The sequence below is a fragment of the Melospiza georgiana genome, chromosome 5 (genome assembly GCF_028018845.1).
Source record: "Melospiza georgiana isolate bMelGeo1 chromosome 5, bMelGeo1.pri, whole genome shotgun sequence".
NCBI lineage: Eukaryota > Metazoa > Chordata > Aves > Passeriformes > Passerellidae > Melospiza > Melospiza georgiana.
In genome coordinates, this window is record NC_080434.1 from 73,947,004 (window position 1) to 74,070,717 (window position 123,714).

Genomic DNA, 123,714 nt, shown 5'->3' on the forward strand with positions numbered 1-123,714 from the left:
GGCAGCCTGTGAACCAGACACTCAAACAGCTAATGGCTGTCTGGACACATCTGGAAATCTGAAATCCTGAGTCCAGCCTGGGTGGGAGGCACATCTGCCCAAGTAACAACTGGCAAATTTAAGCTGTCTCTTAGGCTAATTTTCAGGGTTTGGCACACAGATTCCCCCTTTATTTGGAGAAATGCCAGAGCGATCAGAGGATTTTCAACTGCCCACACCTCCCTAGGGTGGTGGGTGTGCTAAACCACACCTCATAAAGGGAGAAGTTGTGATCTCAGGACAGACAGCTACTGCAGAGTGACACAATCACAGGGAGGCATACCTCAGTTGTGGGGCAATTTCTGCTTGTATTACTGGGACCTTCTGCTGCTGCTTCATTAATGACAGCCAGCTTCAGAATAACCTTGTTTGCAACAGGTGCAGCTCCAGATTTCATATCTCCAAGTTCATCTTTTGTTTGCTTTTCTCTTGTTGGCCAAACTTCTGGTAGAGCTCTGCTCAGGGTGACAGCACCCAGTTACAAAAGCTGGGTAGATAAGGAGCAGGAAATGAGTTTCTCTAATGGATGCAAAATTCAACATTCAGATATCAAGGTCAAGCAGAAAATGAGATTTTTTTCCCCTCCATTTTATTTAAACAGGGTGAAACAAGAGTGATATTCTTGTCACAACTGCAATGTAGCTGGTGATGAGAGGCTGTACTTGACTCTCCAGTGTCCCACGGAGGATGGCCACAGGAAAAGAACTACCTTAGAGAAGACTCTCACAAAATATGCAGCCCAGGATGATCACTATGGGAGCAGCAAAAAGAATGATTTCCCAAGGAAAGCTGTGGTCTGACATAACTCACCCATCCACCTCTGTCATTGTCTTGTTCCCCTTGGACCTGGGGCAAGCAGCCCTCACATTTCCTCTGTCCCCACACTGCACAAAGTTATTTTATCACTCAAAATAACCAGGCAAGGCACCCTGCAGCCTTTGCATCTTCTCAGCATTCATTGTGGAAGTTCCATTTTCATCCCACCATAGTGGTGGATCAGGCATTTGGACTCATATCTACCAACCCAATAGCTTGGTTTGTATCTACTGCATCTACCAACCCCATAGATGGTGCTTGGGGCTAAACCATCATCTTTTGGGCAAGTTAACTTCAGCTTTAAACTGATTCCTCTCCCATAAGGACAACATGATGTTTCTGTTAAACTGTTTCCTCTCCCATAAGGACAACAAGATGCTCTGATGACAATGACCTAGGAATGACCACAGCTCAGCACGAGTAAGAAAGATGAAGAGTTGGTACCACTTAGGAAAGGTGCCCTCCCTGCCCAGCAGCAGTTAGTTACACAACACCTTCTAGATTTCCCAAAGGACCCTTTTACTCTTAGACATGCCCTTGAACTTTTTCTTTTATGCTGCACAGAAGGAAAAACACTAGCCTTGCTGATTGAAAACTGTGTTTCAAGCAGTAAAAGCTGGCAATTCTGAGAAGAAACATAAGCTCAAGGAGGAACTGTGCTCCAACGAGTGCCCTGTTGTGAGATAAGTTTTTCTTTTTCATGATGAATCAACATAATAATCCATCTGTAACACTAGATGTGTCTGCCTCTACCACAGCAAAGGGCCATCTGCCCATCTGCATATATGTTCAAAATGCTGCTGGGACAGCCACGATGGTCTCTTAATGAAAGGCACTTGGCAATTAGTACTTCAGTGAAATCGTGCCTGGGTGGCTCTGAACCCTCATTTGTCCTGCCCACTCCAACGCAACAAGTGTCTGTAACTTTTCTCTTTGTTTCTATTCCAGCAATTTCTCTTTAAAGCCCGGCGGGGAGGGGTGGACACGTTCTGCCGCCTGCAGCAGCAGGAGCTGAGGCGAGCTGTAATCAACATATGTCCTGTGTGAGCCGCGTGGCCGCGAATTAGCGGGACGAGCCGCTCCTGGTTTCCAAAATACCCACCTGCTCGGGGCCAGGCTCAGCACAGCCCTCCACGGCGGGGCTCCATCTGTCTGAAAACAGCCTGCGCATTTGCTGAAAACCCAATCATTTTGCCTCTATTTGCTTCCTTTCTTTTCCCTCCCTCTTCTCTCCCCCGCTCTTCTAATTGGGGCCGGTTTGAAAGGTGCAGACACCCACAAAAACAATGCGGCACAATGAGGCCAGGGCTGGCGTTCGTTAAACTGCTCCTGCTGAAATCCGCTGGGGCTGAGCGGGCAGAAAGGAGACAGACCCTGCCAGCCTCCAGCCAGAGCGGGAAAATCAAAAAATAAAATAGTCAGGCTACAAAACGGGGCAGAAAATCCACCAGGGAAGCTTTGAGTTACAGTTGGAGAGAGTGGCTGCAGCCAGGATGGCGAGGGCGCTGCAGGTCCTGCTGGGAGAACCAGGGCAGAAAACACGTCGGGTGTTCAAAGCCCTGAGCACCAGCTCTCAGGGGAGACTGAAGCAGCCTTGGGTCTGCCCCCAGCTCTGCTGCAGGCTCTGTCAGCAGTGCACGGCCCCAGAGTGTACAAGAAAATACCGAAAATTGTGCGCACCGGCATTGCAGTGTCCGAGCAGGCACAACCAGGAAAGCACAGCCTCTGGGAGGAGATCTTCCCTTGTGTGACAGCCAAAAATCATCCTGACAGTCCTGTGGTCGGTGAAATAAGCATATTTCTATCCCAGCTGCAAAAGCACAAATGATGGCCAGGAGGCTGAATTGGTCCCAGCCTGGAAAGCACAGACTGCTGCATGGAGCTTGTAGGCCAGGACATACTGTGGTCATGAGTTTCCTTCATCTAATCACTTAACCTCATTAGGGAAATTACTGATTTCTCCACTAATCAGACCTTCCATTTCACTTACAAAGGAAAGACTAAAAAAGGGAACTAATTGTGATTCTGAAAGACCTTTTACTAAAAACTTTTACTAAAAACTAAAAAGACTTTTTACTAAAAACTTACTTTCAGCAATCTACCAGGCAGTAAAGACACATAATTTTCCCAGTAGTCTGGATGATCTCCATAGTAATCTGTTGTGTTTTCAGATGGACTACTCACAAAATGCATTAAAATTAGACTGTAAAAGGTATTTGCAAGGATTATCACTGGTAGAAGCACCAACTTTCTGTTGAGAAAGTGACACATGGAGAATGAGTCAGGCTTCAAACAAGGTTTTGACAAGTCAAAAAGAGTGTTTCTGGGGAAAGCACCTACCCTTTACAGATGATGGTGAGATTTTTCTTCATTCTTTTCCATCACCTCCTTGGATTTCTCCTTAGCATGGCAGAGCAAGGATCTGAAAGATGCATGCAGTTAATATTTAGGATAGGAAGACTGTGGGAGAACAAGGTTCACTACACACCTGAAAGTGTTGATAGATGCAGCTGATATTGCTGCCAAATCCAGTAAATTCTCTGTGGCTTGCACTGCTCAAACCTGGCTCAATGTCCTTAGAGGTGGAACTCTTCCATTTTTCTGTCTATGATTCACCCTTTTCCTGTGGCTTTGGAAACCCACATACTGACCCCTGCAATACAACCTTCCTTCCCCACAGACATCTCACCACGATGAGCAGGTTTGCCCCAGCCCCCATGAGCCCCCACTGTCTGTCTGTCTGTCTGTCTGTCCCTCCTGATTCCCCCTCTCCAAGCAATGCCATTTATCATTCAAGAACCCAACAATTTACACGCCAAATTGCAGTTCAAAGTTTGCAGGGCTGGATTTCAGCACCTGAAGCGGTGCTTGGCCTTCAGCCAGGTGAATTGTTGATCGTGTTTTCTCTGCCCAGAAGGAGGGTGCTGAATTCCCTGCGCCCCTGTGCCCGCTGCCCTGGCTGCACTGAGCGCAGAGCATCGCCGCCCCTGCCATGCACTGGACCCTGAGGGGGGTTTTGATGCCACTGTTGCACTCAGGGAGGGCTTTCCAGGAACAATTCGGCAGGGGCGAGTGCTGTGCAGCCACTCATGTGCAATGGCAAAGGGAGAGGGGCAGCTGCAGCTCTGGGGAGATTCTGTGTTATGGCTCCAGTGGGGAGAGATCCCAGGCACTGAGGTGTGTTTGCCAAGGGATGAGAAACACAGCGACTGACAGGGAGCCACGAGGCAGGGACAAGGGAAGGGCCCAGCCCTGTGTAAAGGGTCTGTGAGGGATCCTGGCCCCGCTTCAGCCCAGCCCAAGGGCACCAGCCCCATCCCAGTGCTGCTGTAGGGTGCCAGAACACAGCTGCTCAGCAGGGACATGGAGCGGGACAGCCGTGCAGGCTGGTGCCCGGTGTCTGGGCTGCGGCTCCCTGGCCGGGCTCACCCAGCCCTTGTCCCAGCACTGATGTCCAGCCTGGCCCCGCTCCCAGCCCAGCAGGGGGATGCAGCTGCCCCCATCTGGAACCCCACACACCCCATGGCAGCTGGGCTCAGATGGCACAACACACCCACCCTGCTGTCTTCCCAAACCTGGAGCTTCCCACCTCACTGCAGAGCAAACCTGACACCAGGGCAAGGAGCAGACCCCAGGAACCTCAGCTCATGATCAGAGGGATTAAAACAGGGGCAATGTTATGGATGGGTAAGGAGATGATTGGCTCTCGCAATTAAAAGATAACTATTGTGTGAATAGTAATAAAAGCTTTAGTGATGTATGGTTATGTTATTGTAGTTTAGATGTCCTCTGTTCCCTTTTCCCCTGTATTGTTGCCATCAGACAGCCTGGGCTGTCCAGGACAGGTACAAAGAGGCTGCACAGGTGTCCCTTACCTGGGGCAGGTGGGAATGGAAAAGTTTGGGGGTGCTCAGGGGGTGAGGCATGGTGACCCCTGATCTCCAATCCAGGTACAAGAAGGCAGTTTGCACTGATAAATGGCACAGAAGAGCTGACTGACAGACTCTGGGAAGGGCCAGGGCTGGCTGATGCAGCCCCCAGGGGTATAAAACACTGAGCATCCAGCTTGAAGATGAACCAGCCATGTGGTATGCACAAGGGGCAGTTCCCAGCACTGCAGCTTTTTCTTTATGTAGTCCTTTGTTGTATTTTTGTTAAGGTTTAATAAACCTCTTTAAATTTTCAAAGTGAGCGGTTGTTTCTCACAGGTAATAACAACACAGGACAAGCCAACTCGCTGTGGATGTTTGCTGAAACATCACAATTTTTCACAGCCCTGTGCCCAGTTTCAAACAAAACTTTTCTCATGTAAGAAAAAAAAAACCTTTTTCATGGAAGAGATGAGGCTGGGAGGGAGGAGCAGGGGGAGTCACCCACTGCTCTACCAAAGCAGGGAATCCAGCCTGGGAATCCAGCATTCCTCCCCTAAACAGCTGGAGTTTGGGGCATGCTGGAGGGAAACTGTGAGCAGGCAAACGGCAAGGCTCATCCTAAAGCACAGGAACGGCCTGGCTGAGGGGAGGCTCAGGATACAAACCCCAGCTCCAGCCCCAGCCTGGTCCAGCTGCCTCCTGTCCCTCTCCCTCTGCATGATTGTCCACGGAGGAGCGGGCAGCCCGCAGCCCAGCAGCTGGCCATTGGCAAAACGGATTATTTCACCCTTTTGTCCCCGTGTCTGGCTCTCCCCGTTTGCATATTCAGGCTTTTTCCCCACGCCGGCATCTCCTGTGCCCGGAGCTCTGCAGCAATTCATTTGTTCGGGAATACAAACACCCCAGCGAGGAGGGGGGAAACAGCCACTGGGACAGAGCCCTCGCTGGGAGCTGGGAGCATGGAATGAGCTTGGATGCATCCCTTTGCAAGTGGATTTAGGAACAGGTGTAACCCTGAACACTGGAATCTGTGAAAACACAGCACCACACAAATTAGACAAAAAGGTACATTTTGAAGTTTTTGAGCATTTGCTTTTTTCCTGAGAGTCACTGCCAGCATTCTGAACAGCTCGAGCTGTGCAAGATACAGGTGTCTTCAGGAGTTCAAGGTCTCAACAGCTTTGTGTATGCACAAATAAAATTAACAGTCCCAGTGCTTTCCTGCCTATGGGCTGAATTCACATTCTTTTTCTCAAGGGCAATAGTTTTAGGAAACTTCTCTTGGCAAGAACTCAAAGAAATTGGTGCCTAAAAACTATCCCAGCCATTCCCACTAGCCCTGAGTAAGGCTGACTTAAACAAATTCCTTCCTTTAGAATGAATGTGTGTTTCAGACCAAAAATATACTGGGTAGAAGAACTTGCATTTGTTGCAGTTCAAACATTGTGCCACAACCCTTTTGGTTTAAATTATGACTGTCTACATTAGACTTTTTTCCTATTGAAATTTTACTACTTCTGTTGAATTTTGTGTGTTTTCCCTCTTTGTTTCTGTCACCATTTTCTCATCTGCCTAGACAGATTCCAGTATAATGACATTTGAAAGCAGAACATCCACATCAGACAGGCAAGTCAGACACACTCACCGTGCCCTGGATGGTGGAGAGGAGCTCCCAGACCAACAACATTTTTATTACAAGATCCTGATTTTAGAGTTGGTTCCAATGACTTAAGAATGTTCAGGCTGAAGTTCTTCCTTGACAGGTATTTGCTTTGGATTAATTCCTTCCATTTTTTGGAAAAAAGCTAAACTGGTTCAGTTTGGTTCACCAAAACCAAAACAAACCACCAACCATTGAGATGAGAAGCCTTGGAACCTATAGGGACCCACATTCCTGTGATCATCACAACACTCATGTCACAAATCAGCATTTGTGATTCCTATAAAGTTTCATCCAATTCTGACCTTACCTTTCAGGTATAGAAACACAGAAGTGTGCAAACTCTTATTTGAGATTGGAAATTTCAGCATCTCAGCTCTATGAATATTTCCCATGGGATGGGCACACACCTGCTGTCCCAGCTCTCTCACTGCCCAGGGAGCCCACACACCACCCAAATCCACCCAACAAACCAGCTCTGGACACAATTTTCCAAACTGAGAGAGGATAATGGATGTAACTGAGCAGTCCAGAGGACAGAACAGAGTGATGGGGATGGGGAGGCACTAGGGATGCTTGTGAGTCAGAGGGGAAAACCAGAACTAGATCATCTTGTAATAGCCAGACTAAATTCCAGAGTAAATCCTGAGCTCCCTAGGCATGGACATTGCTCTCTTGGCAAGCAAAAAGCTATGAAGACATCTGCAAAACATGTCTCTTATTTCCTCTCTGGTGGATCCATTCTGTCTGACAATAAACTCAGTAATCTTGGGCTGTATGCTTGCACAGGGACTGACTCTGATGTGACACAGAATGACACAGGGTCATTTGGGCTGGAGAAAACCTCCAAGGCCACTGAGTGCAACCCTCTGGCCAAGCACCCCCTTGTCAGCTGGACACTGCCATGGGCAGTCATTTCTTGGGCACCTCCAGGACAGTGACTCCACCACCTCCCTGGGCAGTCTGTTCCAAGCCTTAGCAACTCCTTTTATGAATAAATTTTTCCTGATGTCTAAGCTGAACCTCCCCTGGAGCAGCTTGAGGCTCTGTCCTCTCATCCTCTCACGGCTGGCTGGGAGAAGAGCGTGGTCCCCACCTGGCTCTGAGCTCCTCTCAGGGAGTTGGAGAGTGCAAAGTCTCTCTTCAGCCCCTTTGTCTCCAGGCTTTGTCTCTCCAGCTCCCTCAGCTGCTCCTCAGGGCACTTACGAAGGTCATGACAATGCTGATGACCAAATCTGCACAATTAGCATATCTTCCTGTCTTGTTTCAGTGGAGGATTTATGTCACATAATGTTTTCAAAACTGTGCTAGTGGTGGATGAACATTGAAAAGCCCCCAGAATTAGCAAACCGCAGAGTCAAGGCTGCCTACAGACCCACAGTTTGCTCTCATGCACCTTTCTGCGTTATGCAAGATTGTCCATTCCTGTCACAACATGCTCCATTTTCCATGGGAACACATCTCAGGGCATGGAAAGAGCTTTGGGAGAGCAGAGCAGAGTCATGCAGCAAAATCACAGGCAAGGGCTGCAGCAGTGACCATTCCCTTGGTGTTCCCACCTCACCATGAGCTCTGACACTACCAGAAGCCTGTTCAGACAGTGTCCCAAAGCCTCACCTGATGGACAGTAGCTGTGAGATGAAGCAAGGAAGAGAAAAAAAGAGGAAAAAAATTTAAAAAACCAAACCTAACCAAAAAATGTGGAGCTGTGGCAGCTGAACAGCATTCCAGGCCATACCTGAGTGCTCTGGGATACATCCTCACTCCATGCTGCTGCAGGGAGTTCGGCCAAGTCAGTTTGGGAAAGTGGGACACAAGTTTTGAGTCCTCTACAGGATAGCCCTCACTTCCAATTCACATCACTGCTCACATCACACAGCTTACCTGAATGAGGAGACCACAGCTCTTCATCCAAACTGAGCATCGTGAAACATTTAAACTTATGGTTTGGGTTTTAAAGAGTTTAAGAAATGAAATGCTGCTCTAAGGAAGTTTTAGACTGGTTTCCATGGAGTTCATGCCATACTTCCCTGGCTCAAAGCACTCACAGAATAGATCTCAAAGGCATTTTATAGCCACAAAAATCCATAAAAGCAGTGCTGCTGATGGGTCCAAGAAGCTGCAGAGAGTGAAAGCAGCCTCGTTTTCTCCTGGTAAATACCCAGCCTTTCAGCATGCCAGTGACTGTTGTGATGGCCAGATGGTGGTGGGAGCAGCAAGCTGGATGATGTTAGCTACACACAAACTCCAAAACAACTGATGTCCAAACTCATTTTGAAAACACACCTGATTGGGCTGCTCAGCATATGGCAGCAACGCTCCACTGGAACTGCATTTTGTGGCCTTCAAACAACTAACAAGGGTTCCAAGGATGAGCAAGCAGGGCCCCAGATCCCAACTATTTGATGCTCATCCCTTTATAATGGTGATGAAAAGGTGCAGAGATGTGGTGGAAGTGCCAGCCTGCAGCTCCTGGACCAGGACCAGGTAAGAGGAGCACGTGTCACACATGCCACCAGCACAGCTGTGCCACCTCTTCTAATGAGGAAACATCCCAGGTGATCTGCTGAGCAGCACTGGATGATTCCTAATGAAAGGATGAGCCCTGCTGTGACAGCCCAATTGCAAGCACACAGATCTTGGGTACTTTTGAAAACAAATAATGCAAAATAAACACAGTGAACAGATTGAGAAAAATTATTCTGGCATCTGCCAACCTCCACTAAGGGCTTTCCAACAAACCTGTGGGTTTCCAGAGGAATGGCAGAGGCCATTTCTACACCAACAGGTAAGCAGCAACCTCACCTGTGATTTGAAAGCAAAGGTAAATTCACTAGGCACCACCCCTCAGAATGGACCTGCACACACAAAATTACATGTTTATGTTTTTCTGAGATGATTTAACCCAACTTTACACCACAAAGGCCTATATTCTAAGTGTCAGCACTGAGCAAGATCCACAGATCCCACTGCATGCATGGCAGCTCCTTCCTTTCTGCTCCAGTGCTCTCCTTGCCCACCTTATTTTCAGGTGCTCTTCCTCCAGCAGTTATTTACCTTGAAACATCAAGGTTTGCTTGGAGATGCAAACTGCACAGGTCCAGAGAAAATAGGACAGGATCCAGAGGAAAAGGACCGTGGAAAGTCAGCCAGCCATGTCCCCTGCCCCAAAGCAAGCTGTAGCACAGCCATTGCTGCTGGCAGATGCTTGCTCTCAACAGATCTCCATTTGTGGAACAGCTACTGCGGGCTCTCCACACATCTGTTCAATCTGTTCAGTGACTCCCTACCCTTTTTTTTTATACTTAGCCTTAGAAGAAACTGCCACTCATCCTAGCTACAATTCAAGCCCCATCTACCATATGATTCCAAGCCCAGTCCTTCCACTGCGTCCTCACAAGTGCCTTTTCCCACATTTTCAAGGTCTCAGTCACACCACTCTCCACTGCCACTTCCTGCCCTGTGTGCAGTGCCTCAAGTTGCTCCTGTAAAGTACAGGATTATCTTGGATCTCCCCAAATGCACTTCTGTGAACCATTTGTGAACCCCAGCCTGAAGCTTTTCCAGCACCAGTAGGACCAGCTTTATCTGAAACAGTGCTTGCAAGCTGTCACAACTCTGAATTTGTGCAGCTGTTTTACCCTGCCTAAATTTAGTGCCTTACTAAAAAGGATCTTGTCTTTCCCCACCATCTCCTCCCTGCTGCAACCATTTCTACAAGATTATTTTGAATTCTAAAGCTATCTTATCTTTCACATCTGTCCAGTTTCCTGTTGACTGTAGGTTTAACGTGCATGCTACTTTGTTATCCAGGTTGTAATAAAAATGAAAGATAAGTGACCTAGAGCTACTCCCTGAGCCCCACGCAACACAGCCTTCCGTTCTGACACTGGTGCAAGATGGAAGGAAACCACTCCCAGAGCAGAGCAGCTTACAGCCCCCTCAGCTGCTCCAAGCACAACTCAGCCTCTGAAATCACTTTTCCTTCTTGCAAACCATCCTCTGTTTGCCCAACAGCCTCCACACCATCCTATAAGCAAGAGCAAAGGGGCCATGTTCATCATCTGTGGTTTTGTTTTAGAGAGGGGCTTCTGACCTCATGGACCTTCTGCCCCATCTGAAGGAAGTTTCAACCAACAATTCCTTTTGCTGCTGGTTCTCATGGGGGATTACACTGGAATCTGCAAAGTGCACAGATTCCTCCCAGCAGATTTCTTCATTTGCCAGTGTCACTGCACAGCTGTTCAACTGCTTATTTTCCTGTCACCGACTAACACAAGCCTAAACTAGATAATTACTACTTCCTACTGTCATGAAATTTATTCTTCAGTATCCAAATCCACTCCTTTCTGTTTGCTCCCATGAAAGGGCTATTTAGAGTTTTAACAGCTGGCTTAGCAGGAGACTGAGTCCTGTGTTACCATGAGCAAATGGATCCGTAACTTCCCTTGGGAAACCCCTTCCTGCTCCAAGGACGGGGCAGGAATGTGGTTTGTGTGGACTGAAAACAGCACACCTACAAAAGCAATTCTTCAACACCACAGGCAGGCTGTATTTCAAAGCTAGAACAAATATTATCTGGTTGTCTACCCTTGCCTTTGCTTTATCACCATCTTATTGATAGCTTCAGCTTTTGTTATTTTTGCATTGACAGTGCACATCTTAACCTCCTTCTATCTGTGTCCTCTGAGGGATTTTCTTCTTTTACTTCTTCCAGAAGCTTGTCTTCCTTGGGGGAGGAAGAACTAAAAGGATTGCCACATTAGCTTTCTCATTCCATGCCATTACACTTTTAACTAGAGCTTTCAAATAGGTAAATTAGCTTTTAAGTGATCCCAGTTGTACCATTGGCCTTTGCTACAATGCTGCATTAGAGCTGATTCACTTTTACTTACCTCTATTGCTCAATTAAGAGCACTGAGAGAGGAAAAGCAGTTCTGCAGCCCAGCAGTGAGCTGGGCTGTTCCCTTACCCACAGCCTCACCACACTGCAGCATTTTCCCATCTACAGTGAGGTTCTGGCTGCACCTCACTCGCTGTTTCTGGAGGAAAAGCACCAAGAACAGTGATCCTCCACCACACAGGATTATTCCAAACGGCTGCTCTGTGCTGCCCCACAGCAAGCATCTGCAGGGTGAGACATTCCCAACAGGAGCTCCTGAAGGAACTCAAGTCTTGGCTCCAACAGCAACTCCTTTATTTACTCATCTAGAAAAAGGAGAATGATTCTCATCACCAGAGAGGCTTCACTGCTCCCACACAATTTGCAGGAACACACCAAGAACCTGGCAAGGCTCTGCAGTGTTCCTGCACCTCACTATGCACACATGCCAGTATCAACAGCACAGACCATTGCCACTTCAATGGGAGCTGTAAAAGAAAAAAGTTTAGAGCACCTCCCTGAATTTAAAAATTTTGTTTAGATTCTGAGTTATGTGCACTTGTTCAGTAATTAAGGGCCAATCCCTTTACGATCAAAGGCTGACCCTAACCTCACAGCTGGATCCTGTATCATACCTTGCCACACACTTCAACACATCCCTCAAGAAATTTCTTCATATTTTAATCATATTCCATTAGCTGGCTGGTTGCTGTATTTTGGTTTTATGGCATAAGTTCCAGTAGGAGTTGGCTCATTTGGGCACAATAACATGATAAACTCAAAAGCCATTATCTGAGTTTCCTACCCCATTAAACCATTTGGAGATTAATCTCCCCCTTACTGAGGAAGTTCCTTATTGTAGCTGAACTAAAAAGTATGTGTTGCAATAGTCTGCAATGAGTGCATTATGACATTTGAGATTATTCCAGTGTACGTAATCATGAAGACACTTGTGGGATCCAGCATGAGTTATTTCACAGAGCTCCAGACAAACCTGACATCACTTTTGTTTCAGATGACCAGAAATCTGCCCTTCCCCTCCACCAAATTCCAGGCATAAATACCCCATTACAGAATTTACCACATTTTTCACCAGTAAAATCCATTAACAGACACACAAGTGCAAAGCAAAATGTCATTTTATTTAATTCAAGGACTATTTTCCTTCTAGTATTGCTGAAGGGATCACCTCCTGGGGAATTGATCATTACAAAGTCCCTGTCTAAAAGTTCAAGTGCTCTTGTTGTACATTCTTTTGAAACACAGAAAACATAATGACCAAGTAGGTGGGCAGCTACTTGCAGTTTTGGCCCACCTAAATTAGCATTGCTTCAGGCTAGAAAACAATTCAAGTAGTAAAATAATGAAAAATGTTAACCTTTAAGGTCACTACCATATTTTGATCAAAAAAGTCCTGAATGTATGAAAAGAACATTTGTACATGTTATGAAGTTGTTTTTTAACCAGACACTGTCAAAGATGGCAGTTAAATATTTTGGACCAGTTGTCAACCAGATATTTAAGAGTTCTATCTGACGGTTTATTACCAATTTCATTACGCAATTCACTTTTCACATTAAGCTCTTTAACAAAAGCAACATAGACCCGCACCAGAATCACTGTAGACAGATTTAGTTTTATAGAATGCCCTTCTGAAAATTCGTTTCAAAATAGAGATGCTTTTTCTCCAGAACTGTAAAAGCCATAAAAATGCAAAATATTTGTTAGGAAATTTTTAATCAAAATTATTCCTTAATGTTCAAAATAACATTTAACCTCCTACATTTTTTTGTTGTTGTTGTCATCATCCACATATTGACCAATAGAGACTAAACAGGTAACAATGGTTCACGTTTTTCCCCCACCTGAAACATTTCTTCTAACACAGCCCCAAAGATAGGCAATACAGAGATTCAGGGACATGGATTATGCATGGCAAAGGTAATCCTCTATCGCTTTAATTTAGAACAATGCTGATTCCAGCACCCGGCTTGCAGGAGTCTCAGTTGTTCTCGATCTGCTCCAGGTCCAAGTCCCCGCAGTCCAGGGGGAAGATCCCCTCCTCGTGGCTCTCGCAGTCGCTCGTGTCGTCGTCGCTCTGGCCCGGGCACTGCCCGCCCTGGCAGCCGCCCTGGCACGGCCCGCCCTGGCACGGCCCGCGGCGCCGCTCCTGCGCCGGGCTGCAGCCGGGCGTCACCGCGCTCACCAGGTCGCTGGAGTCACAGGGCGAGGACACGATCGTCTTCATTTGCGTGTCATCGTCGTCATCTTCATAGTCAAGGGAGCAAAGACTTTTGGAATTTTTTAAAGTCTGCAATTAAAAAAAAAAAAGAGAGAAACCATGACTATACTGAACATGACTGGACAGGAGGAACAGAATAAATTCTTGACATTCTTGAATGGTTTGAGTGTATGTACTCAAGAGTGCCACGTGTTTAAAGTAATCCTCGAAATGAGAGGCATGAAGGAAGAGGAAGAATGGTATTTACTTACTCCACAGTCAGGCTTTGCATGGATATTTTGCCTAGATTCCCATCTGTGAGAAAAACAGTCCCATTTTTTATGCAAGAAGAGCCAAAAGCCTACCCTTGGTTCAACTACATGAGGAAAGAGAGACACCCACCCAGTTTGCTGTATTGGGTTTCTGGCAAGTCCAGAGCAGAGCATTTGGTGACACCAGCATTTAGGTCAGACAGCTGCCTTGCAGCCTGGTCAACAACTAATTTCCTCTGCAGACAATGAGCCCTCAGGCATCCCCTCAGAGACTGCCAGGACAACTGGCACATTTGGGTAATCTCAAACAGAAGAAACCCAAGCCTCTACTGGGAGCATCTTGCTTGGTTAGTCTTTCAGCTGGGTACGGTCTGAACAGGAGCTCAGGAGCAATTCTGTTTCAATTCAAAGGACATTAAAACTAGAGGGGCACTCATCCTTATTTGTACAATGGCAAAAGAAAAGAAACACTCAGTAAATGTGCTACCTCTGTACCAGAGATAAAGGAAAATACCCAAGCTCCTCATGGAGCTGTAAGGGATCCTTGGCTAGAATCCAGGGAGAGCATTAAAGAAAAAAACAAATATACAGAGAGCAGAACTTAAACTTTAACAAGTGAAAACCTTCCAAATTGTGCCTCATGCAAGCACCCAGTGAGAGGAGGGTGAAACAGCCAGGGCTCCTCTGAGAAGTGGTGCAAGACAGAATAATGTCACACTCATTTTCAGTCTCTCACTGGTTAAGTGACTCCAGCCTCACAGACAGCAATCATTGTATTACAAGGAGATCCACAGGGAACAGGACCAACTTTCACACCCATTTCCAGCTTCCTCCCCCAATTTGTCATTTCTTAAGTATTTCATATTTGTTTATTTGAAATGGGAACATTGCAACATTCCTAGTATGCTGTATTCCAGATGCTCTTCCAGACATGAGTGTAATGGCTCCTGCTCCACCAATGCACACCAGCACCCACATAAGGGGGCTTACCAGCATCTTTGGGTATTTTTTTAAACAAAATTTCACAATTTCAGAAGAAATTTGAATTAGCCTTGTCTGTAAACATCTGGTTAAACAAGGAAAGTTCACCAGGGGGAGAGGACTAGCCTGATCCCTTAGGCTGATGTAACATGTGGAACGCCTTGCAGACAATCCCACTGCCATGCTGCAAGGTCAGGGTTCCTTGGACATCCCTACATCCAATCTGCATGGAAAGCTCATGGAGGGAAAGCTCAGGTCAAGGTGCAAAGCAGAGCACTCGAGGGCTGGAGCTCAGTCACAGCACAGGCGGGATGGGATGGGCAGCACTGGGATGGGATAATGGGATGCACTGGGATGGGATGGGAGAATGGGATGGTGGCCCCATCACTGGTGCCCCTCCACAGCAAAGGCACTGCAGCAGCATTCCCTGAGCCTGCACCACATTTAACACACCAGTGCAACACATTTCTCCACTGATCAGAGGTTTGATCTGTTCTTCCCCCACTCAGCTTCCATATCTCACAACACACATTAGATGGCTGGTTAACAAGTGACACATTTCCAGGCAGAAAGAGCAATAAGGGATAACCTAATTTGTTTGAACAGACAAACAAGACCTCGTCTAGGAGCTGATTTATGTAACTCCAAGGCCTGCATCTGAAGATGAGCCCTCAGGAAAAAAATACTGCTAGTCATAGTTCTGCCAGGAGGAATTCAAAGTCTTTGTTAGCCATGGTTAAAGCCCTTCTCCAGTTTTGCATGTGACTAACACCAGTAAGATAAACAACCTTGCATCATCAAAAATATTTGTATTTTCAAATTTCACTCTCCTGTGAAAACAGCTTCAGTATAATATTCATTCCTGCTTTCAAAATGCTTCCATATAGCTCACTTACATTTTATTCAAGTAGAAACATTTGAGTTTCTCTCTATGACTAACAGGTACAAATTTCTCTCCTATTTATTAAAAAGCAAACCAGTGTATTTTTAAAGTAAAAAACATTAAAGTATATTTTAATCTTAAGTCTATCTCACTGCTTTGAAAAACAAAAGATGTGTTCTATCTCCATACAGAGACAATATTTTCAGTTCTTTAAACTTATAGTAGGAACTGGGAAGAAAAGGAACCAAATAAAGAGAAGCTTTGAAAGTTCTGCTTTCACTGTCTTAGAAAGGAATTCCTCAGTCCCCCTTCAAAATATCTTTTATTCAATTTACTGCAAGAAATTAATCCAACCACACAGCTGTCCTTCTAGAAGGTTTGTGTACATAAATGGAAAATTGCCTGTTAGCTGTACTGTGCTGAAACCACTTGAATGGGAACTTTTAGCTGGTTTCAACACAACAGCAAGTGCATTCAACTGGTTCTTTGTTCACCCACTTGTCACAACCTCACCAAACTAAAAATAGGTGGATTTATTATCTCGCAGCACAATCCAGCTCCTTTCACAAAGCAAAAGGTAGGAATTGCAATGCATTCAGGCCCTCTGAACTGCAGCTTTCCACGCTGCACTGGTACAGTACCACACCTTTCAAGAACAATTGTGCTCAGTGGGGAGCCTGCGAGTACTTGCTCAATGGTCCTCGTTTCATAAAGGATGCTGGACTAGCAAGACAAAAGAGTCCACAGTTGGCAATGGATAGAACTCAATCAGCTAGAAGCATTCTTTTGTGTGATGGAAAAAAAAGGAAAAAAAAAAACCCTCAGAGTTTTAAAAGAAGTGAGGCGATAAAATGTCTGAATATTAAGGAAAAAACCCCAACTTTGTACCAAAAACAATGGTGGAGAAGGAAATAAAAGAAATCTCTCTAGACCCTTGCCATACAAAGCAAACAAGAAAGGCCCAGAGCAGCCTGAAAGGAAGCTAATGTCTGTACTCTTTATTAAACCTTCACTTCAGAAACCCATAATACATCACTTTTTTCCAAATATAAAAAGCAATAAAAAGGTTGTTTTTGTTTTACTAACAAAACTAGAGCATTTGCTACAGTAGTCAAGGGAAAAAATAAGACATTTATGAGCATGAAAACCTAGTGTATAATGGGAGCAGCAGCTCTCATGCTTCTCCCCCAGTCCAGCCTTGGCTTTGAGTGGGTGAGGATCCAGCTGCTCCGCAGAGGGGCAGCTGCAGCAGCTGGCACTCCCTGAGGAGCAGAGGAGCCCTCAGCCCATCCTGCTGCCTTCTCAGCACCAGCTACCCCGATGGCACAGGCCTGGGCAGAGAGGGAATTCATCAGACTGGTTATCTGGTTTGCTGCCTGTCCCATCCCGAGCCCTCTGCCTGCAGTGGCACAGGAGATGCTGCTCTCACTCTGGCACACAGCACTTCTCCACTGCTGAGGTCTCTCTACCAGCAATATGAAATACATGGATGGTGCAGTGGTCCTCATGAGGAGGAGATTCTGGAACTTCCCAGAGCATCAGCATCTAATCCAAGAGCTGAAGTAGCAGAAGCCAAGCATGGAGCGACATGTGGCTTTTTTGTTCCTTCCCTGTATCTAGCCACTTGATGGAGATGGGGCAAGTCAGATGGGCTGCACTTCTCCCTTTGAGAGCTTCATGGGTCCTTACTTCACTTCCTTGAATTAGGTTTCCTGTAGATTAGTGACACTGGCTCCAAAAATGCCTTTACTGATAGTAACCCATAGCTAAAGCTCAGATCAGAAGCACCACAAACAGCACAATGCATTTGTGTCTCAGACCTGTCCCCAAGGAGGTCACAGCTGAGTCTCAGCAACAACAAAACACAACCAGGGAACAATTTTTCTTTTAAGAGATTCCATGAAGTGAAGCTAAGGGGGAGGCTTAAGGAAGGACTTTGTCAGAACTGACACAAAAGCCTGGTGCTGAGCAGGGCTCCATCACAAAGAACAAACCATCACCTGGCTGACATCACACCCACCACACACTGATGTGAAAACTGAAAACTGAATTTTCACTTCAGGCACATTAGTACCTTCACCTGTGACAATTCAAGTTGGAGATATGTACAGAGTCTACTGTAAACAATTAGAAATGTCAACTTGTTGTACAGATTAAAAAATATCCCATCACACTCCTAATCCCTGCATCCTCTACTATGCATGAAGTGAAAAACAGTAATAAAAATGCTGTGTTTATGTAACAAACTAATAATCTTTCTGTAGAATAAATCTCTTGACATTTGACTCTGACTTTTCTGTCTTGAATTGCACTGAGCATTTTGTGAACACCCCAGTGTTTGCAGATAACCTTTGCTTTCAAGAAACTTGCAGCTGAGTAGAAATGCTGCTTCACTGGTACAAAGTGGTGCTGACAGGAGGAAAACAATATAGTATTCTCCATGATGTTATGTGCCTGAGGCTTGCTAATGCACTAGAAGTTAAACCCTTAAGTGGGAAAGAATCTCCCCCTGTTCAAACAAGAAATTAAAAGGTGTAGAAATAAATTAGATTTTATAATTCAAGTGTCTAGGAAAAGACTTCAGAACCAAAACCACCGCAGATTTTTAAGTTATGCATTTTAAGTAAATCAAAAGACCCATAATTAATTTTCTTGCACCAGGTTAAAAAAACAAATAGTGAACAAAACCATTTCTTCTGTACTTATTTATGTATTATGTGGAAACCATCAAATCCCAAGAAAATTCCTGACACCTTCATGGGCAAAATCAAGTCTCTGTTCAAATTGATTTGGGAACCAAAGATGCTGTTCCTTTTTTTTTTTTTAGCTCTGCAGTTATCCCTCATTTTCCTGGAAATCTGACATGTACTTTATATATGAAAAAGGCAATGTTTATGTCATCATCTACAGCTAGTGATCAGAAAAGAACTGGAATAGTGAATATGAATGAGAAAGAGCAAACAGCCTCTAACATTCTGCCATGTAAATAGACACTGAACTATAATAACCATTCTCCCAGCACAGAAAGAATTACTGCTGCAATTCTTGTAGTCAAATAAGGTAAAACTCTATTTGCAATGCCAAAGACCCAGTTAAAACTCAGTACAAGCTGACAGCAGCACACAGCAATATGGCTATGACTTGAAATGACAACTGTTCAGTGCTTTGTCTCTGCTCTATCTTCAAAGATGACTTCAATTTTTTTAGATGTAGGTGCCCAGGGAGGGAAGGAAACTGCCATCAACTCCTTTCACATCAGATGCTGAACAGCATCACGATGTAACAGGCTTTCATCTCCCACTAGCCAGACTGTTCTAGATTTAAGTGTGCAGCTTTCTGGTGTAGTCTACCATGAAAGTTGATCTATTTATTGGCCTAGATATTTATGCTCATATTCTAAATTGCACCACAGTGTCCTTCTAAGTTTTGTTTATAAGCTGTAAGGACCTGTGATTTAATTTGGCTTTCTATTCAGTGCTATTAGTCAAAAAAGAGTAGTATGTCTTAAAGAAATATTTAAGTGAATAAATATTTAAGTGAAATGGTGAATTACCTAATTACGCTCAGATATGCCAGAATACAAGGCTGCTCATTGTGCAAACTGAGAGAAACCACTGGAACAGTTAAAGTCTCCAAGTGCAAAATGATAAAATGCACCAAGCCTGGGGGCAGGAGGGGAAATCAGGGTGCAGTTCCCTCCCTGCACCCACACAGGGCCCCCGCTGGAGAGGGGCTCCCACACTGAGGCACTGCAGCCCCCGGAGCTGCAAAGCAGCCACTCCCCAGCCAGGAAAGCTGCAGGACCCAGCTGGCATCACTGCTATCACACCCAGGGCAGACAGCCACGCTGGAGGCACGGCAGGTGCCAAACACATCCGGGATTGCAAACGGCACCCAGTACCCACTGCCCAAACTCAGACCTGAACACCATCCATCACAGGCACTGCACATACAACAGTAAATTTCACACTCTAAATATGCCCTCCAACAAAGCATCTTTTCCTTTCAGTGGTTTGCAAAGATGATCTGAAAACTGAGAGCATCCCCAGCCCCCTCAGAGCTACCAGCTCACCCCTCCCATGGATTACATGCACTCGGGGAAGTCTCATCATCAAGTAACATAAACTAAGGAATTTAAGCAGATTAAAGAAAAGTTTGTCAGCCTAAAATTGTTTAAAAACTGAATTTAAGCAGCCAAACTACTACTGCAACTTTAAAAATTAAATTTTGGTCAGATGGGGCAATTTAGTGCAGGAAACTTTGTGCTGGGGTTCAGCAGCTTCTACAAGTTCAGGACCATTCATCTCAGGGGTTAACTTCTGTTTGTTTTTAAAGACAAACTGAAAGCTAAGCAAGTTAATGCAGTACTTAATGTAATCCAGTCAAGAATATGATTCAACACTAGTGTTAATATGGAGAGGGTGAACATATATAGCAATTTTCCTTTTTATAAAGCCCAAACCAACATTAAACCACATTTTTAAAATTTTCCAGTACGGAGTTTTAATCAAGATGTTAGATTTTCTAATTCAGTGGATTTGTTAACTGCAACCTTTTACCTTCCCTGTCTGAGTATAAATCATGCAAGCTTTTATTGAAGTGAGAATGTGGAATTGCACTCTACAAACATCAGGCCTACCTATTTCACCTGCATGTAATTAAGCAGAGAAAGTTTCAGCTATTCTTAGGAGCAGTCCAGCAGGCACCTACAGATGCTATGAATTATGCCATTAGCTACAACAGAGGGGCTCACACAGAGGATTTAACTCCTCTGAAGTGACCAATAACAAATACAGTGCCAAAGTGGAACACAGGGCCATTGCTTTGTTCAGTGCACACTACAGCACAAGGCTTGGCCAGGGAGGAGCAGGTTTAACCCAAACAGGACAATTCCTGGATACAGCAGCAGTGTTCATCTGAAATGCACCCATGCATTAAAACAGAGCTTTCTTCAAAGGCAAAGAAGCACCACAGGAAAAGTTATTCCAAAAGTTATTCCAAAGGGCACTGAAAGAGCAGGGAAAGGTTCTTGCTCTGGTCTTGCTGCAGCAACAGCTGCAGTCAGGGGTCTCTGCAGCACCACAGAAACTCTTCTGCCCTAAGGTAAACCACTGTCTCTGCACACCTTTACCCAGGTTTTTACTGCTCACTGCTTGACCCTAAGCACATCTCTATTATGGATAGTGAATTTATTTACCTGATGGACAGACTGAAGAGCTGGACAATATGGAATTGGGCCTTACTGTGCCTGAGCTGCATAAGCTCAAGAGGCTTTGGTCTGGCAAATCCAATCAGCCAACAGCACTAATGAGCAATGGTGTGATGAACAAACAGCTGCACCACTTGTGTGCTCACAGGGATGATAAACACATCTGGTTTCGTAGAAGGACACAGAGGGAAACAATGCAAGCACATGCTCTCCCAGCAGAAGTGATTCATGCTTTGCCAGAGTTGTTCCCTTGTTTCCTATTCAAGAACTATTACCTTTCCTTTCAGAAGGAAACAGGCTGCAGAAGCAAGAAACAACTTAAACTGTGTATTACCATCTTCTGTAGCAATATGATAAAATAATTTTATGAATACTTAGTTAAACCAAATCTAATTAATACAGATGAAAGATGCATCTATTTTTCCACATTTCAGACTGGGAAATAAGAAGGCACACACACACATCATTAACATGAGCTACACACACATCCCCAAACAGAAACACAGGCACAAAAGGAGCAGCACAAGAAAACTGCTTAACAAGACTGATTGCTTGCAGCACCATCTTTCAGTGTTCAGCATTCAGGATCCAAAAACAAAGGCCACTCTGGGTAGTCAAAGCCTTCTGATGTATTATTCCTCTGACAGAAGAATTAACAGACTACAATCAGCTCTGAAACAACAAAAACAAAAAAGTTACCTCTAACCCCAGGAGTTTTAATAAGTTTCTCAGTTTCTAACTAGGCACATTTAGACAAGAAGAGAAAGAGCTCTACCTGTGCTTCCACAAAACTCCAAATAAAAAGTGACATTTCAAAGTTTTCTTTGCCATGCCAAACTCTGCTCTCAAGCAACAAGGTTTAAGTTGACTGATTATGCACTGGAGTAACACAGGACAGGATTTGACCCTTGTGGCTTCAAAACATGACCATATTGGCTTCATTTCCTGCCATTTATGTGTCATCTATTTTTATAGAGAAGTTCTATTCCTGAGAAGTTTAGCCAAGGTCTTATTCCTTCATGACTTTGCTATGAGCTGCAAACAATTACTTTAACAACTGAATCACATATGCACCAATTGCTGCAGCGTACGCACCAACTTCTCTTCAAATTCCTGCATGCTCTCTTTTAACTTCATTTTTCTCCTCAGGTCCAATATGAAGTTGATGTGATGGGTCAAACTTAGGAGAAATTAGAGACATAAACCCCAAATCCTGATTGCAATGCTCCCTCATTAGTTACTGACAGATGTCACACTCACCTATGTTATTGCGTTATGCTGGAGCCCCATCATAACCAGCATTTTAAGGGATTCCATAATTGGGCCATAAAGTTCACTTCTGCCAGGGGAGGGGCATGGAGAAAAAAGGGGAAAACTACCCCATCAGCTTGGGAACAGTTCCCCTTCCTCAAACCAATTTTCCCAAACAAAGCCCTAAGATCTTGCTGTGCGAGTGCACAGAGGGACACATAGACAAAGCACAAGTGCTGCTATCAATCTCTTGCTCAGCTCAATGCAAAACCCACAATTTAACAATAAATTCTTCCAGGAGTATTAATTCAAACTGTAGGTGGACCTTGACCACTAATTATTTCCAGGGACAAGTTAAATTGAACACAATGAGTTTGCTTAAGAATTAGTACCAGAGACTGAATGCGAATGGTGCATGGACTGCATTTTTCTAGCTCAGTATCTGATTTTGGACTATTTGAACTTTTTTGAAATAATATGGTTCAGGAAGTGATCCTGATATTAAGTGACAAGACTGTTATATATTTTTAATACTTAGGCAACTTGTACCAAAACTTCTATTTGCTAAATAAAATTCAGACAAGTTGTTTATTGGCTCAAATACCAAAGCTGACAGCATGTCAGCAGTTGATGCTCAGTATGTTTTTTTTAAATCAGGAAACCATATATGTGGTCCTTTATCCTTCAGTGCAATACTTGTTTTAAAACACATCATGCCAAGTCAGAGGAGAAGCAAAGTATACACAACTTGTGTAAGGCAGAGTCAACACTCACGTTCCCAAAACACTGAGGTAACACTAAAACTGAGCTCAACCTCTCACTGCATGGCCTCAGTTTTCCTCTGTTGTTTAGTAAACCCAGAGTTTGCATGAAAGCTGCAACATTCAAAAAAACTGTACATTCAATTACTACATGTGCCTTGTTTTAGAGATGAGGATCTGTTTATGCTATCCCAGCTTGCAAACTTCCTAGCATTCCTTTTGAGTGTTAGTCACATGGTTACTAATACAATGAAAACTGAAATCAGGAAACTCATCACAAGTCTCATCTATTTAAAACTCCTTTTCTGCTAATACTTAAGCTTTATTGCAAAGCACATCAGAATAAAAACAAATGAGTACTTTCAAATATAGAAACAGATGAGCTATTAGATTATCTGCAGCTCACCTCAACACTAAACCATCACCTTCCAGATCACTTATGCAGAAAACATGCCTTATAAACTATATCCCATTAGAAGCTGCATCTAACAGCAACTTCAGGACAGAACAAACTTCCCTTCAATTTTTATGTACTTGAAAAAACATGTAAACAAGTCAATATTTCCCATCCTCGTGGAAAAGCTGACATCACTAAGTGATGCAGAGAAATGCCCATCAGTTCATTTTCACAGGATTGAGATATCTGTTCTGCTTTTATCACACCTATGCACCAGCACACACATGCAGCAGGAATTGATCAGTGCAATGCAAGTCTAGCAAAAGACCAAGGGACAGCTGGGTTTGAGACTTTTCCAAGGGATTTTAAGAAACTCCTCTGCAGAGAAAAGCCTCAGATGGATCAACTTGGTTTAAGGTCTCTTTTAAATGATGATGCATCGAGTCAGACAGTGTGACTGTCAAAAAGCAAGGGAAGCTTCACAACAGATAACAGAGCATGGAAGAACAGTCTAGTTTCAGAGTTAAGTCCTTGCATTCAAGTACCACAACGATGTACTAATCTATTAATTTGATTAACATGTTATTACAACAATATAGAATATTTAAAGAGCCCTCTCCCTGAATTAACCTGACTTAAATTCTAAGATGTACAACTTTTTTTCTAGTACATTTTAGAAATTGCACAGAGATTTCATTTGTTGCCAAAAAATCTGGAAAAAGTTCCCATATCGATGATGAAACACTACTCAACACTTCTGCTAGCCATCATCTCTTGCAATTTAGAGCACGGGGGAAAAAAAATAACTTAATCCTCTGCCACCTGCCAAAACCCAGATGGTAAAACCTGAGAAAAGTGCTCTCACCTCTCTTTAAACCCTCTGGTGCAGCTTAGGCACATTAACTATAAGTACCCTATATTTAACACTGAACCATAGCTCTTAACTCAGTATTGCATTGTTTTCCAAACAACATCACCAATAATTTTAGCATAATCCAATTTTCTGATGGGATAAGTAATAATTAAAAATTAAATATCCACAGCTGGCTGAAACCTGGCATGGGAGTGAATAGATGGCCCCTTTCTTTTCTCATAATGTCAAATGCAGATGGTCTGGTACTCATTAGCTCTTTCAGCAACAAATACTTATTGTACACACAGGAACTTGCAAAGAAGGAAAAGCAACTCTGCAGCAGATACTGAGCTGCCTCCTCTTCTTCTCAGCACGCTGCTTACCGGGAAGTACCATGAACATCCATGCAGAGCTGACTGCAGGTATGGCAAAGCAGCTCCGTGATGAGCAGCTCTGGGGATCTGCAAGACATTTGTTACAGAATCCATTCACTAAAGAGGGGGAAAACCTCCATCCTTAATGAGATTTCCTTTCTTCACTCTCCTCAGGGCTTACACTCCCTCACTGTCCGAGCACAGGGAACCTCCAGCACAAGGGCTCACTTCATTAAATGCCATTTTGGGCCTAATTTCACATTGAGAGCCACTGTGCCGAGGCAAAGAAAGCAAAACGCCAGCTGCTCTCTGTGCCTGCCACCTCAGCAGCGTTTCATTCACTGCTCCAAAACACTTCCAGGCATCCATTCAGAACCAAGCACCCCCAGCCTGCTCCGTCCTGTCACAGCACAAAGTGCTGGCTTGTCTTCAGCTCACTTTTGATGCTTGCCTATCATCTCCCAGCCCAGCCTACTCCTATCTCCTTTCCTTCTTCCCAAGCCTGCTGGAATTTGAACTTTAAATGGACACCCTCCATGGCAACAATAGATAAAAAAGGAGCCTTTGATTGTTCATGCGTTGCAGAAAAGAAAGGAGGAGATGCATCCTGGCTGTGACCTAGCAGAAACTCATCAAGCACAGCTCTCCTTCCATTGCAATGGGATGCCTGAGCCTGGAGCCACTCATTCAGGCTCCCTGTGTCTATGTTGCCATTCAAAGAGGATCAATTCTTCAGGTTTCCCCTGTTAAGGAATTAAATGTTGATCCTCAGAATGAAGGGCAACACCAAGCTTGGAAAGCTGCCAAAAGGTTCTGTAACACTCAGCAGTTTGGAGTTAATTCAATACTTATTGATACCTAGCAGGACTTACAGCTGCATTATTTATAAGGGGGGAATCACAGAGCCATATTTAGACCTTGGTAATAAACTATTTTTAGCAGCATCTGTTTTTCTAGCTTGTTCCCTTGCTTAGGCAAGAGCATTCTTTTATCCAGCTCCCTCTTCCTTGCCCATTTAAAAGAATCCACAGAGTCTAAACTGAAACATGAGTTAGGATCACTCAGAATATTTACTGTGCAGCAATCCTCCTAATCACGTTCTGGAAATCAAACCTGCTGACTAAGGACAGTCTTGGGCTGATGTAACACTATATATGTTGTCTTCACAGAAGAGAGCAGATTGTTTTAATGTAAGGCAATGTGTTTCACACAAAGGAGGTTACTATCTGGAAAGAAACAACTGATCATTAACTGCATTAAGCTATCTGAAAAGTGGCTCACAACTCCTGGCAGTGCTTTTCTGGGACGTGGTTGCCAAGTTTCACCCTCATTAAACACACAGATTTTTCTTTTTGGTCACAAGTACATTCTGCCAGGCCAGGCTGCTGTTAGAGGGAGAGAGAAATCATAAGCAGCTGCTGCAAGCACCTTGTTTCAGAGATGAGTTTCAAGCTGCAGCTGTTACCCACTCAAAAACTCCCCCAAACCTCAAATTACCTCTTTGAGTTTACATTGATATTCTGCTTTTAGCATGTGACACAACACTGGTGGCCTCTGCAGCAGGACAAGGGACAGAATGAAGGCATTGCTGGTTCCTTGAACTCTGAGGGAAGCAAGGCTTTGGGTACTTCATGCAGATTAAATTCTCAGAAATGCACTTGATAGCAGCAATATATTCATCTTAATCTCTTGGCTCATAAAAGTTTTTACCCAAACAGCAGCACAAATATTCAAAAGTTTTGCTGTTGTGTCAGATTAAGAAATTTTCCTGTAGAGCAAAGCAGAAAACTCATGTAAAATATGAGCTCATAGGGTTCTTATTTGTTCCAAAGGGCAGCAGCCATAAGGGTTGCAAAGCTGGTTTCCTAGGCCTTGCAGCACAGGTCAGGCATTCCTAGGAAGCAGACTGTGTGCAGCAGAAAAACTAAAAACATTCCCAGCATGTAGCACACAGGTCAAAATTAAATTCTACAAATGCACAACAGAAACATGCAGCCACTATAAGGGATTCCAACAAAGTCTTGAGGGCTTTGAAACTTCAAGCAATCAGTATTATTAATAGAACATTCACTGGCACTGGCATTATGCAACAATAATTTCAGTGTGGAGCAAACACAGCAGCGCTGCCCACCCAGCAGCCCCTGGGATGTCTCCCTGCGCCTCAGTGCCTGTGTTTCTGCCCCAGTGGGGGAAAGAGGACACAGCACTCCCAACACGAGGACAGCGCGCTGCCCGGCGCACGGACAGGCTCCCTGGCAGCACAACACAGCAGGGCCAGCGTGGTGAAGGCTGCTCCTGCTGGGAAGCATCTCCACAGGCCCCAGCAGCAGCCGCTGCGGCCCCACTCGGGACAGGGCTCTGCCCCTCTCCGGGGCTGCTCGGAGAGCGCACCCGCACAGCACAGCCTGCCTCCGCCGGGAGAGCTCAACAAAGCCACGCCAAGCACAGAACCAGGCTGCAGCACTTGGAGTGGCCACACAAAGCACATGGACAAAAGCCAGCACATACAGTAACTGCCGCAATAAATTTAAGATTTATTGCCAAGTATGTTTAAGAGTAAAAACTAAGATTACAACTTGTAGTTCAATTCTCTAAGGCTGTTGCATAACCTGCAAATATATTACAACGTGAGAGCAAGCTAATACTGGTGATTAACCAGGAATATAATCAGAGGATCTGGAAATCTTCAAAAATGCAGCTTGTTGCAAGCCTTACAGCAAAGCACCCGACTCTCATGGGGGCAAGGATGCTTGCTTGCACATAAACAGACACTTTTGTGAAGATTTGGAATGTGTAACCTCCCTGATTCCTTTCACAAAGCTGAGGGCTTATTAGCCAGTGCATATGCACATTTAGTATGATTCTGCATTCAGACAGTACTACAGGGACAGATGAATCACAGTCTCAGAAAGCAGCTGGAGAAGATGATGGCAAAAAGATCCAGGATCAGGCTCGCCAGGATCTGCCCATCCACCCTTCCCTTCCACACCAGATGGCTCTGGAAAGGCAACAGTTATCTGTCCTTAAAAATCAGTGATCACAAAGAAAAGGCTTGGTGACTAACTCTCAAGTCCATATGCATCTGAGGGGTGGCTGTGTGCCAGTGAAAGAACTGTGGCAGGCCAGAAGAATCTGTACAAACTCCATTTCCATCCTGGTCCATTCAGGGATCTCTCCCCTCCACCCCAGTGACTAAGGGATCCACAGCTCCAACACTGAAACCCTCCCTCAGCCAATATTCTTGCATATCCAGCCTATGTGAAATGGATCTGCAGCTGGTTCGAACTGCGTCAAGTTATATACTGGCAAAAACCAGGAACCAACAGGAGATTCATATTTTACCCTACTATAAGCAAAGTCTGATCTTACAAGTCTTGAACTTCTAATTTTAAAATAATGCTCAAAAAGCACTGAGGTAGTTTGAACAAAATGTGACTTTTTAAAAAAGTCATACAGTACATGTATTTTTTAAACCTCAATAAGTTTTTTACCACTACTTAGCATTTTGAACAGTATTACTTCAGTCCTCATGATGATCATTATTCAGCAACATGTTTCCATGTCAAGGTCTCCAATGGCAGAGCACAGTGAAAAAAGTACAGAAAGGGCTTTTAATATATAAATGAATTGTGTATGTGCCCTGTAAGCAGCCACAAACAGATCTTTGTCTCCTGACACTAGTCAGAATAAACACATCAATACCAGCCTGCAAGGTCACCAACATTAACTTATTCAGTGTTAACTCCTCCGGATTTGGAGTGGTAACACCCTTGTTCCTCGCAGTAGAAACATTTTATCCTGACAGGTACAGAGAATTCCCAGACAATACACAAGAGTTCACCATTTTCTACAGTGGCTGGTGTCCCCTACCAATGTCTGCAGGGCACCTGAACCAGGGTGTGCTACACCTCCCTCAGACCAAAGGTGGGAACCCAACTCTTTAGCTGTTAAGATTTAAGAACTGGATACACACTCCAGGTATTGCAGGTATGCATTACGAGGGACTCCTCCTTCCCCCATCAAACAGGGAATAACATTTGCCAGATTAACCACAGCCTAAAGTTTAATCTAACTGTTTTTGAATCAGACTGTATCACTACAAGATGCAACAAAAACACTATGCTTGACACGCAGGCACCCCACAGACTAGAGGACCCATTTCTCTAAAAACTGAATTCTTTCTGCTGCCCACTCTTGCAGGGAGAGGACACCTCCTACAGAGCTCAACCACCACAGAACAGAGGTGAAATAACCTGAATTTAAACCAGGGTTCTGTCCAAAGGATATGAAAACAACCAGACAGTTTGGATGTCCAAGAGTTTATTGGTGCCTCGAAAGATGGGAATCAATTAAGTTCTTTCAGTACACTGAGGCCATTCAAGATTATCAATTACCACCTAACTACTCAGATTATTAATTACCACCTAACATACTCACATACTCATGCCTTCTGCTGTTAAAGGACCTTAGGCTCAGTAACAGAAAATACAGAAAATTCTCATTTCTTCTTATGGTTATCCAAACTCTCCATGTGGTGTCCTCTCCCCAGGAGAGCAGAAAGAATTCAGTTCTTTTAGAATACGAATACCAGAGAATAGTATTTTTCAACATGGATCACATATATACTTTAGTTATAAGTCTGAGGTGAGTCTGGAAGTGAAACACACTCCACTGCAAAGTATTTCTGTTCATAATAAATTCCATTATTACACTCCTACTCACCTGACAAAGTATTTCTATTTAACAAGCTTAAGGGCCATTTACCAACCCAACTGCACACTTGCATGCCCTGAAAACACACCTTACTGTGCCAACTATGTGAGCTTTTCAAAATTGAAAAAAGCAAGCTTATTGCTCTGGGACATGCAATTTTAACAAGCCTTGGAAATTCAACTAAAAAAGTTTTTGGTTCTATAGTAACACAGGCTCAAGTTACAAGAGTTACACAAGCAAAATAATATTAAGTGTTTAGCACAACGGCCTGTGCATTGTACTTCAGGACTGTACACTGAAATCCCTGGAACCTTCAGGTCCATATTTTAAATCAGGAAAGTATTCTTAAAACAGGATCCTTAAATGAAGAATAAGATTCTCAAAAACAAAAACCTGCTAGGCAAGCTATTATGCAAAAGTAAACTTTGAAGTAAATGCTGAAAGGAAAGTGGAAAAAACCCCCCACACTAAGTTTATATTTGAGGGGTTTGGAGCACATCAAGAGTCTGAGCCTCTGGATCAAGTCTGGTTTTGTGCACTAATGAAGAATTTCAGTGAGGCTCTGTGTTGATTATGCTTCAAGCACATCTGATTTCTGCCACTCTCACACACACTACAGCAGTTACAAGTAACCTTGGAGCTCTACAAAATAGGACATGACAGTTAAGCCACAAGCACCTGTCATATTTGTTTTAAGATCTTTCATACTATTTGTACTTCATAACACTACTTCAATCACTTATTTTAACCTACCAGTTCAAACTTAAATACCCTTTTTTAAAAGGGACAGTTTTCAACACACTGGCTGGGATGGAGTTACCCAGCATTAGCTGAAGTTCAGAAAACTTTCAGTCCTGCTAAGCAATTTATATCACATTACTCTTGTTCCAACACTGCCAAGACCACAAAGTCCTCCTGCTCTTTACTGGTCATGTGAATTAGTCTAGAAGACAAGCAAAGCACACACTGATCAACGTAAAACAGAACTGAAAACTGAGATAGTTAAAATATAACTAGACAAATGAAAAAAGTCTCATAGAGTATCAAAAGCCACACCTGAAGAACACTGGGAATATGCAAAACCCTTTCCCAGAAGGACAGTATCTTTGCAGAGCTTAAATTGCTCAACCTCTGGTCTTAAAGGCCCTTTTAAACTCTGCATTTGTAAAACCTCTGGAGGCCCAAGCAATCATATACAGAGTTTTTGAGCTGTGACAAACTAGTCTACCTCTTGCCTGAGAAAAAGGACCCATAGGTACATTCCTTCTGGTTTTGCTACTGAGGCTTGGCTGAGGGCAGGCAGGAGGCAGAGACGCTACTGAGGGCGGTGCTGCAGCCCCTGCTAATGCATCCCCCGGGCAAGGTGGAAGGAGCAGAGCCTCGACCCGCAGCGGGCACCGTGACCCGGCGGGACACGCCGAGCCAGGCCCTGCTCCCAGGCAGCCCTACAGACCCACCACGAGCGACACCTGCCACTTCTCCTGCCCCGGGCAGGCACAGCATGCTGTTCTCCTCTCGCATGAGAACACTGCGTCCTTTTGAAAATGAAATAGTTACATTTAAAAAAAAACCTGCAAGTACAATTTCAACACTTTGATATTTCTGATCAAGGCACACTGTGCAGTGATGCCTAGAACACTAGAGTACTGCAAATAGTGAATGTTAATTTTCAACAGGCCTCCAAAATATAGCTCAATATTTTATCCCTCTGAAACACACTATGGAAACACTTTTTTGTGCTGGAGATACTTGTTCAAAAAATTCTACTAAGAGGGCCCGCTTTTGCAACCCCCAAAATACCAAGATATGCCTCTTCTTTTTTTATGGGAAAACTGAAATTAGGAAGGGTTGGCATTTACAAAGAATGAACAGGCACTGCACTAAGAGAAGAGTGTCTGCATTCAGCTATTCTACAATTGTCACTGTCCTTCTCACTCGGTAACTGCTACATAGCAAGCCTCAGCTCATACATGGGACCTTCCTACAACTTGTCCCCTCAGAGCAACAAGTTGTCAAATTGGTGCTATGATTAGGAAAAAAAATTAAGTCCAGGCTTCCTTTGGTAATACTGCAAAATAATTAATGTGAAAAAATGTTAGTGATGTTTTCAAATTAAAACCAGAGAGTGGTTCCCTACTACAGGAGAAGCATGTTTGACAGAATGAAAATAACCCTTGTCAAATCACCCTGTACACCTTGCATTCATAAGGCACAGTTGAATTAAACAGAAGTACAGTTCAGATGAGTACAGTGCATTTCATGCAGCTGGAAGCAACGGTATTTGGTCAGAGAAAGACAAATTTGTACAAACATCTGCAAAAAAAAGTTCAGTGAGTTGATCCTCTCTCCTTTCCCAGTTTCAAAAGTATTCTGCATTTTTGTTTCCCCAAACATTCTTCTTCTTTATAATGCCTATAAGAAAGAATATTCTTTTGGATAAAAAAAAACCAAACCGCCAAGACTAGCTGTAAAAATGTTTCAGTTACACTTGACAAAGTAGTTGTTGAAATTGTTTTAGTTGACATCAGTTGCTCAGTTTCTATATCTAATTTGAGTACTTGAGTACTTAGTCACTTGGCTGAAGTTTAAGAGGTTGCCACATGAATAACTGAGTTATCAGCACCCTGCTGGCTGCCCAGGCTCAGCAGAACTGGAAGCAAGCAGGAACAGTTGCATTTAAGAAGTGAGGATGCATTCGCTGTTTTCTCAAAAGCAAAGGAAGACAGTTAAAATGGAAATGCTGTTAAGCAAACATCCGGATCGATGGAACAGTCATTTCACAGAGCACTCAATGAACCAAGTTATTTTTTAACTACTGCAAGTTCAAGATTCTTAAAAAAGGCAGTTGGGCGGATGAAGTGTGTCACAGCAGTATTGCAACAAGAACAACTAATGGAAAACTACCCAGGCTCCTGTTCCACACAGGCTGCTGCAGCTCAGACTCCAGAGGTTTGGAGCAAGACAAGCTCTTCACATTTCTACCATTTTATCGTTCAAGCCAGAGCATTTTAGCCACTCCACGTTTTTAAAAACACCCTGTCAGCAAGATACATCTGTTGACGTAGCAAAATTAAGTTTAACACAAAGGGACCTATACTTATCCAATTGATGACTTACACTAGAAATTTTATTTAATCCCTTTTTACCTTCTATTGCATGTCAGAGTTAAAAACTCCTGTTCAGGAGCTTCATTTTGTTCTCTATAGTTTCATTATTACAACAGACCTAATCTCCAAGGTACCACCTCAGTTCCCAGCTAATGCAAATATTTACTTGAACTATTTAATTGCATTTTTAAAGCAGACAGGTGATGTCTGATCAAAGTATTTTCCTGAAAGTCAGATACACAACACAGCAGATGTGTTCACGTGGCAAAGCAACCTCAAAATCTGTGGGGGGATCTCTGACACTGGGAACAGTGCAGAGAAACTATAACCATGACAACAGCAAATCACCTACAGGAAAAGGCTGCAACACCTCGATATCAAAACAACACGAGTCCTAACTTCATCCTGCATTGCCCACATACAGGCAGCGTTCTTCACTCCAAACTGACACTTTCAGTCTTGATCTCAGGAGCAACTGTGAAACAGCTCCTTCTGCTACACATAAACGAGTAATTTATATAAACAAAAGTGAATCAATTTAGAGAATTATTCAAAATCAAAGAAAACCATGTTAAAATAACTCATTTTTTCATCTTTGCTTGCATGGAAAGTTGGACAACTCCAAACATCTGGATACAATGAAACTAGCAAGATTTGAAAGAAAATTAGTCTCATTTAGTCTTGATTTTCTTTAGACTCACCTGAAAGTAACTGTACTAACTTCTGCCATAAATAATTTTTGTCATTCAACAAAAAAATCTTTAATCTTTTGCTTCAAAATGCACAGTAAAAACCTTCTACACCTGACCACTTGAATGCTGGTAAATCCCCACAGAGATTGCAAAACCACTCCAAATCCACACCAGAGGAGTGCCCACCAGCACTGAGTGACCTCCCTGTGGCTCCCTCCCTTCAGCCACACCAAAAAGGTCCCCAGATTTTAGAGGCGTCTGTCTGGGCACTGCCTATTCCTGGGTGATTCTTCTAAAACAGACAAGGTCCCTCTTGCTTTTTGCAAACTTAAAACCATTCTCATTTCAAAATGGAAGTTCTCTCCTACATACATGCACACAAGTTCTCAGCCTTTGTATTTTTGCAACAAAAGCTCATTTCACATCAGGATTGCAGCTGCATTTGTTGGAAGCCAATTTTCTTCCTTCACTGAAAATCCCCAGCAGTCATTACACTCAAGTAATCTTACAGATACAAGTTTGAAGCAAGTTATTTTCCTTAATATGTTTATATACCACACTGAATTTAAGAAGTCTTTTTGAATATCAAAAACCCCACAGAAGATGAGTCTTCTGCAGTAATTCAGTTTAAACCTAGTACTTTCTTATCTTCTTGTGCGCACTGATCTCACAGGAAGTTTCTTGGGTGGAGACTTGAGAAAGTTTCCAAAAGCCTCTGAACTGTATCTGAATTACTGGTTTGGTTTTATTCCACATGCCCGCTTTCTACCATCCAAACAGACCTTAAACCAGAATATAGTTCCAGAGAAAAACCTCTGCCCTGGCATATCTTCATGCCCTTAGAGCTCAGATCACACACCCCACTCAGCAGAGCAATCAATGTCATATTCTACTTGCCCTTACTGGCATAATCAAAGCAGGTTAAAAGACTTTTCCACAAATGAGACAAGTAAGGGAGCTGAGTGACCAGAATCCAGTCCAAGGGAGCCCAGAACAGCAGCATGACACAGCTTCTCCTGCAAGTTACACCTTGTCCCAAAAGGAGAAGGTTGAGTTATTCAAAACCATGCTATGACACAGCCCTTGGAATAAAAAGTCAAGTTATAGTCTGTACTAAAGGTCCGAAGAGCAGCAAACCTGCACTGCCTACAAAAAAAATAAACTAACACTGAACCTCAGTTGCTTACTCCAGCAAAGTACACAGAAAGACAAGCCCAGAAGAGAATAATTGTTACTACTTCATCATGACCAGACAGTTTGCTAAGAACTTTATCTCTTCCAGCTTTATGTACTGAAGAGCACTGGTATATTTATCTCAAGTGTGGCACACAAACCTGCTCCCAACTCTAATGCTGTCCTCCATGACCAGCTAAATCATCATTTGTGAGTTCTGCAAGACAGAGCAGCAATACCGAGACCCTCATACAGAGCAGAAATTTAATCAACAAACAGAACAACTGCTCAAAGATGGAGGTGCCAATACAGTTTTGTGACAATGCATCTGAAGACTGCTTAGAAAAAGGGAAATAATATGCCTCAAAGAGCACATTATATTAACATACTTCAGGAGCTCAAGCTGAGTGACATCAGCCACATAAGGGAAGGCTGGAATATTCATGAACTTGACTGAAATGATATCATGGGCACATTTATAGAAAAGCACAAGGTCACACCATCAAACTGCATCACGAGGAATTAATCAGTCGGAAGGGTCAGAGCAGGACAAGAAAAACAAGTGACTGCAGCCACCAACACAAAAGAGCTCTAAAAGGAGAGAGAATAAAAGCAAATAGAAAAAAATACTAGTCAGAGGTAGGCAAGGTTCACAGTCTGCTTCAGCAGAGCCTGGTTTAACACTTAGCATGGCAAAAGAGACAATCAGCAATAACTTTCTCTAAGCAGGCACCGTGCAGAGGGATCAGCTGGAAGGAAGAGCTTGAGAACCAGCTCCAGGGCACCAACACACTTGATAAGGACACGTGATACCATCAGCCATGAGTAAAAGAAATCACTCACAACCTTCTTCATGGCAGTTTTCTAACACAAATCAACAATAAAATCCAGCTCCAATTAAAATCCATGTTAGATGGTGCTCATGTGCTAATCCTAAAGTAAAATGAAACAAACCACAGCAACTTATGCAATATCCACTTGATTTTTACAGGATATTGAAGCCCAGGAACCTGTGCAATCTCTTTCAACAAGAGACTTCAGCTTGGCCATACATCTGACAGTTGGTACTTCTTGGAAATTGATGCTCCCACAGTATATAAGCCTAACAAAGAAGGTTAAGGAAGAGAAACTAGCAGGGTGGGGAGTGTTACACAAGAACAAATTTATCATAAATCTCAGGACATATTTAAATAGATCACAGAAAAAATATTTTGACCACAAGCTGGCCAGTGAAGTGTGAAACTAGCATTATTCTGTGTACACAAAACCTTTTCAGATGGAGAGAAGAAAAAACGTGAAGTAGGTAGGAGTCACATAAAAAAATTTAAATATGACTGCTTTGGAATTGACATGTAGAAGGGGAAGGAGGTTGAAAGCAGAGGGAGTTAACAGCAGCACTCATAGTTCACTAACAGTTCCACTGAGGTTTGCTATTACAGATTAGAGGTTATTACAAGTACGACAGTTCACTAAAAATGCATTTCAACATCCTGCCCCTCCTTCATTTCCTCTCTGTAATCCTTTGGTTTACAGTTTCCAAACATGAACTTCAAGGATGAAATTATTTCTGCAGTAACCCAAAGGTAAAACCACTAAGAGGCATTACAAACCATATTACCATTACAAAACTGGACTTGACCCTCAGTGTGAATGAATATAGATCAAATGATCCCCCATGGAAGACACAAAGTCTGTTTCACTGCAAGGGAAAGGCTTCACCACAACAGAAGAAAACCCACCCCAGTATGACAGCAGCTAAATCAGCCAAGCAGTACTGCTTGCAACATCTCCTGTAAGATATCAAAGCAAAAAAAGGTTGTTTTGTTTTGTTTTTAGATAAACAGAGGAGAAACTCAAAGTGTCCCAAACCTGTCACTTGTTACACTCTGCAGACAATATGTTGTAGCACTAGCGTGAATCTCTTTTCTATTTAGGTCACAGCTCCTGCTACTCCCACAAGTTACACTGCAGGACAGAGAAACACCTCATATTGCTGCTATTACTTGCAGTGAACGTGGCAGTATATTGATTTTTGCTTTGTGTAACTGGCACTTGGTTTCATCACTACGCAGGAGAACAGGAATCGTAACTGAAGTTATTTCACAGGTGCATGAGAAACTCCTTAAGTAGAAGATCCAGTGTGTATCAGTAGACTCATACCTGAAGAAAAAAACAGCATTTATGCCTAAACAGACATTTGAAGCCAAAGGCCATCTCAAGAACACCAGCTTTACAAACAGTGCTGCTCAGGGAATTAATAATTGGAAGAGACAGGCATTGAGAGCTATTCATAGACCTAAAAAGGTTGCAGAGGACACTCCTTCCTTCCCCCTCAAACTCTGGCATCCCCTCCTCAAGTACATTAGCATGCTTTTTTTAACCCATAGCTTTAAGGCACCAACTTCCAGACTATCAAACTGCTGACAGTGGCAATGAAAAAAAGAAAGATATTCCCCAAATTCTGCTTGGGAACAGACCTTTTGGGCAGTTTCACCCTTTTGCCACCATCCTCTCACTGCTGATTGCTATACATTCAACTTGTCTCATGGTTCCCCAGAGGTCTTCATATTTTTCAGGGTATGTATTAAGACAGAAAAAGCCAGAACTATGCTAAGAGGATTTCAATTTAATATGGTAATGTTACTCAAAACCACAGTCATTGATTGCAGAAGCAGATTCACTAAAAAAAAAAAAAAAATACAAGCGCAAGCCATAAAAAGAGTTGATCACATTAGCAGAAGGATGTCCTGTGTGTCTGAGAGCAAAGAGGGGACAGGGACAGGTTTGAGTGAGCTCACAGGGCTTCACAGATGCTGGGTACTCTCAGATTTGCCATGGCTACAACATCCAGCACACATCAGGGTCACCAGATCCCAAGCCTACCTAGTCAGGGAATGTTTTGTATAAGGCAGCAGCCTAAGAATAGCTCAGTGTATTTATATAGGACTGTGGGTCATGCCACCACACAAGAGGATCAGCACAACTCCGTTCCACTGGATCCTTCTGCTACAAGTCACAGAATACTCCTCACTGCCATAAGGAAAGTGGAGCAGGACTTACTGATGCGCAGCACCAAGAAGGACAGCTGGTTTTCTGGACAGTTATTCTCCACAAGGATCTAAACAGGATTTTGACATCAGACCAAAGAACTTTGGAAAAAAAAAATCCCTAAACAGAAAGCAGCAGAGCAGAGCTGCAAAAATAACTCAGAACAAAGCCAAAGCGGCGCACAGAACAGCAATGTACATGAAGCAGAACCTGAGGAATGGCAAGCTGTGTAAACTATTTAATTCTGCACATGTCCTGTTCTCACACAGCAATAGACAAAGAATCGCTGTCACTTCCAGCATTCAGTTCTGCTGTCCTTCCTCCAAAAGAAAGAGCTTACAGCAGCAAGCAATAGTCCCTAACATCCTTATAAAACACGCACACGCAGGAACACACAGACACAGTAACAGGGAAGGAAGCTGGCAACATTTAGGAGAAAAAAGTTTTTAGACCATGTGAAATCAGGCAGCAGACATCATGCTGGGTTGCCAATTCCCAGTAAACACAAACATGCATTTTGTAAAGATGCTTAAATGCCATCTGAAAAAAAATATTGACTCCTGGTAGAACAGTTCCACACTTTAGGTTTGTACCATGTAAGAGTCATCCCAGAGGAAAAAGCCTGATGTGCAGACAAACGTTTCCTTTTTCAAGGCCTGTTACTGAAGGAGCTTTTCAAGTTCAAGAATCTTACTTTTTTTCAAGAACACAGCTGGGCAGAAAAGCATCCAAATTCAACAGTATCAGAGGCAGGGACTAGAGGTTCTCCAAACTGTGTCAAACCAGACTAACCCCTTCAGGCAACAATGTTTAAGGTAAGAAAAACAGTCATCTGTCTTTGAAAAATAACTAGGTCAAGAAAACACTCTGCTGTGGCTAGAAAAAACCCACAAGGCCATTTCTTGACAAACTTTATGACCCATGTAACTCCAGTTTGGAATGTAGTTATCAGTTATGTTTCAGCACAGGAAACTTAAATCTGTTTGTGACAGCAAGATCATTTTAAGGAACAAGACTGGAAAAAAGATGGTCCCCCTCTAACACTGCTCAAACTAAAACAGTTTTTTCTAACAAATTAAGGACTCCATTAATTAGAAGTTACAGCTGTAAGTAAAGGACCTTTCTCATCATAATGAAGGGGGGAATTACCCAAGATCTGGATTAACCAAGCTCAGATGCATCTGAAATGGAGACCTAGATGGACAGCAATTCCTGACCCCCTTCCCTCCCCTTATTTAAGCTACCTAGATATTAATCTTGTTCATGGCAGGAAGAGGGAAAAGCATCAAATTTAACTCTGACATTATCTCCAACAACTTAGCAAACTGCAGATTAATCCTCAGGTACTTACACTGATACCAGAGTACATCAAGTCTCAGTTAACTGGGCCTACTTACTAAAATAGGACTGGAAAAATTAAAAACATGTTTAAACTCAAGCCTTGTAGAAGCTGAAGGTATTGGGACAGGACCTGCTGGTCCTGCCTGAAGGATCTGTCATCAATATGAACAGTTCCTCCCAATAAATGTGAGACTATACAAGAAGCCTCAGACGTGCCCTGGAGCTCTTAGGACAAGTTTCCTGTTCTACAAAACCTGTTTTGAAAGGCTTTCCTCCTCAAAAATGGCTGTTCCTTGGACAAGGTACAAAGACTAACAGCTCTGTGTCAAAAACCATCAATAACCAAAGGAACTTTGCTAGTTTTGCACCAGACACAGAGCTATAGATGAACACCATCAGATGCACTGCAATAGCAGGGATTTGGAGACCACTGATGCTCAGCAGATACCAAATGCTATGGGCAGGACTCTCCCACAAGTGTGAGCTCTGATGATTAAGTGCCCCAGGCTACTCTCAGAAGCAGCCAAATACAACTGCAAACTTCTAGCTCACTGAAGTAATTATTTGTAGCACTTTGAACTAAGCTAAAAATACATAGTCTTTGATATATCAAGGATTCTTCTCATCTAAATCAGTATGAAGCTAGCACTACATGCACACCAATACAGGCAAAATATATCACTTGTCCCTCTCACTATAACAATAATTACTTTTTAATAGACTACAGTTTCATTTTTCATAGATTATAGCTTAATCTGTGAGGCCCTAAAATATACCCACAAAAACTAGGCAAATAAAACCCCCAGAAGGTAACCCTGTGATATCAATTCATATTGGTTTGGTACCATGATATAAAAAGCTAGCATTTAAAGGTTTCACTAAACCACCCCAGTGAAAGTAAAAATACCTGTCAGGTGCTAAAGCTTAGCAGGACCAGGACACTAATTATCCATGATTCATTAGCCATCCCACAAATCTGTTACTGCTTCCTCATATGAAAAGTTCTCAAGGACTGTCATATTCTGAAGCCTGGCAGTCCAGAAGATGACTCACTCACTTTGAGACAAAACATTATTACCAAAATATAATGCCTGTTTCATACAGACACTGTAATCACCATTGTATTTGAAAGAGGAAAACAAGGAAAAGGAATTCAGCTTCCCTTCCTCTGAGTCCTCCTCATACAAAACTCAAACCACAGGGGTGGCAAGGGGAGGGGAGTGAGGAAGGGAAAAACAAATGCTAAAGTGGTTTCCATAACCAAGCCCTCCATAATTTCAAGGCATGTATGACATGAACATGCTGCAGAGAGACCACAGGAAAGCACAGCTTCAGGGAAGATAATGCCTTACACCAGTGCCTTGCATGCTGCCATTTGCTTAAGGACATCCTCAAACAACAAAAGCTCAAGTGGTTGGAGAGCCCAGACTTAAAATTACACAATAGAGGTTGTGAAAAGAAGTGTTTCACAGTTAGCATATCTTCATCTACATAAAATAAAACACAAGAAAACTAAAGCAGCAAGTGATGAAGGTCTCTAATACAGAACAAAAAAGGATACAGTTTAAGTTACTTTTTATTCCATATACAGAACTTACCTGAAAAAATTCATTCAAGTTCCCAATAAACACTTTATTGGATGGGGCAGGGGCAGTCTCAATTACATCCCAGATTCAAAAAGAAATGGGAAGTTGAGAAGCAGTAGCTTCAACATCTCATTTCATATTTAATTGCTCATGCCCTTTTCTCTAGTTTCATTCAATTGTAAAATTATCTGAACCGTTAAGTTCAAGAAATTACTAGAGCAAACATTAATTCCTATCAGAGATGCTTCTACTTGAGTTAAAAAGTTGTATTTCTTTAAGGAAAATCAAAAATACTGAAAACCTTGAAATTCAAGCATCCCTCTCAGCTTAACTGATGCTTAGGGCACCCAAACATCTCCTTTCTGCAATAACTACACTCTAAGGGCAGCCCTGCTCAGGCTCACACCCTCTGCACAGGTGCTGCACCCACAAAGGTGCACACAGACTGCGCAAAAGCAAAGGCAATTCCCAGGGCAGTGTCTCTGACAAGGAACCCACTCTGAGCTGAGCTGCATGTCCTTGGATGGAGCCCACGAGTTCCACATGAAAAGCTCACACGAGTCAGTCCAGCAGCTACACACCATTGACACCATCGGGGATCTTGAGTCCTACAAGATTCATGGTTAAATTAAGTTATGACCTGTCCTGCCTTTCTTATAGGCAGATAGTGGAAGGTTTATAGAATGTTTGTCTCCTTCTGAAAAAAATCCATTAGATTAGGTTCCATTCTTCATTTTAAGAAACTGTTATTCTTGCTTCCACAAAAATTTGTCACAACACATTAAAGAACTAAAAATCACACTTAAAACTCTGCACCTACCCAGTAGCAGAGAAAGCTCCTCATTATTGCTCCCCCAAAAGGCCCTTTAAAGTCAGTCATGGCACAAGTGTTGTCCTTAGGCACTGCTGCTGCACACATTTTGGTGGAAATTCTCAGCTCTTTGTACAAGAGTTCTTCTGTTTTCACCTGGTACACTGCCTGAACTTATTTTAAAAATTAAACCTTAGTTTTGCTGTGTTGCTTTGCTGGCTATTAAGAATAATACCCAGCTTTAAAAATAAAGATTTTAACACGCTTCACATTAAAAACCATCTGAGAAAGGATGGAAAATGAACATCAGTTTTGCAACACCACAGTGTTAATAGGAACTGTGTAATTATAGATAAGCCTTTTAACTGATGTTAACAAAGTCACTCTTGAAATAGAAAAATTCAGAGACCTCCTACGTTACTTTCACACAACAGATGTGCAGTTCATCTATTTAGGATTAGAAGGATGAAAGAGCCATACAACTATGCCTGAAATGACAAAATCCAACTCAATACTGATTGTCAGATAGTAACATAACGCCCAGTGGAAAATAGAGATTTTGACAAGGTTAAAAAGCTGTCTTTAAGCTTAAGTCAACTATTTATGTCACAAATGCATACTCTAAAAATAGTTCTCATACCCTCCTGAAAATACTACTGTTATTTAAGCAAGTTCCTGCTCAAACAATGGACACAGCAAAGAGACAAGTACTAGCTGCTACATAAGATTGAGAAGTTTAGAAGAATGCTATACTGATTTACAATGGCATAAAATAAAATTGTGGTGGGGAATGTTGTTTTGGTTGTTTGGGGTTTCTTTTAAATATTTGGAGCTTGAGCCCACTTACAGGCTTTTTACTCTGATGCAATACATGTTAAAGAACTTCTTTTTAGTTCTTGAAACCAGCAGTTGAGTATTTCTAACGTAAGTACTCCAACATAGGGAGCAGCACCTGTATAACACCTTATATAAGTAGGGTAAATAAAGCTGAAAAAGGTTCATCAGTTTCTACACAATATTCATTTCATTGACCTATTTTACTGGAGTACTTTGAAGGGGTTTAAATCAAGAGACCTAACTATTAGGGAAAGGAATAGTGTAAATGTTTGACTGGAAATGGAGATCTAGCTGAACCTCACCTGGCCCTACTCAAGTCCTTGAAGCTCTGCAAGAAGCTCTCATCCCTGGCTATTATTTCTCATAGCAAAAACTCTTGCTCATGTGTAATTCTCTAACTCTTGAAAAAAAAAATATTCCAGGCCAAAAAAATCAGAGTCATTCATAAATTTTTCACAAAGCAGAGAAGTGTAGCTGGATACAGGCTCCCAGGCTCTAGGTAGCACAGTTAATATCTGCTATTCCTCCTCTTGCTCCTGCAGAAGTTGTTTTCAAATGGAGACTGAGATATCTCACATGTTTTAATTAACTAGAGGATCAGGAAGATTAAAGCTCTATTTCCATGAAATATTATCATGACAGTAGGAAAGAGATCCAAAAATACATGACACTATCTTAAGTGAGTCTGAATTTTACAGCTTAGGCAAAACTGCCCCTGCTTCCCACAAAAGACTCTTATCTGCTAAGGAAACCACATCCCTGGAAGCATTTAAAAGGCTACAGTGGACCAAATATTAGAAAAATATATATTGTGGGAAGTAAGCATGGGACAAGAGAGAATGGGACAAGATGATCTAGGACATCTTTCCTCAGCCATGATTTCCACAATTGTTTTTTACAGATTGATAGCCACATGTAAATAGCTACTCACATAGAATTTGATTTAAACTGCTGTACACAATTTTTTATTTAATTTGACATTATGGGAGGTTTCATCACAGTACATAGCAGATGCATACTGCTTAACTTCAGAGAGGCAAGTTTAACACACAGTCTAAGCCAAAAATACTTGGAAATTTACTAGACATGTGTTGTGCAGAGAGGTGCAGAGCTCAGGAATGAATACCTGTGCTCTTCCAGCAGTCACTGGTGCTGGGACTGCCCCCGGCCATCAGTGAAGTTTGCTCAAGCAGTAAATGCCACAGGTGGAGGCACCTCAAGAAACTGCTCCCACCTCGCTCTCCAAGGAGAATTGCTTCCTGATCTTAGCAATTCTCTGGCCTCTTCACTGATTTAAGTCAAACAAATATAGCTTGACCGACCTCTAGCAGATTGAGGCCAACGTGCACTTCATTGTCCAAACTCCTGCAGGCATAGCAGGAGTTGATCTTAGCTCTGCTGAAGCTCAGAGGAACTGCAAGTACCTTACTGTACTCATTTTCATTCAGACATTTGTTCTCCAAGACTAAATTACTCTAAAAGAAAAACCACACTGAAATATTGAAGTTTTTAGCCTCTTGCACATAGGGGGATGCTGCATGGGCAAAGAGTAGAAAATTCTCCTTGAGGTTCACTGCTCACAATTTATTTCCAGCTATAAATTATGCTTATGCCTAGAATTACAGAAAATGGATTTGAAACACTGTTTTACTTAGCTGGGCAATTTTGATACAATGTTGATATTTGAAATACAAATCATGTTATCTTTTGCTTTCTTGGTTTATGATCACTTACAGAAATTACCACCACAGGAAGAAAAAAAAAACCCAACAAGTCCCCAAAGTGTTCTTCAAAGCAAAGGTAGGCCAGGATTAGTTCTATTTTTCAAATGTGAAGTTAAAGGCTCCCCTGGTAATAGGCATTTAATTTTAAAAAGAACTAGAATTCTGTTCCTGGCTCAATTACTTCATTCATAGCTGTTCTTTTTGGTCTCAATCTTATACAAGGGGAAACTACTACTGTTGTACATCTATATTTGCCACCATTTTATTGATCCCAATCAAGCCCAGCCCAACCCTTCTGTACATATTACTCATCTGTACTGCATTTTCCACAAAGCATATTCCAACACCCAAGGGCAGGCACTGAGGGTGCCCTGCAGCATAGATACCCATGTGTAGTGCAAGGACACGTAGCACCTATTCCATCTGAGCAGGGCTGCACCATCCCTGCACCACGTCAGACACAGAAAAGCCAGCCCTCCATGCTGACCATGAGGTGCTGTGGCACATCCTGCAGTGAATCTCAAGGGCTGAAGTGATTGGAGTGATGACGGGCTGCAGTTGTAATGAAAGACCCTCCCCAATGGCACTGCACTCGTGTGCAGGGGCAGAGCAGCCTTTGCTGACTCCACAAGCACAATGACACCTACCCCAAATAACCTGTTTGCTCCCATTCAGACAGGAGGCTACGAGAGACAAGCTTTACACAAGCATCTCAAGCTATTTAAAGCAACATGTTTACTATTTCCAGAACACAATCTGAATGAACTTCATGAGCCAGCACTTAACCTACTTTAGCCAGTGCAGCCCTGACTCACAGGGCAGGCACCCGGTGAGCTTAGTGAGGGACTTGATATCACTTCTTTATCTTGTACATGCTAAAACAGCAACCTGGGAGAGAGCTTAACTAAGGGAGCAGCTCCTTCCCTACACTAATCACAACAAGAATTCAAAGAATTAAGAAGAATGCTTCTACAGTTACTTAAACTTAGTGAGGTCACAGTATGGCTAATACATAAACCTGTCCCCATACTAACCATTACAGTAACCTCAAAGGTCAAAACCCAGCCATTGCCTGGTAATTCTCAGACTGCAACTACACATTTTGTTACCCTGGCTTATATAACTAAATAAAATAATTAGTATTACAGCTCACCCTTGTAGCTATTCACAACAGCTTCTACAAACTGGCCCACACAAAGTGAAACAAGTAAGTGGATGTAAAGATTGCACAACAGAGATCAGGAGTTACCAGGAAAGTCTCTGTAATAAAAGCAGCAGCAATCTGACCCAGGTTCAGTTGCAACACTGCTGATGTGCTCTGCCCTTTATAAAGTACTGCCTTCTCCTCCCATCCTTCACATACCCACCCCCAAAATTCACCTCTGCTTTTGTGTAAGTTTTTAAACTGCTGTTTCTACCAACTGCTGTTGGTTGAAATCACTCCCAACTAGTCCTGCTGCTCATTCTCACATGTAAGTGATACTAATCTGGCTGTTTTGGTCAAAGTTGATGTATTTGACTCATTTGTTCACACTCACCCTGTGAGAAACCCTCATTCCTACACAGAGCCATTACACTACTATCTGCAGCATAAAGGCAGTAGTCATAAAGCAATTTTAACTCAATTTACTTTAAGGATCAAAGTTATCCAAATGTTTTGCCTGCTGTCGAGCTGAAGCTTCAAGAAAGACTAAATCAAGCATTCAGGTGTTGCAGGTGATGAAGAACTGCTTACAAAAATTAAATTGTTGCCTAACACCACGGAGGTCCAAGACATAGGATTAAAAAAACTGATTATCAATAGAAAATAGCTCTATCAGCAGTTGTCAGAGTTTGAACCACTGATGCACACTCAGAAAGCCCCAAGATGCACATTGGCAGGAGCCAGGCCATGCTGGAGGAAGTATCACATTGCACATTCATTGTTCCTGCATCCCTCAAAGCAGCTGCTCTGGCTGGGCAGGGTGCCAGCTGCAGCTTTGACCTGACCTGGTGTGGCATTTAGGAGCTCTCAGTACCAAGAAAACCCAGTAGTAGAAAATCCAGATGACTTTCAAGCATTTCTAAGAAAAGAAGCACCCTGTACTAGGAAAGTACAGCTTCAGTCCATGAGTTGACTGTTTAAAGACCCTTAGAACTCTTCATTGTGTTGTCTTATCAGTCTAATGTTAATTAATGCATGAGATGCCCCAGGATTCAATAGTTGAAACTATTACTGATGTGGATAAAGCCAGGTATTTGTGTTAACTATTTAAACAGACCAAGCACCACTTCACAGAACACACAAACAGTTTGGGATTTTAAAGCATGCTACCAGGATTATTACTTTCTGGAACCTCATGCCACCACACTAGGGGAGGAGTAACACAGGAATGTTGAACACCAGAAAGACTTCAAACTACAGTGTGGTGTTTGATCCAAAACAGAATTAAATCTCACTGTCACAGTAAAACTTGCTTACACACCAAAAAACACGTGCAACCTCTTGGCTGCTCTTGCCTTGTCGCACCTCAGGATCAACTGACATAACTCACAAAGCAGAACACTGGGAAAAGCTCAGCAGTTTCCACGTCAGCCAAGAAACATTTCTCTGCTCCAGCAGCAGTCAGCAGCCTGAGCACCACCCTGAGCGACTGTGCGGCAGCCTCAGAGCGGGTTTGCTGCTGCAGGGGAGCCCAGAGGCTGCGGGCCACACTCGCATCTGCACACGGCAGGTGACACTGTGTGCTGCCAGCGCGGGCTGGCACTGCACTGCACTGCAGCCAGCCCTCACCTCGCTCCTCTCTGCTCTGCTCGGAGCACACGCTCTCGGGGCACCAACACCGCCTTCTGCTCGCTGCAGCTCCCACGGCTCTCCGTGCACACGGCGGGTGACACTGTGTGCCGCCAGCGCGGGCTGGCACTGCACTGCAGCCAGCCCTCACCTCGCTCCTCTCTGCTCTGCTTGGAGCACACGCTCACGGGGCACCGACACCGCGTTCCACTGTGCTGCAGCTCCCACGGCTCTCCCTGCACACGGCAGGTGACCCTGCCTGCTGCCAGCGCGGGCTGGCACTGCACTGCAGCCAGCCCTCACCTCGCTCCTCTCTGCTCTGCTCGGAGCACACGCTCACGGGGCACCAACACCGCCTTCTGCTCGCTGCAGCTCCCACGGCTCTCCCTGCACACGACACCGAATGGACAAAGTCATCCTGTGCCTTCGGGGGCTGCAAACAGCTAATGCTTCTGTTATCTTTTCCTACAGTCTTTTCCACTTGTTTTTACAGCTGTCTGCGTGTCCTAGAAGGTCTGATGTTTCACAAGTTTGAATTTTCAGCTTCTAGTGCAGAAAAAGATCATTCCCAAATTTAGCACTATGTGAGAGCAAAGCAGGCCTGTACAGCAATCTGCCTGAACACTTCAATCTCTTTCTGCATACATGAATCACTCACTTTACTGGATATTAATGGAGCGTTTTCCATGAGAACTGAAGGTATGGCATATTCCTTCCCAAGAGGGCATGAAAACCTGAACCAGAGGGGGAGTGCAGTGAAGTGTGAAGGTCTGTGGAAGAATACAACAAAGTCAAAGTACATAGAAATAAATAGTTTATGGTATTCAGAGCTGCCTGCCCAACTTCTTTTACCTCTTCTAAATAAAGGTGGAAATCAGAATATTAAAGATGCAACAGTGGAAGGAGCAAGCCAGGAACAAGGACAGAAATTAAGAACAGGCATGGATAAATTAATAATCTGAATTTTCTCATCAATGAATTCTGAACTTTAAAAGCAATGACAATGGAAACTTTACTTTCAGAATTAGACTTTTGATTTTCTAGCACTAATATTTATCAAATTAATAGGGACTGAAGCAACAACCAACAAGTACATTTTCAGAACTCAACTACCAAAAAAAAACGTTCAGTAATGGAAAAAAGCCCAAAACAAAAAACCAACACCAAAACAAAAACAAGAAAATGAAACACATCAAACCAAAACACACCTTTCATCCCCTTCTGCCTCTAAAGCTTCACCCAACCACAGCTATTCAAGATCTTCATTCAGATGTAAGAACCCTTGCTTCAAGCTGAAGTAAATAAATCCTTTAGTGCTGAAAAATACTGATTTGAGAGAATTCCTTGCTGAGAAGCCTTCTGTAACTTCAGCAGGTGTTTGTGTAAACCTCTCGGGACACCAGAGCAGTGGCAGAAATGTCTGGAACCCCAGAACTTTCATCTTCAAGCAGCTGTGGCTCCAATATACCACCTTCAGATCTATCATAAATCATATCTGCCCCATGTTAACTTCTCCACAAGCACTATTATCTAACTGCTGACCTGGTTTTGAGCAACCACTTGGTAAGTTGAGCTTTTTAGGAAGATTTGAGCACATCAAAATATTTGCAGTAAAGCTTAAAACAAAAATCCTTAAAAGCATTTGTTTTCAACAGAGGTCTTCCATAAACTGACTTGGAAGTGAATTTGAAATCACAGAAAAAGTATTTTTGGAAGCAATAAGGAGCCACCAAGACACATGAAAGGAAGGTCTGACTGAACTTCCCCTAATGGTAGCCCTGATCTTCACTGAGCTCTACGCAGATGTAGCCCATCTTGTATGACACTTCCAAACAAGCTTTCTGTAGTGTTAGCTCAGGACATTGCGCACAGCAGTCATTTTGCTTAAGACCACAATGTAAATTTCAAAGCATATACATCTGCTAGGATTTGGGGCATGCAGAGAATGTAAGATAAGAAGACTTCTAAAATAAAATGGGTAAGCAAGCTGACATTCTAAAAAATCCTGATATTCCTTGGAAACTTAATTCAATTTTTGCTTCAAATGTTTCCAGTACTTGCCTCATTTTTCAACAGATGCTTTCATTAAGGTTTAGAATGTTTGGAAATTGATGTATTTCCAAGCTATAGTTTGTGCCTTAGATTAAAACACACAGTAGTATCTTAATAGGAAGATTTTACTGAAATAGCTAGAAAGAAAGCATCAGGTTTTGACACTGCAGAATAAACTATTCATCATGAAATCATCACTTCAAAATAGTCTTACAGGAAAAAACAGTCAAGACTGGCTAAATATTAGTGCATATACAATTCTGCAGCAATTCTAAACAGCCAAAAAGCTTCCTATAGACATGGGCTGTAACAGGTTTCCTCCATACACCCTGCTGTATGGATTATTTAAAAGGTGTAAGATCTGAGCAACTGAAGCTATTCAGTGGCCCGAAATACTGCATCTCCCCTCCAGAGCCTGAAGAATGCAAGCACTGAGCCTAGCCAAAAAAGGGGCAGGTTTTCAATTTTACATAAAGAAACCTGCACCAGACCACACAGGCAGTTGAAAGGCAAATCCAGTAATACTTCTGGTCTAGATTAGCAAACTAATCCCAGCAGTGATTAACACAGAGAAACAGGTAAGATCTGATTAGCTAACTAGCAAACTTGCATCTTAGCCAAAACTCAGAACACTGTCTAGTCATACCTAGAACAGAACTGATTATCAACCTTATCAGTAACTACACAGACTGCTTTACCCCCACAGCTCCACCGAAAACGTTATATCTTTAAAGAGGAAAATCCTTTAAGATATAAGGAAGTTGTTTCACAAAAGTACAAGGGAAGGACAGTTGCCATCATAGAGACTTTTACCCAAGTGGATATAAATCAGTTAGCATCAGACAGTTCCAGTATCTATCTGACTGGTATTTTCATATAAAGCCTACTAATACTGGGGTACCACAAACTGCATGTTTTAGCCAACACTGTGTCCTATTCAGCTTTTCTTTTGCACAGTGCATCACATAAGGGACACTGGTGCACAACTATGTCCCTTCCTTACAATTTTACTGCTGCTTTGGCAAACTGCCTCCTCACCACTGGTCATAACAGAACTATCACACAAACCTTCCAAGCCTGCTATCTACTGAAGGCAGTAGGGTTATATTCACAAGCACAAAGTGTTCTCTGACCATAATGTTACATTCAGTTTTACATTTTTAACTGTAGCACTCAACTCTGCTGACCAAGAAATTCCAAAGTACTGAGTTCTGCTACATGCATTTGTATTACATACAAAGTATAGGCATGAACTGAAGTTTTCTAGCCCTTGAATCAGCACCTCTAATGAGGAGGGAAGCAGAACTCTAAATAAAATTCTGGAGTAAAACACCCCTCCATTGAGCTAGAGCACCTGTAGTTGCCATATTAGAATACTACCTCTTTCCAACTGCTTATTTGAAGCTTCTTTAGTCAATCCATTTATACGGGGGTTTGCTTGCTCTTACGTAGCTTCATGGAATTACTCAAACCAAGGGAAGTAAGATTACTCAGAAATCATTGCATGGGGGAAGACAGTGGTATCAACTTTTTGCTACCATGTGCACTCCATTCCTCATGGCATCCTTGCTTTTCAAAAAGCAGGCCATTTTTCTGTGGTCTCTGCTTTTAAACATCTTTCCAGAGCTCTCAGCATTCTATACGCTTCAGAACATATTCTGTATGCTTCAGAACGTCAGAATATATTCTATATGCTTCAGAACTTGAAGAACTGGGTTTCACAGGCAGAACCTAAGTGGCATTAGGGTATAGCGCAAGCATCCTGCTCTCCTGCCAAAGGTGACAGACCCCGGGCACAAGCACACCTACAACAACTACAAATTAGCACCGCTGATCTAGAAACACCCTTTCTGCAAGAGCTCCCTTCCCACAGTGAGCAAAGCAAAATCTCACCCGTGTCATTTTAAAAAAGTCTAAGGATGGCCTGTTCCATCGTACATCCTCCTCCCGTCTGCGCTTCAGCCGGCTTTTCTTCTCGTTCAGCACGCAGGGCTGCGAGCGGCACCTGAGCAGGCCCTGCCGCCGGCTGAGCTCGGGCGTGGAGGTGGGAGTGCTGCTGGCTGAAGGCAAGAGGTTCCCCGTCTCGGTGATGTGCTCCTGCGAGAGGGACAGGCGGCGCCTCGGGTTAAAGTCACAAGGGCCTCCGGAATTCCAGCGGGTGCTGGAGCTCGTGCTGCCCTCGCTGCTGTCCACAAACCCGCTGCTGGCAGAGGAAGGTCTGGGTACTGGAGAGGTGTTGAAGCTGGTGACGGTGAAGACGCTGTTTAGGGACAGCATGTTCTGCGGCAGGCTGATGCTTGTGCTTCTCTGCAAGGTGGCGCTTCCGTGGCTGTTGCAGCGCTGCAGGGTAGCGCTGCCGCCGCTGTTACAGCGTCTCTTGGACACGGGAGTCCACACCTTGGAGGCGCCGGGCTTCCAGGGGGAGCGGCAGCGCGCCAGCTCGTCGGGCTCCGACAGCGAGCGGCAGTGGCGCTTGGTGGGCGGCGCCAGCGGCTGGCCCGCGTTCTCGTTGAGGTTCAGCTCGCTGATCCAGCCCGACACCATGGACGCGCTCGACGCCTCCTGCTGCCACGGCAGGCTGCCATGGCCCGCGGCGCTGAACGGGCACACCGCAAAGGGGCACGCTGAGCTCCTGCTGCTCTCGGGCTGCGCTGGGTAACCCCCATTCAAAGCTTTCCAAGGACTGTCTTCTGAAAGCAAGACAAGATACGGGTCAGAGGTGACAGGAGAAAGAACCATTTGTGTTAAGCCTAGTTTAATGTAAAGCCATCGAAACCATCTTTAGAAGGATGAACTATAAACACTCAGCTCCTAATCAAAATTTCACACTATAAAAATAAGTAGAAAATTCAAAAACACAAAGACCAAAGTATTTAATCAGGAACCAATGAGGCATTCCAATATATACGTACCTTGCTAATACATTTTCCTTTACACTGAATAACTACAATGGTTTTTTTTTTCAGTGAGCAACACGACAGTTTCCTACTGCACAGCACACACTACAATTAAATCAGACTAGTGAACAAGCTCAGGTACAAACAAAACAGATTAACAACACAAGACGCTGTTGAGAACACAGATTCTTGCAAGAAGCCATCAGGGAACTTTTCATTTTTTTATGCAAGAGCTGGATAATCACTTCAAACTGCTGTTCTTCATTTAGTTCTTATGCTTTTCTATCAAAAACACCTTATTAAAGTTCCAAAGGATTTTCACATTCACTGCTCTGAAAAGCTTTACTTTAAATTAAAACAGTATAACGTTAAATCAGAGTGAAGACTGTTGCTTCCCCCCTTACATTCTGACTATAAGAAAAAAACCCAAATCTTAATTTAATGCAATGCATAAAATAAAGTATCCCTTAAGAACCTCCTGCAAGTCTTGCTGTGAATGCAGACACAGTGCACAACTTCTCATCTGGAGTGGCAAGGCTGGGTTAAAAGCAGTCTGCCAGTGCAGCCTCTCGCTCTTTTGTGAAGCGTTTCTTTGAGAACATTCTGCACATTTTACAGCTGTTCCTCCACATTATACAATGAAGTGTAAGAAGAACTACAGCAGACTTCGGATTTGCAAATTGAAAAGCAGCAAAACTGTTGGCCAGCTAACAGTGCTTCATGCTTGGTTAGAAAATTTGCTAATTTAAACCAATTAGCCAAATAAGTTTCACTTATCCTGGCTTTAAAGAAAGAACATTTAAAATACCCATTTTTTCCCATACATCTACTTTAAGAAACTAGATAGAGCCTAAACTCTGAATACTAGTATATTCTTATGCTTGATTTTCTAAACTAAGTTTTAGAGTAATAAACAGCTAAAAGACTTGCTGAGTAGCTTTAAAAGTTGCAAACCCAAATAGTTGTACATGTTCCATGCCCAAAGTATGTCATGGATTATCCTGTTTATTTGGATCTTATTTAAAGAACACCCTATTGTCTCAAAATCATTTAACTGTGCAGACAGCTGGCCTATTCAAACATGTTTTATTAGAATTCCTCTGTCCTTCCTCCTCCATTCTTTCAGATGGGTACAACCACATACTGTGCTTTGCCTTAAGCATGCAAGCTCTTCAAGGCAGGGACCATCCATAATTCAATGCAAGTAAAAGAGCCAACACAATGGGGTCCAGCTAATGTATGAAACTCCTAGCATCTACTGCAGGAGAATTTCCTAGCTGGAACTCACCTGATTTTTTTTTTTTTTTAATCATTAGGAAGCTTTCTTCCAGGCTAGGAGACTTATTTAAAAGTTTAATGTAAAAATAAAGTCAAGAATCTGTGTTTTAATTGTTTACATGGCAGAAGCACCTAATAATTTAGGAAAACAGCTCTAAGATCAGAGTACAATCATTAACTTAAATCTACCAAGTCCACCATTAAACCATGTTCCAAGTGCAACATCTACATGTATTTTAAATACCTGCAGGGATGGTGACTCCACCACTGCCCTGGGCACCCAGTTTCCATACTTGACAACCCTTCCAGTGAAGAAATTTCTCCTGACATGCAATCTAGGCCTCCCCTGGTGCAATTTGAGGCTGTTACCTCTTGTCCTGTCACCCGCTATTCAGGAGAAGCCTTTTCCTCATGCACAAGACAGGTCACCTTGTTAGAGAAGACTGGGTTGGTCCAGCAGGACCTGCCTTTCATAAAGCCCAGACTGACGGCTTGTAGCTCCCAGATCCTCCTCCAGGCCCTGCTGGCAGATGAGTGTCACATCTGGTGACCTCCAGGCCCTGGGACCTCCCCAGAGAACCAGGAGTGCTGGTAAATGCCAGAGCGGCTCAGTGAGCCCATCCATGGCTCCCTCAGTCCTCCTGGGTGGGTGCCATCCAGCCCCACAGCCCTGTGCGGGTCTGAGTGATGCAGCAGATCTCTGACCATTTCCCCTTGGATTATGGGGGCCTCATTCTGCTCCCCATCCCTGTCTTCCACCTCAAGGGGCTGAGCACCCAGAGAACAACTGGTCTTACTGTTAAAGACTCTGGCAAAGAAGGCACTAAATACCTCAGCTTACATCATCCCTTGTCCCTATATCCTCCTTGCATCCAGTAAAGGATGGACATTTTCCTTAGCCCTCCTTCTGTTGCTGAAGCATTTACAGAAACATTTTTAATTGTGTTTTATGGCAGTAGCCAGATCAGCTTCTTGTTGAACTCTGGCCCTTCTCATTGTCTCCCTGCATAAGCTGACAACATCCTCATAGTCCTCCTGAGTTGCCTTCCTCTCCCTCCAAAGGTCACCTCTCCTGGCTTTTTTTCCTTAGCCTTGAGCTCCAGCTAAAGCTCTCTGTTCAAACAGACCAACCATGTTCCCCACTGGCTCATCTTTCAACAGCCTGCTCCTGCACCTTTAACATTTCCTTCTTAAATCACATCCAGCCTTCCTGGACTCCTCTGCCATTCAGGACTGCCTCCCAAGGGACTCTGCCCACAGCCCCCTACTTCTGCCCTCCACAAGTCCCAGGTGACAGTTCTCCTAATCCCTGCCTCCTCCTTTCTCCAAGGATCAAACCCCAGGCAGCCCCTGATCACCGCCTCACCACCAGTCCTTCCCTGTTTAAAACCAGCAGGGTCTCTCCCCTGGCTGAGCTCACTCATCAGCTGCATCAGGGAGTTTTCCTCCACAAAGTCCAGGAGCCTCCTGGACTGCTTCCTCCCTACTGTATTGTATTTCCAGCACACATCTGGTAAGTTGAACCCCCCCATGACAGGACCAGCAATTGTGAGGCTTCTCCCAGCTGCTTACAGAGTATTCTGTCTGCTTCTCTTCATCCTGGTTGGGTGGTCTGTGACAGACCCCCACCAGGATACCTGCCTAGTTGGTAATGCTGTTTGGACAAAGCACCATTTGAAACTTCTCACAAACCAAGATTCACATTTTATGAGGAATCCCACTGCGCAAACAGAAGTTCTCCTTGCTCAGAGAAAACATAACATGCAAAATTTCAACTCCATGCCTTAATAAGGCAGTACAAAGTTCACATATCAATAACTGGAACTCTTCTTTTTGCTAGATCAAGCTTATTCTAACAGGACCAAGGGGGAATGAAGGCAAATAACACTCCTATGAGGGCACTGGACTTCAGCTTCAGGTTTGCATCATGCTGGATGGTCTGTGTGGCAAAGAATATAATAAGGTGTGCAAAGATTTCTACTAGCTGAGGAATCTGAAGATGTTTAACATGAAAAACAGCATTAGTGTGCTTCTGCACACCAAGGCAGATATTGAACAAAAAAAAAAAAGTGTTACACAGGCTTTTTACTATGCAAAGCAGATCACAAGTACAAAACTAACAACCAGCTATTCCCAGTATTATTCAAAGACCAGCTTAAACCAGCAGGCTCTACAGCAGCATGCTCCATCCCCCTCACCTTATTTACAAAAGAAAGGCTGCTTGCTATACCAATTACCGCAGTAAAACACAGCTAAGGTTCCTGAAGAACTTACCATTGATTTCGAAAGGGAACAAGCTGCCACTTTTGTTCAGCTTCTCAGATGAGTACTGAAATCAATCAGAGAAAAATAAGTTTTAACTGTGGAAAGAGTCAGCATTCACTTCAAGGAAACTGCATGCAGATTTTAGTTTTCCTATATGTGCAGTTAACAATGCCTTTAAAAGATGGGGTTCTCCAATGTAACTTGAAGAAATTCCTGAACAGCTGATCTTTATAAATAAGCCTCTGGCACCTAATTATTTGTAAAGTTTTCTGATATATTGCTAAGTATCAAACTGTTTCAAGAGTTACAACATTAGCCCATGCAAATAAACTGGAAAATTAAGAGTGATAATTCATCCTTAATGAAAGAGCTTTGATCCAATTCTCATTTCAGCAGAGAGGAAATTACAATCTGGCAGTTGCGTTTCCATTTTCAATCTTAAGGCTAGAAGGCAAAACACTTCATCTTCAACTAAGAGACAGGAATAGCTTTATCTAAATTAAATATACAAGGTCTTGAAGTTCACCACCATGAACACTGTTCCAATCAGGCTTTATTAGTATTTTACATTTTCTTATAATCAATGCAGCGAATTGATTTTTTTTTACTTCTTCAAAGTAGAAAAGCCATTGAAAAATATCTTTCTTATCATCAAAACATCTTTAGCAGGCTGACTGCTTTTTAAATCTCAGCTTATTGGTGGAAAATAACATAACAGGCATGCTTAAAACAAGCTCTGTGTGTAAAGGCCTTCAATTAAGCCTCATCAGTAGCATCTACACAGTAAGACAAGTTTGTAGCTAATTTACCTAAAAAAATATTACTGCAAAGGCATTCTTAATGGTCTAGATTTCTCAGACAAAGGACAGACCTTGCAAATCCAGCATCCTATAAAGGAGCTATAAATAAGTGGCTCATAGCTCCATCAAGCCAAGGCTCATTATTCACTCCCCCACCACCACCTCAGGATGGAGAGGAAGATTGCTTTAAAAAACAGCAACACACTTTATGTGAACATTGTTCTTTGTGTATAGCCAGAGAAGATAGCATTGTACATACACTTCCTTTCCAGATACAAAGTCAATTTTTACACAAACATCCTTGGGCTACAAAGCCTTTTCTTTTTGTTTTTCTGTAGAGCAGCACATAGCACTAGTGACAACTTTATATCCTTGAGCCCCACAGAGACAAACACTGAGCTGTGGTAATATTCCCTTGGTGTTACTATGTCACAGGTAGGAAATAACAGCACAGATTAAAGCATACGAGAGCAATGAGATTTTTAATCAGCATCTGCACATGTGTCAAAGCATTTCATTTTTACTTTGTAAATACATCTACAGATGCATTTATAACCTCTTTTTAAAGAAGCTACTCTGAGTAAACAGCAGAACCCCAAGTTTAAATCTCCATTGGATCTGCTGTTAATTACTCCAATTCAAACCATTTGAAGTCTGCAACTTGCCAGTTCCATAGAATTCACATTTAAAAAGCCAGTACCCATCGTTTACTTTAATCAGGTACCAGCTTCATGTGAAACACTGGAGCACATTAAGGTAACAGTGGTTACATTTCAGCTGTCCCTAAAGGAAAAATGGACAAATTAGACTTAAAGATAAGGTCTTCCACCAAATTCTTCCTTTCCATCATTCCCCTAATAAAAGACAATACCAACCTACTCAACTATCAGACGGTAGCTACAGAAAACGTTTTCATAACAAAATTCTGTGTCAAAAAGTCTTAGAGCTGATTTATCCTGAGCCAGATGAAAAGAGTAAGATGAGTTAATACGGGCATAATAGTTGGGGCTGTTTAAAAGACTATTTATTCACACAGGCCAAGATATTCAATACCCATAAGGAAAAGCACCTCAAGGACAATCCTACATGGCAGTTGATACTTAGTTTTTACAGTTTTCAGCCAAATGCATCTTTTAAAAGGTTTTCTTCATGACGTCCAAGTTATTTGATTACCTGTACTTTTCCCACCTTAAAAAGCCTTGTCCATCAGTTAGAGACTGAACTCCTTTATCTTTGACAACTGCAGAGCACTGAAACCATTTGTCAGGGGAGCCGTGGAAAAGGCAGGATCACATGCACACAGACTGTCTGTCCTCCAGAGAACTGCAGTGTTCTCTAACTCGGAGAGAGCAACCTTGTCCTGCCAGCTATTTCTGACCAGGCTCTGGAGAAGCCAGTGCTCCATGACAAAGCAGACACTTCTCCTCTGCCACTTGGGATCTCTTACACAGACTCCTCCTAAGTCACAAAAAAATTCTTTGCTAATTCTTTGGAGATTCAGACCAAAAACTCTAAGAACATGACATGTGACATCACATGCTGAAAGGGAGAGTATTTGCTGCACTATTTCCAGCAAAAGCTCAAGGCACTGAAATAAGGGCTGAGTGGCTAAGAGGACAGTAAGTAACAAATCTCCTTTACAATATATGCTTGGCTCTCTATAACTGAAACAAAAATACTTGGAAACAGTGTCTGCTGGTGTATTTTAACTACCTCTGGAAGCCTAAACTTGAGAAGACCCTGTCAGGCTGTAAATTTTTATAGGAGGGAGGATTTTCTTTATCTATACAGCACATGGCACAAGTCCCACTAGATATTACTGTAACAGGGCACTGAACCAGTTTATCAGCTCTCCTGGGCTGGCCACACTCTACCCTCCCCCAGACATTCCCTTTGTGCTAGGAGCTACCTGAAGCTTCCTCAATTAATACTTTATTTTGTGATTATGCCTGAAAAGTGCTTGCAATTGCTGAGAACCTTGACAGGGAAGTCTGCTACCCTCTGTGTGAAGGAAATTTTCCTTAGAATAAGGCCAAATTATTCAACAAGGTCACTTTCCTGAAGAGGAAACACATCCATCTTGCAACTACTGCTTTTTGAATAGATGTTAAAACATCCAGAGAGATCTCATGCCTCTGGAGAATTTATTAGGGAAATAATGGCATATTCTAAGATAAACACATAAAACAATGAAGCTACAAGTTTCACCTGAGGTTAGAATTGTTTGCTTCATGCCAAGAAGTGGATCTACTTTGAAATGCCTGTTCATAAATAGAATCTCTTTTGTGCAGCTGGACAGACTGTGTCCAAAAGGAAAGGAAAGGTGTGGTACAACATTTAGGACAGTGCTGCAAGTTTCAGTTGGTTTTCTGAATCTTAACAGCTGTTCTTTCATTAAAATACTCACTCAAAAAGACACCTAGTCTGAACTGAGTAAGTGCAAGAGCTGTGCAAGTGAAGATGACAATGAATTATAATTTACATCACTAATTTTAAATGTTCTTTCCTAGCAGAAGCCAACTGTAACAAAAATAATTCTTGCTATTCTTCTACACTCCAGTGTACTGCATTAAGGACTTCACAGCCTGTGCTATCCCTCCTCATTATACTCAGAATGACAACTTCATCTTCATACTTTTAAAATTAATGGCTTTAATTTCAAGGCTTTTTTTTTTTCCAGTTTCCAAGTACATTTGAGTTCCTCCAATTTATCAGCATCCTTTCCAAACCACAGGGAAGCCACTGTTTATCATTCAAATACTAATTTAACCACCACCATACAGATGTGACTCAGTCTGAATAAGCCATGCCAGACCTCTGTTTCTCTACCAAATATCCTCCAAATATGACTGGATATGAAATAGTGAGGAGGAACACTTTGACCTTTTCTCAGGATGCAAAGAAGTGATTAAGTCAAGTAGTCTGACCAGTGGCTTTTCCTCTGAGGAAGAGAGTTTAATTCTACATCTTTTAACATAAATAAGACTCAAAAATTAAAAATAACAAAACCCTACATGCTTGCAAGGGGTTTTACTGTAAAACTTGTTCCTTTTACAAATCCTTGACTGGCAGTGCTCATGCTTCCTCACTACCACACCTTGAAGTCTTACAGCTGTCACTTCACAAACCAACATGAGATTCTATACAGCAATATGAAAAATATACAAGTTTAGTCAGAATACAGACAAATCCAAGACTTCTGAATTCTATAAAAGTTCTGAGAGTTCAAGCGACCAGAGACCAACTATCTGATTTAGGGCTGCTGTCAACTCATGAAAATCACAATGTGCTCACAGAACTTCTCTTTTGTGAGGTAGAGTTGAGCAACCAGGGACACTACCTTGTGAGCTACAATATCCAAATTGAGGAAAAAAGCTTGGGACAGGCTCCCCGCTTCTACAGCCAGTCACTCAGTCATTTTCCTGAAGGCAGGTGCAGGACAAGGCTGTACAACATCACTGAGCATGCACGGGCTGAATTACACCAGCTTGGAAAATTAGCATGCCATTTGAGAGAGCAGTAAAAAGCTGCAGCCAGTATTTTACAACATAAAAGAGAGGTACTTGGTCACCACACAGCTTACACAAATGAAAAAGTGTACTCTGTCCTATGCATGTTGTCTTTGTGCCCAGTTCGGCTGCACAGTACATGGCTTTGAAAGAGCCATTCTTTCTTCTTTTATAACCCTCATTCATGAGCTGTATAACAGAATAGCTTTTCCCCAGCTATTTTATCTACTTGTGCCCAGACACTTGTGCAGATGCACAGTAAAAGGTATCACAAAACTGATAAGGTTTAACTACATTAACCCAGGCAAAAAAAAGTTGGTCTTAATCCTCAATCAGCTCACAATGAGGTTCACCACATGGTGTCACAGAACTTTGTGCCAGCACAACTAGCAAAAGGTGCAGCCAAGATCACTTCAGAATTGCTCCAAACTGCTGCTATTAGAAGAAATTACAGCATTAACCTGAACTTCTTGCCAAAAAGCCTAAATGTGCTAGCAGTGATACCAGACTATCACCAGCAGTCTTTTTCTCTTAGTGACATTTAGCAATTGCCTTCACCAGTGGAAAAAGCACACTTTTTTTATGATCTCAGGTTCTCATTTTAGTCAGGAAGCCATTATTTGCTTCCATGAATCCTTTTTAGTAGGGAGCAACCTACTTGCACACTTTTATTCACGCTTGCTTCTCTACTTCCACACCTCACTCTGCAATTTCCACACTTTTTCAGGGTGCCATTGCGTACAAACCGAACCTGTTCCTGTCCTCAGAACCTATTTTCTGTAAGAACTAAACAATTACTTGACAGAAAAAAGGAGGAGAGGAACAGGAGAAGGCTGAGGACAAAGCAACTGATGAGACATCATGTGCCATTTTCCGCTCTACTTGTTCTTTTTCATGCTTTATTATAAGTCCAGATAAGGAGAGGAATAAAAAACAACCAACCTACAACACATTACAGCCAACACACTCCTGCACAGACTCCACACAGCGTAAAAGCAGTAATATGGCCTTCTCTGCTATTAGAGGTCTGTGGTCCAAAACTTTCAGTGACTTTTGGTAAAAAGACTGGAAATTGCAAGGTGCTGCACCATGTTTGTCACTGAACACTGCTCCTGGCTGTAAGTCATTATTGGCTCACAATTAGGCCCCAGAGTTTAGTTACAAATGATGACTTTGCCAGTTTACAGACACAGCAGATTCTCCCACAAACTGCATGGCCCAAATGCTTCATCAAACCAGACAAAATAAATGCGAGCTAAGCATGCACTTCTCCTGAGAGTGAACAAAACTTCAACACCTTCGATCTGCCTTTCAAGAATAGCACATATTTAAGGGGAAGGTGAAATTTAAGTAAAATAAATTACTGGAAGAACTCTAAATGGACCTGCTACAGTTTTGAAAATAAAGCTGCTTGATTAATGTCTACTGTTACATATCCTTACTGGACAAGGAACTGCATATATGAGAACTGCAGGCGCTTGCGCACAACTTCCACCACATGCAAGGTATACTCCACCTGCTTTGGGCTCTTGAAATCAATAAGGAAGCAGTTCGGTTGTTTAAGTAAGTTACAACACAGAATCTAAAAGTAACTGACATACTTCAGGTCCAATATTTGATTATTTTAAAAAGTATCAAGACTTGAGTTGAGCAACACCTTGACATTTAGTTAAGTTCTCTTGTGTCCCACTGGAACATTGAAGTTTGACTGACAGAAGGGTGCCACTGTAACCAAAGTCAGTAAAACAAAATTAGTGCATTCCATACAGAACATGGTTTCAGGGTTCTCAGGTAGGCACCTGGAACTGACAAGAGACTTTTCTGCATTACTCACTCTGGAGTAGCTATTTCATTCACAAGAGAGATGTGAAGAGAATAGATTCCCTCATGCCTAAATTGCATGTTTGAGTCACACAATGCAACCAGAGGTTAAACCAGCAAGAATAACACTATAAAGTACAAAGTTTTTCAGAGCACCAGGCATCTGAGACACTGAAAAAGCCAGGATCCACTCTACCACGAACAACAAGAGTCTGGTAGCAACCTGACTTTTGGTTTAACTGTATTTACTTGATGATCTGTTTTCCTTCTGCCCAGTGGTGATAGCTACCTACATGGCAGTCAAGGATTGTTATAAGTAAATACTCTTGTCAGATATAAAGCTATCAATCACCTGGTCAGTATGGAGTGAAGCACACATTTTTATGGGTTTACACACATTTCTATGGGTTTTGCTAGCAAAAAGGAATCCTGAGAAGCTTGGATAATCCTTGTCAGTCATTAGATGAGAACACTATATGAAGAGAAACGGTTTTTGCTATTTAAAATGAAGTAGCAAGGTTAAAAAGATCATTAAACTAAAAAAGCAGCACTTCAAAAATGGACTAAACACTAAAGATCCACTTTTCCTTCCTATTACAACTCTCACCCGACCTTGCAAACCAATTCTAACTCAAATAGCTGAATTCTGGCTGATCTGCATTGTTGAATAGGTTATGCAGTTGTGAGTTACTCAGCATTTCACATTTATTTCATGTTGTTTTGGTAGATCCTTACCAGATTAATATTGTATGTTTTACAGGTCAGATCATCCAAGCTCTGGTTCTGCAGCTTTTCTGTTATTAGTGTTACCATGGTAGTTGCTCCTTTTCCACTGCTCACTCAAGTGTTGGAGGCTCTTCTGTCTCTTCTTTCAATACTCATGAGCCATTTCTGTTTTGGTCTAGAATCTTGAGATTTATGCTTCCATCTTACTGTCAAAGTTTATTCCAAATGCTGTCAGTGTATCATGTCTGCTTTCCTGTAAAATTCAATTAGAAAAAAGGGAAAAGTCAGAAAAATTTTCACATATATAATAATTAGTATTGTAATAACACAACTCTGATTTGGACTGTTCCCTCACGCAAATATATCACTTTGTGACCAGTGCTGATGGCCTGGCATTGCAGACGACACATCTCTACTCATGAAAGAATACTCCTATTTGAGATTTCACGGATTAAAATTTCAGAAAGGAGATGAGAGTCATTAATGATGCAGATCAGAGTATATGTTTGGCTGTTTCCTGCTTCTACCTAAGAGTTCAACCCAAGGCAGAGGGAAAGCTTTCCCTCATGCAAGCTACTGAAGCCTAGGCCAGGTGTACTGGAACAGCACATGACACAGGCACTTACCCACCCAACCGTTCTGTGTGTTTAACACTATTTGGCATGTTAAAGCATTCTACTGTATTCTTTCACCACTAAGCCCCTCTTAAAAAGAAAAGTGAAGCAGTGGGTAACAAACACCATACACACGTCCCATACCCTCAGCTACTTTTAATATCTTGCCCTGTGTTTTTCTCAGCTTTTTCTTTAAAGGTTACATAATTGTTACCTGTCAGCAAACACCAGATCTGGTAACCAGGACAGATTCCCATACACACAAAAGTATTGCAGACAACAGCTTTGATATCTTTATTCTTTGAGCAGCCATCTAAATCAAAAGCACTGTGTTCATCAGCTCTCTCTTTTTATTTTAAATACCCTCTACATATTTCCTCTCTCTAGTGGCCTGTATTAACCATTCTTGATGATTTAAGCTGGCCAAGCATGTTCAGGGACCACTTATGGGATATGAAATGGGACGAGATCTTCATAGAGGTATTTCCAAATTTAACATGAGGCTTTGGGAAGGAACATTGATGCTACCAGGACTGTAAGTTTACTTACATTTCCTAGTTTTAATATCTACTGTTTAAAAAAAGGCAATAAATTATTTTCAAATAACATTTCCATAAAATATTGCCTCTTCTACACTACTAATTAGCTGTTTAAATAACCAGTAGCAGCAAGCAAAAAAAGTAACTTGAGGCTGTGAGTCAAGTTAAACCAACTTAAATCTAGGATATTAACATTAGTAATGGTGATGTTAGACTACCTTTTAAACCTGTTGCCTTTAAGTACATCCTCAAATATGCTTTTCATATGCTAACCATGCACTATTTCACCTTCACAGCAGTCTGCTACACAGCAGCCTCCCTCAGCCTAAAAGTTATCCCATAAATGTAACTTCCCCCCAACTTTTGGCCTTGTTACTATATCTATCTACATCTTTTTTTTTGCTGTAAGATAGAATGCTTAGAAATGCTCTTCCACCACAAATGCTACCCAGATAGCTGGAAATTCAGCTGGTCTGTTTTTACTTCATGTACCCTATCTTTCAGAAAGGCACACAACATGAAATATTTACATCTTGTTCTGAAATTACAGGTAAAATATCTTAAAACCCTCAAGTTCACACACTCACTGGTAAAGGTGGCCCTTACACTGTTCAATGTGAGCAGTCAAAGCAAAGCGTGGCTCATAAAATACTGAAGCCAAGTTTGAGGGCAAGCACGTGAACAAAGCAGTATCTAGAGCAGCACAATCAAACATTGCTGTGCCCCTTTTAAACCTGGTGGAGTTTAAAGTAAATCTGGAAATCCAGAACACAAGTCACAAGAAAGGCTGCCTGGAGGTCAGATGTTGTTCCTTTACAGGCTGAAAACATACTGAAGAGCTTCATAACTGGTGCAAAGACTTCCAGATCCATGCTCAGGATGAATGTCTCCATTAGTGAGAGGCTACTATTAAGAACCAGCTGAAAAGTTCAGCACATGTTTAGTTACTTCTATTAAGAAGGGCCATAGAAGAATTTGTGGGGTTTTATTTCCCTCAAGCAAAAAAATCAAAATCCAGTAAAGCTACTAAAGATGGGAGAAAAACTAATCTGTAATCAGTTAATCATATTTTGCTTAGTACTTCAAATCTTTAAATGTTTCAGTGCAATTTTCAGTCAGTTTAATACAAGCTAAAATAAGGAGAGACTAGACAGAATGACATTAGACTTTAGTTAGTGAACCAATTGAATCCAAGGATAAAGGGAAAGCAAATGAAATCACAGAAGCACAGCACTTTCAGAATCATGCTGAACGGTATTAGCCACATTCCTAAATCCTACCAGCTACTGAAATTAGTATTTGGGCACTGCAACCATTCAGGCCCCTTCTGACATCATGGGACCCAATCAGCTCTGAAACACAGGCAATGTGGAAACCCCCCCAAAACGTTTCAGTTTAGCAGCTCACACAATTTTTCAAATGGAGACATACTCCACTGACAAAGTTTGATTTTTAAGCGGTGGGGCAGGGACAAAAAGGTGCTAATAGCCTGAAAAGCTTTCATCTATCTGCTCCCCATCACAAGTAAATTCCATTTCTCAATATGAGGCACATCCCTGACAGCAGGGTTTGTAGTTCACATCAGAAGCACACTTCACAAGTGAATTCCCTTCTCACCCTTCTTAAACGTGCTTGATCAGCACATTGGTATTAACTGTTTTACACCAGAAATCTGTTCTTACTGGGCACTCCTTGTTAAGGGTGACACAACAAATGTTTCAAGTGGTCAAAATGTCACCAACACACTCCTACCAGTGCAATGTCACCATCACACTCGTACCACTAAAAGCCATTCTAGGTTGCAGTTGGATGTGCCTCAGCTGCCATCACAACTGCCAACACATTCTCTTCCCTGGCTATTTGTGGCCCACAGCAGAGTGCCAGCACAAGTGTTTCTGCTCATCACAGAGAACTAGATCAAGGAATTTTTATAGCTGGATGAAACCAAGACACTTCCTTTTGTTACTGGGAAATGTTTTCCAGCTGGATCAGCTCCCCAGCGTGGTTTGCCATGAACTGGACACAAACATTTGTGTGGAAGCATTGTGGGATGCTGACACTGCCTGTCCAAGTACCTGCCCAACCACAGTGTCAGAAAGAAAAGAAATCCCCCACAAAACAAAGCCAGTTGACATCAGCATTTCCTACACTGAGGCACACAGATTCTTCTTTAATTAGAAATTAGATACCTCCTCCTGAAGCATGGTTTGAACGTGTTTCGCTCCCATCTTCCTTTCCCAATCTGTACTCCTTTGACTGGTCAAACTTTCCAGCTCCAAGGGGTCTGAAATCCTCCCGGCAGCCTCAGCACCTTCACTCAGTGACAAACTCCTGGCTCACTCTGGTTGAGCTATGCATTCTCTACAAGGAATGGTTTCCCTCATCTTTGCTAATTAATATTGGCTGCCAGGAGACAAGAGATTCATCAGAATGACTTATCTGTGGTCATTTTAAATCTTTGTTTTTATGTATTTATAAGCTTTTTGTCCTTCAGTACCTCCTAGAGGGAAGTTCCTCACTTAATTTTCCTATTTTTGAGGGTTTCGTTTATTTATTTCAAGACTCTCTGCTACGGTATGTGTTTAATGGATCCACAGAGAGAGTAGAGCAAGATGTTTACTTTATGCACTTTTTCCACCATGCTATTTTTCTAGAGCTGCTTAGAGGCAGCCAACTTTATTTTTCAGTCTCTCCTTATCATACTCTTTATACTTATCAGGCTGAATCCCTCTCAAACTGCTCAGCACCTCACACTAATTGGATTCTCAGTAATAGGAGCCATTTGACCATCCCTGTTAGGGCAATGAGGACGCTGCTGGGTTTACGTGTTTTCAGCTGCCTCATGGCAGAGAGCCTGGAAGCACAGCCCACAGGTGACACACAGCTGCCAGCTCAAACAGGAACACCCTCCAAGCCTTGAGCTGGCAGCAATAGGCCTCAGAGCTCCAAGGTGGATGGAGCCCTACACAACTGTGGCCATCTTTCCCTGAGCACTCCATCCTTTGAGGGGCCTGATTAGGTAGGATAGTGACCTCCAAGATAAACACACACAACAAAAGATGTTACTCAGTCTCTGTCCTGGGAGAGCCTTAATCTTCCTACAATCTCCTTGAGCTGGGGAGGAAGGGAAGATTTTTTTGTTGCTGTTGAAAGGCAGACTAATCAAAAGGAATACATGGAATATAAAAATCAAACTCCAAATGCAAGCCAAAGCTAACATTCCTCAAAGCTGGAGAATGAGATGTGATGGAAGCAGTATCACCACTGTCTCTGATTTAAAGTTCTTTTCATTCTGAAGGCTGAGAAAGGTGAAGATTCATTATTATATCTCTATAGTACTACTAAAGGAGAGAGGGTTTATTTCTTTAAAGTCGTAATAACTTGCAAAATCTCTGCCAAAATTAACAGTGGAGATAGAACAGAAGCGCTCATGTCACAAATTCTGTATCTTCTCAGTGACATCACTAGTGTCTTTTTTGGGGAAGACTACTAAAAATACAGCTTATCCAACCTCCCAGTCAATTAAAGGATGTCAGAAGCTCATTCAGTTTGACAAGCTACTTTCAAAGAGATGAAGAGTCCTGATGAAGAACACAAAGCCACCACAAAAAAAAAAAAAAAAATCTCCCCTTGGTTTTAAGAAAGTAAGGCAGCCAGACTCATTTCCAACCCACTCCTCCTCCTCCTCTGCATCCTGCAGGACAAAATGTTCCAGCAACAGCTCATCTCAATGGGAAAATTTACATTTGTTTGAAACACTTCTAACAATTTCTCCTCTGAATCTGGAAGTTCTATCTTGGATAAAGAAGACGAGATCACAAGATTTTTAGATGATTTCCCCATAACACAAATGTAGGTGTTTCTTGGTGATCACTGCTCCATTCTTTTTCTGCCCGTGGCATTAAAATGACCTGTGAGAACACAGGGTTGCTCCCTCTGTGACTTCACATTATTTCCCACTCTTTGTTCTGAGTGCTGCATGGAACCTTTATTACCAACAATCCCATACACGCACTTAGCTTGCTCCCAGCAGAAGAAAAGGATTAGCAGGAGTCAAAATTCCAACTCGGATAAGCAGGTCCTTTACAATCTTACCTCTGCTTCAGCAAGCCAAAGGAGCTAATCACTGCAGCACTACTAACTCCAGATCTAGGTGATCCTGCTACTAGACTCTAGATGAAAGGGGATGTGATTTTTTGCCTCCTGGCACTTTCTGCAGCACCCAAGAAGCACGTCAGAATTGAAACACCAGATAAAACTGATCAAGTTTTAACAGAGCATCATCTGTCCCATCCCACTTATGCTGGAAGCAACACTAAGCTGGAAGACCAGCTTTTCAGAAACTGCTAAGCTAATACTTTATGCCATCTGACAAAAAGCTACAAAATGTCTAAGTTTCCTGCAATGCAAAATTCCAACTTCCAAAAGGGAAGAGAATATTCTATTTCTAAAAATACATATTTACTACAGTGCTAAGAAGTTCATAGAGAGGCTAAGCATTCCTTACAACATAAGTCTATTATTAATAACTTTTAGCCCAGAAAAGTTGTTGAGAGCAGGCACTTAAAAGAGAATTATTTGGATTCTATCCTTTCCAGCATTAATCTGCAGTGTGGTTATTCTGCAAACCTTCCAAAATTCCACATCAAGTAAAAAAAAAAATCAGTTTTAATTAGAAAGCTTCCTACAGCTATAAAGTTATCAATCAACATTTTGGGAGATTGGTACCAAAAGGAGACACCTCCATTTCCAACCTATTATACTTCAGGAATCCTCTCAATGCCATTAACTAGCACCCCTTTATTTTCTGAGGCTCTTTACAAAGAGGTTTTTAACAGTGCATTAAAATAAGAGTTTCTGATCAAAAGGGACAAAGAGAAGGGAGTTTATCATCCTAGTTTGTGTTCTGTAGAAACTGTTTCACAGTCTCTAAAAAATTCTGTTTAAACTGTAGTTGTTCTCCCTGAAGGGCCCAGATGTGACAAAATAAAGCCTTAACACCCCACTCTACACATTCTAGAACTCTGAACAAATAAACCAAAGAACCCAGTTTGCAATTTAGAGTTTCTCTAAAAGGATTGAAGACATTTCATGAGTTACAGAACCTCTTCTCTTTCTCCATGCAGTGCTTTAATAAACCAGTTTTTATTAGAAGGAAACTTCACAATACTGAAGAGTGTTCAAGCTTGGATTCAGGTTGACACAACTCCAGCACAGAACACCAACAAGGGACAAGAAAAATAGGATAGAAGACATCCTTTACATCAACTTATGGCCACTAGAGACAAATTTCAGATATTCCACAGGCTCTGGAAGCACAAGGAATATCAAGAGCTCAAAACTGTCTGCTGAAGAATGTACAACATTAATGTGCAAGGCAGGACTAGAGACCAACACTCTGAGGTTAAAATTAGTGTTTGGGTTGTTAATGCCTCCAGAGACAGATGAGACTAAATATTAGGTCCACTTACCTCAAATGCAGAAAAATCACTGCTGAGCCCATAATTTCACTGTTTTTAAAGCATCCCTAAGACCAACTGGACACTGAGGCAGTTGAGACAAGATATAAACTGCTACTAAAATAAAGCTGCATCCTACACACTTCTACTCCATCTCCCACACTTCAGATCCAAGAGCTCCAATGAGAAGGAAGGGAAGCCTCAACCATCACCCACAGCCTCTGGACTCCACTTTACTTCAAAAAGACAGGTGATATGCTGGAAAGCAGTTAAAGGTATTACCTTACTTTGGTATTACCTTTGATGGTCTGGTTTCCCATCCTTAGCTGTACAATTCACCCAGCTTGGCTGAGGAACACATACAAAACAAAGACCTAAAATAATTTAATACATTTTGAATTAGAACCAAAATATTTTACATTATGAACTGCTGTCTGTAATAAATACACCCCTTTTACTTCTCAAGTTGCTGTCAGTAGTTTGGGTTTGGCTTTAAAGCAAGATGAGAGTCACCTTCCAGAATGGAAAAAAAAGGGTGGAGATGGGCAAAGTTAAACCTTTGTCACAGTTTATAAAGTACACTTCTCAAAGCAACAGAAGTGGTGAAGGAAGCTCAAGAGACCTTTTCCAGGTCATACCTAATTAAAGCAGGGAACATATCACTACAGAAAACTAGGGCCAAGAACTCAACTCAGCCAGAGGTGAAAGCATTTCTTATTTCTAACTCATATCAGTAAGAAGTCAGTCTCTCAGGTTTAAACCTGTCTTTCAGACCTGATGAAGACCAAATACTCCTATCACAGTCAAGTCATCCTGCATCTTTTAAAGTATCTTTGTCAGACAGGACAACAGATGAGCTGTGCCTTGTGTCTGATGCTGTACAAAGATGCTGTTCCAAGATGCTTATGTTACTTACGCTCTTTCCTAAAATAATCCACCACAATGACAAGGCAAGGATTTCATTAGTTTTGCTGAGGAGTATTTATATCTACTCTGTTGGGAGTTCCATCTGAATGAGCCATCAGCTCTGGCCCATGACCAGTCACCTCCCTGCAATGTGAGATTGGACTCTCTCCTCAGCCCTACTGCAGAAAGCACAAGGCTACAATGCAATGTTGAGGAACAGAATCTGATCTACTGGGGTTTGAACACATGAGCACCAAGCCCTTGGCTTTTGTGGTAATTATGAACTAAATGAACTAACAGTCATTATTTCAAGACTGCACTATTCAAACCAAGAGCTACTGCCTGTTTAAGCAATTCAGAACAGAACCTAGTGGGCAATCTCCACCTTTTTTACTGTAATGTTCAGTGAATACTACTAAAAGCTCAAGTCCTACACAAATTACTTTCACCTCCACACCCTGCTTCTACAAATATGCTGTTTAAAACCAATGGAAGTATTTACTTCATATATTAAGCCTCCAATAAGATACAAAATTCAGACTCAAAGAGTAATTTATACTGATAATATTAGTGTTTGGAGAAATCTACCAGGCTTCCACTAAAGCAAGTGATCCAGACTGTACAAGACCCGTAAGATTTTTTTTCCAAGGCTTCAAGAATGAAAAAATAGATCAACTGGCCCTACTACCAAGACAGTTGCTTCACTTCACCAGTTAGAAAGCCAGAGAGGAAAACAAAAATAATGAGTAGTATCACCTACTTTTGCTTAGTATTTGCCCTTAAAACTGAGAAGTAAAACAGACACATATGCATACTTCAAAGATACCCAGGGCTGAATAAAACAAAGCACTGACCCTTCACTTGTATGGCAGTGACAATGCTCACCCCACACACATCCTGCTTCCCCGTGACAGAATGGAATAACACCAGCACTGAAGGACTGCTCTGCTACCAAAGCCTATGGGCTTGGAGCTGAGGGATTACACAAATCTCTCCCATACATCCTGCTCCCAAAACACACACAGCTAATAAACCTCCTCCTGTTTGCCTTCAGGTTCATTCTGAGGAGTTTCAGACCTCTGGTTGGCTTGTTTAAAATAAAAAGCCCAACTAGTAGGTTTGTTTTTATGATCCCAAGTGTGAAATGTTCTTGCTGGAGGCCTCAGGCCAGGTGAAAAACACTTATGTTAAGATGCTACTTCATGGCATTTCAGGGATCTAATGAGCTATATAATCTGCACACAGGGAAGTCTCCCTTCATTAGCTTGCATGCAACTATGGAAATTAAAAATGAGGAACCTATGGTAGTCCAAATATTCTTCAGTAAATAGTACAGCTGGTGAACTGCAGATAGCACTAAATTTAGAACTCAAGGTCTGAGCAGTATTCTGTAAATATCCATACATCCCAATGCTTACAGCAACATAAAGCACATTTCTCCAAGCCTCACTGTACTTATTTTTCATACTATGAGTAATATTTCCTTCTCATGACAAAGGATTATGCCCAATTTAGCAGCTTAAGAAAAGTGTGTCTTTGTCTCAAAATTGGAACTCTCCAGAAGATCACTGTGCAACTATACTGAATGAGCATATGGATGTGTGTACCCTTATTTTAGCAGTTCACTGTTTACATATTTTCATATAAAACCCTAAAGAAAGCAAATTACAGGAAGAGTTTACACAACAGTAAAGTCTATGGAGGCTTCCAAACATAATTAAAGCTTGCTGCTACATTATCTGTGTGGAAAGACAGGGAAATGCATTGAACAGATATGAAATATGTTGTGCAGCTGACAACCAAGTTCCATCTCATGGCCCAAATTTGCTCTCTATCAGGGCTCACCATCTGCAATTTGCCACTGAAGAAACCCCAGGTCATGTGGCAGGAGATAGCACCTCAAGAGGTGGCACACAAAGATCCAAGTTCTACAACACCCATCCAATCACCAGGTCCATTAGAATCCAGAAAGTAGAACCCAAGTACCACACAGCTTTCAAATAGCAAAAATTTTCTTTTAAATAAAGAGGTATTGGTATCACACTACAAATAGTAAAACTGCGTGGTAGTTTAAAGAATTTCTTGTTGCTTTGCTAAACTATGGCTCCTATCAACTTAGTAGCTGGTTTCCAACTTGCATTTTGCACATACCACAAGCTTCTGAATGGGGAAGTCTCTGAAGGGATCTGCACTACATGCAATGTGCTCTACATGTGAGCTCTCAGTCCACAAATGACCCAAGTATGAGCAGACCACAAATTAAAGCTCATTAAAATAATGGAATGAAATACAAAGGCAGTACACATCAATACTGTGTGTGCTTTCAGCATTCAATTCAGACATTACTTCAAGTGTCACCAGGGACATCCCTCTTGCCCGACCTATTAAAGGTACTTCAGTAAAAATTAGTTCAGTTGAGCTGTGCAGCTCTTACTAGCTCACTAGAATATTTGAAAAGCAGATAACTACTTTGTCTCAATGCAGTCAGCCTTGAGCAGTACTCTGAACAGCTGGATCCAGGAAATGCTACAGCAGAGGTCAAGACAAACCAAGGGCTACACACTGCAGTAGGTATTTAGAAAAAGCATTTGTAACAATTACATCAACTAGTGAAATTTCGTGAGACAAAGTTACACCATGTCAGAGAAGGAAAAGAAAGTGAACTATTTTAGCTACATTATTACGATTGTTTTTTCTTTAAATACTGCACAAAACTTTTGCTTGATGGAACAGCTCAGTATTTTCTGTGTACTACCTCAACACTACCTGATGTTCAATGAACAGCTCATTACTCCTAGCAGCAAATTCTATGGAAAAAATTACTTGTCAAAGGAGGTTCACAGAAGTCACCAAAACTCCAAATTACAAAGTTCACTCACAGAGGATGGGCTACAAAGCCTAAATGTAAAACCATGCCCCTGGTACAGGAAGCAAACAGGCACAAGGTGCCAGTTAGTACACAAATACTACAGACCACACTTCGGTCAGTATAAACCAAAATAACTATTTCATTTGAGCACAAAAATGCCAGCAGAAAAATGAGAGTTGAGGAAGGCCTTCACTTTTAATCTTTCCTGAGTGGGACAGAAATGTAGCAGCCTTGAAGGGCAGAAGTTAGGTCACCTGCCAAGTCCAGCACTCAACATCCACAGACAGCAACTGAGCAAAGCAGGACAGGACCAAGAGGGTTGGAGGAGAAATGACACCTCCCACTTGGCAGGTACCTTTACAGATGACAGCATTCTGACCAGATCAACTCTGGTAACCAAGCTGAAGCACAAAACAGTAAAGACTTATCTGATGGAGTCAACAGTAAGAGAGATGTGGTCTTTCAAATGATCTTTCAAAGCTGACAAAAAGTGTACCCATCTAAGCTTCCTTTAAAATAAACCTCTGAAATTACACCTGGGTTCCTGGAATCTTAACACTATAATCTGCACAAAGCAGTGACATCTTTTCTGCTGAAGATCTGAAACGAACAACTGTGTTAGGGGAAGTCACTGGCTGAGCACCTGGAGTCAAGAAGAACTGAAGTGATAAACAAGGTTCTGACAGCTGCAGCCTTTTCTGCAGGTGCAACAGGCATTCACTTCATGGCAGTTTGGCTCAGTTCAACAGCCAGGTCAGAACTCAGAAACAGGTTTGGTATTATTTGATCAGCTTGTGCTCCAGTGAGAAAAAAAGGAAAAGTCCCCCCAACCTAGTTCCAAAGTTTAAAACTGTATATTTAACAGGACTATAAAGTTAAATCTCAAGAACACATGGAATTTTGCAGCCAGCTATGTTAGTAAAGTGGGAGTATCACACTTTATACAGAAAAACCTGCCACAGCCATGAACACACCTGAAAAGAGTTTTTCTGAACACAGCTTCCCCATAATCCTGTTTAAGGTCTAACACTGACAAACAACTATTAACCTAAAGTACCCTCTGCACAAATTTCACCATGCACATTGCCTTTAACTTCCCAACACCAGCTGATGCTGCCTTACTGCTCTAGTAACATTTTGTGGGCTCAAAGTGGTCACTGAGGTAATCCCATCTAACATTCAATATCTTTAGCAAAGGACTATCAGACTTTCTAAACCCCTGCTCAATTTAACACTGCAGCATGGTTTCAAAGTGTACCTGTCCATCTCCTTAGAGCATCCAGTGGAAAGGATGAGTGGAAGACTCATTATTCCAGCCTGTAGCCAGGCACAATAACACTCTAACTACACTCAATACACATGTGATGAGAATAAGCTGCTACACATGCAGGGACTATAAATAAGGCAATGATAAGAGCAAGTCTAAGGGAATTCTTGAATGGCAGTGATGTAAAGAAAGTTTAGAGAAGGAGGTGCTGGAGAAAAACCAACAAATAGCACTTAGAGAACTGTGTCAAACAGCCCCAACAGAGACAGGGCTCAGAAAAATCCATTCCTATGCAGCACAAGATTTATTATGTGCATCAAGTCTGACAGGGGAGATAATATGAGAACTAAGATTTCAAACAGAGAAAATTGCACCTATAGAGACATCAAGAAATACTTACAAATACAATCCAAGAAAAATACTTTAAAGAAAAGCTCTTCCAAATAGTGGAGCTTATCCTTTGACACACAGCTTGCAATGAAAGAGCAATTTCATCTCAAGAATGGACAGCTTCAAAGAACTCTAACTACAGATGACTTCAGTCACTCTGCAACACCTGGAATTATTTGCAAGGTACTAGATTCAGGCTGTTACGTGATACATTTAAATACAGACAGAAACAGGACATGGTTGGGGCTTTCTTAAAACAAACGAGGGTTTGGACATCAGTTGGAGGTTAGGCCTGTCTTCATTCCATGTCTGCATTAAGAAAAAGGTCAAAATTCACACAATGAGTCTTTAATTGTCCCACATTTAAGCAGAACCTCTGGGAAGCTGTAGTGAGCAGTGCAGGTGTGCAGCACCCACCTGGCTCACTGGGACACCAGCACAGCAGGGCTGGGGACAGGGAGGAGCCCGTGGGCCCACACAGCACATCGTGCAGCCTCTGCTGCTGGGGGCGAGCAAAGGCATCCCTGGGGACAGTCACAGCAGAGAGCAGCTGCCAGTCTGTGTGGGAGAACCCAGAGCAGGAGCCCAGCTCAGCTCCACCTCTGTGCTGCCTGTGCTGTGCTGCTGGCACAGGAGCCCTGCTCTAGGGACAGCAGCAGCAAGGACTGCAAGACAGCCTTAAAACCCTGCACAACTCCGACAAGCTTGAAAACTGTTCTGCAAGTAATAATAGGATACAAGCCAGTTCTGAGAGGCACACTCAGGCAGGATTACATGAACAAACAGGAAGGCAAGTTCTTCAGAAGAAGGCTGTGAGCTAGGTGGGATCAACAGGCTGACCTTGAAAGGAGTGCTAAGCTGGTGTAAAAAAATCCAGTGTATGGGGATGCATAAACAGGAATACCAGCTCCAGGGCACATGGAGCCATTTTTTCACTCCACTCAGCACAGAAAGTCTCAGCTGCAGTACAAACTTGGGTTTTGAGCACCACACTTGAAGCCCAATGTGAACCAACTTGAGCTGAAAAATCATGATGTCTCAGGAAGGTCTGAATGCATTTGTTTTATCTAGGACAAAAGTATCACGAGGGTGGAGGGCAAGACAGAAGGAAACAGGAACATTGCAAATAACAGTTCAAATATTTTTAAAGATGACTTACTACAGGGGAAGGAATAGCTGTCCCTTAGGTCCAGGGAATTAGGCAATAAGCTTGACCTGCAGTAAGGAAGATGTCTGGTTTCATATTCAGAACAAGTTTTAATACTGAGGACAGCAAAGCACTGGACTTCAGAGAAAGAAGAGCTGCTCAGGCTTCTGTTACCAATCACTTTAGATGTGCAATACCAGTGTGGGGCAGGAGACTCACTACCAGCCTACACCTTTCACAGCCCTACTTCATTTTTTTAATTACAAGCTCACTTTCAAGCCCCTATAATGTTTTTGCTTATGCTCCCACAATGTTTTTGAGTTTCAATGAACTAAAAGTTACTTTTCTGATTTTTCAAAATAAAACTTCAGGATTTGCACAATCAGGTTATTGTATTATTACCAAAGAAAGTGTGGGGCAGGTGTGACTTTCTCCACACAGAAATCAACCCCATCCTGTGGCAGCATGCAAGTTTCAGCAATATTGCAGTATCCTGCTGCACCTTTCTTGTGACCAAGAGAAGGCAGAAGCCCATTTCTTCAGAAAGGCAGGCGTGCTTTGCCTTCTAACAGCTCAGCAGGGTGATGTAATGGCTCTCACTGATGTGGTGGCAAGGCACTGTCACACAAACGCGTGAGCACCTTTTACTGCACTGCCTCAGGCTGGCTTAGGACTTCCTGAGCATGGAAAATGCTGCACACAGCAGCCAAATACTCCAAAACAAAAATTAAGATATGCAGCATTTTACAGATGGGGAGTTGGAGCAAAGAGCATTAGTTACAGCCAGAGGTCACATTTAAACTGCAAAATCCAAAGTCACTAAAGCACAGAGGAATTAACTCTTAAGAGCTTGAGAATAAATAGGCCACCTAAAAAGCATAAAACAAAGCAAAACACTATCCTTTTTCATCCTCTGTAATAGTTCCAGGTACTTTCCTGCTTTATTAAAGAACATTCTTCTGACTTGTGAAGCATGAAAGCAGAAGAGCAGCAGTCCACCTTACCCTCCCACAGTTGAGCAGTTTCTTACCCAAATATTGAAGCAGAAAAGTCTGGTCAGGATGGAGTGCTAACGGCAGAGAAGGATGAAGTCAGCAGGCACATATGCAGCCAAGCTCAAGCAGACTGCTGTGCATCCTGAGAGGGGAACAGGCCAAGCACCAGGCTGGCCCTGGAACACGCTGGCTCACATCCCAGTGCCAGCACCACCCCTGCTGCTGTCTCTGCACCTTTGGGAGCCTCTGACAACGGGCAGCAGCACTTCAGCTCAGCCTCCAAGTTACCCACAGTCTCAAATTCATCACGGTTCAACTCTGTTCTTTCATTTCATGTTTCATTTTTAAGAAATGAAACATGAAGTGCTGGGTACTTGTTCCTTTCCCCCTTCCCACTACAAGAAATACATGATGTACTTTAGTCAATTCATGTGAGTAGTTCTTGAATGCTGTTCTCATTGCCCCTCTCATTCACTAAATACTGCATCAGATGCCACTCTACCACTAGCAGTCTGGAGGCAGGCTCACACACCAGTACCCTCCATTCTAACTGATAGCAAGGAATCACTTGCCACTACTACCACAATGGAAGAATTAGGCAAAGAGGCTCCCCGTTTTTTTCTTTAAACCAGGATTGTAATTTTTAACTGTCAGTTCATTAAAAACATTGTACAAACATACAAACAGGTCTCAGGTATCTAATGGAGACCAGCACTTAAAAAAATCCATAAATCACACCCTCAAACAATCCACAGACCAGAAGTTTGCTGTTATAAAAACATAACATGGTACAAAAATCACCTGCAACCTCAATGGTCATTTACATATTGATTAAGAAATGCTGAGCTGCAGAAGGCAGAACCCCAGTTCCAGACCCATCATCCTGTCCCAGCTGTGTTCCCACAACTCTGTTTCATAACCTGCATAACACCTGAGGCTCCAAACTTTAACCTCTTCCATATTCTGTGTACTACTTTTGGCAAGTGGCAGCTGATAATGCCACAGGGTTTGACACACAGCTTTTGTCACTTTTCCCCTTCCTTAAACACAATAAACTTTCACCCCTCTAAAACCAAAGGAGGTCAGATCAACAGAAACCTTGAAGGAAGACAGAGAAGTGCATTTTTCAATGGGGAGTTAAAGGAAAAAGAACCTTTAAAAGAAGAATTTTCATTCTGAACAAACTTTTGAGGGCAGAATAAAGAACAAAAACATCACAGGGTATCTAGTAGCAAGTGCATGAGATGGATGAATACTTTACCAAGACAAAATGTAAAGCCACAATTAAGAAGGTGAAACATGACACATGTGCACAGCACTGAAGGAATGATTTAGAGCCACTGACATCAACACAAGCTGTGCAGAGCAAAAATTAAACACACTGCAATAATAATCTGAACTGCCCAATTAGGTTAAAAAACACATTTACCCTACAAATTAAAAAACCTCCCAAACCCCTCGAAGGCATTAATGCTGTTCACAATGTTATTTGAGATGCAAATTAGGGACCTAAAGTTAATATAACACCAACAGAAGTTTCTATTATTCCTATTAATGGCTAAAGGGGAGGTGACAGTACAAGAAAAGCCACAGCCCTGTTACATGAAGTCTTATTAGGACAGCACACATTTTTCTTAATTTTCAATACCTTCACTTTAATGCAGAACTGGGCAAGTTAAAAATGTGATCTTTCATAACTCAAGAAAACTGCAGTGAATTAAATAAACACCAAGTTGGTTGACAAGGGTGGCTGGATAAGGGGAGTATTAAGGAGAAACAGGCATTCCTTTAAAAAAAACTGAATTCAGATCCTGTCTTCCAGCACCACAGACCTCAGGCTAAAGCACAAAAGTGAAGGTACAGACAGTGATGCTGCAGTTGTTTCTTCAACTATTTCCTGCACCAGCTGGGTGCTCCAATTCTGAAGCTCAGCAAACGCAGGAACAGCTTTCCTGCAGCTCAAATACAATGATGTGTAGGTCTTGGTACACTGAGTCAGTTTTGCTAATGACACTTGCAATGAAAGCTCCAGGCCAAACAAAAAGCTGCAGCTTGATTTCACAGCCGGGGCTCTGCGTGCACCGACAGACCCCCACGCTGAAGGGCAGCTGCCATCACTGGCACTGGGTGTCCCAAGCTCTGGGGACATCCCTGACAACTCTGCCAGAGCTTTCCTACAGTTTAATTCTCACAGGAACCCAAAACAATGTTGGCATACCAGGCTCAGAGCAATGATGTGAACACCAGCTCATCAGAACCCTTGATTTTACTGTTAACACCCAACTTGCAAAGCATAGCTGCATTTTACCAGAATACACTCAAGTTCAAACAGAAGAAATCCAATTATATTAATTTTGTTTTTCTAACTCAGTAAATATCCTAATTGAAACATTCCCTATTACCTTAAAGCATAATATTCAACTGCTTGCTTTAAAAAGTGCTGTCAGTAAACTGAGAGCCATAACCCACATAATGTATTTAGTAACAACCCTGCCTACTTCCTCCCCTCAACCTAAAAATTAGCAGCAACACGGCCTTCAGAAGTTATTTACACCCACTGCAAAGCATTAGCAGTTAGCTGAGCAGCTTCTTGCCAGCTTGCTATAATGATATTATTCCCCAAAACGACCAAAAAAGACAAGACAGCACCAAATGTAGAAAGTGCTATGTTAAGAGTTGACAGTTACCTTGATTTCAGGTTTCTCTACACTTAACAGTACCAAAATATCCAGCTGGATCATCAGAAGAAAACTGCAGAGCAGCCTAGAAAGGAGTTAAAAATATGCCACACCCCTCCCTTCCTTTTTTACAGGCCTTCTCTTCAGTGAGAAGAAAAGCCTTAAAGAAAACCATTTTCTGGAAATATGACTGCCTCGATTCCTCTAACAGTGTTTATAATTAAGAGAAATCAAAGTGAAGGTGGTGGTTTTCTTTAAGACTGCTCACAGGATTGCAGCTCTTCAGCACTAAGATCTCTTTAAGGACACAAACTCTGTAACAACCAAAAGCAGATTGTCCATGTAAAGGGCTCCCCACAGGTGTGCAGAGTCAGGAGATGAAAATTTACCTAGCAAGAGACTATCAGACACTGGCCCTGCATTTCTATGGGTTTCATGAATTCGACTCATGAACAGGGCTTCCCTGTGCTGACGAACCCCTCCTCCAGGAGTGCTCAAAAGCCCTCCACATGTTTTTGGGAGTAGTTTCACCCCCCCCCATAAGGTTATGTTACAATATCTAAAGTAAAAGTTGGAGATAATCCCACAATGGACAGAAATCTCTCATAGTTAAAAACAGAGTACCTGCAACATCCGGTAACTACCAGATCTCAAGAATGTAGTGATAAAAAAGTCCAAGAAGTTTATTTAACAAAAATAAAAATTACAGTTTAAAGCAAGCAAAGTTTTGTCTGAAAAGAAAGCACAGAACATGTAAACTTGCAGAGGAGAGAGAAGCTCCCTGTTGCCAAAATACAAAAGTCCTGTTTATATTTTGACTATCAACATACACAAAAAGAAATGTAAATCACAACATAAATATTAATATTTTCCACTAAAGGCTTAAGGAGACTTCTCACTAGTTTTTAAGACAACTCAAAGCAGGACCGCAGAGGACAAATTTTTAGAACAAAACTCAAAGCCAGCATCAAAAAAGTGGAGGAGCAAGGAAAGAATTGTGTTTGGAAAGGTTTAAGTACACCATGATTCCAAAGGGAATAATCTATCAAACCACAGGAGGTGACTAGAACTGCCATCATCACTGCTAACACAAAGGAATGTAGATTGGGGGCAGGCTACAGAGGAAGGGGGAGAAAGCACAGAGAAGGGAAAAGAAGGAACTAAAAAAAGGGAGCCACAGTAATGGCTACCAGACTCTCAAGGAATTCCTAAAGGAAAGAATAAATCCTTCAAGGTTTTGTTTTAAATAAAGCAATCCATGCAATAAATTGCAGTCTTCTCAGCACAGTCAGGCTTTCAGTCTATCTGTCCACCATATTTTCATAAATATACTTTTACACCTCTACTAAACTTCCAAAGCTTAACACAATGGTTGCAAATATAAATATTTCTTCTTTCAGCCTCCTCATTCTTCTGAATCATAGTACCCTGCAGAAAAACGGCTTTTTGAAAGGAAGTAGGGAAGTTCAACCAGCCTGAACTTAAAATAACCCTTTACAATCATTTAACCAACTTTAATTCCCCAGTCAGAGAGACAATAACCATGGGTTAGGCACTGGCAGGTAAAGGCCACTAGAGGCCTGCCAGATTACCACAGCAACATCCCAAAAAGGTGTCATACCATTAGGGGGCTGATCTTGCAGATCGCTGTTTGGAGTTTGTGTCCAACAGGGAGCATTTACTTCCATAGGGTGAAGAGTAGCACCATGCTACTGATGCAAAAGAATAGGGCTCGTTAAAAATAGCAGACATGTTCATATGAACAGCATTGCAAGGAAATTCAAAGTGAGTGAGTAGTGAACGCATTTTCTAGTTCAGAGTTACACCCGTTTATGTAGAGCTACTTAAAATGTATGGATTTTTTTGTCTGAGAGCAATTCTTCCAGACATTTTTGGAAGCTCAGTAACTGTACGGATACAAGCTCTTTGGGCTTGAACGAGTACACTGCACCTCCAATAAAACCAGACCAAGTAACATGCTTCACCAGGAAAGTTTTTGCTATTCAGCAAGCATTGTGCTCCACATTTCATAAGCCCCACTAGAAGCAAGCAGACCATTCACAATTAAAACACACCCAGAACCATTTCAGCTTGCCACAAGAGATACAAACTTACTGGCTCTTGCCAAAAATGGCAATTTTTTCTGACAAAAATACTTGCTATTAGTCAGGGAGGCAATGCAACAGCATTGGCTCTGATAACTGTTCTCAGGAGCTAGTTTTAAGGTAGGCACAGCAAACCAGAAAATGGATTTGACCAGCTGGCTCAACCCATTCCCAGGCAGAGGACTTGGTGAAAGCCAGGGACAGAATCACCCAGTCCCTCTCAATCCTGCAACCCCAAAGCTGGGGTGCTGCTCCAAATCTTCTGAATGCTGGCATGGGAATGTCTTTCCCTAAAGGGGAAAAGGCCTGAACTTGTCCATCCCAGCCCAGGAGTTCAGATCCCTGAACACCAATCCTGAGAAGCCGCCGCAGCGGGTGCCTGCTCTGTTTCATAGGACCTAAAGCGACCTCCTGAAACAGCACCCAAATTTCAACCACACATTTCTATCCAGCCTTCCAGCAGGCCAGAAGACATTTAATAAGCCAAATAACCACAACAAAGCCATGTTACTGCCCTTAGAAAAGCTAGGATAACACAAAGAGCCCATTCACTCTCCCATTGAGCCCAACTGGTCCTTAAAACTTCGGGGCCATAAACTAGAAATCAACTTTCCCATTGCTGTGGGGAGGAGAAGGAAGAAAATAGCCACCGTTTCCACCCTGGAATCATTATGGAAGGCAGCTATTGTGGAAAAACAGGCACCTCCACAGAGGTAACTCTATCCTTGAGCACACAGGGGGGAATCGCCTCAAAATCGCCGGGGTACGTGCCTGCAGACATGCGTTTCCAGGGCAGCGGCACAAAGGAATGTCCGAGCCGGCTGCGGCCGGGCACCGTCCCTTCCCTTCCCCGCACGGCCGGGCCAGGCCCGGGAGGCACGGCAGGGCCGCGCAGCCGGCCCGGATGGCGCCCAGCAGGGCCGGCAACGCCGAGAACTTCACCGGGGGCTCCGGGCTCGCTGCTCCCGGCGGGGCGGCCGCGCCAGCTCCCGGCGGGCCAACACGGCCCCGGCGGTGCGGGGGGAGCGCGGCCCGGGCCGAGCGCGGACAATGACAGCACAGCGCACGATCCGATGTGCGCACCGCTCTACCTGTGCGCCGAGGTACGCGGAGCGATGAGCAGCCCGCAGCCCTGCGGCAGCGGGAGGTGCCGCTGCGGGAAGCGCAGCCTCGGGGTGACATCCCCGCCCCGCAGGGTCCCCCGGGCCGCGCTCGCCGCCCCGCCCGCCCGGAGCTGCGCGGTGCGCTCGGCCTCCCGGGCTCCGCCGAGGGCTGCGAGGATGGCCGGGCCGCCTCCCCTGTGCCCCGCACTGCCTGCGGGCCGACAGCGGGGCTGCTGCCTGCAGGGCTGTTATTACCTGCCCGGCTGCTGCCTACACGGCTGTTACCTGCTACCCGCACGACTGCTGTTACCTGCCGGCCGCGCTCGCTGCCCCCCCCGCCCCGCTCTCCGCCCACCACGGCAGCCGCCGGTACCTGAGCGGCCGCGCCGCCTCCCCCGTGCGTATGGACCGGGCTGCTCAATGGCAACCGAACAAAACACCGCCGGCCACGCCCCCTCCACCGCCCGCCCGCGCCCATTGGCCGCGCCGCCCGCCCGCTGAACCTTGACCCGCTCTGCCATTGGCCGGCGGGGCTGTCTGGCCCCGCCCACAAAGGGGCGGGGGGCGGGCGCTGCCCCGGTCGCGGCAGGGACGCGCAGCTGTGGTGCCGGGTGGAGTGGGGGATGCGCACTGGACTACAGCCCCCAGGAGGCCTTGCGGCGCCGCGCCGCTGTCATTGGCTGGGCAGCGCGCGTGCGGAAGGGCGAGGGGCGCACGGAGGGGAAGACGCGCTTCGCGCGCGGGGGTGATGACGTCATCGCGTGCCCGGATAGAGCCGCAAGGGGGATGCGCACCCCCCTCCTCCTCCTTTTCCTTTTCCTCATCTTCCTTCTCTTCTTCCTCCTTTTCCTCTTCCTACTTCTCTTCCTCTTCCTCCTCTTCCGATTGCTCTTCCCCCTCCTTGTGGCTCTTGGCATCCTTTCTGCCCGTGCTCACTTATCTCTGGCCCAGCTGTGGGCTCTGGTGCATGGGAAGTTGTAGCTTCTTTGCTTCCACCGATCCTTGTCCGTATCCTTGGCAGGGATTTGGCTCCATCCTTGTTATCACTTTTTTGTTCGCAGAATTCTCCATTGAAAACAATTCACCCCCTGAAGCATTTCATTGCTAAATCCTATCCAAATTTAGATTGATTTTTTTTTTTAATAATAGTGAAGTCGTGACGATGTGCTTGCCTGTCACAAGCAGGCCGAGGTGCGGCGGGAGTCCCGGTGTCCCCGACCCAAGCTGCTCCCGCTGTCGCTGTGGCCGCGCCTGAGGCCGGCGCTGCCGGCGCTGTGTCCGTGTGTCTACACTGCCCTCTGCTTGCCCGCTCCCTGCTCTCGCCCTCACCGCCGGGAATTCTGCCCCAGAGCGGGGGCTGAACGCCGCCCCAGAGAGAGCGGGGAACAGAACGCCGCCCCAGAGAGAGCGGGGGGCTGAACGCCGCCCCAGAGAGAGCGGGGGGCTGAACGCTGCCCCAGAGCGGGGACAGATCGCTGCCCCAGACAGAGCGGGGGGCAGAACGCCACCCCAGAGAGAGCGGGGGGCTGAAGGCCGCCCCACAGAGAACGGGGGGCTGATCGCCGCCCCAGAATGCGGGCTGAACACCGCCTCAGAGCGGGGGGCTGAAGGCCGCCCCACAGAGAACGGGGGGCTGATCGCCGCCCCAGAGCCCGGACAGAACGCTGCCCCACACCTGCCGCCCGCCCCACAGAGCCGCTCCGATGGGAGCTTCTCCGTGAGTCAGGCGGAGCGAGGAAGTGGGATGTGTTTGAACAACACTTGCGCCATGCGCTTGTCGGGGCAGAGGCTGCTTTATGTGGGTGCATAATCCTTAACGTCATGAGAAACCAAACCCTGATTTAGTGCTGCCCACAGGCCCGACATTACCGCGGTGCAGGTATTTCTTACCCACGGTAACTGTTATCTAGCTCTTCTAGTGCCTGTGACAACCATCTGTTGTTTCAGCCTTCTGCAACCTGTTCTCCTGAGTTTGCTCATGGAGTTGTGTTTCTCTCACCTTTCCTTCGACCCACGAGTTTTTCAGCTGAATTTACCTTATTTCCCTGAGGGATTTTGGTGAATTACAGGACAATGCTGCAAGAGATATCCAAGTTAATGTCGCAATGAAGAGTTCAAACCAAAACTGTCTTTCTGGGAAATGCTTACTTTGGCTAGCTTGCTTTGAAATTTGAACCTTAAGAGACCAATAAATTAAACCCAATTTTATTTTAAACAACATTACCAGGTTTTACTGCTGGTCCTCATCACTCTCCTTCCATCTTTTACACTCTGTACAACCCCACAGTACTTTTTTCACACAGTTTTCCAAGATTCTTTCCCCTGATTATACAATGAATATATAAATCAGTGTTCTAGTTCTCTGTAAGATCAACACATACCTCTCTTCAGAAAGATCTTGCAAGTGATTACAGGTACACAGAAGAAAGCACACAGCATTCTCCCATTGCTCAGCCCTGGCTCTTGAAATGCTCTGTGATTGTGCTCATTTTGCTCCTGGCCCAATTGTGGATTCTGGTGCATGGGAAATTGTAGCTCATCTGCTTCCATGATCCTGTTCGTATCCTTGGCAGGCATTTGGCTCCATCCTGTAATCAGTTTTGTTCTCAGAATTCCCTGTTGAAAACAAGTTATCCCTGAAGCATTTAGTTGCTAAATCCATATCCAAATTTAGAATTAACAAATTTTTTTTGAGTTTGTTTTTAAATGAAGTCATGATCTGATTTGTCTTTCACAACCATTATAAGTATTCCACTGGAACAGAGCAGCTCAGGTGTGAGATTTTGACGTAACCCTGGTTTTCCTTTTCCTATGACTTTAACCATTTCCACAGTCTGCAAACATTTGTGTTTCCATGATACTTTCCTCCGGACTCCTATTCTGTTTCTGTTTCAAAACCAGAGTGAACTCTGTGTATCTGAAATTGAAGTTTCTTGATTGCAACTGTTGAGTCACAACCGTGGCTGCAGCATGGGGGAGGCAGGTGAAAGGGGCACAGCTGCACTTCCCCAGCAGCCAGGGCTGCTGCTCTCAGCTTCCACAGGCTGGATATTCCCATCTAGGGCAAAACTTTGCAGGAATTAAACTGTCTTATGCATTAGATCAATCCCCGAACTTCTTTCTGTAATGGTCCACTGTGATTTCTCCCCTGATTTATCACTTTCCATTCTCCTCTCCAACTTTATCTGCTTCTTTCCCAATGTGACAATGGCTCTGTACTGGCTTCTTTTGGGATGGAACTGCTTTTACCTCTCTGTAGTCCAAAACCACGTGGGAAGATGAGCCTTTAACAAGAGATGTTACAGAAGTGGTCCCTCCTATGATCCCAAAACTTATCAGATGGGGAAGCCAGGTACAATGGTCAACAAAAACTACAGGATGGGGTGGGAGAGAGGAGTGAGTGATCATGTCTGAGACAGGGCAGGTGGCAGCTCTAATCAATGTCACTCAGTATTCCACCAGAGCCTTCTTTCATTTTATACCCAAGAGTAAAGCCCTGGCAGTTTATAATTCAGATCTTGGTAAACACAGACCTAAATTTCCCTCATGACAAGGTTTGATAGTAATTGTCTAGCACTTGAAATATCTAATTACAAACATGCTACCACATGGTAAAGTGGTCCGTGTCTGTTCACTCAACTGTGTGTCTTCAGCAAGGGCCATCTGTTTCCAGCAAAACAGTGAGACACGAATGTAGGCAGGTTTCTAAATTAAAAATAAAAAAAAAATAGGGGGAAGAAAACAAACTAAAGAGAGACACAAAGCTGTCTTTACAATAAAGCACAAGCTGAAATAGGTGCAATCAGAGTGAATCTGGGGAGGCAGTTTTCACCTAGGGAACCAATGGGTGACATGGCTTCTTTAAGATGTCCTTCTGAGCATTATTTTATTCACCTAAACTGCTGCCTTAAGAATATGGAAGTCTTCACTACAGAATGAGTTTGATCCATCTTGACCCCCATGTTCCATAAAGAATTAGCAGCTCCTCTAACCTCCTGTCTCCACATCCAGGTCATGGATCCAAGTATTCAAAAAGGGAATGTTTTCCTTTTCCCCTCCTTAGAGCATGGGACATAGACATGAGTGACACTTTGGCGTTGCCTCTTGGGCAAAAACAACAGACAGACCTGAATGCTCTGGGTGTGTGTCACAAGGAAGCTGCTGCCTATCTAGGCAAATTACCACCTAAAATCAGCAAGGGAACCAGAGGAGACTGTGCAGCTCAGTTCTTTTTTTGTTATTATTTTCATACTGTTTGTAGACAAGGAGCCCAGCAGCAATTTGATGTAAGGTCATGAAGTGCAAAAATAGCTGAGACACTCTGTAACGTGTACAACTGCTCTTAAAGGTCAGATGAGCATTTCCAACACTGTTTCAAACTGAATGCAAAGTGTTTGCTGTGGACACTGATTAGGTCAACATTAGTATGCCAAAACTTAGTGTATTTACTGCATACAGTGTTCTTTTAACAGTGAATTACAAAAGCAAGACAAGCAGGTTGGCATAGCAAGTCTCAGGTAAATTTCCCCCAAATCATGCTATTTCTCGCAGCAATCACTGTTGGCCATTCATCTGCTTCTCCATAAAATATATATAGTGGCAAGGGGGCCTTCACATTTATGAAGGCTTGTCAGAAAGAGTCCATATCCAATAAAATCCTTCACTGATCCTGTTTCCCTCAGGGTCACTTTGCACTCCCCTGAGGAGCCAGAGGGCAATGTGGATTCCATCTCCCAGCCCAGGCAGTCCCCACACAGAGCGTGGGGAAAGACATTGGATGATTCTGGAGTCTGACACAGAGCAGATACAGGAGACACTGCCTGGCTGTTGAGCTCACTGTGATGTTCTTCCTGTTTTGAGGGGATGTTTGAGCATGGCTGAGCCCCATCAAAGCTCCTTTTCACACTTCTCCATTCTCTGTTGAGTGGTTTCACAGATTCTGGGCACAAGAGGAAGTTCTGCCACTACTTCTTTGTATCAGTTGGTGGGTTTAATGCAGACCTTGCTCAGACTGCTCAAACAGATGAAGTTCTTGTATAAGGTCCTTTTCCTTAATTATGTTCACAAACTTGCTATAAATCAGATAAAGCAATAAGAATGCTGAATAAATAAACTGGAACTGAGAAGCAGAGCAGTGTTCAGCATCAAAATCTGAAACAAGCAGAGGGCTGACATCCAGGGACATTAGAGTTAGGCGTCTCTCACATACCACTGTGAGCTGGCTAGATATTATGTTCCTTGGGAACTCTTAGAAGGATTTTGAAAATGTTGAGTTAATGATGATCAGATCAGTTTTTATTAGATTTCATGGATGAGTGACTCCACCCCGTGCCCCCTGCACACTTTTCCTACACCCAGCCTTTCACCTCCATTACCTGTTATTCCAGCTACACACTTGCCTGTTTCTTAAATTGAGCCAACTGGCCAGGATATACTTCCTTTTTCAGGGTATGAATTAGCCACCAGCTTTCCAAAAGGGCCAAGCAGGCTCCATGTGCTGAGCCAATACACCATTGCTCAGTTTTCACTGCAGTCCCTGAGGAGCAGCCCCACTCCTGAGAACTCTGAACCACTACGAGTTCAGCCAAAGCCTCTTCTGCCTCCCCAGGTTTCTAGTCCTTCCTACAAACATTTCCAAATGCCTTGTTATTTGCTGTGTACAGCACTTTCCAACACTTGTCTGCTTTTCCAAATGGCTTGTTCATCTCTTGACTGAACTTTATCTCAGCCTAGAACTTTTCCCCAGTTTGTGTTTCCTTGGAAAAAACAGGTGCAGCACAGGTACATCAGGTACCTGCATCTTGCTGCTGGAGTTCTCAGATTTGCAGTTTTTCCTCTAGGACAGGGCTTGCAGAGCTCCTGCAAACTCCTCCAGTGATTTCCAATACAAGGCATAGGGAAGGCATAGAACTAACAAAGAAATTTGGTTAATCAGCCCTGTTACTTAAAGCCCACTCTGCACAAGATATCACATTAGTTATGGTTCACCATCCTTAATATAGAATTACTGTATGAGCCCTTTCATCTGCTTCTCGTTTTAATGAACTGAGGTTGGGTTTTTTGTTTTTTTTTTTTTTTTTTTTTTTGTTTGGTTTGGGCTGGTTTTGGTTGGTTTTGTTTCATTTTGGGTTTTTAGGGTTTTTGTTGTTTTTGGTTTTTTGTGGTTTTTTTTCTGTTTTGTTGTTGTTGTTGTTGGGCAGTTTGTTTGTTTTGTTTCATTTTGGTTTTTGTTTCAAGGAGATGGTAGTTAGCATTGTTCTGATAGTTTTTTGCTTTTACTTACCCAGGAAGCTGAGAGAGCAATTAGCAAATTAATTTTCCTGTGGAAACACACTGGATAAATATTTGGTTAATGTTAGAATTGTTTATTCCTGCATGGGTATTACTTTGTTTTATTCTGCCTCAACTTTGGCTGTGAAGTGGTAGAAGATGTGCAGTGTCACAGTGTCGCAGTGTCAGGCCTTAATATCTTTTACCATTTCTCAGAAACAAAGATCTTTCAAATGTGCAACTTCACTGGAGAACAAAGTGATTGCAAGCCAATAATATCTGTGTGTCATTTCATCTCATTCCTAAACTATCTGTGCTTAGATAAAGCAGGGACTATTTTAATCCTCAAATCAAGACAGGAGTATAGGGATGAATTTTCCTTGTATTTCAGCCAAGCAGAGTGAAATGTACCCAAGATTTTAACCATGAATTCTTCACATAGATTTGTGCATACTCATCATGGGGGATATTCAAGTATTGAAGGGTTTTCTCTTACATCTTATATTTCTGGATAATTTCCCATGCAGAAAGCAGTTCAAACACCACATTTCTACTCATCTCTACTCATTTCTACTCATGCTCCCAGACCTGCCTGCTCTGCTCCAGCTGAAATCCCAGCCTGTGAGAAATCCTGTCCCTGACACATGGGAGATTGATCCCACTGTGTCTCAAACAGAACTTTCCATTTTCTCTCACTTTTCCCCTCAACCAACACAATCTCATTGCCCCCAGACCCACTCCCTGCTGCTGCAGTGGCTGTCTGGCCATGTCCTTCAGCCACATGAGCCTCCTCCTCCTCCTGACTCTGGTGGCTCTGTTTTTGTGCTCTGTTTTAGTTTTACCAACCACAAGCTCCCCATCTTTTCATTCAAAGCCCTCCACAGCCTGTTTCACTATGTTTCACTAAAGCAAAGGCTGTTCTGCCTCTCGAGCCCCCAGACACTGAAGTGCACCAGGGTGACCTCTGCTTACCTCAGGCCTTTCCATTTAACAAAGGTACTCATATATTAAGCCCAAAGGTTTCAATTAAACTAAAGCATTTTCATTCTCAGGAGAGTAACCTGTGTTTCACAAGCAGAAAACAAGAGTGATCACCATGACCTGAGGCTTTTTTATGATGACCTGAGTGATTCAGGAGGTCAGCCAGTCAGCTGGCTGTAGAGGAAAGGGATAAAAAAAGACAAATGAATCTTCATGTCCCTCCTTCCCTGACTGGGAGGGAAATGTCTTCCTGACCCCCAATCAACCCTGTGCAAGGGAGCAAGAGATATCCATCAGTCCTGCAGCAAGAGGGGTTTCCTCATCCCCTCCAAGCACCCACATAAACTGTTCTGTGTTTTGAACTATGGGACATCTAGGATGTTCCTGAAGAAGGGAGGAGATAATACTGCAACTAGTACATTTTAAAATCTTTTTTAGTGAAACTTGGTGTCTTTTGAATGTGTTTCAAGGCTGACTGACTAAGATGCAAGTCCTGGATGAAACTTTTTCTGCACTTGGGGTAGGAGAAAGCCTCGCACATTTGGAGTTTTCTTTTCAGTGTTCTCTGTTGTCTGAGACCACAGGAGCTGATTAAAAGGCCTTGTCTTCAGTGGAAACATTCGTGAGGTGTTTTCTGTTCAGCTGAGTATTTCCATGAATTTTGTGCAATCTCCAGAAGGTCTCTAAACCTCTACCAAATTCAGTTGAAGTTGCCCAACTGGTTTTAAATCTGTTACATCGTGTACAGATGTGCACAGACAGGCTCAGATGACATGCAACAGTGCCTGTGTGTTATCACAGAGGCACGGGATGGCTTGGCTAGGAAGGGACCCCTACAGGCCATCTAGTTCAACCCCCCTGCAATGATCAGGAATGTCTTCAGCTTGCTCAGATTGCTCAGAGCTCCAGCCCACCTGGCCTTGAATGTGTCCAGGGATGGGGCATCCCCCTCTGGGTAACCTGTGCTCCAGCAGCCTCATCATAAAAAATTCTTATTTATATCTAGTATAAATCTACTTGTGGAAACCCACAGCACCAGGAATATTTCTGTGTCTGCTCTGGGATGTCCTGACCCCCAGGGCAGCACTGACTCTGACCCTCATCCATGGAGAAAGTTTCCCAGACTTCAAGATAGACTGGAATCCACAAAAGTGTGAAATAGATTATAGAGAGTAGTGTAGATGTATCACTTGGTAAGAAATTTATGTTTTGGGATTTTTAGTATGTTGTGGATGGCAGCAAGATGGAGGGCACAGGGTCTCATTTCTTCATGCCTCTTCTTCTTCATGGGTTTGGGTGGCATTTTGTAATTGGGCAGAAAAGTCTGCATTGTGGGCTCTGTGGGATCAGTTATTGGGTTAAAAGGGAAATAATCCAGGTGTCAGCTCTTAATTGAATAGTTTAGTCTTAAAAGACCTTATAACAAGAAATTGTTGGCCATTTTGTGCCTTCTAGTGAAAGGCTGCAGAACTCAACAGCAGTGAGACTGTTTTACTGATCAGAAATAATAAACACCTGAGTGTGAACATGAACTACTGTCTCAAGTGCCTTCAATCCAGACCCAGAGAAACCCACAACTGATACCCCCACATCTATTCTTTTTTCCTCCCTCATCTCTAATACTATTGGTTAGAAGTAGAAGATTCAATTATAGTTGTTATCTGAATACTGAACAGGAGTTGTTACAAGCCCAGCAAAGGCTGCCCACAAAGACTTACTCTGAGAAGGAGGGAACTGAGCAGGAAGAGTGAGGCACAGGTACTGGGCTCAGAAAGCAGCACTGAAACCCTTCAGCTCCAAACCTGTTACCCACAGGGCGAGGCTCCATGCTTTCCTCTTGAAGCTAATGAAACATCCCATGGCTTCGTTTAAATCAAAGGAAAGCGCACTGCATTGCTGTGTAAGCAGCAAGAATTATTTTAAATCACCAGAAAATGTCTGATTTCAAACTCCAGTAGATCAACAGAGTGAGGACCACCAGAATTATAATAAAGATCAGCCGTCGTACCTCTGTCTTCTTTTTAAACTACAAAAAGGCACCTCTCAGCTTCTGTGTGCCTCTTGGCAAGGATTCTGCACTTATTCTGTGTTGGTGCACTGCCCAGCACAACAAGGACCTGCACCATCACAGGAGTTCCTAGGTACTTTGGGTAGGTAAATAATAATGGTAACCTGCAAACAAGAAATTGTTTTGAGGGTTCAGGGCAGTGGAGTGCTTTCTATGAAGCAAAAACTGTCGTTTGTCCTCTCAGAAAAATCACTTAAAATACTCTGCATGCAGATCTGTCGATCCCAAATGCAGGGAGGCACTGTAAGCAGCTAAAAGAATTCTGCTCTCTTCACCCCAAGAGCTATCATCAAATGTGTGTTTTGAGGAAGAAGAATCATCTTTGAGTGTATTTTTTCTGTTTCGGTTCTTTTTTAACGTTCTAAAGACAGTGGGTACTTATTTAAAATAAGCATCTCAAACTGTGTCATTAAAATAGCTGTTCTGATGTTTTTACATTTTTAAACTCATTATGTATGTCTGTATGCTGAGGCCTTCTGTGAAAAAAAATTAAAGGCAAGCTTCATGAGAGCAATGTATTTTTTTCCTGGTTACCAACCTTGTGCAAATTAAAAGCACATTAGCCACTTTGAAAATAAATCCAACTGCAGTTGAACCTCTTTGGAGTTTTAGTTTGAAGATAGCAGTGACATTCCACTGACTAAGCCACTTGAGTGAATTTCCTGATTTTGCTTAGTTGCTTAATTTCCTGTTGGGCTCACATTTTGCCTAATTCAAGACAAAAAGACCCCTATAAATGGGATAAATGATTGAAATTGCAGAGCTGGACATAGCAATTTGATTGCAGTTCAGCATGTGCCTCTGAACAGAGGTAGAATTTCTGAGACATGCATATAAGTAACTTTAAAAATGCCTTTAATTCAGCATTTTCTCCCCTTATTGAATTACCCATTTCTGTATCTGAATATCTGTTATCAAAGGTCTTCTCCTTGTGTCCAGGGTTTAATGTGTGTCCATGACAAGTTTCCCCCTGTTATGACATCACTCTTGAGGCTCTAAAACAGGACAAAATGTAAAACAATAGGAAGTGCTGTGGTCTGGTCTTCATAAAAGCTCTCTAGCAGTAATTAGGAGTACATTTAAAGCAGATCTCCTTCTCTGCCTCATTTTTGCAGCCATAGGCTTTAACTTTTAAATGCTCAGGACTGTGAATGGGACTAAATACTGCCTTAGCCATAGCTTATAAATCATGGCTATGTAATACATAGAATTTACTTCTCTAACCTGATGGTTTCACACACCTTTCCTTCATGTATTTCCTACATGCTGTACAAAATTACTGGGCTATAAAAACATAAAGGAAAACTGTTGGCTTTTTTCCTTGTTTCCTTCCTCAGTGGGGAGCACTGCCAGTGTGTGTTTATGCATCAGTTTGATCAGGGGAAGACTTTGTGAATTTCAAAATGCACTTTGCATCTTTCCCTGAGCACCATCAGCCTGGGCTGAGGTGGATGGTTTCTGGGAAGGCTTTCCAGGCTGCTCTCCTGGGAACACATCTTCCCACAGCATGGTCCAGGAGCTCCCAGCTTGTCACCTGTGTGGGGCTGCAAGCTTCAGGGATTCCAACCCTTTATCGACTGAGGCTAAACCGAAATAATTGCAGCACCCCATTACAAGGTCAGTTTATGTAATATCTGTATTCAGTATTCACGTACCTTTTAGGTCAAGAACTTGGTGGTGGATTGAGTGCCAAATTAATAGAGTTGAACTGAACTCTTATATTTGTTAAACTAAAATATTAGCTTGGCTTTGGATCCTTGAGCCTGATGATTCTAAAAAAGATGGTTTTGCAATGTGAACCACACTTCCAGCAGCCTGATTTGCTCCAAAGGTGACAGACAAATCCTTCAGGAAATGAAAATGCTGTGTCTTCTTTCCTGAAAATAATAGTAGTAGTAGTAGTAGTAGTAGTAGTAGTAGTAGTAGTAGTAGTAGTAGTAGTAGTAGTAATAATAATAATAATAATAATAGTTCTTGTATCTGTCTTCTTTATCAGATGGTCTGGTGCAGGGATCTTCTCACTATGTTAAACATCTGGTTAATGGCCTAGGACTTCATCACTGTTTACGGATATTTCCAACAGGAACTATCAAAGATCAAAGATCAAGTTAATGGAAGAAAGAACAGTGAAAGATGAGAGCCAGGGCTCTTTTAGGAGGGACCAGATTCTGCCCTTGTAGAGCTTTGTCTGATAGGTGTTTTTCCATCTCTGATGTCTGGAAGCCAGGTCCTGTGATCTTTATATTGACCAGCTTTGTGTTTTAAAACTACATCAATAAGACTGCATTTAATTTGGGCACATTTTTAATGCACTTTCACTTCTGAAATATCCATTTTACCTAGCAAGAGCTATGTAATTCTGCCTCTAAAAATACTGTACCTGGACATCCTTATGGCCACGAACCAAGGGTGCTGGCTTTTTTGTGGTTGTGGAATTGGTCTGAAGGTTGCATTACCTTCTGGGTTCTTGCAAATAGAAGAATGTAGGTTGAGACAGGGAAATAATTTCTCAAAAGAACCAACTACACATGGATCCAATAGCCTCTTGAAACTTTACAAACTAGGTAGCTCTGAGAGTGGGCTTCAGGTTTCCATTTATACAGGAGCAAATTTAACAATATATATATAACAAAACATGCCCAAGATACTATGACTGATTTGGGTGGTTCTGTTTTTATGTCATTTTATTTTTAAGCTTGGTGGGAGCAGACATGGTTTAAATTAAACTCAACACTTCCACATAATTGAAGAGGGATTTACAGAAGATGTAGACGCTTTTCATGCCAAAGGCTGTGCACGTACAGAACGAGAACCAAGGCTTACAGTAAATTTCTGAGCCCGTGTTGTGTACGCAAGAAGCAGCAACGTGCCTCCTTAGCACAACAACCGCATGGGGGAAGGGGTTTTATAGGGGGTTGTGCATTTTTTCAGCGCTGTTGTGAAATGCCCGGGGTTTCTTTCCCGGCGTTTGTCCAGGCTGGCAGGAAGGTGTGCGGGCGGGACAGCCACGGGCCCGGCAGCGTCCGAGGGCTCGCAGCGCAAGGCACGGCGGACAAGGCAGCGCCTGCCGCGTCCCCCCTGCTGCCTGCCTTCCCCTCCGGCCCCGGCGGGCCCGGCAGCGCCCCGGTAACTCGGCCCGAGAGCGGCTCCTGCCCGGCTATCGACACAGGCAGGACCGCGAACGCCTGCAGGGAGCGCGGCCGGGCTGTCCGTGCGCCTGATTTAGCGGCCAGGTATGCCTGGTACAAGGGGAGTCCCGCTGTCGGTGCTCTCACCGGCTTTTACAGGATGTCATTTTGGGACGTGAAAGGAGGTTTGAAGAACACTTTGCAGTGATGGTGGCTGACCTACTGCATTTCTGGTTACAATTAACAGCACATTCTCACCCACTCTCTCTGATTCTGCTTGTTCACAGGCCCGGGGGCAACCGGAATATCTTTCTTTTGTCCCACACTCCTTCATCACCATGGCAACAAATGGGCAAATATTATAGTGGTTTTTTTTTAATTTGCAAGTAGACTGGTGAGTTTTGGAGACCACACACACAGACACACACTACGTGTAGCTCAAACTCGGGGATTAGCACATTAAAACCATGAGTTTAACCAGTAACTGGGCTGTGGTCTGGCTCCCGGCCAATGCCCACTGGAAAACGTCCTCACAAAGTCACACAGCACGGTGGTGACAACGCAAGAATGTGGGCCACGTCCAGGCTGGCCTGTGGTTGTTGTCACCAGCAATTACAGGGAGGCTGAGGTCTCCCCAGGACCACCCTGAGTCCACCCCAATTGTGCCAGTGGTGGAAACAAAGGGCAGCTCCTGTGCAGGGGTTTAAAGGCTGAATTTGCAGCCCCAAGGGGACACTGTAGCCCAGAGCCCGCGGGGACAACGCAGTCACTGATCACTGCGGCCTGGGAACCAAAGCCACCATCTGCTTTGGTAAGGGCTGTCCCCAAATGAAGGGGCAAAAGGGGTGACACCAGGAGTTCATCTCCCCTGGGAACTGAGGGAGGGGATTCAGCTCTGCCTCCGTGCCCACCCAAACCCCTGTGTCGCCAGGATCCCCCCGGCAATGCTCCTCCATGCAGCAGTGAATTACAGCGGGGGCTAAAGGCACACGGGGAGTTCCAGTTTCTGCTTTGGAGTCTGGGAAGAGATCCTTGCCAGCTGCTGGAAGATGCCATGTCTTGGCATGGTCTTTGGGCTGATGGATCATCTGGCATCCGACCCGAACAAGCCGGAATGCTCTCATCTGCAGCCTCTGGATGCAGGAGCCAGCCAGAAGCGCTGAGTCTTTCACTAACCCGCGGTTCCTTAAGCACCCTGCAACATCTGTATCACTCGGATATTTCATGGGAAAGTTTCCTTTTTGTTGGTTACGTGTTGCTGCTTGCACATGTTTTTTTCCCCATGTATCTAGACCATCTATTCTTTTCAAGTGACAGATACTAAAAGTAGTAAGCTGTAAAAACATGTACCACCAGAGCTATAAAGAAAATCTCTTGGGAGATGGTAAAACAAACCCAGTCCCAAACACCCTCCCCTGGCCCACGTTGCCAAACCACCTCCTTTTCTACCGCCCTGCCAACAACTCAATTCTTCCACAATACCTACAGGGAGGGAGGCGGTAGCAGATTAAAAAGCCAGGTTCCTCCCTCGCTGAGCTTTCCCAGCACGTATGTCCAGCCTGGGGAATTCGGGGGAAGGGCAGAGGAAAGGCTGGCTCTGCCCAGCGCAGGGCCGAGCGAGTTTTCAGCCGTATGAAAGGCACGGAGCGCCGATGTTGAAGGATTTGAGCGAGGCCAGCCCTTGACCCGCGGCAGACAATGGCCGGGGCGCTAATTGGGAGCGCTCATTGTGCGCTGCCGGGCGGTTCCCGCCGGCTCCCCGAGCGCCCCGGGCCGCGCTCCGGGCCCCGATGGTCCCGCGGTGCCGCCTGCAGGCCCGGGCCGCGCTCCGGGCCCCGATGGTCCCGCGGTGCCGCCTGCAGGCCCGGGCCGCGCTCCGGGCCCCGATGGTCCCGCGGTGCCGCCTGCAGGCCCGGGCCGCGCTCCGGGCCCCCATGGTCCCGCGGTGCCGCCTGCAGGCCCGGGCCGCGCTCCGGGCCGCGCTCCGGGCCCCGATGGTCCCGCGGTGCCGCCTGCAGGCCCGGGCCGGCGGCAGGCGCTGCATCAAAAGCGCTCGCACCGAGCCCCGCTTTCAACTTGGGCCCTATTTATATTAATGGGATCATTCAGGGCGCTTCGCTCACGTCCTGATGTAGAGTCCAAGGACGGCCCCGAGTTACAAATCCCGAGTGAGCACCGTAAGATATATTAGACACCAACTATACTGGCTTTTTGTGCTTCAGCTGGGTTGTGACTACGAAATATAATGAGGAGGTGATTGAAAAGGTCCTGAAACTCAAAATATTAACGTGCCTGTTTATACCACACTGTGCTGGTAGGTGACTGAAGCAAGAACCAGCGTCTGTGTGCCAGCACTGCAATGTGTCTTCACCAAGGTGGTAGGAGGGGGCACACACAGGGGCTGTTTTGTCTGCGAGGCACAGATCTTGCTCCAGCTACGGGAATCCACAGCGATTCCTGAAAGGACACACAGATTAAGGAGGCTCCCATCCAGAAAAGGGCTCTCTACCATCTACTTCTGCAAAGCCTGGGAAAGTGCAAACACAGACCTGAAGTGGATGAAAAACTGAACAAACTGAAAAATCATGGCCCTTTTATCTGACAAAATTTGCACTTCCTGAACTCATCTGATTATGCCAGTCCTTGTTCTTCACTTCTCTGTCACAAGAATGAATTTCACCTCCATTTTTGGGTGAATCCTTTTACTGGGGGATCACCTCCATTGTAGGGTGTATGTGCTCCCAGCACACTTCAGCTACTCCTGTGCTCTCCTTGTCCCCTCACATCCATTCTGGTTCTCTTTCCCTAAGGTCTGGCTCTCCTTTTGCTTCTGGCACCAGCCTTATTTATCAGCTCCATAAATAACTGTTCGTCCAGGTCTCTCCCAGGACCTGCAGCAAATCCTTGCGTGTTTCTCATGAGCTCCCCGCTGACACTCTGTACAATTTTCAGAGGGCTTCTGACACGGCCAGCTTGGTGCTGCTCCCAGCACGGCAGAGACAGGCACTGCAAGGCTTTTGCACCACTCCCCTCCTTCTGGCACCTTTTTGGGGTCTCATTTTTTGTGCTGGCCTCCCACACACTTGATAAAAGACGCACATTGAGGCAGGCTTTGTGCCCGGAGCGCAATTAAGCGTCCGAGTGTCCGATCTGTGTGGCCAAAGCCTGGCGTTCCGGGGCTCCTCAGGTGCAGGTTCACACTGGTTCATCAGGTTTCCATAGCGGGAGGAAATGTAATTTAGCTCTTTCAGTCTTAGTGGTTGAAAATAAAAGGGGAGTAAGTGAAGCTTGTCTCTGGCTATAGGAATGGCAAACAAGCCAGCCGTGATTCTTTATCTTAAAGTGAAATTTGCAAGTGAACAAGGCATTATAATTGATGCAGATTTAAAGATTTAAGGTGAGGCTATTCTGTGTTTCGTTTGAATGACAAACCTTATCTCACTTTTCCCATCCCCTCCCTTTTTCTTCCCTTCCACAGCAAAATGCTTAACAATAATTTCTTCAGGCCCAGTCCTCAGAATTGCCATGCCCTACAACTTCAGCAGTTTTTTGGAGCAGCTGGAGGCGTTGAGCAAGCCTGAAAAAAAATCCCTCCATGAAACCTCTCTTCCATCACAGGCTGACCACAGAAATGTCACAATACCTGTGATGAGCTGTATACTCTGGGTCAGTCTGTACCACTAACAAAACATTACATGTGATGAATTCACCCCAAAATCACATCACAGACAATAACTATCACCTCTACTGGAGATAGATCAGGTGTGTTTAATTCCAGAATCAAATCAAACTTCAGCTCTGGACTATTAACTGTGCACCCTGCTAAACTGGCAGTGCCTTTCATCATAAAGCTGTGCCCTGTGCCCCTCCCAGAGAATGCCTGGCATGGCTGGGGAATAGCAGGAATTCCTGAGAGGCAGAATGGACAGAACAGGGCCAGCTCTGCTCCCTCCGTGCTCCTCCTCCTGCCTGAGCAGCCTTTGCATCCTCAGGGACGTCAGGTCGCTCCCCATGCTGCACACCAGGGCTCACCCAACACACACCTGCAGTTCCACGCTGTGAAATGCCATCTGCATGGGATGCACGGCACAGACAGGGGTTTTTGGACACTTTGTGTCTTAGGCCTAAAGGCCACACATGGGAAACCACAGCACCACAGACCTTCTGTACATGACTGGCTTTCTTTGGGGCTGAACATAGCTGTCACCTGGAAAGGAACATTTTCACCTCCTAGGACTTACCAGGGAGAAAAGTCTGAATCTGGAACACTAAAAAATCACAGTGTAAGAGCTGGTCTCCTCTGTTGGTTGAGGCAGAGAGAACAGGGAGGTTAGAAGATGGATGGGAATGGCTGATGGCACAAAAGTAGTCTTAGATGAATAGAAAAGTAAAAAAAAATATATTTTATAATGCTGCTACTAAATGACAGAGAGCCATTAGCCTACTAATGCCTTGTGTGGTTACTGTGTGAGGGATGTCCTCATCCATCCAGAGCTGGATTGCTCTGGAGATGGATTGTAACCTTTACCTCTGTCACACCTGCTCCTTCGCATGCACTTGGGCACTGCATTGCCTCTGCCCCTCAGTAACCAGGAAAGGAAAAACAAAGTGTGTAAAGGAATAAAAGCTGCAAAACCACTCAGACTTCAATCAAAGCAGGAGATCACAGGAGCTCCAGGTCCTCCCATTTTGATTTGCATTTTCCAACTGCTGCAGAGGAAAATGAGATCTCACCTGACCAACACTGACCACTGCAACAGAGACACCGATGAGCCTTTGAAGGATTAGCTCAGGTTTGAAAGAGGTAAAGAGGTGCACAAAGAGGGAAACAGCACATTGGAGAACAAATGGGAGAGAAGTACAACTTGAACTGAGCTCGAGGGGGTTTTTCTTATTACTAGGAATTATTGAAGTTTCTCTGAAAATGCTCAGTTGTGTACAACAAAAGGACAATTTCACTAACTGAGTGGGCCAACCTTACTAGGTTATACACCTTCAGAGTAAGAAGAGTAAGAAGGGCCCAGATCACAAGATTTAAAGCAATCCATCCAGGAAAAGTCCTTACTTTTGGTCAGTGCATTCAGTGAAAAACAATTCCTATTGCACAAGAGCAGGAGGAGGTGGAAGTGAAGAACAGGCAATGAGGAAAGCATGTTTCCCATTTTTTAAAAGCTGCCAGCCTCTGCAAGGATGCCCAGGAGCTGAGCCCAGTTCCTCACTGTTTCTCCAGCTTGCAGTTTTCCAAATGACTGACATCTTCCTCCTTGCTCTGCCCTCCATGGCTGTTGGAAGCCCATTCTGTCTCATTTTTCTACCCCCTTAAATGTCCCTTTTGCCCTCTCATTTACCCAGAAATATCATCGGCAGGTCTTTTCTCCACTGCTCTACATCCTTAATACTGCCAAGTAAACCACATCAGCCAAGAGCAGCATCCTCACTGTCAGAAGCTCTGAAACACCAGGCCTGGGAGTCTGAAGTGTTATAGGACAGTAATACCACAGAAACAAAGAAAAAAAATACCAGACTGCAAAGATTTTAAGTAATTCCAATGTAAAAACTAAAATTTTTAAACTCTGGCACACTTCTGTACAGCTGTTTAGTATTAACTGTTAAACTATGTGATACAAAATGCAAACATTAATTTGGTTTAGTGGGCAGATCTCTTCTGAGTAAATCAAAAGGTTTTAGACTTAATAAAGAGTCAGTTTTAAATTATACTTTCTATTTTCTTTGTTATATATTTATTATGTTTTCAATGCTTGAAATGAGAGCAAGAGAGGACATGAGAAAAACCTGGTCTGGGTGTTTATCTAAAGAACCAAAAGTATGAAAACACACTTTGAACTAACATTTGCAGAAGTTCTGCCCAATCTTTCAGCTGCTGAGATTATTCATGCAAATTAAAGCAATACTGGTATTTTAATTCCAGTTTGAAAGTAAAGGCTGGATGAGGAGTCCCATTAGAGACCAAAAATAGCCACCTACTGTTTGCAGCAAGCACTGGATGGGATGTTTTTGTGAGAAAAGGGGAAGCAGCAGTACAGGACAGCTTGCTCATGGTCTGGTTTGGAGCAATCTCAAGCCTTTGCACGCTGGTAATCTTCCCAACTCCACTCCAGATGTTAAGGCGGGCTGGCTGGAGGGAGGAAGGGAAGATATGGAGAAGAACATGCACCAGATATCCAAGATTAGAAGTTATGCAGTCTCAGGCATTCATAAAAGATGGGAGCCTGCCAGCTCCTCCACATTTGGGATGGAGGTTGGAGAGGGGGAGCAGCTGCTCTGTGCTCTGCTGCCTCCCAGGCCACGGATTCGTGCCATGGATTCGTGCCACGGGCCCAGCACAGCCGGGGATGGACACAGAGCCCAGTGCAGGAGCCCAGCTGGATGGTGGAGCTGCGGCACAATGGAGGGAGGGCAATCTCATCCAGGGGAATCATCCCCGACCACCAGACCGCACCTGACCCTGCCAGGGGTATCTGGGCTCCTGTCACTCCACCAGACCGCGTCTGACCCCTGCCAGTGACTGCTGGGCTCCTGTCACTCCACCTGACCCTGCCAGTGGTATCTGGGCTCCTGTCACTCCACCAGACTGCGTCTGACCCCTGCCAGTGACTGCTGGGCTCCTGTCACTCCACCTGACCCTGCCAGGGGTATCTGGGCTCCTGTCACTCCTCTGGGTGATCTCAGCCTTCCTGGGGAAGCACTGGTACGTGAAACCCGGTGTGGCTGTCACACTGTCGCCTTCCTTACAGCAAGGGTTCCCTGAATCCCCCCGTAGGACTGGTCGGGTTTTACATTTCCCCATCTCCAGAGGGGACCTCTGTCCTGCTGAGTGCCAGCTCCCAGCTCATTTCCCAGGCAGCTCAGGCTGTTCCCGTCTGCCTGCCCGGGATGCTGGAATCCTGCAGCGCTCTGCCCTTTGATGTGGCATTGGCAAAGGGAGGCTGAAACCCTCCGGCCATGAGCAGAGTGAAACCCTGCCGTGAAATGCCGAGTCCAGGCAGGGTCAGGACAGATTCCACGGCTTTTGTGCTGCCTCCTCCTCACTTTTCCCTTCCTGTAGCAATTATTGCTCATCAGCACAGAGCAGCAATTGCACAAGAAACCCTCAGAACAAATGGAATCAGGGCTGAGGGCCAATCTTAGTCAGTGGAGCTCTGCCACTGACTCTAAATGGGATTGGGATTTAGCCCTTTCCCTGTTTCCTCTTTTTCCCCATTCATGTGCTGCACATGTGTGGCTCTCTGGCAGCCCCTTGGCTTTGTTTGGGATGAGGCGCTCACCGGTGGGAGCTCCGCAAGTTGCACCCGTCACCTTCTGGCATTCCCCACCCCGGCTGTCTGCTGAGAGTTGTTCCAGCCATCCTATGATGTCTCTTAAAAGGTAGGAGAATAAAGACAAAAATAGCTCTCAGTCCATTCATACGGGTTTCTGCTAGGCTGTGAATAATTTAAAGGTCTTCTCACCTCATCTCTTGTTTATCTCGTAGCCTCAGGCCTCATCTACATGAAAGAGTTGCGCCCATTCAAGCAGATGTTAATTTAAACCAATTCATTACACTAATACAAACCCCGGAGCAGAGGGAGGGAAGCTCCCGTGCTAAACCCAGGGCTCCTATCGGTTTGCTTTAATCTGGTGAGAAACTGAAGCAAAGGCAGGAGCGCCCATGGACAGGTTTGCTCTGGTTTCACAGAGCAATGCAAATGATGCCAGGCAGTTCTCACTGAGAGCCCTGCTCTCACTCCCTGCAGGGACAAGCTCAGGCATTCTGCAGAGATTGGAACCACCAAAAAAAAAACCAAAATCGTCATGAGCCTCCAACATGCACCCAGGGCCATGAGCTGGGCCGTGTGCTGGGGTTCCACACCTCTCACTGCACTTTCTGGCCAGTGTCCCTGCAGGAGCTAACAGAGCCACGCCAGTGCTCTCATACCATGCTTTCATGGTTAACAGGGGCTATCTAAGGAGCCAGGTAAAGTGTAGCTCACCTGAAAAAACTGCAATGTCAGCAGGAGCCAAAAAATGAAAGAATTGCAAGGAACACCAGGCCAAAGTCACACAGAAAATCAGTATTCAATGAAAACAAGCCCAAAAAGAAGAGAGGGGAGGGATGGGACTGGAATATTTTTGTTTCATGGCTCTGCCCTCTTTTCAGTGAGTGGAAAGGACTAAATCACCTGTTGTCAGTCTTGATGAGGACTACAAAGAACATGGAGCAGATTCCTCTCACGTGTGCCTGGGGGAGGATGAGAGGCAGCAGATCCCATCTCCATCAGTAAAATTCCAGTCAATATGGAGATGTTACTTAATGATGAGAGCAGTTAAACCAGAGGAGGCCAGAGAGATGCTGGTTCTCCATCCATGAAGGTAATCAAAACTAAACCATACAAGACACCAAACAGCCTGATCTAATGTAGAAGCTATCTGCCTTCTCACTAGGGTGAAGGTTCGATCTGGTGGCTTCAAGTCCCTGTCAACTTATTCTGATTTATTCAAGTAAAATACAGCAGAAATTTCTTTTCTGAAGCCAGCTTTCCTGATGTTCCAAAGTCACACAGCTGGTAAATTCACCTGGCCATTACCCAGTTGTTCACTCTCCCTGAAGAGAGAAGGCAGAAAGAAAATATTAAGAGACCTGTGTGTGTGCAAAATGGTGCAGTTGGTGCCGTACAATGCCATGGGCCACACAGAGGATTTTCCATCAGGAAAGTGCAAGTGGGGCACTGGAAGCCTGCAGAAATTCTCAGCATCCAGCTCCTTGCTGGGTGGGTCCTAGGCTTGGGAAGTTTCTGGAAGTTTTGCTGGTGGTGATGATACAATTTGGCTTTTCCCTGCCTTGGGGTGTAGGTGCTGCTGGCTGCTTCTGGCACTTCAAAGCTGCACCTGTAGCACCCCACCAAGGTACCTGCACCCCTAGCAGAGCCACAGCTCCTGAATTTCCATCACTGCGAGTGCTCACAGCGGGAAGAGAGACAGAGTCACTGTTAATATGGGCAGAACCCCCTAGGCCATGTAGGGGCAGCATAAATAGAACAAAATCCTGATTATCCTGAAGAGAAAAGCAGAGGAATGATTCTGCAAGAGGTATATAGATTTTACCAATACTTGAATATTTTTGGATTTGTTTTATTTATATATATATACACATATTCTAGAAAAACCATTTGTGTTGTTTACATGAATTTTTCATCATACTGGAGAAATCCTTCAAGATCTGTTTTTTTATCACTGTGGTTCTTTTCATCCAAGGATCTTTTATCAATTATCATGCTGAAGCTTTCATGGGTTTAAAGATATGAAAAATAAATTTCCAGGAGGAAGGCAAGCCAAGGGCCATGAAACACAAAAGCATGATGTCTAAGTCAGGAGGCCTTAAAGCCATGGATAGCTGGGAAATGGGGTTGTGAAATCCCAGAGAAATCCCAGCCTGAGGGCTGTCCTTGTGTTCTGTTCCAGCACCCAGCACTGAAGGGACACTGAAGGGCCCTGTGCTGCCCTCGTGCTCTCAGCCTGATCCTCCCCGATCTGACAGCTACAAGGGGTGGCACAAAAACAGCAGGGCCCTGGCGCTGTCTTGAGTCTCCTCCAGCCTTTAATGATGTTGGGCATTACTCAGACCTTGCTGCAGCTGTTGAATTTGACTCTTCCACCCCACTCCCCAAACCAGATGTGGTGGTAAATCATAGCCAGAGTACAGGGATCAGTGAAGACCAAAAGAATGCCAGAGCAAATATCAGGTTGTAAATTCTGCTGGGTTGTGATTATGTGAGCAGTTTTCAGGTGGCTCTGACCTTCAGCACAGCACAGTCCTGAGTGTGCAACATGGACAGAGCAGGAACCTGCTCTGCTGCACTTACTGACAATCCAAGGCGAAGGATGAAGGAGCAAGTGATGCCCACGGATCTCACAGGGCTTCCCACAGGTCTGCTGAGCACTGCTGGGAATGCAGCACAGCCATCCCCACCTCACCCATGGCTGTCCATGGAGATGCCAAAGCCAATCAGGTCACAACCACAGATCCAAGAATTCAAATGTCAGCCCCCAGATGGGCCGGGGGGGTACCTGGCGAAGCCCTGTGTTCAGAAACCACACTCAGTGAGTCCTCAGAAAAGCAGCCCAGCTCAGTTACACACTGCTGTAGCCCAGAGGGAGAAGTCAGACAGAGGCAGGAAACCTGGCACAGATCACCTGAATTACCTGTGTGTCCCAGGTGGTGCTTGTGGCCTTCCCAAACACCCAATCTGGGAGCCACCTGTGGTCAGTGGGGGTTTCCATTCACGGCAGATCTCACACCAGACCAGTTATTTAAAAAGCATTGGGATACCAATCAGTGTCTTTCAGTTCTTGAAGTCCATAGAACTTGCTGCCCTGGTCAAATTTGTACAGATGTTATGCTGATTTCCAGTTTGATGTCTAGGCATAGTTGAAGGGAGAGAGTGCTTAGAGAAGGAATCTTAATAAAATTACTTTTAAAAGTATAAAAGTGATTCTCCTATAGCCAGGAAAATCATAGCTTTTTGTACTCCATTGGTCTGAAGAGCAGTTTTTATTTTCTGAGAAAGTGCTGCAGAAAGTTGACAGAGGCTTTAAGAAATTATACTGAAACAGGTAGTGTAGTTGTCACTGGCTTGTCTTTCGTTTGGTTAAAGATCAGAGCTCAGGCAGTGTAAGCTTTGCATGGCAAAGAGACACTTCAGATTTCCAGTCACAAGAGAGCCCTCTGTATTTCATTCATGTATTAAATATGCCCACCCCAATACAATTGATTAAATTCTTGGACACAGAAGATAAAATATATTTCATTTGTATTTAATATATGGTGAAGCTATCGCATACTCACAGCTGTAAAATAAAGAAAATAAGTGAGAATATAAAAAGTTTCTTCATCATGTGCTGACAAAACAAGAACCTGCATCTCATCTTGTTTGGAGAGCAGGGGAAAGATGAGAGGGGGCAGCCAGAGCAGCTGCAAATAACTATGTCTGTTTCAAATTCAGAACCAACCATCTTCTTGGTGTAATTTCTGACAAATAATTTTCTTGTCCAACAATTTTTAGGTTGATCCTGCAGGACTGCTGGGATAATCATCCTGACACTGCAGATAACAGGATTGTGATCATAAATCTTGAGGTTCAACTACATTCACCATGGTTGAGGGACCCCCAGCATTTTGAGGGGATCAGAATATTTTTCCCCCGAAAAGATGATGGCATGAAGAGCACATATGCAGAAAGTGAATCCTCAGAAATACAGAACAATGCATCGTTTTTATTTCAATTTGCCATGCACTCCTTATCATTTCACCCACATTCTGCCCACTAATCAAGGGGAAGAGGCTTGGCTGGTGCAACTGGTTCTGGATAGATCTATTTGTGGCTGTTGCTATTGCAGCAACAGCAAAAGTGTGTTTTTATAGAAGAATCTAGGCTCTGCCACAGAACATAAGTGACTTATTCTGAGAACAATTATTTTTATCTACAGAGTGGAAGAACCTTTACACCAGGCTGGTGTTGTGTGGGGTTATTCCAGTTGTGCACATGTAAGTGATGAAGGGAAATTCACTTCTTTTCATTGTTTGGCCCTGCTTGGTACAAGTGTGCCTTTTCTGCATGGAAGAGGAGAAATCAGGTATTTAGGTAATATTAATATTGCAGAGCTATGGAGCTGGGGTTCTTTGCCTTTTAAAGATAGTTTGTCTTCTGCAAGCAAAATGAGAAAAAAGTAGAAAACAGCACCGAGTTGTTTATCAATATAAAACACTCAGCTGATGAGGTGCACTAATCCCCAGCCAAACCCTGGATAAAGGCCCAGCTGACTCCTATTTAAGCCACCACTTCACTCCACAGCTTTTCTATGTCAAAACCCTGACAGTACCTACAATTTGAGCCAATCCCACAGTTAACCACAGCCCTGCACATCCATGGTGATCAAACAAATGCTCACCTTCCAAACTGTGAGGAATGTGACGTTAATAAAGGCACACTGCTCCCTGCTAGGCAGTGCATGATCCTCCAGACGTGCCACATTGCATCCCACAGGGCAGGAGTGTTCACTGGGACACTGCTGTGAGGAGGGCATGTCTGGATTTACTCCCCTCCACAAGGACCCTTCCAGCAGCCAGCATCTTCTCCATTGCACATAATTCTCTTTTACCAGAAACACCTGTAGGTGTGGTAATTCCCATCCTCGTGTTGCAGCGTGCTCTCCCCTCTCACCTCGCTGTCCTCAGGCCACACAAGGCACCCCCTTTAAAAGAAGGCAGAAAGAACCAGAGAGGTGGAAGCAGGTGACTCCCCAAAAGCCAGAGCAAGGCCATGAGCTGTGCTGCAGCCTCAGCCAGCTCCTTACAAGGAGTCCCCCTTTGCTTCCGTTTCCCCTGGGCTGCAGGCAAAGCAAACAGACCCTACAAACAAAGCACTGCTGCTGCCAGGATGCCCAAGTTTCTCTGGAAGACGTTGGTCAAGTCAGTGAGTTAACAATTTGTTCCAATTCCAAGAACAGTGCCCTGGAGCACAGCAAGAGCTTCTCACCTTCCTCTCTGCAACTGCACAGCTCATGCACAGGACCCCCACAGCCTTGCTGCATGGTTCATATGTTCTGTGTGTGTGGGAGTGAGAGCCCAGGGATTTGGGAGGGGAGGGAGGAAGGGGGAAGAGTCCAAACAGAACATTTAAATGTAATTCCTTTGATAGAGCAGCTGTGAGAGGGCAACTGAGATGATTTTGCTCTATTTCAGAGGCTGCATAGTTTTCCTATCCTTTATTAATTAGAAATCAAGTTTCCATGGTCAGGCTCTTCTCAAGCCAGTCTCTCCTGCCTGCACAGCAGAACTCAGTTCTAAATACCCACACAACAACTGATGCTTCATTTTCCCCTTTCTTATGACCCCATCTCCCACCTTCTTTCCCAAACATGGCACACCAGGAACATTCCCTAACCAGTGCAAACAGAATAGCACAAATGAACCCCATTTGCTTTGTGAGAAAACAGCAGAATAGCACCCAGATGGGAACAATGAGTGGAAGTGATGCCAAGACTTTTTTTTCCTTTTCTTTTATATACCTTTTATATAACTTTTATGTATCCTCAGTATTCTTAGCATGCATACTTGTAATTCTTTAAGTCTGGTAACTTAGTATTTTGTTACACCATGAGACCAAACATCCTAAGGGCCTCATAGTAGGAGGCTGGAAAACCCCACGCTATCTTGGGAAACCAAGGTCCTCTCTGGACACATCCTGTAAACTAGAGATTTGGCCCATCCAGGGGGGGATTCCTTGAATGGAGAATATCATGCCATTCATCCTCCTCCCATTGGGGCATCCTTGTTAGATAAGCCAATTTGTAAGGTCTATAAATTGTATAGGCGATCTATGGTGTGTGTGCATTGTGGTGCATCCCACCTTGGCAAAGTGGTGCACCAATAAGGATCCTTATTAAAATACCAAGGTAAAAATCCCTCAACTCTCAATTTTTAAGACCAGGAAAAGGCATCAGAAGGGCTAAACCTTTCAGAAAGAGCAAAGAAAGGAGAGGCTGCAGACAAGCAGTGGCCTGACAGGCCTGACATGACTACGGAGCACAAGCTGGATGCTCTCCCTCCCAAACCATTGATCCTCACCTTCCCAGCCCAGCACCTGGCTGAGCTCCCCACCCCAGCACCTCTGTCATTTGCTTTGTTATTTGGTTGCTGTCCGTCTGTGGAAACCAGAAACTCTGTCACACAGAGCTGGGAGCGTCCCGAGGCGGGGGCAGGGAGGGACAGGGTTACCTAGGAGCTCCGGGATTTTCTCCCAGCCTTGGTTCATTTTCTCTGAAGCCTCTGTGTTCTCTTTTTTCCCCTCTCGCCCCGCTTCTCTCAATGGTCTGGTGCCCTCGAAGAGCCCAGGAGCAGACACCAGCTGGCCCTAGCAAAGGCCACATCCCCCACTGCCTGTGTTGTTCTCCCCAGCTTGCCTGTGCGGATCCCTTAATTGCATGCATGTCTTTCAGGCTATTCTCCATGCATGAGCTGTCAGCAAAACCTCGCTGGAAACACTGGAATTTCACATTTTTCATGGAGATTTTCCATATCAAACGGGCAGTTTCACATTTTCCATGAAATTCCTAATGACTACAAGAAAAATACAGCCCCAGTGTTCGGAAGGGCTTGCTCAGCTTGCCTTCGGGCACCATTTGCGTGTTAAATGCATGTGTGTGAATTTACTTAGCATATCATTTCAGGGATGGGATTGGAATATTTTTTTTTGTTGCTGCAGATGACAGGAGAGAAGCATGCATTCATCCATTCATTCATAAACCCAACTTGTGGCATGGCACGCTGGGGAAGGGATCTCTCGCATCATTTTTAAAACGGAGAGAGTGCAAAGCCCTGTCAACTGACAATATCCATCCAAGCTGTCATTGCCAATCACTTGAATGGACTGCAGCAGAGAGTATTTTCCACAATGAGATACCAATGGGGGTGACCATTAGGTCAGGAATCTTATTTTCTCAGCTCACCAACCCCTGCAAATAAATTCTCACCAAAAGGAGAGAAAAGCCTCATTGATTTGACAAGCGATCAGACACTGCAGTTGTTATTTTCCCAGCAGTTGCTGGCATATTTTTTTGCCTGATGTGTGAGATATGAATTTTGTGACTTAACCTATCAAACTCTTAAAGGGATCATCCCTTTTTCATCTGCATCCTCATGAAAAGCAGAACTCACAGCAGCAAGACTCTGAAAGCAAAATACTGTTCTCAGCGTTAATATATTATAAGTTGATTTACAGCAAAGTTCACGCAGGGGCTCTACTTTGTTATTAAGTCAGACATACTGACTTGACCAGCAAGAATGTGGATTTTTTTTCCCCCTCATCAATACCCATTTTAATTTGTAAAACACATTTTTCCAAAGCTGCTGGTATTGTTCCCTTATGAATGCATCACAGCCAAACCAAGAAAGGCTATGAAAGGAAGAGAAACCACATTCTACAACGAAAGAAGTCCCATTTTCTTGGTGTTCTTAGAGACACGAGTTTTCATAACTTTTTAAAATACTGCATTAATATAAAACAAACAAACAACTTTATGCTGAATTCCAGCAAACGGCCTAAATTCTAACTGTGGATCCAGTGAAGCAGATTTGTGCTGGCAGCCAAAGTGCATCTTCTTCCATGCTACTCGAATCTACTTCACCTCCTCAAATTGGAGCTTGAAAATTTATCTCAGATTTGCGGTGGAATTCTTCTGAGGGAATATCTTAGCAGAAATAATTTATCAACTGATGTATAAACATAGACTTTGTGATGCTTTTACAGACAGGTAATTTACAGGCTTTGGGAATGTTTTCTGACCATGAGGAGACCCTGGTCCCCAGCTAAGAACTTATCTGATTTCCCACAGCAGGCACATCAAGGATCTGAATCCAACTTCCCTAGTGACAGTTTTGCTTTTTTCATTAAAATCAGAAGTTTTGTCTGTAGATATTTTTTACACCATGAGAAGGTTGTCCCTGCCCAGTTGTAGACACGTTCTGAGGAGCTCACCATCTGCTTGAATATAACTACTTCAACCACACTGGATTATGATTTGCAAAACTTGCAATTCCATCCATCCAGCCCCTCAGTTCCCAACAGCAAAACTGCACTGGGTCTCACTTGGTCCATGGCATTATTAAAATTCAGAGAAATAATGGGATCCACTCATACTGGAAACACTTCTGCCAACAATTCAGAAGATTTTTTAAACATTACATATATCTATATCTTTTATATATATATATATATATATATTTTTTTTTTAATTCCAATAATTGATGTATCTAAATTTACTATTGGGAGGACAACACGACCAGATCAGAATGTTTCTTTACAAGTATTCTAAGGAATGGTCAGAATCCATTACAAATAGATTAAGGATCAGGTTAAGCCTCACCCCTGTGCCTTACACATGGTCCAGCATCAAGGTTGTTGCTGCCAGTTTAGTTTCTCCAGTAAGAATGAGAGGAAGGAGTTTTATTCTCAAATATCAGAAAAAAATAATTTATTATTTTGGTAAATTGACAGGTCACTAAGTACCAAATTCTTCTAGGCACTATCAGACTATCAGGCCATTTTTTGTTAATCAATACTGCACATTTCTTACTAGTCTTATCATTGGAGTACATTGTTCCAGAAATTTTAGCAGCATATTGAGGCCTGAGTCTGCTTCCAGATAAGCCTGGCTGTCTTAATTTTTTGTCTTTTTCTTTTCAAGATAAGTGCTGTAGTGCAGGGGGCCACCAAAACGAAATTTTATTCCTGATACACCTGTCAATTCTAGCTTTCTATTCCTGATACACCTGTCAATTCTAGCTTTTTATTCCTGATACACCTATCAATTCTAGCTTTCTATTCCTGATACACCTATGAATTCTAGCTTCTTATTCCTGATACACCTGTCAATTCTAGCTTTGCCATATCCTTGAATGCAATTCAGCATTCAGCTGCTCAGCTATGAGCAGTCTCCAGGGACTGACTCTCTCTCTGTTCCTTTTTCTGATGTTCTTTCCTGTGCACACACGAGGTAACCTCACCAACAGCTCCTTTCATTGCTGCTAATTCCCTGCTATGATTTCACATCCAACACTCCAACTGCAAGGGGGAATTTTAGCTCAGACAGCAACAGTTTCAGAGCAGTGAGGGCTTCGTAGATGTGTGAGACAAACTCTTTGTAACACATGTCAAGGAATGTGGACTCAATACCCTGGAATATTCTGAAACTAGTCAGCTGTGGATAAAATCCTGAAATTCATTTTCCCTGGGAAATCTTAACTCCTCAGGAAAAAACAGTTTTCTGTTCTTCACAAAAGTGAAGCTCAAACAACTTAAATAAGCATTTTCAGATAGTTCCACTGAGGATCACTGAGGATTTTAAATGCAAGCAGGCTCATACTGTCAGGAGAACTTTTTCTCCCCTCCTGAAGTCCATTTTTCCTCTGTCTGCTGTTAAGTTACTATTGTCTTCCATTCTTTGTAATAATGGGCTTAAGATCAAGTGAAACTGGAAATGGAAAGAACAGTGAAAGATGACAGACTTGAAGGGGCTTTATTGGGACTATGGGTTGCTCCTGAGGTCAGAATCAGTAAGTATAATTAGATTCCTGGCATTTACAACAAATGTAAAGCAACTCAGAGCTCCCTTTTGTGTGCCTGTAATTAAACATGCACTTTTACTGCCCTCTGCAGTGCTCCAAAGTATCTTTGATTCCAGCACATGAAAGTGGAATGAAAGAGCAGGCCCAAATCTTCATCTCTATATGGCACTCATATTTCTGAAAACAAAGTATTTCTCAGCAGAAATGGAACAGCCCCTTTCTAAATAAACACAAAAGGGAACGTTGTTTTTGCTAATAATGAGAGGCACTCCTGTACCTCCCAGAAAATTTCTCAATAGACAGAAAGGTCCCAACACAGACAGCTGGGCCCCACTCTAACCCACAAAACAAGTTCTAAATTTCCACACAAAGTGGAAATGAATCAGCATTTTTTGGATAAATTACTTTCCTCTCATGCTTGAACACAATCCAAGAGGTAAGTGACAAGCTCAGAGTGAACAGGACTGGTAATCAAAAAATACAGTGGGGGCCAGCAGAGGCAGTTGCTAAATCTTGGTTCCTTGCATGTTTTGCATTTAGGTATTACCCCAATGCCACAAAACTAAACAGTGCACAACTGGACTAAATTCTGCTCAGCATTATCACTTTATCTAACTAAAGTGTAGATATTACATTCTAACTACACTGTTTTCCTTGAAAGTGAAATGGATTTTTGACACTTCACAAAGTAACTTCAATCTTTTAACTATTTATATAATATTTTGGCAAATTTATCCCTAGTTGTCAGGAAGCACTCAAACTTAGTATTCAACAGCTAGCAACCAATCTTCTCACATTATGAGAAACCATACAGAAGAAAATAGAAGAGCAAGAACTTCTAGTAAGGTCAAAATTCTTTTAAAAGGGGTCCTTTACTAGCCCAGTTTTGATGAAGTGCCTGATCCCCCTGGTTTCCATACAGATCCATCCTCAGATATATGCAGTTACTCTTATTTACACTAGGAACACCATAAAACAGATATCCTGAAAATAACTCCAGTAAATACCTGCACAAACAGAAGTTGTTTGAATGGTATTTTGGACTTTAAAAAAAAAAAAGGATATATGGAAGAAAGCTGGTTTTGGTTTTAGCTTGGCTTCCTTAGAGCATTAAACTGTTGTACTGGGAAGTCTTTCGCAAAATCTCTGTCTTGTCGCTTGTAATTTTTGAACTGGCTGTCCAGGTACTGAACAGAAAGGTAAATATATTCCCTTATGGTTTATGTGCCAACAGCTGAGTGATGAAGGAAGGCCCAGTTAATGCCCAAGGAAGGACAAGCTGGGGCAGCTCAGCTCTTCAATGCCACCCTCCCTACGCTCGAGCACCAATGGCCCAGCCCAGACAGATGGAGTTTACATCAGCCACAGCCAGGGCTGCTCTCAGCCAGGCATGCCATGAGAGGGGACAGGCCTTGGTGTGAAGGGAGTAAGAGAAACACAAACCAGAAGGCACAGCTCTATAAAAAGCAGGGTTGACAGGTTCTGCTGCCTACAGAACAACCTGCTCGGTTTTATTTTTAGAGAAATTTAACCTAATAAGGCTAAAATTTGACAGCAGTACTTGCTTGTTCTCCATCTGAAGCAAACTCCACGGCATGCAACTATGCACAACTGAACATATGGACATTGTTTTTCCATAAGATTCCTCTAATACAGATACTGCCCTAAATGGATGGGTTAGCCCACATTTAACCACTAGAGGGCTTAATTCTACTGCAAAAACTCTGGGGTTTTTCCAATTTGGTGCTCAGGACCTTTGGAAAAACATCCAAACTGAGCGCTCTCTTTAAATACCAACCATAAAAACTAAGAGATCTAAGTAATGAGACAAAAGGGAGTTGTTGTAGTGAAGATATTGCTGTGGGTGGCCAGCTCCTTCAGGACAAAGTAACAAATGTGAGCCAGATTCACAAACAGCTACTGAACACAGACCAGCCACACTTCTAGACTGGATCATACCCACCTGGTTCCTGGGTGAGTGTGCTGCACAGAGCTGAAAGCTGAACAGCACCTCAGATTGCTTTTAATGAGATCAACAGAATTTAGATATCTGTAAGCAAGCTGGAGCATCCCACAGGAAAACAAGGGATAAACTAGCCAAAAAACCCCCTAAAAATAGTGACATAGAATGTTACAGTCTGAAGCAGAAGCGACAGAGCACACTGAAAGGTGACAGAACAGAGCAGAGATGGAACAGAGTGGACACAGTGAGGGGCAGCACCCACCTCAGCAGGGCAGGGTCATGTACAGGAGGGCACAGGCAGTGCAGGAGGGTCATTTCCCAAGGCCTGTGCTGGGAACCTTGTCTGAGTAGTAGCAGGTTAGCTGGACTAATCTCAAATTATATACCACATTATGGACTAACCACTGAGAAGTTACTCTGCAGAAATTTAAAAGCACCTCAAGCCATTTGCCAAAGGAGAATTATTTGTTGTGTGCTCCATTATAACAGAGAAGTGCATCCCAGGTGTTTGCCTGAGCCGTGCCCAGGGTTTGGTGTTCTTCACAAGGTTTTCCCCACATTCCAGCCCAGAGCTGGATGCAGCACTCAAGGAGGGGTCTCACAGAGGGCAGGGTCCCCTCCCTTGCCCTGGTGGCCACGCTGCTCTTGGTGCCCAGGACACAGCTGCCTTTCTGAGCTGTGAGTGCCCATGGCTGAGTCACTTCAAGTTTCTCATCCACCCACCAACAGCCCCAGGTCCTTCCCCTCAGGGCTGCTCTCCATCTGCTCATCCCCTAGCCTGCATTTGTGCTCCAGAGATTGTCCCAACCCATGTCCTTCCTTATTTCAAAAGCAGGTGTAAGTAACCTTACCCCTCAGAAGCCTCTAAACACTCTCTGAATATCCCACTGATCCAACCCGTCTGGGTAGCTACAGTAGGACAGAAAAACTTATTTTAAATAAACCAATTCTAGTGGCAGTTCTGACACTCAGCTACAGACTGACACACTGGAAATAGTTAAGAACAACCAGGAACAGCGTGGCCAGAAAATGCGACATGGGAAAAGCAAATTGGGAAGGACAGAGGGTGCAGAGTGCAGGTAGAAGGCAACTGCATTTTTGTTGTCTTCTCTGGAAAAAATACATGTTAGGAAGGCATCAGAGCTGAGCACCAACCTTATCCCAATGCCACTATAGTGGCAAGAGTAGAAACTTCCAAGAGTAGAAACTCTTGAAGTTTCGCTGATTTCAAAAGTGCCTAACAAATCAGACAATAATAATAAGCAATATTACTACCTAAGATACTCCCTTGAGTTGGTGAGTTTAAAGGGTGTAACATCAACACCCAGAAATTCCATTTTAAGAAATAAAACCAGGTGAGGTGACTGTAAAAAGCTGTTCTCTAAGTGAAGATTGAAGTGTCACACAACTCTTCTAGCAGCTTTTCCTAGAGAACAGAACTTGGCAACTACTAAACATCTACTAAACCAAATTGTCTCAAATTCACTCTGGTGGCCATGTAAATAGATTTTAAGGTCTCCTAAATTCAGAGGATGGTGCTAACACAGATTTACCCTGGCTCAGTACCAATATCAGACACTTGGCTTTCAGCATTTCCCTGCATTTCATTATGCTCAGAGCACTGCTAGCAGGAAATGAAAAGTCAGGTGTAAGAGTAAAGGCAGTTCTGTTTATTTTCCAGCAACATCCCACGCAAAAGCAGTAGAAACACGAACTGCTCTCAGCAGAAAATCTGTACAGTTGGCAACATTTACAACAGTTTTACATTTAAAACCAGAAAACTGAAAGAATCAAGCACTTTCCCTAGACATTGTTTTCTTGACTGCATTAATAAATGACTGATGACTATTTACAAATTTCAAGTTAAGGCTACTACTTCTAAAAAAAACCCCAACATTATTGCATAGACTTTGCCATGTTGACTTTCAATTTCTTGATGGTATTAAACCTCCAATTGTTTCTGAAAAATTTTTGCAAAAAAAGTGGTTTTTTTAAGGTAAGGTAGTTAAACTTACAGTGACTGCAGCAGATGGGCTTACTAGTACTAATCAGCCACATGCACAGCACCACGTGCCATACTCCAGGTCAGGTCAGGTGTGTTACAAGAGCCATTTGTAAAAACAAGGAAACATTAAAAAAAAAATCCCCCAAACTGGCTCTTGATCTACAGGTGGACAACTAAAATCATGTTCAGAGTAGGGGAGGGAGTGGGGGAAATTGGTAAGATCTTGCTGTGCTATTTATAATTACTAGAGGATAGCACTGCCATTGGCTAGTTTTACTATTGAGAAGTTTTATAAAAAAATCTGATATACATAAATTAAAAGTTAACAAGAAGTCACACAACTTAATTGCAATTTTACATAAGTTTGGTCTGGAGAATACCTAGACCAATCACAGTTTTGAGAACAGTCTTCAACTTTGCTTAAGCTTTCTTACTATGAACAGGTTATGGATCAAGCTAACCTCTCAAATTTAAAAGAAACTCTCTCTAAAACAGGTTGCACAGGACTATTTAACTCACAGTATCAAATTCTTTCAGTGGCTCACTCAAACACACTTCCAAGTCAAATTCTCCTTCTGCTTGATAGTCAACATGTCTAACTTTGGTGGGAGTGCCAGAACAGGTATCCTGGAAGGGAAAGGCAATTCATAATTACTAGTTAAGTAGAGGTTATTAGTACAGGTAATTCAATTAGCTTCTGTAATTCATTTAGACCACCCTAAAACAAAGGCTTACAAATGCTTTAAAGGCCACAAAAACTCAATGCTAGTCTTAATATTAAAGAAATGTAGGCTTCTGCCCATCCAACCACATTTGGAGATATCTTGCAAGTGTTCCATACATGCAAACATTAAAACATTATACAGATTTAATATCTGAAAAATAAATCCAGTAAGAAAAGCACTCCTAGATCTTTAATGCTCAGCTGTACCAAGTGCTTTCTGGACATAAAATAAGCCTACTTCTGTGTGACAAGGAAATTCCACCCTATTTTAATACTAGATATTGCAATCTAAAGTAGTATTTCAATTGTACACTACAGTTCATAACTGATTTGCTTTCAACAAATTAATTTTCTTTTGAAGGCTATGAAAAAATGAGATATTTTTCATTTGAGATTATTTAAGTTCTAATTCTCTAAACCCAAGACTACAGACAGATAATGGCTATAGCTGGAAAATACCTGAGTTTCAAAACTGCTCAGCTTTATAAACAGTCCCTAAACAAAGCAGGTGATGGGATCTGTGAGGTATCAGGCTGCTCTGGATTTAATTCTAAACAACCAATTATAAAAAAATAGTTATGCAAATGACAGATATGCTTACATCATTATCTTGACAGCTCGTTTGAGATTCAGTAGAATTGCTTCCAACAGATTCTGTCTCCATCTCACCAAGGTCAACAGGACAACTGTAAAATCATTCAGAAGAATACAGCATAATTGATTTTTTAGTGTTAAGATGAACTTTGTTGTGCAGTTCTGAAAAAAAAAAATGACCAGAGGAGAGCAAAGAGACCTACAGAGATCACAGGGACAGTGGTGGCAAACTGGGGAGACAAACAGAACTGCAGGACAGCAGGACAGCTCAGTACTGCCAAAATGGCCAAGGACTGAATTAAGTCTAGAGACTGAATACTGCAACTTGTCAAAGACAAAAACCCAGTGCTCAAGAAACGCCCCAATGCAAATGTTACAGGAGAGGAATGAATTTTTTTTTCAGTTTTGTAAAGATTTAATATCCATTATACACAGCATCTGAAGGTAGCATTTCAACACCAAAGCACACAGCAGGATTCTGGCTGAAGGACCAATGCCCCTCACGCTGATAGAAAGTAAAAGGAAGCTAAAAGGAAGCTTTTCTTCTAGATCCTGTTGCTCTGCAGTAGTTTTAAAGTCAGCATTCCATTAAGGAAAAACACTACTTTATTAACACAAAGCTGCCTGCTGAGGAATTAAGTTCCATCTTTGTCCCTTGCATTCGCTACTGCCAGTTTTATGTCATGATGCTGATCAGCTGTATTGCTTTCTACAGAGGAAAATAACTGTGGCATCACTCTGCATCTTCTAGAGAGAGCTTGGGCTGTGAACACTTGTGGCCATGCTTTGAGCTTGGGATGAGTTGACAATTCTCCCTCTCTGGAGAAGAAACGTTTTATACCACTGTTCTTGAACTAGCAAGTGAGAAGAGTGAGGCAGGTTCCTGTACACTGGATTGTTCCAAGCTCAATATTCATACCTGCCATTAGTGAGAACTCTCCAGCACTGCTCTGAAAGAACTGGCTCCTGTTGATGGTGTGATTATTTTACAGAGCAGTGCAGAACAGGCTCTGCTTTCACCATTAAAAATTGAGAGATATGTGTATATGCACTGGGCAAGGACCAGAAAGCTGTTAGATATTTTGACTGAGAAGGAACTGAACACCACTAAGTGTGGATAGATAATTAAGAAAAACATTCAGCACTCACTGACTTGTCTCAAAAATAACTATGCTGGGAGTGGTGTTTACTTCTTAAACAGGAGACTTCATGTCATAATTTCTATAACAGCATCCTGAACACTCTGTGTACATACATTTCCTGCAGATCACACCCTCCTTCAGTTGGAGGATCCCAGGAATGCAGTGCAACCTTCCACAGTTTGATCTGCTGGTCCCACGACCTACGGCTGTACTTCTTAAATTTGTTTGGAGTTCTGGGATGAACTCCTGGGATACGATGGCATCTGTTCAGATATCAGACATGAAAAATTATCAGTGCTTTATTCACACATACGTAACATACCTTTAAATGTTAGCTGATTTATTATTTATGAGAAAAGACCAATGTGCAATTCCAGCACTCAAGCAAAGGTTTGCCAGCTCCATGCAAGCTTCTTAGTTTTTCTGACTCCGAGTCAAATGAAATAATAATAATAAAGAATTATCATTCATAGGTTTGAAAAATTAATTTCAAACTCAACAGCAACTGTAGCCCATTTTGTCTTGTAGTTAACTCATGAGGAAACTGACTGCAAAAAAGCAGTTTCATTTCCTCTCATTGACAAGCACATCCAAAAGAACTTTCATTTCCATTTCAGCAGCATGAGGTATTTCTTATATACTGACTCATTAAAATCAAACCTTAAACCACACCTCAGTTAACTGTTAGTGTGATCTAACAGTTCAAAAATGTCTTAAAAGTTTAATTTGTAGATGCCTTCTATTTAAATGTGTATTGGATACCAAGTTTAATACATTAATGTGCTTATAAAGAACAGGTATGACTTGCAGGTGGACATTTAGTTTCCAGAAAGTCAAGCAGCTTACCTAGGAACTTCTTTAATGTATCTATCATATGCAATTGTGTTTTTTCCATAGTTTATCTGTTTTTGTCGTCTCATCAAAACCACCTCATCTGTCTCGAGTTCTACTGCCACCGTGGACTCCTTTGAATCAGAACTGAAGAAAAAAACATTGCAGGTTTGGGACTGCTAGAAAACTAGTGACACTCAAACAAACCCACTTGTAAAAGACTATAAATAAACTTGTTAAAACTTCCCAAACAAATGCTCAGAGTGTTACAAAACCATGGTCTTGGAACAGACTTGGTATGAACTATTTTAAACTGTGTTTTAAGAAACAACACTGTACAATCAAAATTCTGTTTTCAAGATTTTCCTCAGTGAAGCCAGAATTTTAACCTACCTTCCTGAGGAGGACTTCCTTTCTCTTGAAAATTCATTTATCAGGAGTTTTCTTCTGTGTCTGTAAGAATTCAAATAATTTAAAAGAAATTATATACACAAAAAGAAACATGAAGGCTGCACTGTCACAGCTCACAGTTGAACTAACTTTTCAGAAAAGCAGCTCTGCAAAGACCTTTCTGTTATGAAATGGATATTTCAGTTTTCCCTTAAAAACCAATAAAAATACAAGGACTTTCTTTTCCTGACTATTTTTCCCTAAAGCAACCTCTTATAGCAATGATACAAAAAAAAAAACAGTGATTAGTGAGAGGGTATTTGAAGTATTTTAATCTAAGAGATTCAGGAAAAGCTTCCAAAAGGGAGATATTTAGGGATACACATCCAATCTCCAAGAGTATCCCATGACATTCCTGCAGGACTGAACCCAAAGCTGATTTAAAAGCAGCAGACAAGAGGCTAAGGTTGGCCTGATTTTACTACAATGGTGAAGTTAAAAATACAAGCTGAAACAGATTCTACAAGATAACTTCCATTTCTCTTGCTTTTACCAATTCATCTGAGACACCCAGGGGTACCTTGCAATTTCTTTGTGAACATTGGTCCTCATTTCATCTTCTTCCACTGCAGTTCCCCAGTCTAAACACCTGGGAAGGGGTCCAGGACCTTCTGGTGTTGTAAAACTAGAAAGAAAAAAAAAATAAAAATTAAGGCTCTGTGTTAAAAGTTTGGGTTATTGCATTTTCCACTCACAGCTTGATCCTTTAAACATGATTAATTACAATACTCAAAATGGCTGTGAAAACCTGGTGCTTTATTAAAATTTTACCACTGTAAAATTAAGCATCAGTTCTGACTTCCACCTTGAGGTTGTGTGGTTTGTGTTGGGTTTTCTTCAAATTGATGTAGGTGTCTATAGAAACATATCACTGTAGCCTGATAACCCATGCTTTCAGTAACTTCCAGCTCGTGCTCTTCAGAAAATGGCACATGAAATACCAACTTTATTCATTTACTCACTTAGTTTCACTCCACTAAATGACTCAGCAATTATTTATACTTTGATGACTGCAGACTCATTAGCTTTATAAGAGATAAAACTGGAGCGCAGAATTAAGTTGCAAAGCTAATTAATTAAAATTACATGATAGCACCAGGAGTTGCTCCATGTAAGTATATGCCTGGTAGAGATGGCAAAGGCACAAAACCACCCTATTTTAGCTAGGAAAGGGAGATTTGCTGCGACTTTGCAAACTGGTTTAACACCTTTATTGCAGTCCATTAGCATCACAAGCAGGTTCAGACTCTTGTGGGGAATAAGCCCATATCCCTTCCCAACCATCTACTGCTGCCTGCACTCAGATTATTCAGTGTTTCCCCTGCCTGTCTTCCTGATGACCAATTTTCCCCAAGTAAAACTCAAAACTGTATCCTACAGAGCAGAGCTTTTTCAGCAGATCTGGAAATGCTCTGGAGATTTTCCAGGGTTTTGTGCAAATGTCCCCTGGAATCAGATCCATCTGCACTAAAACCAGCTCAAACTCCCTCCTTGCTCCTAAATTGGTTTGCACAACTTTGAGCAGTTTGTTAAATTCAAACTAAAAGTTATTTTTTGATGAAATCCAGTTACCAACTTGGCAAAATTAAAAATCCATAGAAAACAGTACAGGTCCCTCTGCAAAGATCTGTTCAAGCTCCAAAGATTGTTAACTTTTGCTTATATCAATTTCTAGATTTGCAGAGAATACAGACCACGTTCAGTTATTGCTCTCCTGTGGTAGAGAACAAACAGCAGAATCCCAGTTGGTCCCAACTGAGTTTTTTCCTCAACACTGTGCTGTGATACCTTTTTATATTTGTTTGATTCTGTACCTGTGCTGTGATTACCAAGATGACCAAGCCTCCCCCGATCCTCTTTACTTTTGAGGATTTTAATTTGACATGGTTGGATTGGCATAAACAAAAAGTAGTTTTGGCAGAGAGGAAGAGAACAATTTCAGAGCTCAATCCAAACTGAAACCAGGAAGTTTGTGTGCACAATTCAATACTGGGAGACACACAGAAGTGTTGCTTATTTATCTTGAAACTATCTGTAAAGTTTCATCCTTGTACTGCTGTTCAACTATGCTTCCTGGATTTAATTTAAGGTACTCTGGATAATGTAACTTGAGCCACTGACCAACGTGTTCCTGCTTATTGTCAGCGAAGGAAAATGGGTGGGCGAAACCTACCCCTGTTCAAGAAACCTTAATTCAATCAACTGGGATGAGGGGACAACTCCCATCCACAGATCACAGAGATTAAAGAGACCGTGGCATGAGTAGCTCAGACTGAAAATGTAGTATAAAATAAGATACTCAAGTCTGACAAACATGGAAGGCAGAGTTATGGGGTGATCTCAAAACTGGATCCCCCCACAAATGTGCTGAAATAGAACACAACTTCTCTGAACTCCCTTCAGAAACAGACAGTAGATGATTTCTAAAACCGAATTTTTGTCATTTACTTCAATTTTACCACAACTGTTTCTACAGCCTGTATTTACAAACATAATGAGCCTGTACAGTATTAGTCCTCGATAAATAATCAAGGACATATTTCAAGAGGTAAGAATGAAAAACGCTGACTCTTAAGAACTGACTTCAAGATAAGAGCACTGCACTCGATCCTTTTCCCTCCTTTAGGACCAGCTATTTGTGGCTGATGAGCAGGCAGGGCTAGGAAAGCTAAGCAGAAGGGTCAGTGTAACAGCTCCGGTCGAACAAAAAAGCAGGAAGCCATTGCCATTGCTGCCATTGCCGCCATGCTCACCTGTCCAGCCGGCTGTCCTCAGGCCTGGCCTTGTTCTCCTCAAACACGGAGGACTCGGGCTCGTTCTGCCTCCGCCGCTTCCCATCGGCGCCGCGTTTCCGCGCCTGGGCCCAGCGCGGGGGGTGCTGCGGGCTGGGGACAAACACGAGAGCCCGGCTGGGCGTCAGGGCTTCAACCTCCTTCGGACACCGCGCTTATTCACCCGTTCCACTCCCACCGAACGCAGGGAGGCGACGCCACTCGCTGCGGGCACCCTGAGGGGGCTCTGCGGGCCCTCTGAGGGGCCTCTGCCCCCCCCCACCCCCTCAGAGAGCTCCGCCGCGGGACGGCGGGAGCGAGGGCCGGGGAGCACAGGCGGGAGCGAGGGCCCGGGAGCACAGGGGGGAGCGAGGGCCGGGGAGCACAGGCGGGAGCGAGGGCCCGGGAGCACAGGCGGGAGCGAGGGCCCGGGAGCACAGGCGGGAGCGAGGGCCCGGGAGCACAGGCGGGAGCGAGGGCCCGGGAGCACAGGCGGGAGCGAGCGACGGGGAGCACAGGGGGGAGCGAGGGACGGGGAGCACAGGGGGGAGCGAGGGACGGGGAGCATAGGGGGGAGAGAGGGCCCGGGAGCACAGGGGGGAGAGAGGGACGGGGAGCATAGGGGGGAGCGATGGCCGGGGAGCACAGGCGGGAGCGAGGGCCGGGGAGCACAGGGGGGAGCGAGGGCCGGGGAGCATAGGGGGGAGAGAGGGCCCGGGAGCATAGGGGGGAGCGAGGGCCGGGGAGCACAGGGGGGAACGAGGGCCGGGGAGCATAGGGGGGAGCGAGGGCCCGGGAGCACAGGGGGGAGCGATGGCCGGGGAGCATAGGGGGGAGAGAGGGCCCGGGAGCATAGGGGGGAGCGATGGCCGGGGAGCACAGGGGGGAACGAGGGCCGGGGAGCATAGGGGGGAGCGAGGGCCGGGGAGCACAGGGGGGAGCGAGGGCCGGGGAGCGAGGCCCGGCGCCGCCACACCCTCCTCAGCCCGGCGGCCCTACCTGCTCTTGGTGCTGCCGTGCGGGCTCCTGTGGCGGAAGGACATGGCGCAGGGAATCCTCGGGAGGGAGGGCTGGAGGCAGAGCCGGGCGCGGGGAGCTGAGGAGGCCGGAGGAGGAAGGAGAGCCGGGCGGTGAGGCAGAGCCGAGGGAGCGCCGCCGCCTTCCCGCTCAGCCCCTTCGCATCTCCCGCCGGCGCTGAGCGACAGGCCCACTCCGCCTCCCCGCGGGGCGCCTCCACGGGGACAGGTGCGGAGGGGGGGGGGGGGGGGGGGGAGAGCGGGAAGGCGCAGCGGCCGCCCCGCACCCTCAGACGTTCACACACGTCCCCCACCCCCCCGCCAGGGTAATGGCTCAGCCCGCTCCGCCCGGCCCCGCCCCCGGGGCGTGTTGGCGGGAGAATCGAGCGCGGCGCGCGCGGTTTTGGCGCGCTGGGGCGGCGGGACTCCCGTGAAACAACAGGGAAAAACCCAGCCCAAACAAAAAGGAAAATAGAAGTTCCCGCGATTTAAATATTAAGGATGACGGTCCGCGGTGTGAAAAATGCGTATTTTATGACTGGCTTTTCGCAAATATAAAAATGAATATTATGTGTGTGATGTTACAAAGTTATGCTGTACTAATTTTCCTAAGTAGTGTGTTAAATATAGTTTTACGTTATAACATAATGTTAAAATAGAAACTATGCTATGTAAGATACTTTTTTTAAAGAGAGGACTCACACAGAGATAGCAGGCACAGGACACCTGAATCTTTCAGAGAAAAAGAAATTATTGCTCACTAATCAGCAAAAACTAACTTCTTCCTGCCTCGCTCAGCTGAAGACGCCGTCAGGATTAAGAGGAAGAAGCTGACACTGACCAGACAGAATCCTTTGTTTGATTTAAATTTATGCAGCATGTATGAGGTGTATGAATATACAACAGGTTATTGTTTTTAAGGGTTAATCCTCTGTTAACGTGGGTTCTTTTTC

General features: G+C 43.6%; 2 protein-coding genes across 5 annotated transcripts; both read right to left on the minus strand.

Moving 5' to 3' along the window:
• Nucleotides 1-12,390: 12,390 nt before the first annotated feature.
• Nucleotides 12,391-82,513, minus strand: FAM53A (family with sequence similarity 53 member A). 4 transcript variants are annotated; one of them, XM_058024419.1, is made up of 5 exons: nucleotides 82,491-82,513; nucleotides 61,634-61,877; nucleotides 54,778-54,832; nucleotides 50,222-51,018; nucleotides 12,391-13,580 (listed from the first exon to the last, which is right to left on the minus strand). In XM_058024419.1, exons 2-5 carry the CDS (start codon nucleotides 61,709-61,711, stop codon nucleotides 13,272-13,274), a joined length of 1,239 nt encoding a protein of 412 aa, XP_057880402.1. In that variant the 5' UTR covers nucleotides 61,712-61,877; nucleotides 82,491-82,513; the 3' UTR covers nucleotides 12,391-13,271. The 4 variants fall into 4 exon arrangements, with proteins under 4 accessions (XP_057880402.1, XP_057880403.1, XP_057880400.1 ...); XM_058024420.1 differs by lacking the exon at nucleotides 82,491-82,513 and adding an exon at nucleotides 82,070-82,142 and having other exon boundaries at nucleotides 50,222-51,015; XM_058024417.1 differs by lacking the exon at nucleotides 82,491-82,513 and adding an exon at nucleotides 82,070-82,142.
• Nucleotides 82,514-114,877: 32,364 nt separating this feature from the next.
• LOC131083738 (histone RNA hairpin-binding protein-like) lies at nucleotides 114,878-122,967 on the minus strand. The gene is made up of 8 exons (XM_058024663.1): nucleotides 122,745-122,967; nucleotides 121,728-121,859; nucleotides 119,495-119,599; nucleotides 118,918-118,977; nucleotides 118,540-118,671; nucleotides 117,807-117,956; nucleotides 116,559-116,643; nucleotides 114,878-115,860 (listed from the first exon to the last, which is right to left on the minus strand). Exons 1-8 carry the CDS (start codon nucleotides 122,786-122,788, stop codon nucleotides 115,744-115,746), a joined length of 825 nt encoding a protein of 274 aa, XP_057880646.1. The 5' UTR covers nucleotides 122,789-122,967; the 3' UTR covers nucleotides 114,878-115,743.
• Between the last annotated feature and the right edge of the window lie 747 nt (nucleotides 122,968-123,714).

What these genes read in the sequence shown, in the direction of transcription:
- LOC131083738 (XM_058024663.1), bottom strand. Translation starts at nt 122,788, where the DNA reads ATGTCCTTCCGCCACAGGAGCCCGCACGGCAGCACCAAGAGCAG. An exon ending in CACGGCAGCACCAAGAGCAG is followed by an intron (nt 121,860 to 122,744) that starts GTAGGGCCGCCG and finishes GTTTGTCCCCAG; the next exon opens with CCCGCAGCACCCCCCGCGCT. An exon ending in GGGTGTGATCTGCAGGAAAT is followed by an intron (nt 116,644 to 117,806) that starts GTATGTACACAG and finishes ATGATTTTACAG; the next exon opens with TTGTCCTGTTGACCTTGGTG.
- FAM53A (XM_058024419.1), bottom strand. Translation starts at nt 61,711, where the DNA reads ATGGTAACACTAATAACAGAAAAGCTGCAGAACCAGAGCTTGGATGAT. An exon ending in AAACATACAATATTAATCTG is followed by an intron (nt 54,833 to 61,633) that starts GTAAGGATCTAC and finishes GATTGATTTCAG; the next exon opens with TACTCATCTGAGAAGCTGAA. An exon ending in GTTCCCTTTCGAAATCAATG is followed by an intron (nt 51,019 to 54,777) that starts GTAAGTTCTTCA and finishes TCTTGCTTTCAG; the next exon opens with AAGACAGTCCTTGGAAAGCT.